Below are 144,179 nucleotides of genomic sequence, written 5' to 3' on the forward strand. Positions count from 1 at the left end.
TTTGTTTGGGTGTTCCCAGGCCATCATCAAGTCCTCTTGTAATTGCTGAAGCTCGCCAGCCTCCCTTCCCAGTGATGCGAACTGTAGAAACGTGGCGGCATTTTTTTCGATTATCAACCCAGCACTCCCGCCACCATCTTAAACAAGGTCTTTTAGAAAGGAAAGGTTGTAGGATGCACAGGACGCTTGAGGCAAATATAAGCATTTTACCTATGTACGAGGTTTGGCCAGGTGATCCTGTGTATCCGCCATGGCTTCTTCCATGTCCTGCTATTCAGTTAACTGTGCAGGGTCTATTCCGAAAAGGGCATTTGCCTGCTATCGCTGCGCAGCAACTGTCTCTTTGTCAAATATATATGCTCTACTCTGGCTTCACACATGTGTACATAGACGGATCTTGTCTACATACCTCCTCTACATCTGCTTTTGTAATACCGACCCTACACTATGAACACAAAATTAGGCTGTCCCATTACACTTTCTCAACTACGGCAGAACTTTACGCTGTTCTGTTGGCCTTGCGGTTCATCGGCAGTGTGGCAGTTCCACAAAATTGGTTGATTCTGTCTGACTCTCAAGCAGCATTAGCATCTATGAAACATACTCGCAATGCTTTCAACGATTCATTGGTGTATGAAACTTTGAAAGCATTAACGAGAGCCTCTGAAGTGCACCCTATTGTGTTTCAATGGATTCCTGGCCACTGCAATAATCCCGGCAATGCAGCGGCAGATGTGGCAGCTCGCCAAGCGCACCAATTTCCAACCTCCGACATATTGCCCCTCTACATTTCGGACTTGCGACATATTTTAAAGAGAGCTAGTGACAGCCTTTGCCATGCTGCATGGTTTGACGAACGGTCCCAAAGTAGCCTGCTCTTTGAGGTTGATCCCTTACTACGATTCCAAATTCCAACACCTACATCCAGATGCTTAGAGACGCTTATACACCGCTTCCGCATTGGCACTGCTTACACAAAGCAATTTCTCCACAAAATCGGGAAAGTTCAAAGTGCAAGATGTTTATGTGGTCATCCTGATGAAACGATTCATCATGTAATCTTAGAATGTCCCCGACATGACCATGCCAGGAGGAACTTTAAAAGTGTGCTCATGTCCTTAGACAATAGGCCGTTTAACCTAGCCAAAGTTCTCGAACCATGGACAACACCCAGTCAGCGACGGCGTTCTTTTTCTGCTGTTAAACTCTTTCTAGAGACTGCTTTATTAGGACTTTATTAGTAGGAAATGTTCCTCTACCTTTGGTGTCATTGAGCTAGAGTCTCCAACCATGACTGCCCACACTACGTTTTGCGTTTCTCGTTGTGCCGTTTTTCCTTCCTTCATTCTGTACTGCACATTTTGACTTCTTTAGTGTGTGATTTGTTTGTAATCTTCTGTGTCCTTTGTGATCTCCTGTTGTGTGTGACGTTACCCCTAACCACCATCAAGTGTCTATCGTAGTTGCTGACTCCTATTAAGGGACACCAGGGACAAATTTGTGTTCGCAGTATATTGTGTGCATTGACTCCATGAATCATTGCAAGAACCCTCCCGCAAGACCTGCCTTCGCCGAACTGGCCAGTGAGTTTGAGACTCTTGAAATGTCTATTACGAACAGTAACTTACGCGAGAAGGAGTAGCCGGCGCTTCTATAAAGCGTCAACCTCTCCTTTTTTCAACCAGGTATTAAAGAAGAAGAAGAAGGCAAAGCCAACCGGGGAATGCCGCTGAGGGTAGAACTGCTTTATTTATCGCCGAACATTCTTCAATTATGACTGCCGATCACGTGTGCCAACTCTATAAGAAGTCGTTCTCTGACAGCGAAGCTGCAAGAGAGTATCAAATGCGCCGCTCCAAGTGCGCTATGTGATTAAGAACGTTCCTGGCAAGCACTTCAAGGCAGATCTGGCACAGGACATCGGGGACAACTTGATCATTCATGAGTCGGCCGACATCAGTGTCATAAAATTCCTTGCCATTTCTATCATCTGTCACAGTGTCACTAAGTCAAGGATCGGGACCACATTCCTTAACTTGTGCACCTTGGAAGTGTACACGGCAGATGGAATTGTGGCGGTCGTGAAATCCACTCTGATGGAGTACTGTCTTAAACTGGAAAGGATGAGAGGCGTAGGAACAGACAACGCAAGCGTTATGACGGGGATCAATAATGGCGTTCATCGGAAGTTGAAAGCTGAGGCTCCGCACCTCGTACTGATCCGCTGCGTCTGCAACTCTTTGCAGCTAGCCACGTCGGCTTCTACAGCGGAAACATTGCCGAGAAACTTGAAATACCTAATAAGCGAAGCGTGCAACTGGTTCGCAAGATCACCTGCCCGGAAAATTGCGTACTAGAATCCCTACGGTCTGATGAATGACGGCTATGAACCACTGAAGATAGCGCAAGCCTGCAGGACGCGATGGCTATCCCTCGAAATAGCCGTATCAAGGATCGTAGACCAGTGGACCGAATTGAAGGCGCACTTTGAGATGGCAAGGCAGACTGAAAAGTGCTATGCGGAAGAGGTGCTGTATGGTACGTACGAAAAATATCTGGGGTACTAGCTTTTTTTGAGACCGATTCTGGTAGATGTTCGGAAGGTTAACAAGGTATTCGAGGCGAAATATGTGGATCAAACAAAGCTGCTGAAAGACATGACTTTTCTTTAAAGCTCGGTTAAAAAAGTCGTAATTCCGAAACAGCAGATTGACGTTCTCACATGTAGACTTGAGGACCACTTGAACCCTAAGCTATATCTGGGCTACCTGTTTTAGACGTACGTTGACAAAGTGAAATCTCAGATGACCGACGGCTTCTCTCTCGCAGATGAAGCTGTGATGCGAGAAAGCTGCATAAGGTTTGTTACCACGCTAGTAGATCAAATACGACAGCGACTTCCCGACAACATCACAGTTCTCCAGAAAACGTCACTCTTATCGGTCAAAAACGCTTTGTGCGTCGTGAAAGAGCCATGGATTCCTCTGCTGGAAGCAATAGCAGTGCCCCTGAGACAATGGAAAAAATTCAAAACTAGTGGAGCAAAATCACCCTCCTGGACTGGAAGCAAATATCGTCCTCGCAGTCGTTCTGGTGTGAAGTTCACTCCTATAAGGACGCCTGCGGCGAAAACCGGCTCTCCGAGCTGGCCGGATTTTCCATGTCGATTCTCTGGCTGCCGTATTCAAATGCCGAAGTAGAGAGGATGTTTAGTCAGCTTAACATAGTAAAATCCAAGCTGAGGATCAAGCTGAAGCCTGAAACAACAACCGCCATCCTTGTCATAAGAGCGAGGCAGAAGCGACACCAGAAAAGTTGTTTTGATTAGGAACTTCCCGCGGCAGTTTTTAGTGCAATCGGGACATCTGCAACGTATGTGCAATCATGTCACCTTTATGGTCCCTCCACAAGTACCAGCGGTCCTGTGGAGATTGTGTCAGACGATGACAGCGCCGACGAAGACCTCGATGGGTTTTTCTTGACCTGAGAATTCTTTTTTTTCATCAGTGTGAGCATTTATAACTTTACCCCTCATCTGTGATGAGGTTGACCAATGACGACCACCGCAGCACTGAAGCCTCATGTGTTCTAGTTAGACTCCTCGGAAGACTCTTTTATATGTTATTTCAGCTCTCGTAGTTCTGGGGAGCTTTAAGGGATCGTAAAGGTATTTCCCATACGAAACTGCACTGTTTTTTAAATAAAATAAGCCCTAGCGGGAAATTTAGCGGATATGTTTTAGAATCTAGCGGAATCTGGCGGACTTCTCATTGCTTCTTAGCGGATGTCTGACGCCCAGCGATTGAAACACTGCTTGGCACCACCGTCCTCCAACCTTTCCATTCCCAGTGGCTACACCAATATTCTGCACCACTACCGTCAGAGCCGCCGCCGTTACCCACCCCTCATCCCTCCCTCAGAACTTGCGACGCCCGAAATATGGCACAGGCTCCAGACGGAAACATATTTTAACACCCCTATTCTCCACCATATATCCCCCACTACATACTCTTACAACAGCACTACCTGCCACACTCCCAATACGACGGACCACCTTGTATGTGCATGCGCCGACCATCCGAACCCCCTCCCTTCCTCCACCCCGGAGCAGTGGGAGGGCATGCTGACCAGCTCTCAGCTTGCGACTCATGAACACCTCATCTCCCGGGTAGAGCAGTAGCAGTCGCTCGCGGCTTTCTGCACAGAGAAGAGTCCACCCACCTTTTTTTCTTTTTCGTCAGCTCATATGAAAACGTGTTTTCCGCCACCAGCCTTATGCCCGATTCCTGGTCGATCCCCCGCGCGGTAACGTGCCCCTGGGCGCTATCTCACAAGACACGCGCTCACTCGCGATCGCTATTTACTTGGTAATTTGTTTCTATTTCTTCACACCGCCACCGACATTTACCCTGCTAATAAAACACCACGTTATAATGCCTTGTAAGGTGTGGTTACTGGCTGAAGTTGCGAGAAAGATAGGGGTGGCATTGTATTTTCCTGAAATATTTTGGTTAGAAATTAGGTCATCGAGAGCGTTGGCTGAGGCTGGATGTATGGGCGTTCAGGGCACAAGTGGAAATTCTAAAAAAATGCACTGACGATTACTAAACTACCTAAGGCGAAATTTGTGCACAGCACGAGATGCGGTCTTCTCTGTCACGGCACATATCTGCTACGTCTCAGGAAGTGATCGCGTGATCAGGTGACGCAAGGCGGCGCGCGCTACTTTGCTGTTATCTCCGCCATTTTCTTCCTGCCTTCACTCGCTCGGTTACAACGCCAACGCGGAGGCCATCGCCATCGCCATCGCCGTCTACAAACCCCAATTGCGGCCGCCAAAGTGCTCGTGCACTAAAATAAACTCGGCAAAGTGATTACTCATGGTCCAACTTTGACGACGAAGATGCTTTTTCATTAAGGATTACACCTAGGGTAATGCACTACTTTTATATTTAAACGACGTGGTGAGCAAGATAATGAAGCATTTTCATAAGAACGTTTTGTAATAAGTCAATAAGTCAATAAGCAGAACTGGTGTACCAAGAGGTTCGAAATTTCGGCAGTGCATTCTAGTCACGGCGTAGGCTGTTCACGAAGGTGAGTTTTCGAAGGTACACCCCTGAGGCAGTACGAACGGGTGTATTGTAAGTGCAATGTAGGTTCAATTTATATAAGTGTAATAAACAATTTTTGTCATTTCAAACGGCCCCACAGGCTAAAAGGCTGTGAAAACGCAAATTGGTGCTCGCATTTACGGGCCCGGCTGGCTCGCATCATTTGTAACTGGCGATGTCTGGGAGTGCTAATGTACCTACGGCTCCAACACAAAATGCGAGAAATCTGAAAAGTGTGGTTGATTCCTCCCTCATAGGAATCGATAAAACACGAAAGGTAAATGTGCGGCGAAATCGACAGCGAAAAGAGCATGATTTGCGAGTCGGCAGCTGTCTTGTGGGTGTGCTTGGCGAGCGACGTCCTGCTGGAAGGTCGCTTCGGCAAAGGTGCGACAACTTCTGTCCTGCTCTGTGGCGTGTATCACAAACAGTTCCGTTGCGACGAGCTCAGCTAGTGGAACGCGAGAGGCAGAGCTCGTATGTTGGACCGTGAACGCGCGAACACTTTTTTACTTCCCGCTGGCATTTCTCTTCGCACCGCCACGTCACAGTCACATTTTCGGCATTCGCCCGTCGCGTCGTTGCTTTTTGCGGCGCACAATGTAACCGTTTAATAACACGGGCCCGTCGCACTGAGAAATGGCGTAGCTTACGCTGCCCCGTCGAGGTGCCAACTGTCGGCGCTCGTTGAGGTCATGATGCCCTACTTCGCTTCACCTCTGCTAAACGGCAGCACCATCCGCGTCTATGAAACTTTTTTTCTGTTTCTCCTGGGTTCGTTATACAGGCGTCATTTCCGTGACGGATATGACGTCGGGGAAATCTTGGTGCATCCCGGCATAAAACGCTTTCATGTTAAAACGCGCAACTTGACTTCACACCCAGACTCAAAATAGGACATATTGTTTAAGGCAAACTGTACATGTGCGATCCGTCGACCCCCGGGGACCGGAATCAAGAGTCAATTGGGGAGAGAAGTGACCATCGACATCTCTTTTAATGGAACGTCTAGCGGGAAGAGAGAAGGCGAAGAAGCAATGCGTGCGCTCGTGAAGCACGACACATGACGGCATTCCAGCCAAGTTAGATTGACCTCTGTTCACTAAAGAAAATTGCTGGCCGCACCAGGTCTATGGCAGTCGATGGCGATGCGGGTGTGACCTCTTCAAAGAGATTCTACATCTTCCCGGTGGCCAACGATGTGGAAACTGTCTGCATCTAAAAGGTATAGGCGTTGAGCATGCAGCCATTGCACAAGTCCCTGCGCAGTGGGGGCGTACAGTCTGGCATACCCGGCGGCAGGATGCAATGCAGTGTAGTTTTTGCACAATTTTTCAAAGCTTATGTCGGGGTCCACATTTAGACAAATGGCACTTGCACTGGCACAGTTGAAAATGGAGTGAGAGCGCTTCTTCAAACATGGCGTCTTGAAGAAACGTGGTCCTTTCAAGCCCTGGATTCCGTAGTCCTCCGTTATCCATATTTTGTCAGTCGTCGGAGGCGCAATTGTTGGAGGCCAGCTGATTGCTTCTTCTCTCGTTCCGAAGGTTGCAGACAAATCGACACGATCGCGCAACTACGATGTGGGTTCGTAGCACACAGCTCAATTGGTTAATGTCCGCCGGATTCGAGGTACATATCATAAGTGTGGAGGTATGTGGACTCGTTTCCTCGGTTATTTGCTGGGGCTGCACGGGAAAATTCTCCGGCTTGTGGCGTGAATTGCGCATATAAGAGATCTGTGAGGATTCTTCCCACGACGTGGAATGCACCAGTGACTGGCTTCTCCATTTCCTCGATTGGTTCTCATCTCAGTTGTTGCTTCCGTGGCAAAAGTTTTGATCGTGCCTGTTCACCAAGTGACCGGGTCTTAGCTCTGCTACTTCGCAATTGTCACCTAGGTCAGTTACCTGTTTGGAGAGAACAGCAAGTTCGTAATTCGCGCCAACCAAATGCGTGTTTTTCTTTGACTCTTCTAGGTCTTCGTTGCACATTTAGGGAACGTGCCGTCGTTTGCATAATGGGAAAACGATCATCTATTTATAATGCCGAGTGATGTGTCCATGGGTCAGACAACAGAAACAACGTCCGTAATTTCTGAAGAGAGGTTTCTTCGGGTTCATAGTGATTTTCTTATCCGAGCAAGGTCCTGTACCGTGCAGGCCGGAACAAAACAGGCACTGTGGCGTCTCGTTAGAGGGCTGCCGCAGAATCTCGATGTTGGAAAGTTGCTGTTTGACGATGTTCCCTTGGCTCGTCATTTGCATTAAACTTAGTTCTCGGAGGCACGCTCAGTATAACTGCTTCCAGACACTCACGTTCGACTCCAAAGAAGTTGATTAAATCGTCGAACTATTTCGTGTGATCTGCTGGTTGGTGCTCACGCTCCATTCCGGTTGACGTTGAAGCAGTAGACGACGTTTTTCAATGCCGGTGGTACCTCAGGACCATGTCTCGAGGGAGAGCGCGAAAAAAGATCTCACGTAGCATGGCACAATAAAACTCTGGGCTCGTACCAAGTACATTCAAGCTTCTACAGTGTGTCTGCATGTCGTCATAGAGCTTTCGTATTTCGTTGCGTCAGCTGATAAGGAAACAGGTGTTAAGTCAATCAGGGCCCACAGGTGGTCTCGAGCAATAAGAGTGTGGTCACCGAAGCGCTTCCGGAGTATTTCTATTGCGTCGTTGTAGCGCTGATCTGTCATGAGGAGTCCAGTGACTGCTGAAGCAGCCGAGCCGACGAGTAGGTTGGTAAAATATTATAATTTTCCCATCGCTCGCTGCTCCAAATTGTTGGCTACGGCGCGCTCAAACTGACTCCATAATCTGGTCAAATTATGACGGGGCTACATCACACTTCGTGAGCTCTATTGTTGGTAGCTTTCCTCCAGTGGTTGCGGGCTCGCTATGGGGGGTCTCGTCACAGGAGGCGAAACGAGAAAATCCCAGGCCTGTTGTTATCGAAATCTGTAGCGAAGCTCCGCCATAATCTTCCCCACCTTGTCACTGAACGAAGTCGTGTTTGAAGTCTCTTCTGTGACCATTTCTTCCGTGGTGTCCATGAAAATGTCGTCGTCCAGCTTCTGAATCGGTCGATACATGGCCTCGATCTTCTCCAAAAATATCGCTGCGTCCATCGCCGTGGTCTGTCGCTTCGGAGGCAGTCTTCTATCTCAGTCAACACGGACGAAAGCCCGTCCCGAAGGGCAGTTCGTCGCCGCAGCTTCCGCTCGATCGAAGTCATCCTTGGTCCTCGGAGATCTCTCAAGCAGAAGCCATCGAAGGAAGGCTATCGTTCCTGCTTGTCGGTGTCGGCCTGGTAGACAGAAGTCCCGGGCTTCGGCACCAAGTTGTGGTGTCCGTCGACCCCCCCAGGACAAGAATCAAGCGTGAACAGGAAGGCAAGTGACCATCGAGGTCTGTTTCAATGGAACGTCTAGGGGCAAGACAGAAGACGAAGAAGGAGTACGTGCGCTCGGGAAGCACGAGACATGACGACGATGCCAGCCAAGGGAGATTCACCTTAGTTCCCTACAGAAAATTGCTGGCCGCACCAGGTGTATGGCAGTCGATGGCGATGCGGCTGTGACCTCTTCAAAGGGATTCTACAGTGCAAATTGTAAATATTGTTAAGCATCACGTATATGAGCAATCATGCGTTTCATACCTGAATGCGTCTACAAGGAGATAAAATTTTCAGAAAACCCACTCTTTTTCTAACTCCTATAGGGGTGTTAATAATAACTAAAAAATTGCGCAGCTTGTACTAGTGCTGCGAGGCTGGTAAAACAGCAGAGCTGGCGACCCTTCTTGTTCGTCGGAAACCTGACTGTTGCATCATCATCAGCAGCAGCAGCAGTAGCCTATTAGGTCCACCGCAATACAAAGACCGGTCCTATAGACGTCAAATAGCTCCTGCACGTGCCGCTCCAGTCCATTTGTTGCCTCCGAATTTCCTTATTTAGTCCCTCCATTAAGAAATTCGCCTTCCTCTATTTCTAAACCAGTCTCTTGGTGTCCACTCTGTCACCCTGGTACACCACCGAGTGTCATTTCGCCTAGTAGCATGTGGGGATCCTGGCACCCGAGCCATTGCGCGATCGCTGGGTTTGTGACATTGCGCGGCGCTTTTCCCCTCTCTCCTCAAAATTCCGGCTCGTCTCGGCACCACTCTGTAGAGCAGAGCCATCTTCTCAAACTCTTGCATGAGGTGAAGGCTGCAGCCACTGTTGCGGCGATAAAACACTGTCGCGCAGCAAGTGCTCCGCCCTGGTAGTGGAGCTAACCTCACCTCGCTGGCCCGTTTGAAGGATTCCCAAACCCCACTCTCGCCGGGACGCGAACGCGCGCCCTGCGCGGGGATCCGTTCAGGTAGACGCTTCCTGGACGCCGAAGGTGTTGGCCGAAGGTATGTGACGCTTTCTTGACCAGCCACCTGCAACTCTGTCGCACCGGCAAAAGCCCACCAGCCCTTCTGGCTGCCGGCCCATGCCTTAGGCTCCTCCTGTTGTCCCTACGCTCACATATAGTAAGGCCGTACCTACCACTAGACGATCACGCCGTGCGGTACGCACCTGTGAGTGAACGGGCCGCGTCTCCCTCGCCGCTGCGAGCCGATCTGGCCAGCACGGCGAAGCGCCCGCAAAACAGTTGCGCCGCGCCCGGATTTTCCCCTGACCGAAGAGCTCACTGGCTCTGCGCCGACGACGCACACACTTGCGCGTAGCGCGCCATCGCCCCTTTCAACTAAACGGAAGTGCGTACCTGTACCTTAGATCGTGTAACTGGGACGTTGATGTAAAATAAAGTCTTCCCTCCGTACCCTGGGCATATTCCCTTGTCGCCCCTACTCCTCCTGCCCAACAGAGGAGGTGTTGAGTTGGCGCAACAGCGTTTCAGTATCGTGAGCGTGCTCAACTAGGTCGAAACCACGGTGGCTCCTCGCAGTGTGCATGAGTGCGTGCCTTGTGCAATGCTATGGTTGTGCATATTGTAAGGTAGATACACCACAAGCGTGACCAGCCCAAGTCCATTCAATTTTCTTATTTTAACTATGATATCTGCTACTCTAGTTTGTTTCTGATCCAGGAAGCTCGTTTCCTGTCTGTAAGTATTACTCCGATCATTATTCCTTCCATAGCCCGTTCAGCTAATCTCAGTTTGCTCTAAGTTGTTTCGTAAGACACTAAGTTTCTGCTCCATCTGTCAGCGTCTCACATCTATCAACTGCCAGGTCCGAATCGATTCGTCCGCAGGCTTTCACATCTCTCCTATAGTGTACGCGCAGTATGCGCTAGAACCCGCAGCCAAGTTGAAAGCCCACGCCCACGTTATGAACCCAAAGGAAATGATATGCTCTGATGGAGGCGAAAAGAAAAACGCCCATGTGTTCGAGATTTCGGCGCACGTTAAATATCCCCAGGGGGTCAAAATTCATCCGGAACCCTCCACTACGGCGCGCCTCATCGCCTGCGTTGCTTCGGCACGTTAAACCCTTCCATAAATCAATCAATCGATCAATCAATCAGGAAATGCTATACGCATAAAATTCGACTATGGCTCAATCATATCGGCGCCATGTTCATAAAGCGGGAGGCCCAGTCTCTGTTTCGGCCACAGGAAGCCTTTTTTTATTTTTCATTTCGTAGCGCATCTTATTGTTCCCCATCGCTGCTAACCCGTACCCCTCCAGCCTTTGGGTTGGCCCAGTGGTTAGCTTGTCATTGTCATGGCGTAAAGGTCCAGGGTTCGATTCCCGTTACTTCCCTAGCCACACTTTGTTCTTGAGGTTTCGGGATTTTCTGTCTGCGATGGGCGGAGTTGCGTCAGCCCTGGTGTTAAAACCTGGAGTGGGCACGAAGGAGCAGCAGCAGTGCGGTCTCTACTAAAGCAGTTTTCTCTTGTACAGTTGCTGCTTGAAGCATGCGTCGTCAGTGATCTTGAAGCTTAAAGAGAAACAGATCCGACCTTTATCGAAACAACGCGTACAAGGGGCGTTGACACAGTTGGTAAGAAGTTTCGGCCTATAGGTGTAAAAAGCTTTTTTAAACGTAAAAAAACGGGCCCTTTCCCTACTAAATCCGCACAACCTGGAGCGTCCGGCAGGCAGTGTAAATAAGTATAAAAGTCTAATAATGGAAGTGTTCTTTTCCGCCAAAACGCATAAGCCCGCTGTGCCGTCTCGAGCTATTGTTTCCGAGCGGAGCTCCGATAGGATAGTGTCGGGGTATTTGCAAAAACACCTTGACTGCCTCTGGTTATAAATGTTCTGTTTTGATCCCCAACTCCAACAGTCTTTTAGAATTTTTGAGTGCGAACAACCCCAGCACGTGCAAAATGCTAAGCATCGATGTTGAGGATCTCTATTACTCTATTCCTCACGATCAACTGATGAACAGTGTGTAGAGGTGCATTACCGAAGAAAATGATGAAATAAAATTTGCTAACAGTTGTTGGGTTCCGATAAGCGGGTTTCTCAAAATTCTGTCTTTTTACTCAAAATCTACCTTTGTAGATTGGGATAGGGGCTTACAATTCCAGAAAACTAGTACTTGTGTTGGTTCCAGGGTGGCAGCTGTCCTTAGCAACATTTCTCTAAGTGCAGTTGACAGACACATACAGCAGAACCTGTTTGAATTAGCTATCGAATTGTGAGACACGTTGATGATTTCCTTGTCTTTGTGGAGAACTGCAGTATATCATGTCGAGTGGTTGATGTGCTGAAATCGTTTAAGTAGTACAGGCATGGACTTAATTTCACGTGTGAGCTACCCACCAAGGGCTGCCTAGAATTCCTTGATTTGCGCTTGTTTTTGGAACCAGGACATTGATTGATTGATTGATTGATTGATTGATTGATTGATTGATTGATTGATTGATTGATTGATTGATTGATTGATTGATTGACTGATTGATTGATTGATTGATTGATTGATTGATTGATTGATTGATTGATTGTAGGGTTTAACGCGCCGACGCAACGCAGGCGATGAGGCGCGCTTAGTGGAGGGCTCCGGATTAATTTGATCACCTAGGGATCTTTAACGTGCGCCGAAATATCATACACACGGGCGTTTTTGCTTTTCGCCTCAATCAGAAAACCTGCCGCGGCGGCCGGGAATCGAACCCGCGACCTGGAACCAGGACATGTCTGCTCGGAATATTGCCCTACACCTGCGAAACCACTTCTAAATTTGAGTTCAGTGAGCTCTAAACTGGTAAAAAGTGGAATCGCCTTTAATGTATTAAGGACTCCTGTTTGTAAGTCCTGTGTGCATAAAACTGGAAACAGTTTCCGATCGCGGATCACCAGTTAACGCTGTCGGTTTTCCGGAGCACATAATGCGGAGGACTGCCCAGCAGCCAATAAAAGTGGTGGGTGCTACAGCGGAATCTACAAAAGGTGGTCCTGCTGCAGAAAGAATGAAAACAGCTGTGATCCACTGGATGCACCGTTTATCGCATGGCTTGAAGAATGTTGCCGGAGGTTACCGGGTTAGAGTACTTTTTTTTCTGCTTCGAATAAGCTTGGCAACCTTGGTAATTTCGTAGAACGGAAGTTGTCAGGACATGAGTCTGGCAGCTGTTGCAATCTTCAGCATGCTTCACCATTTGCCCCGTGTAACACAGGCATTGTGTGCTTATTGCCATTATCATGTAATAGCGTTTACATTCGCCAGTCAGGCAGATGTATCATTGTTCGACTCATGGAGCATCGGAGGTCAATCCAGAACAACGTTCATAATCACGTCGCTCGGCTATTGCACGACCCACACAGATAAGAACCAAGTGCAATTGTCCAAAGTTTGTGAACGTCAGCGTGTCGTGCCGGAACAGTCCGCAATTGACAAGAGAGATAGTTGAAGTGTTCATTCTGACGATATATTTGCCTTTTTGTGTAATAAAAACAGTTGCGAGTTAGCGCCGTCGTGTGTGTCTTCTCTGCTTTCGTTCTGTTTCAAGCGCTACTTAATGACGTACTAACAACTAACCCTTGCATGATATCATCCCTGACTCATTTACCAGAGCTATGCGATCATTCTATTCTAACTATTCTTTACAATGTGAAACCTCGTCATGCATGATGTACAAAACTAATTAGGCCCTACATAAGCGCGGATTTCGATTCTGTGAGCTCAGAGGTTGAACGTTTTTGCCAGACCCATTCGAACTTCTTCTCAGTTGAAAGAAAATTGGGAAACATTCATCAACAAGGTACAAAAGCTAACAGACGTATTTATTTATTTATTTATTTATTCAAAGTACCCCTAAAGGCCCTCACGCAGGAGTGTATTACATAGGGGGTAGTCAGTGCAGCAGAAACAAACATATGAACAAAATATATACACTGGGAAAAATAGAACATAAAAAGGACAACGCATGCGCGAACACAAATATGATATATGTAATGTTAGCTCGAAATAACGCGTAAAAAATTAACTCTGTAGAAGCAACAACAAACAAAACTTTTTAGAAAAAGAACAATCTGTCAGAAATTATACAATAAATAAGCGATAGTTTTGTTTTCAATTCACCACTTCAGTGAGTATTAGTTGATTAAAATTAACAGCATCAATGACGGTGGCTAAGTGTGATGGCAATGCGTTCCAGTCAATGATTGTACGCGGAACGAATGACCGAGAATAGTGCAATGTACGACATAGTAAACGCTTCACTTTGAAAGGATGGTCGTGTCTGGGAAGAATGGAAGCTGGTGAAGAAAAGAAATCGTTATGAAGCAATGGGTGGTGATAAAGTTTGTGAAAAAGTGATAACCTTGCAGCTGTGCGTCGTTGGGACAAGTCGAGCAGTTCTGCACGAATTTTCAACTCAGTGACACTGGAATGACGGGAGTAGTCTGAAAAGATGAAGCGAACTGCGCGGTTTTGAAGTGATTCGATGTTGTTGATTATGTAAGCTTGGTAAGGGTCCCAAATTGCTGATGCATATTCTATTTTAGGCCGTATAAGTGTGATGTAAGCGAGTTTACGTAGGTGCGATGGGGCATGCTTCAAGTTATGTTTTAAAAGACCTAGTGAGCGGTTAGTCGATGCAAGTATGACGTCAATGTGATGATTCCAGGATAAGTCCGAACTAAGGTAAACACCAAGGTACTTGTAATTACTAGTAAGTTCAACTGGAGTATTATTTAAAGAGTACGAGGTTGAAATGCGAGATGCGCGTTTAGTGAAGGACATAAGCTTTGTTTTAGAATTATTAAGGCACATTAACCATTCAGAGCACCAAGAGCTTATACCATCTAGGTCAGCCTGGAGGGCCTGCTCATCTTCTTTGCACAAAATTTTGCGATAAATCACGCAATCGTCCGCGAAAAGCCTGATTTGGGATGAAACCGTGTTAGGCAAATCATTAATGAAAATTAAAAAAAGCAGGGGGCCCAGCACGCTGCCCTGAGGAACACCTGAGTACACTTCCGCAAAAGAGGAGAAACTGTTATTAACGGATGTGAACTGAAGTCTTCTTGAAAGGAAATCTTTAATCCATGCGAGTACAAGCGGGTGAATGTTAAGCTGTGTTAATTTGATTAGCAACCTGTGATGAGGGACCCGGTCAAAGGCTTTGGAAAAATCAAGAAAAATTGCGTCAGTTTGTATGCCAGCGTCAATGGAAGAATGTAAATCGTGAATAAACCCGGCAAGTTGAGTGTCGCACGAGTAGCCCTTTCGAAAACCGTGCTGGTACTTGAAAATGATGTTATGCTCTTCTAGGTAGTTAATTACCTGTGAGTGAATGACGTGTTCGAGAAGTTTGCAAATGGTGCTTGTTAACGATATTGGTCTATAATTAAGTGGGGATGAGCGATCGCCAGATTTAAAGATCGGTATTACTTTAGCAATTCGCCAGTCTTCGGGGATTAAACCAGATGACAAGCATTGGGTGAAAAGAGCTGATAAGATACGATGGATGCCTTGAGAAACATTTTTTAGTATTTTGTTATTGAATCCAAGGTGATCAGATGCGGAAGTGGTTTTAAGTTTGCTGAGTAAAGAAAGTATGCCAGCCTCGTTAATAACTATTTCGGGCATTGAACTAACGGTGGAAGTGTTAACAGCTGGTGATGATGTGACGTCCTCTCGGGTGAACACTAAAGAAAAGGTGTTATTCAGGACCTGCGCGCACTCGTCCTCGGGAATTGCGTCGCCTGCATCATTGGAAAGGGTGATGTCGGGATGGTTAGAAGGATTTATTGTGCGCCAAAACTTTTTTGGGTTGTTAGTTAACATTGAAGGCAGATCGCGGGCGAAAAAGTTACGGCGGGTTGATTTTAGCAGAGATTGGTAGTGACTGTCACATAATTTATAACGTTTCCAGGAAGCTGAATCTTTGTGCTTATTAGCCTGCCTGTAAAGGCGCTTCTGTTTATTATTAAGCCGGCGAAGCTGATTATTAAACCAAGGGACTGTGTTAGTGCAAGAAATTGTTATGACGGGAACAAATTTATTTATGAGCTCGGCAAATTTAGTTTTAAACAAATTCCAGTTGTTCTCTACTGATCGGGTTGAAAAATCTTCGAGAAAACCTTCTGCGAAGCTAGACAATTCCTTATACCACTTCAAACAATTCATTGTAGTTTCTGATCACCCTGGTTCACGTCGGCAGTCAGTAAGTTTCGAAATAAAAGAAAACGATTATACCGTTCTGCCGTATCATCGGACTCTTGTCCGATGATAAGGCAGAACGGTGTTCACCATCTTACAAATCAGTGTCTGGGTACAAGCATGCAATTAAGGAAGCAAAGCAAGTCCTCTTCTCTAACACCCTCCTTCCTTATTACGAACTAACCCTCCGAATATTTTGCAAAGCTGTGAATGGACCCACAACGCAATATACCAAGCTACTTGATGAACAAAGTGGTTTGGTGACAAAAAATGATTGTTGTGTTGCACTGCAAGATTTTTCCCTCTTTCATTTTCAAAGGATGCTTTATCAGCAGACCCAAGCAGCAGTAGTAGCTCGTTTCCCCCCATTGACTATATAACCATCGATTGGGTCGGAATTGAAAATAATTTAAAGCCTTAAACCCACATCGCCTGGTATCGATGCGATAACACTCCATTTTTAATGTACTGCAACATACCTGTCAGTAGTCCAGTCCGCAATTGTTTCCGTCACTGGAATGCTAGGTACTGCTACTTGTATAGAAGGCGGAGAGCGTGCTACCTGTGTCCAAGCAAAGCAAAGCAATTCAGCCGCCCCATAAAGACCCTTCACCCTTACAAGTATTCGGAAACTGCTTGAACATATCATTTACTCCAATTTAATTGCATTCCTTCAATCTAACAACTTTTTTTGTAAAGATCAGCATAATTTTAAGTAAAACTACCCTTGTTATCTCAACTCCTTCCGTTTCCTAACGACCCATTTTCGGTCGCCGATTGGGGTTCTTATGCTGAGTGCGTTTTTGTAGATTTCAAAAATACATTTGACACAGTCTCTCATCACTCACTTTCCTTAAAACTAAGAAAAATTAACATTGATCCCCCAATTCCTAAGTGTATTAAGTGTTTTCTAACCAACCGTACACAACATATTAGCGCTAGTGATTGTGTCTCACCCACTTCGCTATTACTTCTTATGTACCCCAAGGTTGTGTGCTCGGCCTACTACTTGTTCTTATATATATGAACAACCTTCTTAATCATGCCTGTTCCTAATTTCAGCTTTTTGCAGAAGACTACGCAAGCTATCGCAAAATATCTTGTGCTTACGACTGCTCGCTACTATAAAGTGAACTGGACAATATTTCATCATGGTGTTTTCACCGGTTCACGCATCTTGACCTTACTATGTGCAACTAATGCTAGTTTTCTTCAGTCGCCACTTCCCTTGTCTTTATCCGTGTGTAATCAGCAATACCCCACTCACAACAGTTGAGACGTTCACAGTTGACACGTTCAACAGCATTCACATTAACAGCAGTCTTTTTGATGGCGAACGCACGTAGAATATGTATCTACCATATCTGGCAGGTTCGCCGGGATGGCATTAGGGACTTCTGACAGGCGGGGAGGGGGGAGACACAATGGAATCTTTTACATGCATTGTTAACTTAGTTACAACAGAGCAGGTACCGAACTGTGTCGTCCAAACTACTAATCACCTACACCACTCGTTACTTGCTAAGCCTTCAACATGGCTGACGCCACCCTTATCAGGAAGTCCTCTCAATTACTGTCAAGGCAAACAATATTCGCCTCTGCGACGCTCCGACAAAAGAACGTGACCGACGGTTATCAGGTATGGATTGCCGGAACAGGGTGCGTTTTTTTCCGCTCTGGTGAACTGCCTCTCGCATTTAGCGCTGCAACGGTACAGACCGGTTCAACCTCTGCGTACGGCCGACTACGCTTTTTAGTCTCTTCGCTGATAACGATCTCGAGTGGTGTAGGATTGCATTTCCAGGTACCTCCGGCGCAATGTGGCCCTACTTGGAGAAAGATTTAGGAAAACACGGATACATTTTCGAAACATTTTGGTTTTGCTCGTGCAATCATGCAAAACCACCAAAATTCGCGAGGCTCCCGGGTAATTCGGGAAACCTGGCAGCTATAAACTCTGTTAATCGCATGATTGGCTACTTAAATCGTAATACTTTCTTAGCTCCTGTTGCCTTGGAAGTACTCCTTTAAAACACTTGTTAGGACTAAACTGGAATTCGCTTCGGCTATCCTGGATTCAATTTATCCTCGCTTTTTAATTTCCACCTCACTTTAATCGTCTCAGAACCGTGCCTCTCGTTTTATCATTTCTAATTACTCCCGGGATGCTGGCGTATCATCGATGGAAGCTAAGCTCAACCTTCGCGCTATAACACCTCGCAGAAGAATTGCACGTTTAAGACGTTTTCGCGAAATATACTACACTAATTCCGACAATAAAACAAACATTGCTTCGCTACCAACTTACACTTCCCAACTCTTTGACCACAGATTAACAGTTGCAGTCGCCAGTTGGGGACTAGCTTACGTTTTAATTCGTCTTTGCCGAAGACAACATCAGACTGGCGAAGCCTCCCCGCCTCCATTGCAGTTAAAACGGCCATACCTTCATTTGTAAAATCTTCCCAAACCTCTCTTTAACGCCTTCCGGGGCATTGAGAGTATTGAAATAAATAAATAAGTAAAAAGTAAATAAATAACCTTATCGAGCACTCCCTTAATGACAGTAATCTATACCCGATATTCCAAGTCCTCATGTCCAGCAATCTGCCTAAGTTGTTAATATCACCTCTTAGCCATTTCTCTTATATGTGCAATTTCAACCATTCCCCTAGCTATTTTTCAGTGCAGTTACGACAGAATCTTATTTGATTAGGGGCGATTGTATAGATAAAATCTGTAAGCAAAAATCAATTAGATATATCTGCTTGCTGAACAAACATTGATGAATACGTAAAGTACATGCAATGTGCACCCTCTGTCAAAATTTTGAGTTCCAATCCTAAGCCTTCTCGACCACAAAGAATTCAAAGAATCGGCTTTAACTTTAAATCAGACAACAAAGTTTCAGGGCAGTAGGAAATAAAGGTGTTTTCTCTAGCTTTCTTGCATAAAAAGTTTCAGCCTGGCTCGGGACGCAAGCTTGCTCATTGAATTTTTTGCGGCCTTCGCCTTTCCGGCTTCGCCCACAAAATTTTGACAAATAAATCAAATACATCAGATACATCAAATACAAATTCCAGCCTTTACTCGCAGGATAGAGTAAATCCACAGAAATCAGTTTTAGCAACACGTATGCGGGTGTGCATCCGTATGCAAATACTCGTTCGATAATACTACTGGAAACTCCTGCGAGGTGATCAAGCATTTCGAAAGATAGCCTTTTTACGTGTCAAGGGCGTAAATATATACAGCCATACTAAACTTATACACAATGAACTCCCAAAATTTTTAAAGTTCGGCAGTTTGGTAGGTCGTTGATAGCACCTACATTGGCCTTCTTCGCTCTTTTACGGACTTTATTGCAAAAGAAGTCCCAATTTCCGTTTAGTTAATTCTTACAGAGAAATTGTTAAGCCTGTTTTTGTGTATTTGTATGAGTAAAACAAGCCAGAAAACGCCAACTGGATATATTAACTGGCCGAACGTCTTCACCATTTACACTAATGAGGTAGTAATCATTGACAAAGCTGAAAAATATATAATATCTGCAGATGATACCAGTGTGCCCCTTGCAGGAAGCTCAGCTATCGATCTCGAAAACTAAACAAAATGACAACCAAAACTAATAATTGGACCGTTGATAATTGTGTAAGAATAATATCAGGAAAACTTTTTTGCCCCCCAAACAAAAGAATTCGGTTAAATTAAATCATACAGAATTCGAAGTCTTAAAATCTTTTAAAACACTTCGGGTATACTTAATGAAAACGGAATGGGGGAAAACGATACTAAACATGCTATCATCAAATTGTCTAGATTAATCAAAGGTTATACGTCACCACTGTTTTTAAGTCCAGATCACTTTAGGGTCTCGCCTTCTCGGCGTAGCTCCCCGCTGCACCCACGTAGCGTTCCCCACCCCTCCCCCGTTCCGTCCCCCCTTGCGTTCCGTCGTAGCGGCTGTCGTCGCGGCGCCCAACGTGTTAACTTTCTTGAAATAACTTTCGCTCGATTAGTTGTTTTTTTTTTCTTGAAGTTGGCTGCTCGAATAGTGGCTTCCGTACAATTTATACGAGAAGCAAAAACAAACTGTGTAACTTTTGTCTTAGGTTGGTACAAAACTGACAAATGCACCTGGGCGGCGCCGTTCTTTTCGCTAACATATGTTTTCTCACGATCTGCTAAGGTGCCGCACCACACACGCACACTAGCTGACGCGCAAACGCTCGACTGCCCGGGCACAAGTCCGTCACGCGTCCCGGACGCAGGCCACTTGAGCGGCCGATGTAGGATGTCTTCGCGCTGCTCGATCGGTCATTAACAAGGCGCACGTGACGGCCAGCTGCGAGACGACCATGGGTGCACGTTCGTCAGCTCGATGCAAGGGGAACACAGTTCCGCATTATAAACACAGCACTCACAGTAAAATAAAATACACAAGGAAACGCAAGGTACGGGAGAGGGGCAAATCGTTTGTCTACTCGCAGAGGCTTCCAAATCCAAACGATTTATGTAGTCATAAGCGTTCGAAACTCCTGAACCACTGACGATTGTCATACATCTCCCCGCTATTTAGGGCAAAGAAAAGTGCAGGTGCATTTGAAGCAAAATATGCGTAATTAACTGGCAGCACGCCCGTTCATTTAGTTTGAAACGCCCATTGGGTTGGTTTTTACGATATCAAGCGAAAAAAAGTGGCAGTGCAACGCCGGCGTGTGCAGAGGAGGAAAAGCGAGCACAAAAAGAACACAACTCCCGCTGGCGAAATTTCAGGCAGGGGGCGCGCGAGCACTGCGAAGGCGGGAAATCTGAAATGCGGGGCACTAACCTCCGTTGAATTCATCAGGACAGGAATGAGACAGGGCAACGAATGAAGTGATGGATGGCAAGGGTGAACGGATAACGGTGCCAAAAGCCCATTATGGCGAATCACTGCTCTTCACTCTCGACAGCTGCCACATTTTTAATTAATTGTTAATTTTAAACAGCTTTAATTTTATTTTCGCATATTAACCAACATGCTTTTGGATAATTTACTATTTTGGCCTTTTAATAACTATACAATTCTCGTTTAGAGCACTACCACGAACGGAAACTTGCACAAGCCTACTCTTTTGCAAAATCTGATCATTCGTTTGTGTTGTAAACTTACTTATCGTTCACACACTGCTTATACTTTTGAAAAATTTTACATTGTTCCAATTAATTCCGTGTATAACTATAAGTCATGTCGTTAATATAAATTGGGTTTAATCAGTAATGATGATACACTAACCAGGCTTGCTGGATTAAAAGAAAGCATGGGAGTCTACTAGACCCGTACACCAGAACCTCGGAACGTAAAGAAATGCCACAAAAATTACGGGCCACAAATCATCCAGTACTTATTGGCAATAACAATAAGTAGTGCTTTCATTTATAACATTTCCTCTTCAACGCTTTCATTCCGACAGTTGCATGCTTTGATTTGTAAACCCAATGCACGGCAATGGGATTTGTTTTTATGATGTATTTGACATTTCTAATTGCTTTGATTCGTATTGATAACTGTACTGCTCTTCTTTTGTACCACACTTGTTTTTGCACTAGTGTACTCCTTTTTCACCTGTTTTGTGACTAACTACAATTTTCCTGTAATTCCTCTCGTCATGCTCGACTTGCTGGTCTGTGTGCAAGGTGGCCAGGGCCCTTCATGCTGCTTCAACATCCTTTTTTCCTGGTCCTGCTGCGACAACGGGCTGTGAAATAACCAAATTGAATTCAACATTGTATTGTACAAATTCTACAATAGTGAAGAATCTCTAAAATATACAATTTACCCAATATTCGGATTCTCTCCGTAAGAGATTGTTAGGGTGAAACACGGAAACAACTTTTCAGACATTTGTGCGTGTTCTATATATCAGCAAAAATCACTTTGATGTCTAAGGGTTTCTTCAAGATAGTCAAGAATTTTGCCAATACATAACGCAATTTTACTCTTTTAGGGGAGTAACATTTTTAAAAATACGGCTTTCAAGGTTAGACTTAATAAAAGGCTCACTAAGTAGCCTCTGCTTCCTGGCAGAAATGTACTCCCTACATTTTAAGCCTCTAGAATTAAATGTTTCGAGTCGACGCTGATGAGTCAAACCTTCATTCAGTGAGTCAGTCGGGGCCTTCTCTTTATTGTTACAGACTCTCTAAGTGTCGTAATAGCCAGCCGTAAGCGCTACGCCAAGTTTATCAGTTGTGGGAAGCTGCCAAGAGGACTGACTGCGAGGAGGTGCGATAACCTTGAGGCTGTATTCAGAGCCTAGAAACGAGGAAGTTTAAAGGCGATACCGGCTTTCATCGTCAGAGTGCAACCGAGTGCAATCCAGTGTTCGTAAGATTGGAGCACAAGGGACTCCGCAGACAGAGTGAAATGGTACGGCACATCGTTTTCGCCTGCTTGGTTACGGCCGCTTTCAAAGCTCCGAAGAGCCAATCAGTATTCAACTTATTCACTACAGCTATCATGCGAAATACTGCATCGGACTGCATATGCCGCGTTCTAAAAGGGCCCAGGAAGGCAAAACTCAACTTCGCTGAATTGTAAACAACTAGCTTTCGTTAACATTAATTAAACGGACGAAAAAGCGAGAACACTTAAACCTTCAAATCTCGCGCCCGAGTGAACTAATATAGGCAGAGGTAACTTGATAGGGGCCACCACTAAAACGTAGTTATTCATGTACTAACTGCAAGTTAGTGATCAAGTTGCTGTCAAACGGAACTAGCGACCCCACAAAAATCCCCCAGTAATGTTTCTGGCGGCGGCTGTAGACGGCGACCGCCAATCGCACGAACAAGATTCTGCGACGTCACTGAGAAATCAGCGGAGAATAGCTTGGACGTGCCTCTGCTTTACATGTTTTCTTTAATATATCGTTCAGTTGCTCCATGTTTGCGATAATATTGCTATCATTGCTATTGGTACAAAAAGATGTTTTAATAATGAACGATTTATGAATGAATGATCCATTCCCGATGGAAATTGGATATGCCAATCTGGTTTTGTTTTGTTTTTTCAATTGTGAACTTTTGTCCTGTTTTGATTGTTTAGTTGAAATGAAACCACCCTTTTTATTTATTTATTTTTTGGTGCGTCTGATATTGTTGCACTGTTGCTGCCAATGTGTGTGTTTTTTTTTTTTTTGTAATTGTGACCTCTGTATTAACTCATGTAGGGTCCCGGTACAGTCATAGACTTTGGGGCCTTTGTCTGTTGTGCTTTTACTTATGTACTTTTCTTACGCACTTAAATACACTCCTCTTTTTTCTTCTTTTTTTTCTTCTTCTTCTTAAACTGGTATTTTATTGTCATGTCTTTGCGGTATATTGAACAATGAGATCGCGCACCGAAGCGCAGCAGTGGCGGCCCTTGGTAACAATGTGTGCGTGACTTTAGAGCCTGGCATTTCCTAAGGGCACGTATTATAAAACATTTCGCACACGAGGGCAAAAACGATAGAATAAAAGAACAGAAAACTACCTTAATTCGATTCAACCCCTATTAGGTAGACGTGCTCACACCACAAGAATGCACAGAAATTTCATCGAATTGTCTAGTAGTGCTTGAGCACTCTTGCGGCGCTTGTCTTTTTGTGCTGCGTTTATAGCGACATTAGGTTATGCGCAGCCAAATGCGCTGCATTGTTTTATTGGTTAACGGAGTTTCGTTCGCTCGTTTCGCCAATGATGGAGTGCAGTTGCGCTATCATATAGATTCTTAGCCCCGCCATTTACGTATTTTCGTGCCGATGTAAGGCTTCTAAAATTCCTTTCAACCAAATAGGGCCGCCTCCCCACCGCGGCCTCCTACCGCCACATCCCCACGCTCACCGCCAATTCCCTCGCCATCACCCACGCTGCCCTGACCCACTGCCACCAACTCTACCTGACTATAATCACCGACTCGCCGCAAGCCTGCCACCTTTATCTAGCCGGCCTCGCCCCGCCAGCAGCCATTCACCTCCTTCGACGCTTCCCTGAAGATATTGACCTCTCCATTGTCTGGACCCCCGGCCACTCCGGCCTGGCAGGGAATCAGGCGGCCTACGCCGCAGCCCGCGCACTCATTACCCGGGCACTTCGCTCGCCCCTCCACGACCAAATAACTCCCGCACCCCCGACCCAGCAGTCCTCACACCTCTCGACCCCACGTACAACTCCATCCTCTCCCACCACACTAACTCCCGACGGCAACACCCCCCGGCTCCACCCCACCCTTCCCTCACTGCCCAACAGGCCTACATCCTCCGCCGACTACAGACCGAAACCTACTTTAACCACATCATCCTATCCCCCATTTCTCCTTCTCTCTTTCCATCCGACTGCCCACATTGTCATATCCCTCTCAACACCTACCACATCGTCTTCTCCTGCCCCCAACAACCACGTCCCCACCCCTCCTCTTACCCTGAGCAGTGGGAGTCCGAGCTGACCAGCTCCGCACCGGAGCGTCAGGTCGCCCTGGGGCGGCGCGCACGGGAGGCAGCCCGGACAAGAGGCCTCCTGGACTTAGGAGGCCAGCCACGCCCTTCTACCCCTTCCCTTTGGCTCAATAAACGTTTTGCAATCACCACCAGTATTCCCCTTTACTCCAATATAAAAAAACGTTTGTTACAGAGTTCAGGTCGCTCAGACACTTTTTTGGCGCTCTTCAACCATGCAGTTCTGGCGCTGTTAACCTTCTCGGCCCTTTTGCCCTATATTTATGACATTAAACAAAATTCTTTCAGCGATTTGAGAAAAAATGCAGAACAGCTACTTTTCTCGGAAATAATTCTTCGAGGATACTTCTTTCGATAGATATCACCTGTTCGTTTTTTTTCCTTGTTTTTTTTTCGCTACAGCTGAACGCTTGAGAGGAAGGCATTGCGGTGAAGACCCAACTGGCGTCGGTGTAACCCCAAGGACGAAAGTCCTGTACTTTGATTACATGTCTGTAAATCTAAAAATGCTCTGAATACCAGCCCAATTTTTTATGTGGGCTCAGTGGTTAATAACATTTAAAGGAAAGGCAGAAAAACATTCCCTTCTAGAATTTAAAATTTTAAAATCGCTAATTACTTGCACGACAAGCTCTATTTTTCGTTGTAAGCTCACGGGGTGCCAATATCAGGGGAAATGCCTACAAAAAAAGGTGTTTGCTAGAAATAAAAAAAATTCAGGGCTGAAAGTGGTAACATGCACACGCGGTCGATAATTCCCGTTCGAATCTGATTTTTTATAGACCAGATGCGATCACAGCTGTATAAAAGCCGACAGTGCCGGCCGCAAGCAAAGTTACTGCTCTCAAAAGTCGGTTGTTGGGACACAAGACTTATCGACATCACTAACAGGAAGAGTGAATGAAGGGCAGCTTGAATTTACCTGTTTCACGGCACATGCCTACATTCTTAACTTCGGTGCACCGGAGAGTTACAAAAGACATTTACGCTTCAGGAAAATATAAACTCGCACTTGACTTCGGATATCCGACCGTCCAAGGAAATGCCGAAATATAAATCTTATCCTTCACTTACCCGCATGAAGTTAAAGTGGCTTAATGGTGGCTTGAAACGTCTGTACTTCAGCTCCGTGATTTTGTTTGTCGATCACTGAAATTACCAGCTCGTTTAGAATGTTCCTGCATAATAAGCGGATAGAATAAAATACCTAAAAGTGCAAATGTAAAGTTTACTGAAACTGGGTCACTAGCCTTCTAGCATTAATGTTGTACCCGCATTCATCTACGCTCTGCGAGACGCCACAAACTCTGAACTCCGAGCCAGCCGGTGTCCTTCGGAGGGTGAAAAAAGTGCGTTGCGTTATTGTTCTTGTGCGTGCGCGTTTCTTCTTCCCTCTCCCCGCCGGTGACAACCGGAATAGGAATGCGGCCCGTTTCTCCCGCTGTCGTGCAGCCCCGGCGAAGAGTGGAAGTACGTTACGCAGAACCGCGCCGCGCCTGGGACCGGAGACGCCATGACCTCCAGTCTGCCGTTGCCAGCCCTCGAGACCACTTTTTTTACGGAGCTAACCACAGGAAAGAACCTTTTTTTTCAACTTGTAACCTTTTCCTGTTTTTTCATTTATGCTTGTTCAAAGTTGGCCTTTTAAGCCTTCCATTGTTTACCCGTCATCTTCATGGCTAGCGGATGCATCGACCCCGTCGAACAGGCTACCGCAAGGCCAGAATAATTAACGCTTCCCTTCACGTACCTACCGCAAAAAGAAATTTTGGGTAGCTCTTACAGAGCAATATATGGCGGCCTTAAAGAAGAAGCAGAAGAAGAAGAACTTTATTGACCTTGTAAAAGAGGAAGGTTACATGAGCAGATGTATCGAGATGAGGATCCCATAGCTGATACGGCACTGGGACCCTCGGTATATTATTACATAGAAAAAGTACAGTGAATGCTGCCAAAGACCACTTACGCAGCGTTGTGCCACAGCGCCTGGCAAAAGGCGTTGCACGAGGCGACGCGCCGACAGCGAGGCTGAGTCACGCCTCTCCCTTTCGTCGCTGCGGCGCGGCCGAATCCCGCATCTCAGAACGCTGCGGCGCGGCCGAATCCCGCATCTCAGAACGCTGCGGCGCGGCCGAATCCTACATCTCGGAACGCTGCGGCGCGGCCGAATCCCGCATCTCAGAACGCTGCGGCGCGGCCGAATCCTACATCTCGGAACGCTGCGGCGCGGCCGAATCCCGCATCTGAGAACGACCTCACAAGGGCATGTCGCTACGCCCGGAGGCGAGGTCATGGAGACGGCGGGGGCATCGCCCTCCCTTTCCCCATTGGCGGCGCATCTGACTCACCGCTTCGCTACCATTCGTCGGAATTCAAACTTCAGGCAGAGAGAGCCCTGATTGGAGCTTTTCGAACTTCTTGGGGCCACAACGAACTTCCCGGGCTATAAAATGAGCCCGGAGGCTCTCATCGTCGGCATTCCTCGGCGGCTTGTCTCCGGCACCAGTCTCTTCGGAAGCACCGAGTGGAAAGGGTGCTGTCGCCTTTGTGCGAGTCATGTAACGTTTGCTTACCCTGTACATACTGTATATAAATGTTACTTTAAGTTTTCGTCGGCTCGAGAACTTCTTCGCTCTGCTCTGCGCCGCGTCGATAGCGGACGGAGCAGGGCAACGCCGCTACACCTCTGACTGCGCTCGGATGGCCATTCCCATCAGTGGTGGCAGCGCCGGGGTGCTCATTCCCAACAGTGGTGGCAGCGGTGGGATAGTCATTCCCAACTGTGGATGGGAGCTGCGGGATCGACAGGCAACGGCTACTACCTGGTGTGATAAGCGCTCGACGTTTTCTCTCAGTTCACCAGACTTCTCTAGCACAGGTTACAGTAGTTTAGAGAAGGGCTGTGTAAAGCACTGTGTATAGGCCTCCTGCGCTGCCCAGGGGGCGCTGCGCAAGCGGCTTTCGGGCAGTACTTCCGGGTAGTACAAAGCTGCGCGGGTCCCATAGGATCCCGTGTTGACAGAAGCAAAATAAGCTCGATGCTCCCGATTGTTTTGCGACATAGATACCAGCCCGTCCCCGACGAGTCCCATATTTCTGGCGATCAACTTGGCATTAGGGGAAAAAGCTTTGCAGCGCTAAACACGTTTACAGCGCCGGCGAAAGTGCCGGGACCATGGCGGCGTCTGCTACTCACAGGTTAACCGATCGATGGTCATACGAAGTGAAATTTTAAGTGAAATTTCTAGTTTAAACTAATACTCTAGGTGACAAAGACTTCTCAAAAACAGCCGATCAAAAAAGAAGAGTGACGCAATCGGCGATGATCGCGCTTTAAAAAGCCAGCGAGTCCGGCGGACCGCAGGCTCGCCTGCTGCGGTGCGCCGCTCTTTTGCGTACCTGCACACTATGCGTGCACTTTCATTAAACAGTGCTCGTTTGCGTCGCCGTTACGAATACATGGTGCAGCGTTAGCTTGCCGTTTTGTTGCGTGTCTCAGTGACAAATTGCCGCGACCGTCAGAAGCGTGAAATCTGTTTTGCGATTCCGAAATTAGTGGCCGTAAAACAAAGTGGTCGGGCGAACTAAGAGGCCGCTCGCTTTCCTTGTTTGCTCTCACTTTACTTAATTATGCTCTTGCAGCATACATTCCCAGTTCGCACTTAATAGCCTAGAATGAGGGTCAGCAACGGCCGAGTTCCATGCAGCTGGGCGGCAAATCGAGGGCGGGGGGGGGGGGGGCGGAGGAGGAGGAGGAGGGGGCTTTGAATGCAACGAGAAAAAATTCAGCGAATTTCTAATAACATTTGATAATATTCTGGCGAAGTGTGAACATCGGGGGATGGGGTCAATTCAACTGGAGGACGCCAATTCTCTGTTCTTGTCTCGCTGCATGTCTAACTCCATTTGAAGTCAAAACTGTCGTGTCGGCGTTCAGATTCTACGTTCCCTGCACTAGAAAACCAGCACAGTCAGGGATGATCATCCCTGACTGTGTTGGTTTTCTAGTGCAGGGGTCGCCGTATGTAAATATTCGTATGTAAATATTCGGGGCCCCGCGCCGTGTATGCGGCTGTGTTATGTTATGCTGTGCGTGTGATTTGGTGCGTGTTTTGCGTCCTTTAATAGCGTTAAATTTGTTTATTTATTTGGCGCAATTGCCCCACCTACTCGCTAGTATACATGTACCCTGCCGTTCGTAAATCATGCGGCGTAATACGTTACGCAAGAATCATTTAGTTTGCGAAAATACGAAACAAAATGTCCACTCGTTTCAAAGGCGGTGCCAGGCCAGCAGTGTCAGCTGAGTCGGCTGCGCAAATCTTGCGTTCGCTTAAAGCTCCCGATGAAGCAACCTTTTGCAGTTACCTCAGGATGTAAGATGAGCAGCGTTCCGGGTTTATGCTACTCGTGAACTTTCCTTTGTCGACCGCACGCAAGAAGAAAAAAACTGTAACTGTCGTCAAACAGTTAAACCACCGACCTAGCGATACTGTCCCACGCCGCGACCCTCGCTCAAAAGAAAGCCGACAAATCGACTTCTTTTAGGGGATATTATTTTTTTTAGCCTCTGCAGCTACTTTAAGGGCTATTTCATACAGTATGCAGTCATTTAAACACGCCGCAAAGCGCCACAACCAACTTTCACTCTGGCTTGTAATTGAAAACACATGGAGGGCGGCGATGGTCGTCTGCTTTTGTACTACCCAGAGGCGTCGGCCGCTAGGGGCGCTGAATGTCGCCAAAACTCCAGCGCAGGAGGCCTATAGCTTTGATTGTTTCATGCCTAGAGAGTGTGTTGAAACCAGAGCTAGTGCCGAGAGGTAAACAAAGGAGCGTAGAGAATTACTTGCGCGTGCCTTACTAGTAGCTCGATAGTACAGGAACAGCAAGGGAATTCTAAAGCGGGCAAGCAGCAAGAGGCCAGTGCAAACGATGGAGGACCTTAAAGTGAAGGAACTCATCGAAGGAGCTGGGCCTTGACTTAGGCCGTGCGAAACGGAAGCATGCGATCCTTGAGATCATGCGGAAGGAAAACGTAACGGCTGAGGAAGTCAATGAGGCCAGGGCTGAAATCAAAGAGCGCCGTGAGCGCGAGGAAGCCAAAAAGAAAGAGCGCCGGCAGCGCGAGGAAGCCGAAAAGAAACAGCGCCGTGAGCGCGAGGAGGCCGAAAAGAAAGAGCGCCGGGAGCGCGAGGAAGCCGAAAAGAAAGAGCGCCGTGAGCGCGAGGAGGCGGAAAGACAGGAACGCATGGAGGAAGCCGAAAGACAGGAACGCAGGGAGGAAGCCGAAAGGCAGGAACGGGAAGCCGTAAGGCAGCTCGAGTGGCTCGAGTTGATGAGGCTAGAGTCGGAGCTCCGGCAGGGTTCGCCGGCGCCTAGCGTGACTTGTCCAACAGTTCAGGTGAGCGGTCCGAGAAGTCAGGACCAACGGCCGCCGTTCGTTGTGGAGAGGTTAGGGCCGGAAGACGGAGCGTCCAAGGCCAAACGCGAAGCGACCGCACTCGTATTCTTGGACAGAGAAGCGAGCCAGGAAGGCGAGAATGGCGCGGAGGCAGAGAAGCCGCTTCGAAATAAAGATTTCGAAACGCGCGCACAGTCCGCGAGCAGTGGCCAGTGCATGGCACAGGGCATGGCACTTTCGAGTTCGCAAGCGGGGAGGCTCTCGGAGAATGTTGACTCTTCCCCAGCGAGCGAGAGGCGAAAGGACGCCGAGAAGCTTAGCCCCAACTACGAGCCGACCGAAAACTGTCGCGGTAGGCTAGTGGAACCGCCAGCAGCAGAACGGGGTTGCGTGAAACCCTTCGGTGGAGAAACGCAGCCCGGCGACACGAAGAGTACGTTGTCACCAGTCACCGATCAGCTGTTGCGCGAAAACGAGTTCAAGGTCGAAGCACTGCCGAGAGAGAAGAAATCCGATGAGCTCGTAGAGAATGACGTTGACAGAGACCGTACCGCCGTTTCGGAGAGCAAGGGCAACGCACTTGCTGAGACGTCCGATAGAGGGCCTTGCGGGTCCGCTGATCGCGTTCATGTGTCGGTCTCAGGTTCAACGATCTCGGCAGATTGCTCAGAGTCAAGGGAGGCCTTTGAGACTGCTTCCAACAGGATCGCGCACAGTGCGCGATATAGCGAGGTTTTGCAGGAAAGTTTGGACGGCGAGGCTAGCCAGACGAAGCCGCTAGAGCCCCCGGAAACAGAAAGCGTTCCTTCGGGTGCGAGCTCTAACTCGGGCGATGTGGTGGCAAAGCCTGCGAGCAACGAAACCTGAGCGGCGAGCGGACCGAAAGCTCTGGCAGTCGCTTAGTGGAGCCGCGGACGGCCGAAGCTTGTTGCGTCATCCTCATCGGCAGGGAAACCCAGGTGGCCGAGCGTTGCGAGGCGAACTCGATGTTGTCCCCAGTTCGCGATGGCTTGCTTGAAAGCAAGGTGGGGCACTTTCACCCGCATTTCAAGCCAGTGGAGCGAAGGCGCACAGTGCGAAAGCGAAAGTTCAGAGCTTTCTGCTTTGAGCGGAAATGCGATTGGGAGGCATGCGTGCCGGCCGCTATGTTGGCCTTGAAGTCAGCTCTGCGCGAGTTCACGGGCGTCAGCTTTGCGAGGCTTCTATAGGCACCGGTCACTGCTCAGAGGGCGCGACGAATAAAGTACACCCAGCGCCGCCCCGCGGAAGCTTGAGCTAACTCCGGGTCGGTGAGAGCCAGACGGCCGGCGCGCGTTCATAGATTCGGCACCTCTGGGTTGTTTGTTTGTGCGATTCTGCGATTGTTTTTGAAAGGTGTCTCGTGCTTGAAAACTGTTCTGGCAAATAGTTTCCCCATGTCTCAAGTGCTTCTGTGCGATCACCGCACAATTACGGGGCTGAGCTACTACTGTCGGCCTCGCGTGCGCGAGAAGTTAGAGATTGTACGTTCCTGCGCGCGTGTGCGCCGTGAAAGAAATTGATGGAACAGACATCGTTGCGAAGTCCCATTCTCAGCAAGTGTCAGCCGTCTCCGAAGCATCGGATAATTATCGCGCCGAGAATGCTTGCGCCGAGAGGCGAAAACGAAAGCAGACACCGGCGGCCTGCCGAGGGGACCGGGCTCGGATCACGAAGCACTCGAAACCACCACCACCGCAGCGAGCGCGGCCGGATGTTTACACCACCGAGCGTGTATGGTGCGAGCTTTGGACTCTCGCGTGGTGCGTGTGTGTGCTGTTCGCCCAAGGGAGTCGCCCCACGCCCGAGCAGCGCGTCAGACGTCTTCTTTGAGTGCTCCTCCGTCTATATATGTAATCCCAGTTTTTTCAGTTAAATAAACATCTTTTTAAATTCTCAAACCCCAGTGTTTTCCCACTCAATATGAGCCACGATCAAGCTGACACAAGGGAAGGTTATTTACAGCGCCAATTCAGGTCAGTAGCCAGCGTATACCACGGCGCACCACGACAGAAGCGTGTCTGTGTTATTGTTTCCTCTGTTCGCCCAACCACACTACAGTTACTTTTTCGGTTGCCCTTCTTCAGCTGGGTTGGTGTTGTCACTGATTAAAAACGGATTCCAAACGTTATTAGCTGATGACAAAGTAAGCGCAGTTCACACAGTTGGAAATCTGCTGTGGAGCTGCGGTTGTCTTTACGAAGATTTCGTTTAGTTTCGGCTTGTATCTTGTGTGTAATGTTAGAGTCGTATTAGCGGCTAATTGTGATACAGTTTGTTCAGGCCGTTCAGAATTCTCCAAAAAAAGTATTTCCTCCTCCTCCCCATCCTCTGCTTAAACAATAGCAACCTCAATTTTCAGAGTACGCAAAACGCATTAAAGAAGTCAGCGCGAGTGAATGCAACCTTGCCTTTGATAGCTTTCCACGCTCTCGCTTGGAATGCGTGGTCGAACTCAGTACACTTCGGGAAACAAAGTAGGGCAGTAAGTGGGATGCGTACTGACCGTCTTGACATTGTTTTTGGCATCACCCGCGAAGTGCTGTGAACATATTCTTGTGACGCCTTTTGGCATCCATTCGGTGCTGTGAATGTCGCTAAAAAAAGGTTACTGCTGATAAAACAATAGTGGGGGAAGCCGTAATACCTTGTGTTATGCAAATACTACGACGGCATGCGATTCATAGCAGCGCGCGATGTGTATGGAACACTGAAAGCCAACATTTTAGTTTTACGGCCCTTCGTGTCTGCGCTGCGCATAAACAGTCATGGTACTCATAATACTCCTTCCACTGACAAAAAATGTCATGGCTTTCTTATTGCTAAAATCCATTTCTTGCGACGCTGCCCGAGAAACCTGTACAGAACGATGGCAGGCTGCCTTCCGCGATTTTGGCAGTACTTCACGCAGCAGTAGCGGCGGGGCCACTAATTCTTTCCTGCAGCATTCTGATCCTTTCGGACACTGCAACTTGCAATTATAACTATGTTTCTTAAAAAACTTCCGCCACACAACGTCGAACCGCACGCAGCGCGCGTGTTTTTACGTGCGCTGAACGGCCGGTCGCGACATCGACCGACCCGGAGTTGCTAAGCGGTGGCGAGAGATGGCGCTGCAGTAGCGCGCAAACTTCACTGTCCGGTGCCTATATGACCGGGGAAAGAGAACGCGTTTCGAATGACGAAACTAGCCTGTGGGGAAGAGCTAGTTGTAACGCTGCGTTCTTCGTTTCCCCGTTCGGACATTCCGTCGCGTCATGTTCAGTTTCTCGAAACTAACGCATCGGGTGTTTCGTGGCCTGTCTGAGTAGGAGCAAGTAGAGCACTTACGAGTCGTGCTGAGCAGGCTCAAAGCAGGCCTAACAGTCAAACAGTCAAAAGTGTCACATAGGTGGCGCCGCAATGACGTAACAAATAAGGTCCCTAAAATTACTAAGGTAGCGCCATCTTTAGATCTCGCCGCCTTTCGCCCTCGCCCGCGCTCCTCTCTTACTTCGTTTTTTGCCATTTTCTTTTTCGCCGGCGAACGCCGCGCGCCATTGGCCAAGGAAAAAGTCACGTGGTTTTGTTTTTTTTGCTCCGCCGCCGGGTCGCCTCGCCGATGCCTCGCCGGCTGGGACATTGCGCAACGCCGCCGCTGCGACGCCATTGCTGGCTTCCGAGCCACCGTCGCCACCGTGCTTCAGTACCGGCTTTATCGTAGGCGCCAGCTAATAGTAAAGTAAGAATTAGCTGCTCGTTTCGAAAAAATGTCGCACCGGTGTCGTTTTAGGTTGCTTCTCGGTGTCGATGTGTTGTGCCTTAGGCAGCGCGAATATCGTCAGGCAGGGCACAAGACTTCGTTATTCCGTCCGGGAAACGCGACGGAGAAAGGAGAAAAGTTTGGTTGCATAGATTTGAACGGGCATACTTAAGGCCGACGCTACCATCACTCTTTGGCGAGGTAAGTTTCTGAATGCTTGTTCTTGCTCTGTTAAATTCTGCGCGAGCTTGAGCGGTCACTTACGAAGAAATGCGTATTCCCTTCGCGACCGTCGTCCACGCTTTGTTCTGAGTAGGCATTGCGCGCAGCGCCGAGTTCGTCCCGTCGTAAGCTTTGGTTTGGATAAGAGGCCGTGTATTTGTCATGTGCGCGCTTAACTTCCAGCATCAATATCAGCGGCGTAGCATGTTCAGTCAGTTGTCGTAAGGTTTTCGTGACGCGAGAATTGTTCACCTGAATTCATGCTTGTTTTGGCCGACGGCAGCTTGCGTCAGACCATGTATCGTGTGCGTTCCGAGTGCGTGTACGCTCTTTTTGGCGTGAAGTCATGTTTTGTGTGTTAGCTACCCGGGTGGTATTATAATCCCGTTGTTATGACATTGGAGCGATTTGCTGCGTAATATGGGCTTGGTCGGTGCGGCGCAAATTGAGGCTGTTGCGAGAAAAAAAAATTGCGGCTAGGTAAAACAATTTAAGGTCAGCTAATATAGTGACCGCGCCGTTGACGTACGTTTGATGCGCAATTTCTGTTATCGCTTTATTAAATTCGCGCACGTTTGAATGAGCACTTCAAATGCATATTCGCACCGTAACGGCTGTACGCCCTTTCTTCCGTGTATGCACAGAGGAACGTTAATTACGACTTACGTTTGCATTACACGTGATGCGGTACATTTGCAGTGTGCGCGCTTACTTCATCTTAGTAGTCAATGGCGCAGCGTATCCAGTCATTGCGATTTGAACCAAAACACACTGGGCGACTATATTATTCTCAGCAGACGTATTTTTGTCCAGCAAAGCGCTTGCTAAACGAGTTTAGTGTAGCGAGTTGAGCGGACGCGGCACTGAGCAGATGCGCGAACACGAATTTGACCATGCTACGGTAGAACAGTCACTAACTCCCTTCTGCAATGCATTATTGCCTATATTTGCGGAGTGTTTGTGGCGCATCTCAAACTCGGTGGCGACATTTTTTTTCCCTTCTCAATAGGATTATTTCACGGATCAATTTGAGCAACGGATATTGGAGAAGCTTGGGGTTAAAAAAACTAAACCCAAATGCCTCTCCCAACATTTTTTCTCACGGGAAGCCACGTCAGCAGCACAAGCCACCTGCACGACGTTATTACGGACGTTTGTTCCAATAAAATATATATTTGCTGGCACCAATTCATTTTTGTGATTTATTGTTTTCTCTTGATAATCATCGTGACATTGGTCCTCTTTCGAATTTCTTTCGGTTGTATCCCTGTGTTAGTGCAATGTACAAATCTGCCAGAATATATCCCAGCACAAAACAATTCTGTCCAGGCGCCTCCATTAATAACGGCTGTAAACGACCGCGCCCGGTGAAAAAACGTATTGCATGATTAATTAACTGCAGTAACTAGTTACATAATTTGTACCTAGAGGGACTCGGTCTCTGGTTCGTATGAGAAATAAGAGGCCACAAATCTGTAATTTCAGTTTACCCGATCGATTGATCGCAGTCTTCTCTGGCGCGTATTCCCAGAATTACAAGTCTGCGTTTTTCACTCAGTTCGCACATGAACGTACGGCCGCGAGTGCAGTTTAGTGTATCCGGCTGCGAAGTCGGGGAAGCAGGGGCTTTTCACGTCGCTGTACGTGCACACACGCACAACAGCATGCGTATGTTTTTAGTCTACTCACAGCAGCCTATAACGACATGAAGGTGAAGGAAACATTTCTACAAAAACGGCAAAGCACTCTAAACTGCGCGGAATTAAGGTAGGATGTAGGTCGTTAGTAAAAGCGGGCGCAGAGTGAACGCCGCTGAGGATTCACAATTATCGCAAGAAAGGCGTGTGCAAGGACGCCAGCGCAGCGCTCGAACATACGGCATTTGCGAATTAAGCGCACTGTATACTGCCGCGAACAGTGCGCAAGACCTCTGTGCAGTGATTGCACGACCACAGTCACGCGAATGCAAGAACGGAACTACCGTAACAGAGCAGTTTGAAATGTCCACGCTCGATCCTCTCGCATTCACGAGCTATCCTGAGGTGTTACAGAATGCCGCACACGTAAACAAAAACCGCGCTGTGCGTATGCGCCAGCGGCATCCGCCCCGCAAATATCCCCTTGTAGACAAAAATATAAAACAAAACACTATCACTCAGTGCGTGTTGGTAAAACGGGGCTCTAGAAATCCTATAAATGCTACCAAAGCGCGATTTCGGCGCGAAAACAAGAGCAAACTGCAGCGAGCGCCCTGAAGCGTAGCGAGGGCGTCTGCTCTCAAGTGGCCAACAAATATGGCGGCACCGGCACGGAGTTAAAGGGACCGCGGCGCCGCGGGTGAGGGGAAAGAAAAAAGAGGAGGGCAGCGGAGAAGGAGGGAGCAGTTGGCGCTACCTTAGTAATTTTAGGGACCTTAGTAACAAAGGCAGGTTGTGGTGGTAGCGCGGCCGACGAAGACCGTCAGTCGTCGAAGTAGCCGCAGTCGTAAGCTATCGCCGACCAACGACTAAGACAGAGGTAAGGACTTTTCGGGTTTGACTGGATATGGCTAAACTTATGGGAGAAATTACTGCACACTGGCTAGACCTTTAACTGAAGCTCTGAGAAAGACTGAGCCAGTTAAGGCGGAATGGGGCACAAAGTAGCAGGACGCGTTTTAAGCGCTGAAACGAGCCTTGAGCGAGGAGCCAGTTCTAACGGTCCCCGACTTTTCGAAAGGTTCGTTATTCAGTGCGATCGAGCGATCGTGGCATGGAAGTTGTACTATGCCTAGAGGATGCGAACGGCCGCAAGAGGCCAGTTTTGTACTTCAGCCGCAAGCTAACTTGCAGAACAGAGGCTTACAGTACTTCCGGAAAGGAATGTGGCTGGGTAGTGTGGGCAGTGCAGAAGTTTGCGGGCTATGTAGCCGATAACGCTATCGCAGCCGCACTAGGCCGGCCGCTCTAAGTAGTGCTACCTTCGTCCTCCCCGTGTCTTTCGTTTCGTTTCTTCGTGAGTAGCTTTTATCGTAACAGGTAGATGGGAGCAAAATTATTACCCTCATTTACTGACTCAGTTGATTATTCGCGCACCGCGTGATTTCAAGTAATCAACCTTAGTTATCATTTAAGTTCGTGTGTTACGTTCGACACTTAGTGTGAGTTCTTCTTTTAAGAGTTTTACGTCCCGCAAGGGCCTCTTGGTGTAGAGGGTCTAAATTTGGGGATAGACAATTAGCTAGGAGAGTTTGTCACATTTTAGAGTCTGGTGTTCTGACAGAGGACAGAGGGTGCTTGCTTGCGCTGGGTGTTGCCTGTTGTCAGTCGGTTCTTTGCAAGCTCCAGAACGATGAGCAACCGGTGCTGAGGACAGACCAGAAGAGCCGGACGATACTGGTCGAGACACCTGGGCAGCACGGCGAGGTACCTGTGATCCGGACCTGGCAGGTGGTACCTGTTCAAGGAGAGGAACTTGGTGGAGCCGCCCTTTCCTGGGGCACTGGAGGTTGTGGGAAACCCGGAGTCCTGGTGCGTTCCCCATTCCTCGCCGCGCGCAGCCGAGGCGAGGGGGGACGACTCCCTCTCTCCCCTCGGCAGATGCGTCGCTCGCGCCGCGGCGCTGGCGTGTCGTGGCGCGGCGATCGTTGTCACGTGACCGGTTCTTCGGGGCCCCGGTGGGCCGGTCTCGGTGCGCGGGACGGAGGAAGGGCTCTCTTGGGTTCCAGCGGTCAACGAGGAGAGACGTGAGTACCGGAGATCCGGCTTCCCCAACTTCCTTTGTCTACCCCCTTGCGCCTTCCTCCTGATCCTCGCCGGACGGCTGGGTCGGGACGAGCGAGAGTCGGCTACGTGATTTGGTGGCACGCCAATAAACGAGAGTTTGGCCGTTCGTTGTGTTCGTGTGTTCCTTGTTGCTCTCTGCCGCTACGCCGGACGGCGGTCCGTGGCGGTGTTCAGCCGAGCTAGCCTTGCGGCCGGAACCCTGGTCCCCACATTTTTTTGGCGCACCAACGTGGGACTCGTCTTCAGTCGAATTCGAGGTTCGCTAGCTCGAAAGGAACATGTCACACGACTATGAGTTGGCGGATTTGATGCTGTTGGCCGACCTTTGTGGTCATGCCCGGGAGCCCCCGCGATGCCCTGCATCAACAGCGTCGGTCCCCCCTCTCCACGGCCCTTACGCAACCGCAGCCGCGGCTTGCGCAGCAACGGGAATCCCGGAAGGCTCCGGATTCCACGAGCGCTCTTCGTCAGGCGACGCCGCGCGTTCATACTCCAGGTGCCGGGCCTACGCAGACGCGGAAGCCCCAAACAGCGCGCCTCTCGTGCCAGTCGGCTCGCAGACGCCCGTAAGCGGAGGAATGTCTGCCGACGCAGCTTCCATCGCGAACGCTCTCGCAAGCGCTATGCAGCACGCGTTGCAGGCGGCGCGCTCACCCGAGCCCAGGGTGCAGCTACCGGTGCCGACGTACAGCGGTTACGGCGATCAGTCGAGCGCCAACGCTTTCCTGCTGGCTTTGAGCCGTTACGAGCAGGCGACCGGCGTCAGCGAGAGCGCGGTGCTGCGCAGGGTCCTGCCCGCAGCCCTAGTCGACCAGGCCGCCCGGTGGTATCGGTTGATAGGCCATACGGCGCGCACGATGGACGACTTTCGAACGATGTTCAGGGAAGAATTTCTGCCCATCGACTACCTACCAAGAATGCGTAGGGAGTTGGAAATGCGCACCCAAGCCCCGGATGAATCGCTCGTCGAGTACGTTCGTCCGATGCAAGAACTTTACGAGTACGCCGACCCAAATGCCCCGAGCCCGGAGCGGGTCGATCGAGTCATCAGGCAATGCCACCCCACCTTTGCCTTGTACTTGAGGAACTGCAGTTGTAGGAACCTCAACGAGCTGGCGGCCGAAGCTCGCCGCGTTCAAGCAGCAGTCGCGGCTGCACGCGCGTATCGGCCACTGCCGCCTCCGGTGGAAACACTGCAACCAAGCTGTGCTTGGCGCGGCGTTACGGGCAGCGGACGGGCCGAGCCCGGCTCTACGTTGATACCCAGCCAGCGAGAGACGCTCGATCTTGGGGCCAGAGCCCTGGACCCCTACTCGTATGGGTTGCGCTGCGCGGAGGCGATATGGCCGGATTCCCTGCCAGCCCCGCGCGCAGAGCACAGAGCAAACCGGTTGGACGATCGGCCGGCGAACACGCGCCCAGTCGGGCGTCCCTACACGGGATCGGCGCTGCCGCAGTTGCCTGCACCCGCTCACAACTCGCTCCCGGAGAACCGTATGCGGCCAGCCGGTCGCGGAGCGCCCGAGCAGCCTCAACCATCGCGTCACGCAGCAAGGAGCCCCGTCCGCTGCTACAAATGTCGCCAGGTCGGTCACATTGCGCGATTCTGCCCAGTCGAGCAGGGAAACGGGCTCAGCCGTCGGTGAGCCCACCGGCGGCGGATCGAAGCGCCCGAGAGGCAAGCATCGCCACCACTCCCGCCGCGTACAGAGTCGGAGTCCCGACAAATGTGCCGGCGCCCTTTCTCGACCTCGCCGTGGCGGGGCGAGAGTTTAAGGCACTGCTGGACACCGGGGCAAGCACTTCATTAATAGGGGACGAGGCCGTTTCCCATCTCGAGCGCAAAGCCATTCGGCTGCGCGCGCGGAAGTTGCCGCTTCAGCTGGCGTGTGGTGATGCAACATCAGGCGGTGACGTACGCCTCGTCGTGCGCTGGGGCCAGCGTGTGCGGCGAATGCGTTTCGTTCACTTGCCCGGACTCACGGTCCCAGTCATTTTGGGAAGAGACTTCATGTCCAAGACTGGACTTGTCGTCGACATCGGCAACGGAGGCTATCGGGAGAACCCGTTTTCGCCGCTCAAACCGTTCGCCGAGCCGCCGCTCGCAGCGAGGCCGCTATGCGAGCAGATGGGGAGAGACTTCATGCCCAAGACTGGGCCTGTCGTCGACACGGGCAACGGAGGCAATCGGGGGAACCCGCTTTCGCCGCTCAAATCGTTCGCCGAGCCGCCGTTTGCAGCGAGACCGCTGAGCAGGCAGGCGGCCGAAACGTCCCACTCCCCCGCGCCGAGAGAAGCAGTCGTTTCTGGCGCAGCCGGTAGCCGGCGCGCGCAGCAACCCCGGAGCCCGGTCGTTGTTGCCGCCGTGGCTGATTTCTCCTGCGCCGTACGCTCTCCATCCCTTGGCCGGGACGAGAATTTGCGCGCGCTCCTAGCAGACGCTAGCGAGCTGACAGCGGCGCAGCGTGACCGCGTCTTGTCGTTGTTAGGCGACTTCGGCGAGATATTCACTGAGCAAGCAGGCTGCAGCAAGTTGGTGCAGCACTGCATAGACACCGGCGATGCTCAACCATGGAAATGCAACCCCCGTCCCGTCAGCCCCGCCAAACGGCAGGCAACTGATGAGGCGCTGGAGGAACTGCTGAAAGCAGGCATTATCCACCACTCGACGAGTCCTTGGGGGTTCCCAGTGGTGCTCGTTCGAAAGAAAGACGGTAGTTGGCGTTTATGCGTGGACTACCGGCGGCTGAATGCGGTCACGAAAAAGGATGCGTACCCCTTCCCGAGCGTAGGCGAGATCGTCGCGAATCTTGGTGGCGCGAAGTATTTCTCTATACTTGACGCCAGCAAGGGGTACCTTCAGGTCGAGATGCGTCCCGGCGATGAATGCAAGACTGCGTTCACTTGCCATCGGGGGCTGTACCAGTTCGTACGCATGCCCTTCGGTTTGTGCGGGAGTCCCAGCACATTCCAACGCTTGATCGACCGGGTGCTCGGTGAGGCAAAGTGGCAGCACGCCCTCGCCTATTTAGACGACATCGTCGTCTACTCCCGAACCTTCGAAGAGCACCTCTGCCACCTGAAAGACGTCCTAGGAAAACTCCGGGCGGCTGGCATCACCATCAATCCTGCCAAGGCGCAAATATGCAGCGCTCAGGTGAGCCTGCTCGGCTATCGGATCGAACGCGGACAGGCGTCCCCCGATCCCGAGAAACTTCGGGCGATCTTGGAGTTTCCCACGCCGAAGGATGTCGCCGGAGTCCGGCGCTTCCTAGGGATGATCGGCTACTACCGCCAGTTTATCCCCGCTTGCGTGCGCCTGCAAGCACCCCCTGAGAAGACTGTTGAGGAAATCCGCCCCTTGGGAGTGGGGAGAGGAGCAGGAACGCAGCCTACGCCAGCTGGCGGAAGCTGTCGCAGACACTGCATCGCTGAAACTGCCGGATCTGAACAGGGCGTTCGTTATCCAGACGGATGCGAGTGACCTCGGCGTAGGGGCAGTTCTCCTCCAGGCGGACGGAGAACAACTGCGACCCGTGGCTTTTGCGAGCCGTGCGCTGACACCAGCAGAGCGAAACTACTCGGTCACCGAGATGGAGTGTCTGGCCATAATCTACGCACTTCGCAAGTTTGAGATGTACGTAGAAGGGGTCAAATTCACGATCGAGACCGATCATATGGCCCTGATATGGCTTTCCCGCCTCCGCGAGCCCTGCGGGAGGCTCGCGCGATGGGCCCTGACATTGCAACGCTTCGAGTACGAAGTACGCTATCGCAAAGGCGCCTCGAACGTGGTTGCCGACGCACTGTCACGGGCGCCGGTAAACGACACCCAACCGGCCGGAGAAGCCGAGGAGGATGCGGAGAACCAGCAAACTCTCTCGGCGCGGGAGGAGCGCGATGCGCGGGACTCCCCGTGCACCGAACGCTGAGCGCACGTGCACCTCGTCGGGGGAAGACTTCCTCTCGAGGTTGCGTTCAGTCGGGAGGAGCTACTCGAGGCTCAGCAGGAGGACTTGTTTTGTCGATAGGTGATCGCCAGTCTTAGTGAAGAGACGGACCCTCAGGCAAATCGAACACCGGAGAATGACGGGCGCCGGGAAGCGGCTGGTATTGCAGCTGGCGCGAGCTCTAATGCAGCTGGTATTGCTGCGAGTGAGCTGATTGACGCCGACGGGGCTCTGCTGAAGTACGTGCCCGGCAAAAACGACTCAGACGAGTGTTTTAAGGCCGTGATCCCGCGCAAGCTCAGGTGTGCTGTTTTGCAGCACTACCACGACGCAGACGGTCACGGTAGCGCGCCAAAGACATGGCGGAAGCTTTGTCTGTATGCTACCTGGCCCGGCATGAAGGCACAAGTATGTGGTTACGTACGCACATGCCACGTCTGCCAAGAGCGCAAACCGCGAGGCGGTAAGGCGCCGGGCTTGCTACAGCCTATCGTGAGCACAAAGCCTTGGGAGATCCTGGCGTGCGATCTGATGGGTCCGCTGCCGCGCAGCAAGAGAGGGTACAAGTTTGTACTCGTGGTGACATGCCACTTCAGTGGGATCGCTGAACTCTATCCGCTGCGCAAAGCGACAGCACAGGAGATCCTGCAAAAGCTGTCCGAAGTGTTCTGTCGCTACGGATTCCCGGAGCGGCTGATTACCGACAACGCCACGTATTTCACATCAAGACTGTTTCGTGAAGCGTGTGCGGCCAAGGGTGTCAGGCAGCAAACAACATCGTGCTATCATCCCCAGTCGAACGTGACGGAGCGCCGCAATCGTGACGTGAAGCCACTGCTCGGAGCATATGCCAGACGGCAAAAAGACTGGGACGAGCACTTGAGCTCAATCTCCTTCGCTCTGCGCACAAGCGTGAATCGCTGTACGGCTTTCACGCCAGCGTTCCTCATGTTCGGCAGAGAGCTGAACACGCCGACGGATACGGTTCTGGCCCGACGGCCGAACGGAGTCCCCGCGAAAGCAGCAGACGCGGCTTACGCACGGCGCTTGCGCGAGCGGTTGGCGGACGCCATCAAGGAGGCAAACCGCAGTCGCGGTAAGGCCAGGGCTGACCAGAAGGCGGCCTATGACCGAGCTCATCGAGACGTGGCGTACCAGCTGGGCTACACTGTCTTGAAACGGAACCACGTGCTAAGCGACGCTAGCGCGGGGTTCGCGGCCGGTCTCGCACCCCGATGGGTCGGACCGTTCGTGGTCGCCGAGAAGTTCTCGCGGCTAAACTACAAGCTGAGACCCGATTTCGGGTCGAATCAGCGGCCCCATTCACGTGGGCGAGCTGAAGCAGTACTTTCGGAGGGAAGATACTGCCGACGCTCCAACCTCGGGCGCGCAAGACCGCGAGCTCGAGGGAGGCGGGGAAGGAAGACTCCCGACGCACCGCTACAACACCCGCCATCGGCGAGTCCGCTGACTGGGCGAGGCAGCAGCTCCGGCGGGCTGAGACCGGCACGCCCGAGGGGAGATGCGCCGCTTCCTCGGAAGACGATAGATGGCGCACCCTGCACGTGCCCCCCCCCAAAAGTTCCCTAGCGGAGGTTCGAGTGGCCACCGTCATTGGGCGGCCGCTCCCGCGGGCCCTTTCGCATCCGGCCGGCACCCAGGGAGCATGTCGTCCCCCGCTCGTTCCGAGGCCTCCGGCGGCCAGCGCCGTCATGGGCGCGCACCGCACCACGGCGAGCGACGAGGCACGGGCGGCCCGCGGCGGCACGGCCCGCGGCGGTACGGGAGAGCCCCTGCGGCCCCGGCGCCCTACCTGAACGAGCCCCGACCAGCACGGCGGGACCTGCACGGCGGCCTTCCGCCGCCGCCGGCGGAGATTCGGCGGCCGCGGCCGCCTCGCACGGTGGCGACCTGGGTCTGCCAGGCGGGCAACGAGCCGCTGCACGGATATTTCTCGGCGGCGGCCTGGAGCGGCCAGGTCCGGTGCGAGGTGGGCCTGCAGCTGGACTGGGTGCCCCAGGTGTTCCGGGGCCGAACGTTGGCGGACCACGGCGCCGCGTTCGCGGGCGGCGTGGCGACTCCGGACCCGGGGGCCCGCTACTGCACCGTTTGCGGCCTCCTCGTGGTGGCGGCCGAGTACCACGAGACGTCGGAGCGGCACAAGGCCGCCGTGGAGGCCGCCAGGGCGGCCAGGGCGGCGGCGACGGGACCACGGCGTGCACCGGCTGCGGCATCGGCGGCCGCCGCACTCGACGTGGACACCGTGCGGGGCGCATGCGGGCCGATCCGGCGTTTGCGGCCGCCATCTTGGCTCCGGCGGCCGCGGAGGCCGGCGGTCCTGCCGGCTTCGCGGCGGCGGTGGCAGCGGTGTCGGCCGGCGACCGGGGACCGGGAGGTGCCTTCGCTGCCGGGGTGGCGTCGCCGTCGGCCGGGGCCACGGAATCAAGCCCCATGGACGCTGATGGTCCAGTTGGCCGGGGCGCGGCGGTCGACGTCCTGGGCCCGGCGGCGGAGCCTCTAGTCGCCGGGTTCGCTCCCCCCCCGCGGGAGCCGAACCTCGCCGCGCAAGATTCGGCGGCCTTCCTGAAGATGTTGGACGATTTCTCGCGGCGCTAGGCGGTGAGACCACCGCCGGCTGGAACGCTCGGGTCCGAGGGGCTTCGGTCAAAGGGGGGAGGGATGTGGGAAACCCGGAGTCCTGGTGCGTTCCCATTCCTCGCCGCGCGCAGCCGAGGCGAGGGGGGAAGACTCCCTCTCTCCCCTCGGCAGATGCGTCGCTCGCGCCGCGGCGCTGGCGTGTCGTGGCGCGGCGATCGTTGTCACGTGACCGGTTCTTCGGGGCCCCGGTGGGCCGGTCTCGGTGCGCGGGACGGAGGAAGGGCTCTCTTGGGTTCCAGCGGTCAACGAGGAGAGACGTGAGTACCGGAGATCCGGCTTCCCCACCTTCCTTTGTCTACCCCCTTGCGCCTTCCTCCTGATCCTTGCCGGACGGCTGGGTCGGGACGAGCGAGAGTCGGCTACGTGATTTGGTGGCACGCCAATAAACGAGAGTTTGGCCGTTCGTTGTGTTCGTGTGTTCCTTGCTGCTCTCTGCCGCTACGCCGGACGGCGGTCCGTGGCGGAGTTCAGCCGAGCTAGCCTTGCGGCCGGAACCCTGGTCCCCAGAAGGTGGACCTGGATGAGCCTGGCGAACGAGCGCGCCCAGCATCCGAGCCACGTGGAGGCAGCTCGTCTTCACGGCGCATTGTCTGGCGGCGGGGGTGCTGTTGTGCCAGAGCGCCTGGCCCAAAGGCGTTGCACGAGGCGACGCGCCGACAGCGAGGCTGAGTCACGCCTCTCCCTTTCGTCGCTGCGGCGCGGCCGAATCCCGCATCTGAGAACGACCAAACAAGGGCATGTCGCTACGCCCGGAGGCGAGGTCATGGAAACGGCGGGGGCATCGCCCTCCCTTTCCCCATTGGCGGCGCATCTGACTCACCGCTTCGCTACCATTCGTCGGAATTCAAACTTCAGGCAGAGAGAGCCCTGATTGGAGCTTTTCGAACTTCTTGGGGCCACAACGAACTTCCCGGGCTATAAAAGAAGCTCGGAGGCTCTCATCGTCGGCATTCCTCGGCGGCTTGTCTCCGGCACCAGTCTCTTCGGAAGCACCGAGTGAAAAGAGTGCTGTCGCCTTTGTGCGAGTCATGTAACGTTTGCTTACCATGTACATACTGTATATAAATGTTACTTTAAGTTTTCGTCGGCTCGAGAACTTCTTCGCTCTGCTCTGCGCCGCGTCGATAGCGGACGGAGCAAGGCAACGTCGCTAACCTCTGACTGCGCTCGGATGGCCATTCCCATCAGTGGTGGCAGCGTCGGGGGGCTCCTTCCCAACAGCAGTCACAAAATCCATGTTTACACTTTCAGAGTTCATGATGGTCGAGCTGACAGCGTTTTATCATGCAACGGCTGCCGTCGACTTCATCTCGTCAGGAGTCTGAAGCATTGGCGGCGAGCTGGCCTTCGGGAAGAAGGGGTCGCCGTGCTGACGGCACCAAACAAGCGCTTGCGCAATGGCTCGGACGCCAGGATCCCCTCTCCTTAAATTCCCTCGCCGGTCTGAGAAGAGCTGACCGGCCTTCGCCCATGCATGCAAAAGACGGCGAAGAGTAGAAAAGAATGCATGCACAGGGCAGTCTCAGTCTCCAGCCCATCGAAGAATCTACAAACTACACTAATTACACTGCCCCCCTCCAGCACGAATGATACATACAAAAATAAACTGTGCGTGACACTGAAAACACCTATTACATAGCGGCTGGTAAAGCATGCAGGAAAAAATAAAACATCGAATTACAATGACTATGATGACGAATGTCCAATGAAGCCGAGACTGAAATATACATTACACAGATATCGGTCAGACATACATACACAAAAATAAGACTAATAAGTTACACTGAACGCGACACTATAAAAGCGGTTGCACTAGTAATACGCTAAGCATGAAAAACAAGCAAAAAACGAAATTATGCGATACGAAGTGATTACAATGAGCGCGGGGTATGCAAAAGATGCTAGGCTAAATATGATTACACACAAACAAAAAAAACACCGTAAGTGGTTAAGCGCGAATAAAAGTAAACACAACTGTCACAAATAAAATTCTACATACAGTTATTGGCTCCCCTACCCCCGCGCGCGATAAAGTCGGCGGTTGTTGCGATGGAAAGTCCTCATCAATGTTAGGTGACTGCTCCGCCGGCTTACCTCGACATTGGGGAGGACGAGGCAATGATGCTCGCTACCTCGCCAGTACAACGGCAGTAGTGTCACTAGATTAGATACAGAGTACCGTCACTGAGGCACGCAAATAAGCAACGTGGCCACTTCGGTGTTTATCAGTGTTTCCAGGGGCCCAATTCTCTCAAACGAGAGCCCTCGTTTTGAAACGACGCGGTAGCTCCATGCAAATGCATGTTGTTGTTGTTATTGTTATTTCACGTCGTTATTTAACTTAAATTGCCCCTGGGGGTGCTGCTGTGAAATGAAAAGCACAAGAACACATGCAAATGCATGGGTTCTTGTGCGGGCTGCCGCTTTGAGTGCAGAAGAGAGACGAGATAATACAAAAAAATCACTGTAGCAAAAGGCGCAAAGCGACGGGCACTGCCCCCCCCCCCCCCCTGTCGTTTTGATTGTCTCTTTGCGCCTTGCCACATCACTTTTCTTGGCTTATCTCGTCCCTCTTCAACACTCAAAGTGGCGCCCCGCACAAGAACACATGCATTTGCATGGAGCTACCGCGTCGTTTCAAAACGAGGGCTCTCGTTTTACAAAACTGGACGCCAGATTGCCGCTTCTGCGCCCTCACTGCTAACTTTGACTAGGTCATTTCTAAACAGCAATGCTGAGGACGCAGAAACACGGCATCTTCGGACACACTTTTGCAGCTGAAATGCTGACAATCGCGTTATCTTTCATTCGCGTTCCGAACGACGCCAGTCAAGCTCAGCCGCAGAGCAGGGATGACAAGCTGAGACTACCGCAGTTGACCGGCAGAAAACGCCATAGATAACACAATGGCCGCAGTCAGGACCCGTAGCAGTGTAAACAAATGTCACGTGATGCGAACTGAACAATGACCATGGAGGCGGCACGGAACAATAGGAGAACAGAAGCATCACTGCGAGCCGGCCTAGTTGGAACTGATTCATTTTGAAGGTAATAGCGCACAGAAACGGGGACAAAGAAAGGAACACACGGACAAGCGCCTTCTATCAACTGAGTGGTTTATTAGAAAAAACACAGACTTTTATACCCTACAACACTGCGCAGATCAGTACAAGAACCCATCACCGGCACACATAGCAAAAAACGTGTACACTCATCAAATCACACTAACGCTGATAGTAGCGACAGCTCCTTATCTAACAATGTTACTGAGGGATGGCTTACACAATCTTCTTTTTGGTGGGAAATATGGAATGCCTCAACGATCTCTCTTGACGTTTTATTGTGATGCTTGAACAAAACGACAGTGTTGTCGAAGCATGGTGTACATCCACACGCGTTGCAATGTAAAGCCAAATGTGTGCACGGGCGTCCCTTTAAACTAGATAAGTGTTGATTTGATTGATTGTGTGGTTTAACGCGCCGACGCAACGCAGGCGATGAGGCGCGCCGTAGTGGAGGGCTCCGGATTAATTTTGACCACCTGGGGATCTTTATCGTGCGCCGAAATCTCGTACACACGGGCGTTTTCGCTTTTCGCCTCCATCAGAATAGATAAGTGTTCTCTCAGTCTTATATTTATACACCTTCCAGTCTGACCGACATACACATGACCGCACGTCATTGGTATCCGATACACGACATCTTTTACACAATCAACAAATTGCTTTCCATGTCTTACAGTACACTCATTCTTGCCTTCATTCCTTCCTTCTTTTTCATACTTTTGTTTGACCATGCAACACACACTTCCTATTTTGTTCTGTGCAGAGAACACCACTTTTACATCGTAATTTTCTGCCACCTTCTTAATTCTATGGGAGAGTTCTACCTGATGCGATGTATTTAGAAAAGGCTTCCATGGCAGTCGGAAAATGCTTCAGCAAAACTGAAATCAATGTAGAAAGTGTGAAAAAGCGTGCGGTAGAGTTGTTGAAACGATGTAACCAAGAAAAACTAGCATCAGAGATTAAGAACACAAAAGGTTTGAAGCTGGATGTGTTTTTCTCCGCTAAGACACATAAGCAAGGTGTTCCGTTTAGGCCAATTGTTTCCGAGAGGGGTACATGGCAAGTGATTGTTTCGGGGTTTTTACAGAAGATGTTGAATTCCTTGAGCACACATGACCCGTTTTTATTGGCTAACTCTGAGGCTCTAGTTAATTTTCTGGAGTCTGGCTGTGAAGACAACAGCTGGGGCTTCAGTATTGACGTTCAGGATTTGTATTATTCACTGCCACATGATTCTTTAATGTTCTCCGTCAACGAATGCATAACAAAGGAGAATAATGAAGTAGCTTTCCGCAACACTTGTGGAATGACCGTGGAATCGTTTCTAGAGCTTCTACATTTCTACTTGAACAATACACATGTCGGGTTTGGTGACGAGACGTTTATACAAACTACAGGTGTGTGCATTGGTTCGAAGGTGGCCCCTGTCCTAAGCACAATTTTTCTTAGTAGTGTGGACCGAGAGCTGGCCAACGATTTAGATGGCGTTGTTACGAAGGTGTTCAGGTACGTGGACGATTACTTAGTTGTGGGCTCAAACGTCGACAAAGAAGTGTTCACGAAGCGGGTGCTAGACGCGTTTAAGTTACGAGGCAAGGGGTTGATGTTCACGTCAGAAGTACCCGCTAATAATATGCTGCAGTACCTTGATACAAAATTAACCTTTCAATCGGATCATGTATGCTGGGCGTATTCTCCCCGTGCTGGAAAGCCTCTCCTTAGCTACGCCTCAGACCATTCGCGGTTGGTCAAGAATGGGATTGCTGAGTCATGCTTAAGATCTGCCTTGCTTAAGTCGTGCTGTCACGCAATGAATGACGCTTTCGGACAGCAAATACGCCGGTTGCGGGACGCTGGTTATCCGCAAAATGTTTTGCTTGCATCGTGTAGCCGGTTGCTCCGAAAGTTAAAACAGGAAAAACAGCGCACGACGGAAGAAAGCAGGCCCAGAGAGGAACGGTCTAAGGTGTCTGTAATACCTTACGTGCATGGACTCTCCCATAGAATTAAGAAGGTGGCAGAAAATTACGATGTAAAAGTGGTGTTCTCTGCACAGAACAAAATAGGAAGTGTGTGTTGCATGGTCAAACAAAAGTATGAAAAAGAAGGAAGGAATGAAGGCAAGAATGAGTGTACTGTAAGACATGGAAAGCAATTTGTTGATTGTGTAAAAGATGTCGTGTATCGGATACCAATGACGTGCGGTCATGTGTATGTCGGTCAGACTGGAAGGTGTATAAATATAAGACTGAGAGAACACTTATCTATTCTGATGGAGGCGAAAAGCGAAAACGCCCGTGTGTACGAGATTTCGGCGCACGATAAAGATCCCCAGGTGGTCAAAATTAATCCGGAGCCCTCCACTACGGCGCGCCTCATCGCCTGCGTTGCGTCGGCGCGTTAAACCACACAATCAATCAAATCAACACTTATCTAGTTTAAAGGGACGCCCGTGCACACATTTGGCTTTACATTGCAACGCGTGTGGATGTACACCATGCTTCGACAACACTGTCGTTTTGTTCAAGCATCACAATAAAACGTCAAGAGAGATCGTTGAGGCATTCCATATTTCCCACCAAAAAGAAGATTGTGTAAGCCATCCCTCAGTAACATTGTTAGATAAGGAGCTGTCGCTACTATCAGCGTTAGTGTGATTTGATGAGTGTACACGTTTTTTGCTATGTGTGCCGGTGATGGGTTCTTGTACTGATCTGCGCAGTGTTGTAGGGTATAAAAGTCTGTGTTCTTTCTAATAAACCACTCAGTTGATAGAAGGCGCTTGTCCGTGTGTTCCTTTCTTTGTCCCCGTTTCTGTGCGCTATTACCTTCAAAAGGAGAACAGAGTTCCAATACTCTGTGAATTTATCTAGTGACACTAACCGGTACTATGTGCGGCTCCGCCACCATCTGCGACTCCGGGGGAGAAAGCGCCGCGCTGACGGCACCAAACGAGCGCTTGCGCAATGGCTCGGACACCAGGATCCCCACAAGTTAATGTAACAGAACAATACGAACAAAGAAACTCTTGTTGTAACGCTATTAAAACCTTGTTCTTGAGGCCAATATTCCTGTTGGACACAAATTACTCAATTTAAAAAGCGTCCATGCGTACCGGATTTCTCGGCCTGGTTAAGTAGCGCCACTTTCACCTGAGTCGTTCAACTCTCCTTGCCTGTGCAGTTTTGAATCATGTCTGAAGCTAAAATTTGTGCTTCATTTTACGAATAACTGCGTGTAGTTCGTCCAACCATCCTGCAGAGCTCTAGAGCGAGGACTGGGAACGCGCTTTGCAGGTACGGCGGCCGCAGCAGCCCCTGGCTATACTATACTATACTATACTATACTACACTGTACTATGCTAGTCGGTAACCAGTTAAGAACAGCATCGGGAGTTGCCACTGCCCCTTATCCCCCAACCGGCTGTTCCTCCGCGCGGCTCGAAGGTTTTGTTACTGCGAGTGTTACAGGAAGCACAAAATAGCAGCAGGCGCGAAATAATACCTAGCGAACTTAATTTTCGGGTTAGTGCAAATTTTAACGGCCGATTTTGCTTAGAGAAACAAAAGCTCATGCGCTTTCGGCGCCATCAATTTTCAAAAGGCGCGCGCGTCGACGTCACGGGGGCGTTGCTTCGGCGGGGTGCAATACGCGCGCTTTTTCCGCTTTTAACTTGTACCCATGGGAGCGTGCGCATTGCGAAAAGGAGTGCTGAGAGTGAGTGGAAAGGAGGAATGAGAGAAAGTAAAACGAAGGACTCATCGATGACGATAACGGCGCTTTGCGAGCTTCGCGGCCAGTTGAGCCTCATTCGAGCTTACAGCGTGGAGTCGGCGGCCGCATTTACGTTGCATTCACCGTTGAGATTAGTGCGCGGGGTGCGTCTGCGGAAAGGATGTCCGGCCTTGGAGCAGAAGACGGAGCGATGAGCGACAAAGAAGGCAAGTTTGAAGTTCCGCATTCGCATCGCAGTTTTTAAACGCGAAATAATTGGTTGATTTTTAAGCGTTGGATTTGTGTATCGCCCGCCACAACTCATTGTCGTTTCGAGTGATGTAACGTGCAGCTCCTGTCACGAATGTCCCACAAATACATGTCCTGTATGCAACATGAGCAAAAACAAAGGAGGGATGCTGGGCTGAATCTTCGCTCTTAAAGAAACGGTTGTGGTCTTCATTAACGGAACACTTACAAGTTACTTGTCTGAGTGTATACATCCAGTTAATTTCCTAACCATGCCGTTGCTACTGGCAGGGCCTACGAACCGTTCCGCGGGGTAGTAAGGTTCGTAAGTAGTTCGTGAATACGGCCGATACTAACCTTTTACGACCTTTTTTATTAAGAGCGGCACGAAGGCTGGGAGTTTAGATGGCCAGAATCGTAACGTTAGTTAATTTGATTCGGAGCTTTAGCGGTTCAACCTTGTTTTCTCTTCGAGTGTGTCCGTCCAAGAAAGATGCTCTTCGCGGCCCAGCCATTTTTACTAGAGGACGTCTGAGGCAACGGGAATTTGTCTCCGTCATACATTCTTATAGCGTCACCGATCTCGCTAATCGTGCGTCTATGACAAGTTGGCATTTGTAGTTTATTTCGTATGCAATATTTACATCCCATCAGTTGCACAGCAATTTATTCATAAGACATTGTACGATTCAATACATCTGTAAACATGTTCCGAATTCTTTCCTTCGAAAGAGCTTCATACCGTGTAACCGTATCGTCGGCGTCTTTTTATTGAACATCGTAGAAGCCCCAGCTGTGATATCGGCACAAACAGAGTAAAAATAACACATAATTTACCGGAGAAATACCCTGCTTGTTCTAACTGAAAAATGTTTTTTTTATGATAACAAAATTGTTGCAGAGCAAGGAAAACGCTTATTCACAAGTAAAGGAATGTGTCTCTATTGGCAGATAATTAAGAAGGCAAATTCAGACAGGCAGCTAGGTCTTTCAGCTCGTGCACACGCTAGTCCACCAGAGCGTCTTCTTCTTCCTCTACTGATAGCCAGGCTGCCGCACAACCACGGCACATGCCCACTTTGGGGGATTGCGCCCTTTGCAAGTCGAGTGTCTGGCCAGCTCATTTCTCTAATAAGTTCCACGCAGCATAGCTCCCCCGCAGGATAAGCACCGACTCGGTGCTGTGCGGCTACAATGTGGAAGGTGAATCAGGGGAGTGGTACGGCTTGAGGCGGGCGACATGGACGATGTCACTCCGAGGTTCAGAGCTGGAAGGGACGACGGGGACGATTTCATACGTAACGTCTGTAACTTGACGAAGCACTTTGTAAGGGCCAGCATAGCGGGAAAGCAGCTTCTCAGAAAGTCCGACACGGCGAGTCGGACACCATAGTAAGACGAGGGACCCTGGTGAAAAGTGTACGACGCGGTGACGTTCATCATATCGGTTCTTCTGGCTGATTTGTGAAACGGCGAGGTGGGAACGGGCAAGCTGACGTGCTTCGTCGGCTCTTACGATGGCTTCGTGGACATATTCGGTGCACGGGTGGGTGGCGGGAGGCAGAATGGTATCAAGCGGCATGGCCGGTTCCCTCCCGTAGAGAAGGTATAGGGTGAAAAGCCTGCAGTGTCGTGACGGGAGGAATTATACGCGAAAGTGACGAAAGGCAGCGCAATGTCCCAGTCGCTGTGGTCACTAGACACGTACATTGCAAGCATGTCCGTAAGGGTTCTATTAAAACGCTCAGTAAGGCCATTCGTTTGTGGGTGATAAGCTGTAGTCACCTTGTGGCGAATCGAACATTAGCGAAGTATGTCCGCAATGACTTGAGACAGAAAATTTCGACCGCGGTCTGTGACAAGCTGCCGAGGGGCGCCGTGGTTCAGTGTGACATCATAGAGGAGAAAATCGGCCACGTCAGTTGCACAGCTCGTGGGTAGCGCACGGGTGACAGCAAAGCGGGTAGCGTACTCGGTAGCGACAGCAATCCATTTGTTTCCAGAAGTAGACAAGGGGAAGGGCCCGAGCAAATCTAGTGCGATCCGGAAAAATGGTTCAGTGGGAATTTCAAGTGGCTGCAGCTGGCCTGCTGGTAGCTTGGAGGGTAGCTTACGGCGTTGACACAGGCCACATTCACGCACGTAACGCTGCACTGAGCGGTAGAGTCCTGGCCAGAGGCAACGATGTCGCACGCGGTCGTAGGTGCGGGTCACGCCGAGATGGCCGGCCATGGGTGCGTCATGAAGCTGGTGCAGCACAGTCCGACGTAGGTGTTCAGGAACGACGAGCAGGTTACCAGGACCATCCGAGCGAAAGTTGCGACGATATAAGACTCCATCGTGTATAACAAAGGAGCGGAGGGCAGGGTCGTCGGAACCAAGGTTAACGCCGTCAATGATAGAGCGCAAAGAAGGGTCGCGCCGCTGTTCTTCGCCAATGTTCAGGAAGTCGGAGACCGCTAGGACACAGGCGTCAGTGTCGTCCGCCGAGCATTCCGGAGGGCTGACGGGGTTTCGAGATAAACAGTAGGCGTCCATATGTAGGCGGCCGGACTTGTGAATCACCGAAAAAGAGTATTCTTGAAGGCGCAACGCCCAGCGGCCAAGCCGACCGGTAGGGTCTTTCAAGGAGGAGAGCCAGCACAGTGCGTGATGGTCAGTCACGACTGCGAAGTGCCTACCATACACGTAGGGGCGGAATTTGCCGACGGCCTACACTAGAGCAAGGCATTCGCGCTCCGTTATAGAGTAATTGCGCTCCGAGGCCGAAAGGAAGCGGCTGGCGTACGCGACCACTCGATCAACACCGGCTTGCCGTTGGGCCAATACAGCTCCAATGCCGTAGCCACTAGCGTCGGTGCGAATTTCAGTGGGAGCAGAGGGGTCGAAGTGAGCCAAAATCGGCGTTGAGGTCAAGAGTCCAATCAGTGCGGAGAATGCTTGCTTTTGGTCGGAGCCCCAGATAAACGTTGTGTTCTTCTGAAGGAGATCGGTAAGAGGGCGGGCGATGGTAGCAAAATTTTACTAGAACCTGGTAAAATAAGTGCCGTTCGCGATTTCCCTGAGCCCCGCTCACCTAAAGACAACCAATAAAGCTACGGACGTCTTTAGGTGAGCGGGGCTCAGGGAAATCGCGAACGGCACTTATTTTACCAGGGTCTGGTCGAACTCCCGTCGAATCAACCACGTGGCCGAGGATAGTGAGCTGATGGCATCCGAAGCGACATTTCTTGGCGTTGAGCTGGAGACCGGCCTGACGAAATACTGATAGGATTTTAGAGAGGCGGGAAATGTGGCTGTCAAAGGTGGGCGAGAAAACAATGACGTTGTCCAAATAGCAAAGGCAAATGGACCATTTGAACCCGTGCAAAAGTGAGTCCATCATTCTTTCAAAAGTAGCCGGCGCATTACAGAGGCCAAAAGGCATCACTTTAAACTGATAAAGGCCGTCGTGTGTCACAAAAGCGGTCTTCTCGCGATCTTTTTCGTCCACTGAAATTTGCCAATAGCCTAATCGTAGGTCTATTGATGAAAAATATTTGGCTCCATGGAGACAATCAAGGGCATCGTCAATGCGCGGTAGAGGGTAAACGTCTTTCTTTGTTATCTTGTTTAGGTGTCGGTAATCAACGCAAAACCTCCAGGTGCCATCCTTCTTTTTTACGAGTACTACGGGAGATGCCCACGGGCTGTACGAAGGCTCTATGATGTCTTTGTCGAGCATCTTGTCGACTTCCTGCTGTATCACGAGTCGTTCAGCCTGCGACACACGGTACGGCCACCTGCGGATTGGGTTTGCATCACCAGTGTTTATCCGGTGCTGGACAGCAGAAGTCTGGCCCAACGGGCGGTCACCTAAGTCAAATATGTCTTTATAGGACTCCAAAAGGCGGTAGAGCCCTTCAGCTTCGGCTGCTGGAAGTCCGGAGGCGATCATGTCCTTGAGCGCGTCTTCCTGCCTAGGCTCCGCAGGGGTCTCGTTGAAAGGGCTCGACGGTGCGTCCGCCGATAGAGGGGAAACTTGATCACCGTCCAAAGGGCAAAGGGTTGCAAGCGAAATACCCTGGGGCAGCACTTGCGTTGACAGGCCAAAGTTCACAAAAGGGAGGCTGATCACATTATCAGTAATTGTCACTACGGTGTGGGGAAGAGTGACGTCGCGCTCGAGTAGCACTGAGCGTATCGGCGAAACGAGGTAGTGACCATTGGGCACGGGCAGCCGCGATGACAAGGGCACCAATGTCACGGTTTTTGCCGGCAGACGAACGCTTCTTTCGCAATAAAAGCGTGGCCCTGGTTCGTCGCCTGCTGTTGACAAAAGAGGCAGCTCTAAACGGAGGACACCGGAGGGGCAGTCTATAAGGGCAGCATGTTCTGACAAAAAGTCGAGACCAAGTATAACGTCGTGGGGGCACTTTTCAAGGACAGTGAACTGGACGGGGATGTGGTGGCCGGAAATTTCTACGCGAGCAGTGCACAGCCCAGAGACGACCGGCATGCGTCCGTCGGGAACACGTATGACACTGGTTGGGGCAGGGGTGAGGACTTTTCGGAGTTGGCGGCGGAGATTAGAGTTCATTACAGAAATTTGGGCTCAAGTGTCAATAAGGGCACGTACAGGGACGCCATCTACATAAACGTCGAGTAAATTCTTCCCTGCAGGTAACGGCAGTAGAGGATTTTGAGGCCTGGTCGTCAACGCAGCGTCACCTCCAGGCGCTGCATCTCCAAGTTTCCCGGCGAAGTGGCGTAAGGGGTCGGAGAGCACGAGCGGCAAAACGGCGGGGAGCGCGATTGGCAACGCTGCGGGGACGGTGAGCGGTCGATTCGAGAGGGCGAAATTCGGGCGGCATCGTGTGGCTGGCGTCGAGGCGAGAACGAACGGGGGGCATCGTTGGCGTACTGGAAATCCGGGTAGGGGCGGCGGGTAGGCCGAAGAGGACGGCTTTGGCAGTATCTAGCAACATGGCCAGCCCTATGGCAGTTGAAGCAGATCGGCCTGTCGTCCCGCGTCCTCCATTCGGCTGGATTCCTGTAATTGGACGTGCGATAAGTATTTCGGCTTGCCGTTCGGAAAGGGGTCTCGTGGCGGCCGGGATGGTCCACAGCGCAGACGGAGCGTATGCCCAGGTTTTCGATCTCCTGACGTACGACGGCTTGTATAAGCGGGATGGACGGGTGGCTGCTCTGAGATGCGTGCTGAAATAGGGAGGCTGGTGCCATTGCCTCGAGCTCGCGTCGTATGACGCGTGTCAGACCCTCAGGAGCATCTCGGCCAACGTCAGACGGGGACTGTCGGCGAGAGGGTACGGTGTCCTCGCACGAAGATGTCGGAGCGGTGTTCGGCAGTCGGGTGAACGGCGCTGTGATGCGGCGGCTTTTGGCCTGCTCAAACTTCTGACATTCTTTGATAATAGCGCTGACGGTGGTGCAGTCTTTGCAGAGCAGCAAGTGAAAAGCGTCATCCGCGATTCCTTTGAGCACATGGCCTACTTTGTCGGCCTCTGTCATCTGGGCATCAGCCTTCATGCAGAGGGACAGCACGTCCTGGATATAAGACACGTAGGACTCAGTGGTTGTTTGTGCACGCGTCGCCAGCTCCTTTTTCGCCGCGAGCTGACGTCCTTCTGGTTGCCCAAATAGTTCCTTCAATCGGGACTCGGTCGTTTCATACCAGACTTGCGGTGTCCCCCTCAAGTAATATCCTATGCTGGCCAGCATGAGTGTCGGATCCCACCTGTTATGGCCACGGACGCGCTCGTACATCTTGAGCCAATCCTCAACATCGACGCCATCGGTGAGGAATCCGGGCTCGCGAGGGTCTAATAAGTTCCACGCAGCAATATATACGAGTTACCCATTCCAGTATTTCCTGTGAGAAAACGCCGGCGAGAAAACTTGTGTTTCAATGTAGAATTTTATGACACCTAGAAAGGATGACCTTCCGAGGCGAGACAGCCATTTAGGCTGTATTCGCTGGCGTTTAGCGCATTCCGGCAAGCATATGTGTCGAATTAGCAACGGGGACGCGCGGCCACCATCATAGCGGCACACGCATCAAGCCGTCGGAGTCCGGGCCACCGATATCGAAAGGGTGACATTTCGGAGAAACATGGGTTTCTCTAAGCGACGTAAACACGTTTTCCTTTCCGCGGAGGAATGCGGCCTCCGCTCTCACGTGATTCCGCCGTACGCATTCGTTTCGGAGCCAGCGGGTATCGCGCAGCGTTGTTTACGCCTAACGGCGCTCTGGAAGGGAGTTCGTTTGGCTCCGCCCGTTGTTTACGAGTGCCGCCTCCGTGGATTCGGATGTCGCCCGGCTTTGGCCCTGCTGGTATCGGCTCCCAGCTCGGCTCCCGCTCCCAAGTACCCGTCTGTCGGCCACACTCCATTACCATTACAGAGAACTCAGAAGTGGTTGGAACCGCTGCAGATTTGCTCCTCGTCACAGCAAGCCCGCTCGCCTCCACGCTTCACCGCTCCCTTCGAGGCTTCTCGTCTCCCGGACGCAGCATTACGTCAGCCAGCAGTGTTCGAAGCGCGTTGTGTGTGACAGTGGAATTACTCTTCTCTACTCTTTCCTCGCCTTCCTAATCTTTCCGTTTCTCTTTCTATCCTACCATCACTTCACAATCTCGCTGCTACTATTCATATATGTTGACGCCACGGCTGAAACGACGGATGCAAAGTGTTCGAGGGCAAGTGGAGCGCCACCACATGATGTGAGGGCAGTGAACATATATCTGTTGGCGCCGCCCTTGCCCAGAATCGGGTTGAAACGCGGCAGACGATGCTCGCTGGTGTTTTTTCTTTCTGCAAGATGGGGGCGCGTGCGCAGCCACAGTGGTCACGGTCATGGCGGTTTTCAGTGTTGCCAAGCGAACAAATCGCCAATTAAACTTTTCAGTGAATACCACCGGTAAAAAAGGGCTGATTTAGCGTTAAAAGTAAATAATTACTTGCTCCAAATTACTCTTTGTTCCGAACAAAATGTCATTTTGACCATTAATTGCCGCGTTCGACAAGTATTTTGCTTGTTGTAATCAATGGGCAATAACATTGTGACTTCTTTAGCGTATTTTCTTCTTCTTCTTTGTGACTTCTTTGTAAAGTAGAAGCGTATTTAGGGCGTAAAGATGAATATAACGCTCACCGGGAACTTTTGTCCACCATTACGCTTTAATGTGCGAATGCGATACTTCCCTTATCTACGTAAAATGAACTGAAACGGAAACAGTGCAGTCCTGCATTGACGACTTAAATATTTACTTCAAGCGAGGGATATCAGTCAGGAATAAACGGGGTAATGAGAGCGAATTGACAACGTACAGAAATGGTGAAAATTCTGTACCTGTACCTTAAACAAACAAATAAATTGACTGATAGGATCATATAGACACTTTCCGGAGTGACGATTCCAAATGCCGCGTTAAAATCGCAGGTGAGTCATATTGGCCTTTATCTGTAAAACTCTCCCCCTCCACAGAAGGTGACCGACCTTTCTTCTTGGACTCCTCTTATCAGTAAGGCGGCTCACATACATCTGTAGCGGGTACTCTTCGACCACACTGGCTATCGGAAGCGTTGCAAACGCTCAATCGGTAGCCACGCTTGCTATTTTTTTCGTTACTTAGCTCAACATTTAGTGCTTTCCAGTGATTACACGTTTCCTCTGGTAACTGACGGATCAGTTAGGACAAGTGGTATGAGCTGGAATTCGCTTTGGATGATCGACGACCTCCCCGGCCCGCATTTTCGTTCCGTAGCGTCGCTAAGTGTAATAAGCATAGACCGTTTATATTTCTGAGAAGGAGTTAACGGAATCTCTGAAATGATGGTTTCTGGCTAAGCAGCTCAGCACACCTGTAACTCAGCTGAGATTTACAATAAATGTCATCATCATCATCATCATATTTACGCCGACTGCAGGGCAAACGCCTGTCCCATTAATCTACAATTATCCTAGTCCTGTGCTAACGGCGACCAATTTATTCCCGCAAACTTCTTCATCTCATCTGACCGTCAAACTTTCTGCCGCCCCCTGCCACACTCACCTTCTCTATAGGGATCCTCTACATTGCCGTTAATGAACAACGGTTATCTCGCCTTCGCACTACATCCCTGCCCACGCTTATTTCTTATTAAATTCTCCTAATGTGTCCTTGACACGCGTCTGTACCCTGACCCACTCCGCTCTTTTCTTACACGCTCTTTTCTCATTCTGGGTATCTGTGCGACTGTGGGGTTACGGTAAAAGGATTTAAAGATCTAGTAAAAACATCTGCACAAACTCTGACAATTGTCTGTTAATTGTCTATAGTGTGAGTTCTTTGCATCCAGATTTGTCTATGAGTAGCAATAATGTTGGGTTATTTTATAGTTTCTTCACATTCTTTTTTGCTTCTTTTCGTCAATGATGTAAAATTATACCACCATGGCGACTGAGAGCCAACTCTCCGCCAATTATGTATGTTTCCGCAGATGCAAGGGTGCGATGAGGGCTGGCCTACTCTCGCTATTTTTATTCGTATTTCCAACAATCTTTTCCCCGCTTTTTTAGTTTTGTCATCCTTTTTTCTGACAACATGTATAATGCGCATATTTTTGATTTCGTCAGTCAATTATGCAAAAATCTTATTTCTTTATATTTTGTGTTGTGCTTGTTTCGAAATTCTGCTCGAGCAATTTTCTTCATTTATTCTATTACAACGACTGAATGTCTTACTTCGGCCAGTTATGCTTGTGGTAATGCAGGGAGTTACACGGTTTGCTCATTGTCGGCGTTTTTATTTGTATTTCCAACGTTCTTTTCTGGGCTTTTTTTTGTGTCTGTGATCGTTCGTTTTGTGGGGAGATTTATAAGATGGAAATATTTGATTTTGTGTGTTTTTTTTTTCTTTTCTTTATTTTTTATATTGTGGATTTTGAGAATTCTTTTTGACCAATTATCGCCCTTTACGCTATTATAACGATTACATGTGTTACTTCCATCAGTTTCACATCATTTGTGTGTGTGTGTGTGCGTGTGTGTGGAAATGCCGGGCGTGACACGATTTGCTCATTCTTTGGTATTTTTAATCGTATTTTGAGCGTTCCTTTATTGTGTATTTTGAGAATTATTTTCGACCAATTATTGTTATTTACGCTATTATAACGATTGCATGTGTTACTTCCATCAGTTGCGCATTATTTTTGTGTGTGTGTGTGTGGAAATTCAGAGCGTGACGCGATTTGCTCATGTTTGATGTTTTTAATCGTATTTTGAGCGTTAGTTTGCGGCCTTTTTTGTTTAATCTCCAGTTTGGGGGGGGGGGCGATGAGAAGGTGCAGGTTTTTTATTTCATCGGATCATTTTTGTTGCTATATTATTTTTTCTATTTTTTATTTTCTGGTATATTTCTGTTGTGTTCGACCAATTCTCTCCATTTACGCTATTATACCGATTAAATGCGTTACTTCCGCTAATTGTGCATTTTTGTGGGAATGCCCGACATCACGTCGTCCTCGCCGTGCGGTTACTCGGCAAAGAACACTACGCTATGAAAATGACCGCAAACAATGCTGTGATTGGATTAGCGTAGCATAATGGGCGGTGTTCGCGGAGTCATCGCGTTTTCGTTTTAAGAGACAGACAAACAAAATAAAGGGCTATAAAATAAAATAAAAGCCCAACCCGTACCACATACGTATCACGGGTGACGCCAATTAAAAATAAACAAACTGGACCGAAGTCAAAGAGTGTTTTTACGAGAGGAAAAGAAGAAAAAAAAGAAGAAGAGAGATCTATCACGCGAAACCAAGTCAAGGGAGGGGACGGGAGGCAATCAGTGGTATTTTTTAAACTATTACGTGGAGGCTCGGTTATGGGTCAACGTGTCGGTCTTCATACATGTGATCTCGATATGCAAACACCAATGCAGTTTAAGTGCTTCCTAGATGGTGAAATTTCATGCTCAACGCTGACTCTTCTTGATCTTCTGTCTTGATCTGCTGTCTTCGTTCTCTGCAGTGATCCGATCTTCATCTTCCCCTGTCCTGCTGTCCCTTGTGTCCTGGTAGCCCTTCTGTAAAACTCAGGAACTGATTACTTCCCCCGACCCCCTTCCCCGTATTTTTCCTCCCCTTTACATCATATTGAATCTTGCTGTTACTGATGTTCCAACCTGAACTATCTTGGTTGGGGTTTCACCTTGTTTCTGTTACTGATATCCCTTTTTTTATTAGAATTAATGCACGCACATATCCGCTACTCAAACGTCCTAAAACGTGCAGAGCTACTGCGGAGGAAGTCGATTGATCCATGAGCATTGCCTTGTATTCCCAATTTTTTCTTTAACCCACCATGACCTATGCCTACGCTAATATCCCTGCATGCCTTATAGCGAACCTTAAAACCGTATCGATTGCCAAGCCGAATGAGTATGTACACGTTTGCCGCTGCCTGTCGTATATGTACTGGACGCCAGCAACTAACTACTACAGTTATTTCATTTGGCCGGACAAATATTCCCGTATACTTCTACAACGAGGCAAACCTGCGACCTACATCAAAAGTGAGGCAGGTCTCACCGCCAAGGGTAGTGTAGTTACCTTTTTACAACGAAAAGGCTTTGCTTATGGATGTTCACAGCGTAAAATGCCCAAACCACGTTTATGTGTTTTGTGATACCGGCGCCCCATTACCATCCTGCTTTGTGAGTCATCGGCACTACAGACTTTCATACTAAAATATACTATAGGGAAATATGGCACCCCAGTCTAGGCGAGCCGCCCTTCAGCGAGTGTTCCGTCATGTAAAGGGTAGACGCGTTCCACTTCTCCTTGACATGGCTCACGAACAGAGTTGCCTCTGACTGCAAAAAAGAAAAAAAAACAATATTGCTGGGGAATATTCAGCCAATGTCTTCTGTTATAAAATTGAAGCTCCAGAAATATTTATTTGACAGGAATTATTTACGGGCTTCACGCAAGATGAACAAGAAAAAGGTGTTACCGTTTTTGTTGATTATGGCTTCGAGACAAAAAAGGAGCCTTGTGTCTGGCCAAGCCAAGTAGGGCAGGAATATCGCTAGCTGCAATTGTGGCGCCTACGACGGCACACGATTACAGCGCCGGATTGCCCTCCCTTGTGTATTAGTATGAAACTATATTACCTACGCCAAGTTCAAATCCGTGTCGGTCACGTCAGCTGCACAGATTCAGTAGCGCAACGGAAGTTACAAAGAAAGCGTCGTGTGACCGCAGTCGTTTAATTGCGCCGTTGACAAATAAGAACAGGGAAAATGACGTGTTAAAGCAGTGCAGGCTTGTGATTTAGTTTCTGCAATGGCTCCTCCACGAATGGCGCACAAAATCGCTACAAACACGCAAAAATCAAATCGCCTATGCCACTTCGGAAATCAAGAAGAACATATTTGCTGCACAGTTCACATTCCCTAACACCTGAGTGGGCTGTCAAGAGCCAGAAGAAACCCTGAGGGACGTAGTTATCGCTTCTATTTTTTAGCGCTCTGACTTCGAAACAAGTGAACCAGGCTTGTCGGGCGCTTCGACGCACGAACTGGCGATCGGGGCGTGGGACGACAGCGCACAAATGAAATGCACGTGTCGCGCGGCGCCTTGAGACGCCGCGCATTTCGAACGCCTGCGCGCACCGGATCTCTTAACCACCACCACATGCGATGGCCACCGACGGAGACAACTGGCTTTTCCTTCTTCCCCGGCCGTCAGTGTCAGGAGGAAGGGAAGAGGAAGACAAGAGAGACGCGGTCCGGGCGCGGGAGAGCTCGGCTCACCGTCTTCGAGCTCCGCGCGAGTCCTGTTTTTTTAGTCGCCCGCCGGGCTGTAAATAAATGTATACAGTTTTGATCGGAGGCTGAGTTTGTCGGTTGGAGATACCCGGGGTGAGATCCTCAGCGCTACTGCGGATTGGAGGAGAAGCCCCGGGGAAAAGAACACCTCGAAGATAACTGGCGCAGTCGGCAGGATCTTCAACAGCGACGACTCAGCCGGCCGGCGGGCGAGACGGGCTCCTCGACGGACGGAGATCGCGGAGAAATCGCGGCCTGCTGAACGGGATCGGCGGGAGCAGCGAGCTCGTCAGCCTGGTGGAGAAGCGGCTCGACCGGCGCTCAGCGGACTTCTCAACGGAGAGCGGCAGCCTGCTGAACGAGATCGGCAGGAGCAGCGAGCTCGCCAGCCTGGCGGAGAAGCGGCTTGACCGGCGCTCAACGGACTCAACGCTCAACGGAGACCGAGGCAATCTCTGCGGCTTGCTGAGCAGCGGAGAAGCAGCTTGGCGAGCGGTCAGTGGAGGCATCAGCAGCCCATTGAGCGTGGAGCGGCAGGAGCAGCGAGCTGTCGGCAGGCGAGAAGTCAGCTGGCCATTGTTTGGTGGACACCTCGGCTGACGGAGCCGTGCCTAAATGGATACCCCATCTGCACCAGTGCGGCATCTCTACGGGCACCGAGCTATGCAGGTCAGTGCCTCTCTTGATCCTGGGTGCGTGGCTCACCCTGACATGTAGGGAGTGCTGCATGAGTAGCCCTGAGATAATGGGGGGCGGTTAGGTCGGTATGGTGAGATGGAGCTGACTGTGAGGGCTGACGAGACAGCGAGCGTCAGGATTAGGTCAGCCATGTCGTTCGCTGAGCAGAAGGCGCTATTGCTGGCGAAATTGAGAATCGCTGAGGCAGAGTTAGCAGCGGAACGTTCGAAGAGTGAACGTTTCAAGAGAGCTAACAATTTTCCTGCCTCACCGATTGCTCAAACAGTAATGTTCAGCACTGAGGGAGAGAGTGGACTGGGGTGCGCCAGTTCGCCGAAAGATGTGCGAGGTGGAACCCATTCACTGGGCGCGCGTAGTCCTCCTGTTTCGCGGGATCCGGCACGATCAGATTCATTCGGGACAGGCGAAGAGAGGATAGTGGCGCGCGTTCCTTCGTGGGCGTTCAGTTTTCCTGCAACCGGGGAGCAGGATAGTGAAGCATCCCGCGTAGAAGGCTTCACCGAAATGAAGATGGAGGTGAAGGAAAATGTTACGCGCGAGGCTGCATTGGGAAATGACAGGCGGTCAAAGGTGAATGAGAGTGTGCGCATGCCCGTGAAAAAGCTGATAGCCAGAGAAACAGCCTCAGCTGCGTCGCATGTCCTCGTTCATGTGACCGATGAGCCCCTCTCTAATCATTCCGCCACACAACGGTGTGTGGTAGAGAACGGCGCTTCGCGCGCACGCGGTGATTCCGTGGCGGCCGAACGCGAGGGTTCGCACAGAAAGGAGCGGAAGAACTGTGCAGTTCTTAGATCGGCCGCTGTGAAGGGGCTGGGGCTGGCTTCAGGTGAGCGTGAGTGCGTCGTCGCAGCGTGCAGAGACGCAGAACATTCCGGTAGCATGGCCGAGCGGCCAAGAGCTTTGCAGGATGCGGCAGCCCGGGAATCGCGCGAGGAATGCGATGCAGTTAGTGTCGCGCACACTGCATCTCTTGTTTCTGGAGATCCCCAAATGTCATGTCGCGAAAATGTGATCGCCAGGGGGAGCTCCAGCGAATCGAGCGCGGAAAGTGTAAATCAGGCTACGGCCGCTCATGTAATGCAGCCCACGGCAGTTGCAGGTAGGTCTGTAGGAGTGGCTGAAGAGATAGCCTCTCCAGCATTTCATGTCAGCGTTGACGTAGCCGCTAAGCAGCCCTCTGCTGCTTACGCTGACCAGCGGTGCGTAGTGGAGCACGGCGCTCCGAGCGCAGAAGCGGCCGAACCCGAGGGTTCGCCTAGAAAGAGGCGAAAGCGTCAGTCAGCTTCACCTCAGTGCAGAGTGGCTTCAACGCATGGTGACGAGCCAGCAGTGGTCCCTTCCCGAGCGAGGAAGCGAGGAGGAGAGGGGCCCCTGCTACTGTTGTGCGACGGGGTGCGCCGCATGGCAAGGGGGTTTTCGGACGACGACGGCCGGTGCGTACCACCTGCTAAAGGTCGCTCCCTCTGAATGAGCTGGTGAGGATTGAGGGTAATTTGTCATGGTGACCTGCAGCCAGTGTCAAGAGGCACTGACCGTGCTGATTGTTGTGTCGCCAATTGAAGGAACGATGGATCACGCGCGAAAAGTGTGTGGTGTGTGAAACATCCCTGAAGTTATGTTTCACAGTGGCGGTGGAGGTGTCGGGCGCTTCGACGCACGAACTGGCGATCGGGGCGTGGGACGACAGCGCACAAATGAAATGCACGTGTCGCGCGGCGCCTTGAGACGCCGCGCATTTCGAACGCCTGCGCGCACCGGATCTCTTAACCACCACCACATGCGATGGCCACCGACGGAGACAACTGGCTTTTCCTTCTTCCCCGGCCGTCAGTGTCAGGAGGAAGGGAAGAGGAAGACAAGAGAGACGCGGTCCGGGCGCGGGAGAGCTCGGCTCACCGTCTTCGAGCTCCGCGCGAGTCCTGTTTTTTTAGTCGCCCGCCGGGCTGTAAATAAATGTATACAGTTTTGATCGGAGGCTGAGTTTGTCGGTTGGAGATACCCGGGGTGAGATCCTCAGCGCTACTGCGGATTGGAGGAGAAGCCCCGGGGAAAAGAACACCTCGAAGATAACTAGGCTGAACAAAAATTAGCTTTTACGGAAGCCTAAACTGAAGCATTGGAGAAATCAGTACATAGTCTACGTTGCAGCCAGGCATAACTAAAGCTTGTGTTTTTATGATTTCTCTAAACACATTTTACTCTAGAAAAAGTTGTATCCTTTTCTCCTCCCATCTTTTCTGGTGCAGCTAAAGAAGTCAGCCAGGCCGAGGCGCTACCTTTCGACGAAAGGTAAGGGTGCAGTGTCAATGTTGTGATAATGTGACCAGCGTCCTAACCAACGACACCATCATTTCCTCCTGTGGAGCATTCAGGCGTACGCAGATTGCAAAGCCATCAGATTTTATGCGGCAGCTTATCATGCCTCTACAACCCCACCTTCATCTTCCTAAAAGGCCGTATAAGACTGAGCTTAGCAGTGCTGCGTTTTACCTGAACGCGGCTTTCAGCTGAACACGAACTGAATACCACAACCGAATTAGTAGTTTTGTCGGAAGTAACCAGTGCCAGAACCGTTATTTTCTCGCCGTCTAACTGGCAGGAAGAGTGTAATTCAGCCTTGCTTCCTGAAGTTAAGCGGAGTGGCGTTGGTTCGGAGAGGCGAGCTTTCAGCGCTGCTGCTGCTGCGGCAGATACAAATGTCCCTCGGCATTGTGCGCGTAGCCGGCGATCATGCATCGTAACGCAATCAGAAGACCACCCTGCCAGAAGCTTCCATTGGGAGCCCAAAGCTCGTGAAGAAGCACATCCTACAAACGCGCCGCGTTGAATAAATGACTCCTCATACTGCTGCTCCTCCCGCAGGCAACTGGGCGAATACTTCCCCGAATCAAAGACCTCCGACCACCCGAAGCTACTTACCAAGCTAAACGATGAGGAGTACCACATCCGGAGCGGAAGGCGCGGGAAGTGTGTCATCTTCAGCTACAAGGTGAGGGCTGCCGGAAAATTTTTGGGGGGAGGCGGGTGGGTAACTAGCTTCCGTGACGTCTTGTAGCATCGCGGCAAGCTCATGATTGCCTCGATGACTTGGCGAAAACACATTAAATGGGCTCATAAAACAAAATACAACTCTTTTCAATTTTAGAGAGGTGACCTTCGGTAACTTACTGAGCTCCATTCCAGCCAGAAAGACGGTTGTGCAAGAGAGATTTGAAATTTCGCGCTGCAGGGACGTATTGTAGCCACGCGTGACGCATTGTAGGCAAGCACTAAAAACACCAGTATGAGTGTGTTCGCTGCCCGTTAGCACTCAAGATGTATGATCAAACAGATATAGAGGCTCCACTGCAATCGCTCAGCCATGTTTCTTAGCGGTGGCTTAGGTCGGTGGCGATTCAATCGGACAAACAAGATGCTATGAAGTCATAGAAATATCTCCGGAAAGGGATTGAGAAATCACCACTGTTTCACATGTTTTCTTTTACGTCTTGGTTGTTTCTCTGAAGTTTGTGGCGAGACTGGTATCATTTTTATTGAGGCAAAGCAGCATTTTTAATCATTCAAACTTGTATTTTGCCTTCATGGCGAGTCTGCAGCCTTGTTTTGTGGGTCAGGAGTTGATTTTGCATATCATTCGCGAAGATCTCCAGGATGTCGGCATGTGCCACGTTCGCGCTCAACTTTCTGTAATCAGAGGATCTCAGACCAGCGCCCGTCGACATACTGCATCGTTTAATTCAAGTTTAACGTTTTGCTTGACTGTGCGGTTCTTTTTTAGGTAGTTTAAATGCAACAAGTAGTCTCAGTATGTTGTTCATCAGGCGGTAGTTGCAAGAACTACGTCTCTGTCCGTAATCTCCGAAGTCTCCCCCTGCTTTTTAATATCACCCTTCTTGAAGTGCTAGTCAGACTCTCGAGCATTCCTGCCCTCCACCATGCCTTTTACGCTGATTACTGAACAATATGGACGACAACCGGCTCCTCTGGACAACAGCAAGACAACATCCAACAAGCCCTCCACGACACGCTCGAATGCTTGGAGAAACGAGGACTCACCTGCGCCCGTAACAAATCCGCCCGTGTCGTGCTCCGGGATAGAACACGTGGTCGAACCCCAAAACCTGCGCCGGATCCAACCGTGACCATCGCCACTGCTCCCGTAACACAAGTCCATACCCTCCGAATTAAAGGAGTCCATTTTCTCACCGATCGATCGGGGGAGGCACTTTTGCCACAATTACACCAAACGATTGCGTAACTGATTCTTCTGATTCGACGCATCTGCACCCAGCGCCATGGCCTAAAGGAACGAGACATGCTGTATCGTCCAAGCACTGCTGACCAGCCGCGTAGCACACGGAACACCTTATGTACAGTTCAAATCAAAAGAGCATTCCAAACTTGACGCCCTAACCCGTAAGACGAATAAAATAGCCCTCGAACTTACGTCCTTCCCGCCGACTGAGCTCCTCCTTAAAGTAGGCCGGCATAATACACTGTCAGTAATAATGGAAACCCAACAAGCCAACAAACTTACGCGATTGTCTCTAACACATACACGAGACTTTGCCGCCACGTCATAACTCCGACTGAAGCACCCACTCGCATTCCTCCCGAAATCCGTGCCAACATTAAAATTGCCCCATTCCATGCTATATGCACCCCTCTTACAACAAAGGCCGATGAGCAGCGCGAGTCCGCTATCTCCTGAGACTAGTGTATCATGCGATAGAACCCCGAAAAATCCCGACACCAGATACACTCATGCAGCTGCATATCATAACCGCCAAGCTCACGCCATTGTAACCCTCAACACCAAAGAAACCCTCCTTACGTCCGCCACGCTACCCTCTACCACCTCCACGACCGCAGAAGAAACGCTCAAAGCTTTTGCTGCAACCAAACCACGACAGATTACCTTGCCATCATCACAGATTTCCAGGAAGTATACCGCCACTATCAAAAAGGATGTATCTCGCCTCAAGCCATCAAAATACTACGACGCATACAAAAGCTGCCTTTAATCTATACTGTGTGGACACCAGGCCCCACGAACCTTCCAGAAAATGAGGCGGCGCACGCCGCTGCCCGCGAATTAACTACGCGGGCATTCTCTGAAGCCAGAGAAGTCCCACCGGAATCCCTCAATCACCTCCCTGTCCCGAGTCGTTGCAATGACATCTTGTACCAATAGCGCCGAAATTGTCTAGTTTACCCACCTCCTCAACCATCTCTCAACACCGACGACGCACGCTTTTGACGACGACTACAAACCCAGACACACTGCAACACAACAATACCACACAACGTATCACCAACCATGTACCCCTACGAATGCCCATCCTGTGAAACCCCCAACACCACATGCCACCTTGTCTGGGCTTGTCTCTACCACCCAAACCCCATCGCTTCCCCCTCCTTGGAGCAGTGGTAGTGCGAGCTGACCAGCTGCCTGCTAGAGACGCAGGTTAACCTCGTGTCTCGGGCAAGAGCAGCGATAACGATTCGCGGTTATCCGGACTAGGAAAGCCACCCACAACCGCATTTTCCGCTCCAATATGCGTTTCTCTCCTCCTCTGTGTCCTTTTAACAATTTTAATTGTAATTTTGCTGTTCCCTTTATTTCTTCTCCTTTCATTTTCTTATGTGCATGCCTACGTTTTGACATTTTTATTAGGACTGCTTAGTTGCCTCTCCGTAACGTTTTCGCTAAAGCCGTGGGAGATCCTCCTCAGTGGCTCAGTGGTGAGCAAGGGCGCTGTGCTGCTAAGCCTTAAGAATGCGGGTGCGCCCATACCCGCGGATGGAGGCTTTTCAGATGTAGGCGAAAAGCGAAAACACCCGTGTGTTACGACTTCGGTTCGCGCCAAACCTCCCCAGGTGGCCAAAATCAATCCGGAGCCCTTCACTACAGCACGCCTCATAGCCCAGGCGTAGCTTGAACGCGTTGCACTCCATAATCTGAAGGCTGTGAGATACACTGACACATTTGTTTACTCTTAGGCTATTATTGTTGCTGTTATTGTTATGACAAACAATTAGATAAGCAAGTGTAGATTGAGAAGGAGCGGCGACCCCAAATGATCCTGTTTCAAACATTCCGAGGCTTTTCTAATACCAGTCACAGTCCTGGGCAGGCGGAGTGAGGTTAGCACAGGATGAAACGCCAACTGTTGCAGAATTCACATAGTAGTGCCATTTAACATAACGGCAATGACAGCGGCGAATATGACGACAGCAACTCAGAAGGACGCAGGAAAAGACGAAAAGATAGAGAAGATATGCATCGTTGTTTATTATAGACGAGAAGAGGTCTCTGGGACTCACGCCTGCACGGCTTCCCCTTCATCATCAAGCGGTGGCTTGGCTGTTACGTTTAAACCGCACAGCTGTTGTATCTCGAGGCTTCTCGTCCGTCTGCTGTAGGTCGACCGTCACGCAGACGTAGAAGCAGGTTCCCAGACCCACCGACGGTTCCAAGACCTACGGTGCAGTGGCCCGGCAGTCGTGTGTTCCTCTTGGACGAGCACCCTTTTACGTTCGAGCCGACACAGAAGAACCAGAGCTCCGCTGCTTCAGCAGATTTCACAATGGGTGGAACTGGCGTTAATTTTGTTGTTGCTGTTGAGGATCTCGTGTGGACCCCCAAAAATGTCTTATGTCTTGTGCAGTACGCTGATCCCATGAAAAGTTCTTCGTTTTCCCTGTCAAAACGTTACCATAATAACGGGAGTTTCTCAATATATGTTTCACTCCGCATGGAGTACATGCAACAAAAACGTATCCTCACCTACCACTCGTATTACAGGTTTTCTTTGAACACCGAGGGAAAATCAGACGTGGTGGTAATACTCACAATGCCGGTGCGCCTATACCACACATCAATTATCATTTTCCGCTTTTAAGATTTTCATTTGGGTGTCCGGTTGTTTTTATGAAACGAGCAAGCTTTCCTGATTTCATGCGGAATCTTACGAAGGGAAATTTTGTGCAGCCTATAAGCGTTGTTTCGCCTTTCGAATTGAGTTACTATTCTGGCCGGAAGTAAAACTACTGCTTGAAAGAAATTAATGGAGCCTTACGACCGCACTTTCCATTTAATTATCGATAAGAAAAATTATTGGTGATCAAAACACCATACGCGTGTTTGTTACTGTAAAATGTATCTCTTTACACCAAACTGCACACTATCACGACGTATTTGGAGCCCGTCGTATTTTGCGCCCCGGGGCCTTTAAGGATCCCATAAAGGAAATGACAAGTAGCAATGCCGCCTGGGATTACCAGCGATTTTAGGCAGGGATTACAAACTCCCCAGTAAGCAACTCAACCACTAGTGCTTACTAATAACAGGCCTGTAAATATATATACCGGGTGATCAAAATTAAGTCGACAGGCTTGTTTTAAAATTAGGCACTTAGATTTACGTGAACGGCCCATCTACAGTAAGGTTATGTACCCAGGGAGACTCATAATTAGGTGGTAGATATTGATGCCTGGGGTTTAATTAACTAAAATTGAATACATAACTCTTTAGTGGCTTCAGTAAGCAGGCATTTTTGTATTGAAAAGTTAGGGCAAATCGTGTTTCTACGCAGTTTCATTTGGCTGAATTCTTCTAGCGCATCCGTACTCCGAGATATCGAACTGCGAAGTTTGCCGTTCGCACGATTACGCATGCTAGACACTGAAAATCGCCGCAAAGCTCTCCTTTTTTGTTCAGTGTTTCGATAGCAGTTCCGAGTACTGTAGATTGCGATAACGCCAGCCAAGACTCAAAGAGTGCCAGTTATCACTTTTGCCTATGCTTCCACCCCGTTGTCAAACTAAACACCATAAACCGCAGGCACGTCACAAAACGGAGGAGCTTTGCGCCGGTCTGCGCCCTCTAGCATGCGTAATCGTGCGGACGGCAGTTAAACTTGGCAGTTCGATGTCTCGGAGTGCGGATGCTCTACAAGAATTCTGCAAAATGAAACTGCGTAGAAACACGATTGCTTCTAACTTTTCAATACAAACCTGCCTGCTTATTGCAGGCACTAAAAAGCTAATTATCCAATTTCAGTTAATTAGCTACCTACATAAATATTTGCCACCTAATTATGGGTCCCCCTGGACCCATAACGTCCCTGTTGAGCTGGTTTTCACTTAAATCTAAGCGTGTAATTTTAAAAAAACCTGTCGTCTTGAGTTTTATAACCATATATCATCATCATCACCAGCCCATCTACGCCCACTGCAGGGCAAAGGCCTCCCCCATTATTCTCTAATTACGTCGGTCCTGTGCCAACTGTGACCATATTATCCTCGCAAACTTCTTGATCTCATCTGCCCATCTAACTTTCTGCCGCCCCCTGCAACACTTGTCTTCTCTAGGGATCCACTCTGTTACCCTCAATGACCAGCGGTTATCTTGCCTTCGCATTACATGCCCTGCCCACGTCCATTTCTTCTTCTTAATTTCTACTAATATGTATTTCACACCAGTTTGCTCCCTGGCCCACTCCGCTCTCTTCTTGTCCCTTAATGGTACACCTATCATTTTCCGCTCCATTGCCGCTGAGTCGTTCTCAATTTAAGTTGAACCCTCTTAGTGAGCCTCCAAGTTTCTGCCCCGTAGGTGAGTACTGGTAAGATGCAGCTGTCATACACTTTTTTCTTCAGCGACAATGGTAGGGTGCTACTCATTATCTGAGAATGCCTGCCATATGCACCCGTCCCCATTCTGATCCTTCTAATTATCTCTGCCTCATGGTTGGGATCTGGGGTCACAACTTGGCCTAAGTAGATATATTCGCTTACCACTCCCACTGCCTCGCCACCTATCTCAAACCGCTGTGCTGTCCCGAGGTTATTGATCATTACTTTAGTTTTCTGCATATTAATTTTCAGGCCCACGGTTCTTCTCTGTTCGCCCAGTGCGGAAAGCATGCTTTGCAATTCGTCCCCCGAGTTACTTAGCAAGGCAACGTCATCAGCAAATCTGAGGTTACTGAGGTATTCTCCATTAACCCTTACTCCCACCTGTTCCCAATCCAATGTTCTGAATACTTCTTGTAAACATGCTGTGAATAACATTGGAGAGATTGTGTCTTCTTGTCTGACATCGTTCCTTATAAGTATTTTACTGCTCTCCCTATGGAGGATGATGGTAGCTGTAGACCCATAGTAGATATCCTCTAGTATCCTTACATAATGCTCATCTACCCCCTGGTTCCGTAATGCCTGAATGACTGCTAGGGTTTCGACCGAGTCAAATTCTTTCTCATAATCTATGAAGGCTATATATAGGGGTTCAGTATACTCAGCGCACTTCTCTATCACCTGATTGATCGTGTGAATATGGTCCATTGTTTATTAACCTTTACGGAACCGTGCTTGTTCGTTAGGTTGACTGAAATCTAAGGTTGCAGAAATTCGGTTAGCGATTACCTTCGTAAATACCTTGTAGACGACTAACAGTTAGCTGATCGGCCTGTAATTTTTCAAGTCCTTCATTTCGTCTTTCTTGTGGATTAGGATGATGTTCGCGTTTTTCCAAGATTCCGGTACCATTGCGGTAATTAGGCATTGCGTATACAGGTTTGCCAGTTTTCCAAGTACAACTGCTCCGCCATCCTTCAAGAGGTCTGCTGTTATCTGATCCTCACCAGGTGCTTTGCCCCCTTTCATTTCTTTCAAAGCCTTTCTTACTTCTGCGGTCGTTACTGGTGGGATGTCTATCTCCTCTGAACTAGTGTCTCGTTCGGCATTATCCTGGATGTCCCGGCTACTGTACAGATCCCTATAGAGCTCCTCGGCCACTGGGACTATTTTATCCCTATTTGTGATGACATTGCCTTGCTTATCCTTAAGTGCATAGATCTGATTTTTTCCCACGCCAAGACGTCTCTTCAGTGCGTTCAGGCTACCACCGTTCTTTACAGCGTATTCAATCCTCTCCATATTATACTTCCGTATGTCAGCTGTCTTACGCCTATTGATTAACTTCGAGAGCTCCGCTAGTTCTATTCTGTGAGCTGCGGTAGAGATTGTCATGGTTTGCCGTTTCCTGATTAGATCTTTCGTCTCCTCTGAAAGTTTTCCAGTATCCTGTCTAGCCATAGTGCCCCCGACTTCTACTGCACACTCCGCGATAATGCGTGTAATGTTGTCGCTGGCTTCCTGTGTCGTAAGCTCGGCTTCCTCGTTAAGAGTGGAATGTCGGTTCTTCAGCGCGATCCTGAATTCTTCTACTTGACGTCTTACTGTTAGCTCATTTATTGGCTTTTTTCGTACCAGCTTGTTGCGGTCTCTCCTCAAATCTAGCCTAAGTCGAGATCTTACCATACGGTGGTCACTACACCTTACCCTTCCGAGCACTTCCACATCCTGCACGACGCCAGGGTTATCGCATAAAATGAAGTCTATTTCATTTTTGTGCTCCCCATTCGGGCTCCTCCAGGTCCACTTCCGACTCTCGCATTTACAGAAAAAGGTATTCATTATGCGTAGGTTATTCCGTTCTGCAAACTCAACTAGTAGGTCCCCCTGCTATTTCTACAGCCCAGACCATAGTTCCCAATTGCCTTGTCTCCAGCCTGATTCTTGCCTACTATAGCATTGAGGTCTCCCATAACTACGGTATACGCCATCGCTGTCCCATCTACGTATACACAACAGGATATGGTTGGTGGCAATGCCTTCCGGAGCGAGTTCATCTTAACAATGAATAATGTGCAGCTCAGGACACCGCCTTGAGGACCGCCATTTTCCTGGACATATACATTGGAAAGTGCACTGCCAACCCTCACTCGAAAGGTCCTTTCCGACATGTAGCTAGCGAGGGTGTTCAGCATGGTGCCGGAGACACGAAACGACTTGAGGTCACTCAAGATGCCATAACGCCAGGCACTGTCATAAGCCTTTTCCATATCAAATAAGACTGTTATGCAAAACTGATTATGGATAAAGGCATATTTTCCATACGATGCTTACGATGCATCTCTTACATACGATATATATATATATATATATATATATATATATATATACATATATATATATATATATATATATATATATATATATATAAGTATATATACCGAGAGGAAGAGAGAGAGCGAGAGTTTTTTGTGTTGTTTGTGGTTCAGGACGTGCGTTCCGGGTGCGGCCCTGTACTCCCGACCATCCGTTTACACATCCGATGCTTCACCTCGCATAGTTTGATGGTGGGACGAACGGATTCTGCGCAATTCATAATACCGAAATTTTGTGAACAGTTCGGAGTACATTCAGCTCATGTTTTTGCCCTGTGTACAAATACGCATGCGCTATTCAATTTCACCGGCACAATTCTGTGCTGCCACTGGGCTCGGTGTGAATAATTCCAACCAAAGCCACAATTTACTTGGTATTGAATTGCGTGGACGAAAACATAGTTTTTGACGGTTACCCACGTGTCGTGTGTGCATCGTACAATCAGCAATGTTTAAACCCTCCTGCTGTCAAGCGCACATTTTCAAATTCTCACCGAAATTTGCATGGCATCTCACAGAAATTTCAAGGCCATACAAATCTGGAGGAACGAACGGGCACAGATGAAGACGTCCACCAGCTCGACCTCCAGTTCAGCGAACTTGGCTTCGAAGTCATCGTGTATCCCGATCTAACGAAGGCCGGAACGGAATCGAAACTACGTGAACGTGAGTTGAACAACGCAAACATGTTTCCTGCATTCACGGTGGAAATTGTGCGAATGTAGCAACCCTGCTGCGGTTATGCATAACGAATACGTCTGCGCCAATTCCTAACGCGGTGAGCAGAGGCCCTATAGGCGCCCATTCTCGGCTTTGCCTGGGTGCTCACCTTTTGACCAGCAGCCATGCGTGTAGGTCATGCTGTCTAAAGCAGCCCACAACTCGCTTACGAGTATATAAGAACACGCAATATAATCCTCAACTGACAATTACAGTCCATAGCTATTCAGAAACTAGATCCTCCATTCTCATCTCCAAAACTAAGCCTCAGCGCGAGCAGCAGCAAATTTGTTGCGCGAATGCACCTAATCAGTATCTTCTGAGTAGCGGGCCTCCTTCCCCATTTGCGAGCCGGCCGCTCTAAAAGCAAAACACGAGAGAGAGAGAACGATCTTTGATGAAGTCTGGCGATGTTAGCCGGGCTAAAATGCCAAACTTGCTACGCCAATTGATAACGTGATGAAGATGATGGCGATGTTGTTCAAGAACTTGATGCGCAAAGAAACGATATTACTGCCGGTGCTTACCGTGTTGAATAAACATCAGCGGTTAACTGGTGAAGGTGGCTGAATGGCCGGCGTCCGTGGTATCTGCTGAAGCGCTAAGCATGGCTTGTGTAGTTGAAAGCGGCTGCATGGCGAAGAGTCCGCAACGAGTCATCGTCACCACGTAGGGCATGGAGGAAAGAAAGGGTTAGGAGAGGCCCTGACGTCACATTTGTGAAGCCGAGTCCCGCCATGATTTGAGCCCACTGAACCCAGCATTCTATCCCATCATCCTTTGCTGTCTCCGGTTTGATTTGACTAACATAGCGTCGCCCTGCCCTCCCTCTTTGAAGCGAAAACAGCGTCGTCGCTAATTCCTCGGAGCGATGTCATGTTCTAAGCTGTTGATTTCGCCTTCAATTTGTCCATTTTAACACTCACCCAAAGTTTCAATCGAAAACCGGCCTTTTTTTTTGAGATAGAAGGACGATTTTTCAGCTCTTAAGCCTGGCAAAGTAGAGTTTCTCGTCGTCATAGCAACAGGCTCGCGGGATGGCGAACGCAGACGACGGGAGCATTGTTTGGGGTCGTACAGAACTGCGGCCTTTGCGCGCTACGTCTCAGCAGCGATAAATTTCGCTTCACTTCGCAACGAAGAAACACAAAGTGAGCAAAGAACGAACTGTGGCTCTCGCCAATGCTGAGAGAAGGGGATTTTCCCTCCAGGTGGCCGGCGGCGGCAGCGGCTGGCTCCGCCGATCTCGACGCGATGTAAGCGCCGCTGCGGCCGGGGTGCGAGTTAAGGCCGCCTCCGACAGCGGAGCTTTCAAAAAAACTGACCCAATCTAAAAACGTTTGTCGTAGCGACTGCGCTGGTTTTCAAGCGTAGCGAGGCAGCCACATGCCAAGCGCCTTAAACATTTGTCCGTTCTATTCGCCCAGGTTTGGCTACCGCAGTTGGAAACAAGTAAGCAACATTGTCCATGGGATCAAGAACACTTTTCGTAATGCATTGGGATGCTAGGGGCCTCTCCTGAGTATTCTTTCCTCCATGACGTAGGGTAATGCTAATTCCGCGAACAAATTAACGTGGTTCAGCGACATCTGGGACAGTTTGTCTCGTACGTTTTCTTCCCCTCTTTGACTCATAGTTTTACTCACCGGTAAAACTATAAGACGTTTTCGCGCGGGCCTTGACCAAGCAAGCCTTTCGCCATTGGCCGAAGAAGTTAAAGGATTCGATGTTCCTCCGCTTTTATTGTGAGGCGAAGTGCCAAGTGGCTTCTTCTCCCGTTGCCACCATCTCTCTTCACATGTGCCTGTGGGGAAAACGAGCTTCTCCCACAGCGAAACCCGCAGGCGGTGTGCATGCTCCAATATCCGGTATGCGCCCAAGGCCGTGACTCAATTCAAAGCGGCTGAAGTGGAATTGATCGGTTATCAGTACCGAACCAAACGCGGACTATCCGCATTCGTGTTTCACGAATGTTACAGACCTGGTACTACGTATCCGCAGACTATATGCGGTGAATCCGAGAAAAGTAAGGAGTTATGAGTAGTATTTCTGATCCTAAAAACAATTCAGGCAATGTGGATGAATTCTGCAGCATTCGCAAGAGGAGCTGCAGAAGCTGTAAAGGCGCAAACTGCCACGTATAAGTTAAAGTTAGTCCTAACCTATGCACGAACGTCTGTCTACGATGATGACGCTGTACACATATTTTACGAGGATTTCGAATGAGGGTTGAATACGTTAAAACAATCAAAACCCGATAGTAACCGGAGGTTCTGGCGCAAACAAGTTGCGGCAGCACCTAAGTTATCTTATATGGGAGAATGCGTGAGCATCAGTTCTCACTTAGTTCAGAAAGCGCGTGTGTGGGCAGATGTGTTGATGTTAATGCTACTGAAAACTGGTGACCTGGCCTTGAGCCTCTGACAGATTTGGATATCCAAGGGATGGGTATCCAAGGGTTAGAGTTTGGTACGGTGACGCGGTAGCCAAGTCGGGACTTACGGATTGGCCATGAACTTCATACGTCAGCTGATGACATAATATCGCCATTAGCTGATCCTCTTGAGTGGGTGCGTTGGAATAGCTTCTGGGTACGTGTTGACGTCATAACCAAATGGGTTATGACGTCAACATGTCCACAATTCTAAAAAAAAAACGGGCGCCGTTTTGAAGCGGCGCGGTAGTGGCATTCAAATACATGTATTCTTGGATTGGGGCGCCGCTTTGAGCGTCAGCGTAAAAGTGAAATCCTTAAGGAGGTGCACTGTAACAAGGTCGCAAAGCGACGCGCACTGCCCCCGTCGTTGCGCTTGTCGCTTTGCGCCCTTGTTACAGTGCTCCTCCCTAGGGTGTCCACCTTTCCGTTTCCCCTCAGAGTGGCGCCCCAACCCAAGAATGCATGCATTTGCAGGCCAACCGCGCCGCTTCAAAACGACGCCGGCTTTTTTTTTAGAATTCGGTTCCTTTTGTCGTCGTCATTGGCCAGACGAGACCATCTGGGTAGGTATGTTGTAAGGCCTATATTCAACATCACCCTTAGTTGACCTTTGCAATACTTTTCCCCACATAGTACACGGCTGCATGCACATTTTGTCCACAACTATAGTTCATATCACAAGCTAGGTGCAGCACTGAGGAGGCTACATTGTTATCAATAGTGCGCCCACTGAGGGTGCCTAACTCGCCGAGAAGGGGGTCCTGAAAGGACATTCTCTTCTCCCCTCTCGGCAAGTCGCACTGCAAGGCCCCGGCGCCTTTTGTTGTTTCCTTCGCGGTGAGTTACGCGCCCTGAGGGGACGGCTTTTGACAACAATGTAGCCTCCACAGCGCTGCACCTAGCTTATGGTATGAACTATAGGTACCCTCCAACATACAATTCTGGAATGCGTTCACAACCCAGCTATACCACCCCACTCCACCCATTCATTTCCTGACCTGTGGGGAACAATTTTGAACAACTGTCGACTGGAAGCGCCTTCTAGTTACCCTAGCGAAGACGGCTAGGACAACACATGAATTCCCGTACTAGGGTCCACTCCCACTATCGTGCTCATTTAATCGTTTTCTCTCTCTCTCTCTCTAGATCTTGACGGCTTCCGAGTCAACATCAAAGTCGTTGTAGCGAAGCCGCAAGTACAGGTTGAAAACGAACGCGCTAAAATGCATAAACACTAACACAGGGGTGAACAGCTGCGCATATTGCGCAGATTTGATAGGAATTTGTTTTCCTGCGCCACACTGCTCCAAAAGCTTGAAAAGTGCAAACATTGCGCCGAAATGCTCTAAAACAGTCTTAGAGTCAAGGATTATAACCCTCCCGTCAGTTTCGCCGGAGAAAAATGCTTACTGACGGCATAATATTCCAGCACCCCCAAGGTGATGTTGTTTGTAAAAGTTTAATTGATTGATCAATCAATAAGAAACCTGCCTAAAATTGTACCCGAGAGAATTTCATCGGAAGTCACAATGTCGGGTTGCAGATGTTATATTCTGTGCGCTTTTAAAGCTTTCCCATCGAAAAACATTGCAAAGTCCTGTAGAAAAAATACTTATGTGTACTGAAGCGTCAAACTACTTGTGCAATTTGATTAAAAAACGGCAATTTTTGGAACGCCGTATCTCCGGAACGACATTAGTGGGCGCCGCGATCTTGGTGTGGTGAAGATGTGAATACGTGGCCGTCGGGCGAAGCAGTTGCTTTTGGTTCAGGAAAAGTGCTCTTCGCCGATTTCTACCTTGGTTTTAGTTAACACGATGGCAGGGTTTACATTTAGTCGTTTGATCTGTTGCGGGACTCCCAAGACGGTAGTTCGTCAAAAACAACATCGTCTGTGTTACGGGTATTTATAAAGTGAGTTCTGGCCTGGAGTGATGCCCAATGTATGAGAAAGTATTTTATTGATAACGAAGAAAAGTAGAGGAAGTGAAGAATTCGGAAGTCTTACATGTAATTTGCCTTCGTTATGTTGTAACGTGGGAAGAAAGTGTGAGTGCAAAAAGAGTGAGTGAGTGAAAAGGACTTTAATAAATGCCTGCAGCAGACGTAGTGTTGCCACTACGCCCGGACGTAGCCCCTCGTCGGTCATTTGGCCACTCTAATAGACGGTCACCGTCGCTATTCACTGTGGTGGTGGTTGCCCTGTTCCCCGGAGGGAGGATGACGCCCCGCAGCTTTCACACCGGTGCTGCCGTTCGAGAGTCGACAGGATCTGCTGGACAGCGGAAATTTGGTCCTCCTTGTTGTAGATTCGCGTGACGTCTTGATACCACGGCCGGAGGTCGGTCCTGATTGAAGCCTCTACTGGTCTCACCTCACAGTCCCACAACAAAAGGGCAGCAGTCCCTCGGGCGTTGTTGCACAGTACACACGTGTCGTCTGCATACAGTTCTGGTGATATGTCCTGCATTATGACCGGGGTCAATAATGAATTGGTCTGCAGTTGTCTGAATATTGATGCTTGCTCCCTAGTTAGCTCGGGGTGTGGCGGTGCCATCACCCTTCTATTGTTTCTGTAATACTTGGTTACACCTTGAAAGGTGTCGAACCTATCTTTGGTCTCCATCCACCACTCTGCAGACGAGACCATTACTGTCGCGTGGCCTGCTAATTCTCGCGCTACAGTATTGGCCGTCTCGTTGTGGTTTTGCGATATGGCGAAACGGCTTTCCTTTGTAAGATGAGTATTTTATTGATGTTTTGTTTAGTTGTAGTAGTCCATACTAAGTTGCAGTAATTTATGTACGAGCCAAACAAAGCATTGTAGCTGTTCAGTTTAACTTTTTCTGGGAAGAGCCGTCGCGTGCGTGCTATCGCGCCAGCTACGGAAGAGAGTTTCTTACAGTTGGCATCAAGATGTTTATTCCAACAAAGCTGGGATTCGCCTGATTCGTCCGCACTACCGCTGGGCGAGTACCTAGCTGCAGTATGAATAATCCCCGGCTAACAGGCTAAATTCGGAAACTCGGTGAAAACATGCAAGAGTCTTGTTTTGCCATGCAGTTGGGGAAGAGGACTACAGCCATGACGACAGCTTTGTCTGCTGGATCCTGACGCACGGCACCAAAGAGAGCTACATGTACACCTCCGATGGCGGCAAGATGACCGCGGAGAAATTCATGAGCCCTTTCTGCGAAAACAGAAGCCTCCTTGGAAAACCAAAGCTATTCTTCATTCAGGTATGTGTTAATTATTTCGTGCCATCGATGTGACGGCATTGCGGAAAGCGGAGGCGGGGCAGGTGGGAGACTGGTTGCTGCCAGCCACCCAGTTTCCTGCCAACGTAAGACAATGTCGTATCACAGTTTGGATGTAGTCCTGCCTACCGAGGGGGGTTTAGGCGAGAGCCTTGTCATAACATTACTGCACAATAAAATAGAACTTTATTGTTGTTACAGAATGGTACATCACCAGAATATAGTCAATACAGAAAGTCAATACGTTGCAATATATAGTCAAGAATATAGTCAATATATCAAGTCAATAGTCAAGAATATAGTCAATAAGAAATTATTAATATAGTCAATACGTTTCAAGAGGGAAAATGAGCTTCACTTAAGCAGTGGAAACAAAATATAAACGGCACAGGAGACACATTCGCCAATGCACTTCAATTTCTTGAGGCTTACCGCAAGGCGGGACGGACAGGTCATTTCCTGCTGTCGTGCGGGCTCCTTGAAGGTGGCTGGCGACTGCATGTCATCACTTCAACTTCTGGAGGCTTATTGCACGGCGGGACGGACGGATCACCGCTTGCTCTCGTGCGGACTCCTTGAGGGCGGCTGGCGGCGGCTTCTCTCTTCTGCCTGGCGAATTCCCCCCCCCCCCTTCCCCCCGCTGACAAGCGCCACCGCGCTTATCTAGCGTGCACAAAAGATGCCACGCGACCTTTCATTGTACAGACTTTCCACCTTGCGTTTCGCAGATGGCAGGAGAGATGGCGCGCGGCAGTTCCAACGGAATAACTCGAGCTTTCGGGGGGGAGAATCCCTACAAGCTCAACAGCAAATTACCGCCAAATGACTTATTGGAGCTATAAATTTGGTCGTTTTTCCTATTTCCGATTAGATCTGAAGTCGTTTATTTCCATCATCATCATCAGCAGCAGCAGCCTACTCAGGTCTACTGCAGGATGAATGCTTCTCCCACTGACCTCCAACCGCTCGTTTCCTGCCCTGCTCGAGTCTGCTGCTTTGCCCTGGACTTACTTGTTTCATCCCTGCATCATGTTATCGGCCTTCCCCTTCTCCTATACCCATCTCTTGGTACCACTGTTTTACCCTAATTGTCCACCTGTTTTCTGTTCGCCTAACTACACGGCCAGCCCAAGTCCATTTGTTTTTATTTATTTCAACTATGACATCGTGAATTCTAGTTTGTTCTCTGATCCAGGCAGCACGTTTCTTGTGCCTGAGTGTTATACCTGACATTATTCGTTCCATGGCCCGTTGACCCTTTGCTTTCTCGTTGTTTAGTAAGGCCCGAATTTTCAGCTCCGTATGTTAAAGGGGCCCTGAAAGGCGTTTTGAGGACACTAAATTGACTAGCGCAATCGTTACACTGGGTCGTCAACATCATCTGTGCCAAGTATTACTCTTTTACGCGCAGCGGAAAGCTCACACTTTTGTTGCAAAGTTTGTCGCTTTTTTCACACCCTTTCCTTCGTGTTTTTGGACGCCGCCATCTTCACATGTCTACATCATCGATTCCCAGATGTTCGTCATGAGCTAGACATCCTGCTATTGGGCGGCGTTTTCACGCACTTCCGGCAAAGAGATGAGTCGTCTGCTCAGCGTCGGCTCCCCAGCTGATCTGCCAGCGGAGTGCCGGAGTGCTTGGACATTTTACGACAAACGAAGCAAGTGTAAACAAACGCTTAACCCTTTGTATTGAATGCAGCAGGGCCATAACACGACATGAATATTCTCTTACTTAAGTACGTTCCATAAAGAAAGCGTTGAAGTCTCTTGGAACTTTTCTTGCAATCGCAGAGAACGCCCTGAAGCCGAATGCCCGGGTTTGACGCATACATTTTATTCAACTTCCAAACAATCCAGAGATGCGTTTCGAACGAATACAACGTCACAACATGCGTTGCAAGTCCGAACCGCGATTGACAGACGATGGGTTGCCTCCTCCTGCCCCTCGTAAATTCGGCACTCACCTCGCGCGCGGTTTGCGGGGACGAACAGCAAGTCACTTAACTCTGGCGCACAAGCCGAGATGGCTTTTAGCCACGCACACTGCGCATACCCCATGCGAGGTTGAGTCGTACGCCGCTTGAGAAAGATAATCCACACCATGGGAAGCACTACCCACCCGCAGAAGCACAACGTCGCATTTCATCGCGAAACAAAGGCGTCCACAACACACACACCATCGCCTCCTGTAATGCCAAAGGCATCGCGCACTGCCAAATGGGAGTGAGTAGTATACCTGCAGTGCCCATATGCCGCGAGGTGGGGCGCCAAGCTGAACCGGGATCACGCAACCGTAACTGACTTCTAGAGCGGTTTGTGCCTTGTTGCCAGGGCAACCGATGTTTGATATTGTCAAAGAAATGGTGCTCGCTCCAGCGCAAGGAAGCTCACAGCCGTGGCGGGGCATGTTTTGCCAACGTTGCCGCTCTCCACGACGCGTCGCCCCAAGCTGAACTGGCGTTCTGTGCACGAGTTCTGTATCGGTTTAAAATGTCTTTTTCACATGCCGCCGGCAGGAATTACCACCGCCACAAAATAAGACCCGGCACCAGCGGGGCCACATCTGATAGGGCGCTTTTTGGATAAACAGTGCGCTGTGCATCCAAGGGAGCGAGCGCAGGATCCTCCCCGTGCGGCTGCGAGTTCGCCGCCGATAAAAAGTCGCGTGCCGCCGATAGCAAAGTTCTGCAGCAACGTACACCGCGAAAGGGCAAGGCCAGGCCGCCGCACACATGGGGCCAGATTTTTCGTTCGCTTTTCCAGCCTTGAGCGGAGTGCGGGATTCATGGTGTCGACAAAGCTTGCCCGTAGCAGACGGCTGTGTCAGCAGCGCAATAGCGGAAGTACGTCACCGCCGAGGAGCGCAGCATCATGGGAGGGAAGGCTCGCTGGCCATCAACAGCGGAGAGTAAGTTGAAAGGAGGAGGAAACGCGGCGCGACGGTAACGCGCGGTTTTTGATTTCCGATTTCTCAGCTAATACTCATCGCTTCAACAAAATTCTTGCGGGAGGAGATTGCTAATACATTGCTTTATTTGGTTACATGTACAGGGCCGTCCACGCTAGGTGCGAACACGGCGCAGCGTGACCTTGCTCCGCGGAGCGCCAGCGCACAATCCGCGGCCGCGCATCGAAGCTAAGCGGCGCAGGCGCACAGGGGCTTGGAGGTGGGGCTTCGTGTCGTCTGCTACCGCGGGAGAGCGCCGTGCCTGCTTCTGTGAAGCACGCCTAACTGTAGGCTTGCCTGTAGCGTCTAAGCGCGCTGCGACGGCGTTGCGGGAAAGCGCACTTTCCTTACTGCGACGCGTTGTGTAGTTTCTGCGTACGAAAACCCACAGCTTCCAATTTTCAGTTCCGCGGTGCAGGTTAAATGCAAGTATTGTTGCAAACATTTCAGGACTGGCTTGGTTTAGTTCAATGAGAGACGCTGTATAGAACGGCGCCATATAATTTCGGCCACTAGGATTTATTTAATGCTCACTGGCATTACGCAGAACATAATTGTCTGTGCATTTCGCCTCCGTGAAATTTCGGTCACAGCGGCTGGGTTTCGATCTGCCGAATTTCTTCCAGATGTGTATTGGCTTTTTTCAAACATATGAATATCGCGCATCGTCGAGATGGTTCAAGCAGTCGCCCAGCCAGGAAGTCACGCCCCCAGCACAATCGTCTACTCTACGGTCGAATCCTGGACCGGTCCCACTCTAGTGTGCTAAATTATAATGCATACGTCATTGGTTGCGCTCCCTACATGGCTAGTTATTTGGAGAAAGCGGCCCCTCCCTTTGTTGCCACCTGTACGCATCCTTCTTTATGGTAAGACCCGTACTTCCTCGCAATGGGCCTGCGTGAGCAATGAAGCGGTGGTCACCAGTTCCATGCTACACAATTGTGGAACAGCTTCTCCGTTCTTTAGGTCCACAACTTCGGCATTCTTCTCTTTACTATCCCCACACACATGGGCTAGCCAAATGCCACGAACAGAAAAATCACCAATATGTTCAATACATTTTCAATATGCTTAACAATGCATGCAATGCCTTACATTAAACAAAACACTTGCATTGTGGACTCTGCATATTCTGATTCCTTTTCCATGAGCTCGTTGATCATAATCGAAGTGGCATCGAGCAATCCTGGAGAGTCTTCGAGCAAGACCGAGCATGTAAATACTCCGATCAAAAAAAATTTCGGAAGCTAGCACTCACGCGCAAGACTTCAGTGTTGAAGCTGTTGTTGGTGAGCTTTGCTGGACGCAGCTAAGCTTTAATATCATTGTTTATTTTCATAGTTGCGGTGCTAGTAATCGTAGTCATATGCATCAAACCGGTCGTCGTCTTTCTCGAAGCGAGTGGTGGATTGAAAGTCGTCCTCTGCATTGTAGTCTTCAACCAGCCCTTCGTCATCGACTCGAGACGCGGTTGCAGGATCTGCCAGTCGTCTCGGGAAGTATTGCCACACTCGTAGCCATGTCTCCAATTATCCACAATGGCTTCCAGAGAATGTGTCGGTCGCGGTGACCTCTACCAAGCAGCATGTTTTTTTTTTAATTTTAGCATTGGACTTTAGCATTAACGCTGAAGTTTTGTTGCATGCGCGGCAGAGATTGACGACCGCGCTGGTTGTCTTTTTTTTTGTTTTTTTGCTATAGCCACTGCACGAGCCGAGGAATCGGCGTTTTCTACAAGGTACACGCTCCCGAGTGCTCGGCATGTTCTCGCTTCTAGAGGTTTTTGCCTATTCGCGCTAAATCCACTGCGCGTGCCGGGGACGCTCGGAGGTCGCCGCAAGTACGCCCCAACAAGCCTTCAAAATTTTCTCTCTTTGTTTGCTGCAACGGTGGTCTTACGGCCAGTAACACCTCCGTTGTTTAAAAAGCCGGCCGGATGGCACATTCGGGCATAAGGTCATCTGCTTTAGAGAGCACACGCAGAAAATACAGCTTTGCTCCCTTACCCTTTTTAATTCTAGGGTGCGGTTAAATCCCGAAAAACCCGCCAGGACATCACCTGGCCCGCCGCGGTTGCTCACTGGTTGGGCTGGTTGGCTACACTGAGCCGGGAGACCCATGTCCGATCCCAGTAGCAGGTGCCACTTTCAAAAGAGGCGAAATGCAAGAACGCGCGTTTGCTGCGTGGTATCAATGCACGGTAAAGTTCCTTGGGTGGTTATTCGGAGCACTTCTCTGCAGCGTTTTCGTAGCAAGTGTCGTTTTGTAGCGCTAACCCCTATAACCCGAGCCAAACCAGTTCTGAAATGCCTTCAACCTTCAACAATACTTGCATTTAACCGGCATCGTGGAACTGAAAAGCGGAAGCTGTGAGTTCTCGTACGCAGAGTCTACACAACGTGCCGCAGTAAGGAAAGTGCGCTTTCCCACAACGCCGTCGCGCCGCGCTTAGACGCTACAAGCATGCCTACAGTTAGGCGTGCTTCACAGCAAAGCAGGCACGGCGCTCTCCCGCTCTAGCAGACTACACGAAGCCCCGCCTCCAAGCCCCTGTGCGCCTGCGCCGCTTAGCTTCGATGCGCGGCCGCGGATTGTGCGCTGGCGCTCCGCGGAGCGAGGCCACGCTGCGCCGTGTTCGCACCTAGCGTGGACGGCCCTGTACATCCACGCATCGGCGGAAGGTATTTCAGGACCCCTTTAACACCGGCAGCAGGCACTGGTTGTAGATCTTTCTTTTGAGTGACAGTTGTAGCTTACTTTTCATTATTGGGGAGTGCTTGCCCAGAGCACCCTACCCCACACCTTTTCTGCGCCGGATTTCTCTCTCGTGGCTGGGTCAGCACTAACCATCTGTCCGAGGCAGCTATAACCTTTACCTTCTTCTAGTGTTTTGTTTCCTAAGCTGGAGAGGACGCTTTGTGCATGCTTGTTACTTATTACTTTAGATTTATTCATATTTATTCTAGCCCCATGGCCGTGCTTTCTGATTATAGTTGCTCAAGTGTTTTTTTGCACGTAATCTGCAGTCTCACTCAGCAAGGCTATGTCGCACGAAAACCTCAAATGGCTCAAGTACTCCCATCCTATGTTTTCCCAGTCAAGCTTTCTGAATACCCCCTCCAGACATGCTGTGAACAGTTTTGGCGAGATGGTACCTACCTGTCTTAGTCCCTTTCGGTTCCGGAATTTATAGTTTTGCTTGTGAAAGGTCATCCTGCCCGTACGTCCCTTCATGTGTCGTCTAGGAGTCTATGTGGGTTTCTTCTGTTCCCTCGCCTTTTAATGCTTCTAGCACGGGAGCGGTGTGTACTGAGTAAGACACCTTCTCATAGTCTATAAATTCCATGTAAAGGGGATTAGTTTCATCTTCCCATCTTCCTATCACTTGATTGACGACATTGATGTGATTCATGGTTGAGTCCCCTTTCCTTAACCCAGCCTGCTCGCTTGGCTGTTGGGAATCCCGGTTGATATCCACGAGGCTAATTATAACTTTGGTAAACAGCTTGTAAACAACTGAGAGTAGGCGCATGGGTCTGTATTTCTTAAAGAGCTCTTAGACATTGTTTATCTTGGGGGGAGGGGGCGGGAGGTGGATAGTATCGCACAGCAACAGCTATTCATTGAACTAATCTTTGACGTAGTATTCTGACCTTGAATAAATGTACTTTTTACGAGAGTAAAAAGTCCAGGAAGCTACAAAAACATCTTTTGTGTGTGTCTGCGTTTATGAAGCGGCAGATATTGATGTTAAACCAGAGAGCAAAGCGATTCCGCACCTGGCTACACGCTCACCTGTTCTTGGCAGAATGATACAGGGGGCGCCAGAGCAACGATCCTCACGGCGCGAGCACTCCGCGCTCCTTTTCTGGCACATGGGTTTCATCGGTTTTATTTCTGCTTTTTTGACTGTGTACGGGAAACGATTATTAGATGCGGAGCATCTTATCGTCTGGGCATGTCCCACGTCAGCGTCCGCGATCACACTGCGCATGCGCAACTCTCCTCCTTCCCTCTCTCCCACAGCTGCGCGATACTCCCGCCAATTCTTCTCTCGTACCAGCTGCGTGCACTTCGCTTTCGCTTCTCCCGCGTTCTCGCTTCTGCTTTCGCGGCGCATGCTCAGGGCTTGCGCATCTCTCCTCCTCTCGTCTCCTCTCCTTCAACCTTGAATGTAAATTTTTAGATACGGAGCATCTCATGCTCGGGGCTGTGTCCCTACCTACCTTGTCCGCCGCCCGCACTCTGCTGCGCATGCGCGTCTCTTCAGCCCCGTCAGCGTTTAGGCTGACGTCAGCGCGGTCCACTATAAAAAGAAATAGTTAGGCGGCGCCCGGTTTTGATCCCACGACTCTCCGGCAGCAACGGCAGGTACGTGGCGCTCTTCCCACTGCGCTACAAACCGAGACGGGAGCATGCGCTACGAACGCGCCTGATGTCCTTCACTCATTCAAACTACGTCAAGGAGCTACTGATTTAACGAAGGCACGCGAAGCTGAACGTCAACGGAAACGACGAACTGAAAACTAATGGGAACTTCAGTCGACCGCGTGGCTGCTTCGAATACTACTCGGGGTTCCCCTACGGAAAGATGGTGTAATTTTTTGCACCATCTTCTTTGATTCACTGTTTCGAGCGATGCTTCAACGCTGTTTCTGCTATGAGGTAGAGTATGCACACCCCGTGGTTGGGGTAATGATAACTCCTGCCAAGGAGTTTCATTTCATTGCTTCCCATCAAGTTATGATCGTAGGAAAATGTGGTTGGATGCGCTCGGCCGTCTGAGCGAACCGTGTTGCCTGGTTTTCTCTCCGAACTTTCCCCTCTACTGTGTTACCGCAAACAAGAGTTTCAGTTTGCCGCTGAAACCGAAAGGACATGTTTTAGCTCTCCGTTTGCGGTTTGAGAATTCCGCCTAACCGGCTGCCGTAATGCAAGTGGCGACATCCGGCGAATTTGTCTCAAAGCAAATTACCAACGTTTGTTGCCCAGAACTGTTCCCTTACGCTTGAAATAGCTTTAAGCTTGGACTTCTTAGCTTAGACTTCTATAATACAATAATTTTCTTTTAAAATAATCGTAGGCATCCCAAGCAACAGAAAGTACCAAGCCCAAGCATCGCAAATTAGCGTCCAATTCGTCCGAGCGAGGCAATATCTCGGCCGCCATTATTGGCTGGTGTATGGGAAAGGTGACAAGCCGACAGGTGGCCAAGCTCTGAAAGGGCAATATTGGACAATGCCTGGCGAAGCAAATTTTCATGACAAGCCTATCCGTGGAACACCATGCTATTTTCATTAACATTTGTGGCTTTCGAGTCAGTCCTTATGGCCAATGCCTATTGTATGAGTTGCCTCGCGGCCAGATTTCTGCTTTATATATGCATTATGTAGAAAATTACTTGATGCGCACGCATTAGATAATTTATTTATTTATTTATTTATTTATTTATTTATTTGTAGATACTGCGATCTCGTAACGAGACCTTAGCAGGGTGGGTTACATCTTTGTAACGAGTACATAACATGACACAAAGTTGTACAGAAACATAGTCGATGGCAGGTAATAGAAACAAATCAACAACAATCAATGCAAGTGCGACTCGAATAAAGATAATGAACTTAGTGAAACAACATCATTCGCCGCGTAATTCCAATCAACAATGGTACGTGTGAAAAAAGAATATTTAAAACAGTTATTTCGGGGAACAAGTGGTGTAATCATAAGGGAGTGCCGTTTTCTGGTAGCATAACCTGAAGAAAAGGATAAAATGTGCGACGTATCTACACGGTAGTGCCCTTTTACTAACTGAAAAAGAAATTTTAAGCGACAGATGCGATTTCTCTCCGAAACTGATTGGAACCCACTTCTGTTTAGGAGTTCAGTAATGGAGGAGCGACCATATGAGTTATATATAAATCCAACTGCTTTCTTTTGTATTCTTTCTAATTTTTCTATATTATTCCTAGTGAAAGGGTCCCAAATGACGACTGCGTACTCCATTATCGGGCGAATTATTGAATTGTAGGCAAGAAGGCGAAGATCGGGTGTGGCGGACTTTAACGAACGCCTTAAGAAAAACAGTTTCCGAAGACATTTTGCAGTTACAACATCGATATGCTTCGTCCAAGACAGGTCATTGGAAATCCAAACACCAAGATATTTGTACTCCTGTACTTCTGAAAGTAAAACGTTGTTTGCTGTGTAAGAAAACAAAAGCGGTCGCTTTTTATGTGTTATTCTCATAAATACCGTTTTTTCAAAGTTTACTGGCATTTGCCGCTTATCGCACCAAGAAATTACTTTCGCAAAGTTTTCGTTCAGCCTGGCCTGATCTTCAACGGAACTAATTTTCTCATATAATACACAATCATCAGCGTATAGTTTAACTGGAACTGACAGGTCTGTGACAATGTCATTTATAAACAACAAAAATAAGAGCGGGCATAGAACCGATCCCTGAGGGACACCGGAATCAACTGTTACTTTGCCTGAACAAGCTTCATTCAGAACAACAAATTGGTTGCGGTTAGACAAGTAGGCTTTGATCCATGTTAGTATTTTTTCGTTTCTGATTATACAGCCTAATTTGTGCAGTAATTTAGTATGCGAGACTTTGTCAAATGCTTTACGGAAATCCATAAATATAACATCGATCTGTTTACCTTCATTAATTGCCTGTGAAAAATCATGAACAGTTTCAACTAATTGTGTCGTAGTGGAATAACCGCGCCGGAAACCATGTTGTGCATTCGTCAAGACATTATGTTCGTCGAGAAATTTAATCACGTGTTTATGAATAATATGTTCCAGTAATTTGCACGTTGTTGATGTCAGGGAAATAGGGCGGTAGTTAGAAATGCATGCTTTGTCACCATTTTTATGCAAGGGTTTAATTTTAAGTTTAACTCAGCATATTGCTTCAGGAAGGCGTTGGAAATACCATCAGGGCCCGTGGATTTTTTAACATCAAGTTGCAGTAACAAATTAAATACACCATGCTCAGAAATAGAAATATCAGGAACAGGGGGGAGATCCAGACTAAAATGCGGGAGTCGGGCATTGTCCTTCGTAAACACTGTTTTGAAATGACTGTTAAAAGCCGAGCAAGCTATGGTTTGGTCATTCACAAGCTTTCCATCGATTAAAAAGGAATCAGAAGAGCTGCTGCGGGGGCTAATAGCTCTCCAGAACTTTTCTGGGGAGGATTTAATAAAGGATGGAAGCTGAGTGTAAAGTATTTTTCTTTGTCTTGCATAACTTGCTGTTTTAATTTTAGGGATATTTTTTTCAATAGTTGATTTTAATTCATTACCACCTTTCTTTCTCGACTTTTTCTTCAGTCTCTTCAGCTTTTGTTGTAGGTGCAATGTATCCCGAGTAACCCAGGGGTTGTGTTTCGCGCTTTTTCTTCCTATCAAAGGCACAAATCGCTGAATACACTCACGAACAATGCCTTTAAATGTATGCCCTAATGCGTCGACACTGCAAGTGTTATCTTTAAAATTGTCGTACTGTAAATCCAACATATCAATGATGGATTCGTGATCGGCACGGGAAAAATTGGGGAAATAACGAATGGCATTGCTCCGAGTTATGGTGACGGCGGTTAAGGTGAGTACAACTGCTTTATGATCAGTGATACCTGGCACCACTTCACATAAAACATGTTCCTTTATATTGCCGCACACAAAAAACAGGTCCAGAATAGACTCTGAATTCTTTTGTATTCTAGTAGGATCGCTCACAATCTGCAATAGATCAAAGCTAAACGCAATGTCAGGGATTTCATTTTCTACAACATTGCCTGAGCGGGATGACAGCGCTGCCCAATTTATGTTTGGCAAGTTGAAATCCCCCATGAGAATAATTTTGTCGTCCTGTTTTACGTTGCAACTTAGGTAATCTTTTAAATGTTTTAGAATACCAATTGAAGAATTTGGAGGCCTATAAATGGCTCCAAGAACATATGCAACATTATTAATAAACACTTTGCAAAAAACACTTTCCATCTCTTCCACATCAGGCATTCTCACGACCTTCACGGATTTTTTTAAAAGAACGGCGACCCCTCCTCCTCGGCTCCCACGTTCTCTACGAAAAACATTGTAATTCTTTGGCACAAATTCACTGTCGTATATATCCTCGTGTAACCATATTTCTGTGAGCACTGCTATGTCAGGACCGTGGGAAAGTAGCACACTTTCTAGCTGGGCTGTTTTATTAAATACACTCCGACAATTGATATTTAAAATGGAAAGGGCTTCTTTGGTTCGTCTGTTTTGTTTTGAAGGTCATTTAACAGTCTTGGAGATTTTGCACCGCTTGTTCTTTTTATCATCCCAAGTGAACATAGTCCCGTCCACGCTTAATTTGTCAAAGACTAGTTTGACCTTTAATTCTGTTTAATTTATTGTGCACGCATAAAATAATTTTCCACACAAATAATGACACGTATACCACAGAAATCAAGCCGCAAGACGAGTTGTAGAAAGGACAGTCGGCATGATCAGATCACCTGAATAATCGCCAGTTTCTCAATGAAATTGGAAATTATTTGATGTGAAGGCGTTTCTGATGTTTCCTTATGTGGGCACACGTATATGTAAAGTAACTTGAAAAACATCTGTACCTCAATCAATGAGTAAAGATTTCCCACAAATTCAATTATGACTCGTAAATTCCTTTTTTAGGCAATGAGATGACATTTCACCGAGGGTACGCACGCATTAAAATGGAAATGAACTGAAAAGGTTCACATTTTGGGGCTCGGCCAAGTTTGTATGACAATTATTTGGAGCGTCCATGCATTCTCGGAACTGCGGAACAGAACTGCGCACAACAAACGAACTGCACTAACTTTTGGAGGCAATTGCGTGACTTCCCAAACAATTAAGAACCATAACACACCAGCTTGCTTTGCTTACTTTTTTATTAGGCACCTCAGAAAGCTGACCTAACAGTGGGAAAAACACGAAATAAGTTTGTACAAAACCTAAACACGGAAGCAAAATATCAATACACGTAATAGACAAAAAAAATGAAAAAGCTCATAAAACGCGAACCGATTTATGCTTCGTTTATCTTCTTGAGATGCCTGCAAAACAGAAGCATTCAGACAAAAAAGAAAACCTTTTTCTTGGTATTGGGCCGATCTGCGGAGATTCCAATATGTAGAGTTCAATCGCACTATTGTAGAATTCTCCAGCTTGGAAGACTTGTTCTCGCTGCTGCAACCGCCACTTGTCCACGGGAAGCACCTTTACGTTGGAGCGCCTGAAATACATAAACACCTCCTTCACTGCAATGATTAATGCACGCTGATTGATTACTCCATGCAGCACCTAGCAACCTCCTTAACATACGTGCCTATGAAAGCACTCCGCCTAAACTTTTAGCTTGTTAACACTCGCTCTCAAACATAAAACGTACTGTACTTGGTGTAATTAATTTTCAAATGCTATGCTTTACGACACCAGTTACTTGGCTCGTTCTCGAGAAAATAGACCGGTATTTCACCTAAATGTGCTTCACACTACGCCTGTCGCAAAACGTAACATAAAAAGTCCAAAAGACAAAGCAACACGCCAGTGGGTCCGTGTAATCTTGTTGTGCCTATTTTAGTCACTCAAACCTTTAATTGTCACAACCAGAAATGTCGTGCCTTTAACCTTTTACTAGCGTAAGTTTTTTTTCTAACAACGCGCGATCAGAAACTACAAGGCCACGCTCTGCACATTTGGTTGGGAACGCACGAACTTTCAGTTCCCGTGCTTTTTTTCGCAAGACATCTTTGCCAACCTGGAGCTAGATGATAAGCCATGTGACTTTTTGATACGTTCTATTTTTAAGGGGTAACCAAATAAAGCAACAATTCCGGGTGACGCTACAAACTTAACTTATTTGGTTTAATAATAAACATGGCCATGGTTGTTGTTGTCACCGTCGCTCACTTCTGCATCGTCATAAGCGCCAGAAGCGAAAGAAACTGACGGAGAAGGCCAGCGGCAGTGTACTAACTTTGTGCTCGGCAACCTCTCTACATCGATCACCGAAATATTGAAACGAAAACTTCATTCATACCTAGCGTTTATTGTCGCCAGCTTAATACATCCATACCTCTCGTACTGCACACGAGTATGTTTCAACGCATGCTGGAAGTCGTCAACTTGCACTGGGAGCCCGGCAGCTTGTTCGGAAACACGAAGGCGCAAAGAGGATAGCTACAACTGTCGTCACACAAATACAAGTGGAGGTATCCTTTGGAAAAATGGTTTCTGAATTTCTGTTGAGATTTTTTGAGTGATTATTGATTCAACGGAAAGTCAACATAAATTCAATGCTGATTTCGTTTACAAATTAAGAACATAGCAGAATTTTCGTTCTGGTCTGCACATTGATTCTTCTAGTGCGGTGTTTTTGTTGACATTTTTTTGTATTTTCAGTGACCCACAGTAATTATTTGTAGGCAAGTCATCAGCAAATGATACCATGTACTATCTACATGCCTGTTCGACAGGGACAGCCAGGTGCATTTAAACTTTAATACCCACTGTCTTGGATGAATCAGCCTTATCAGGCAGCAGAAGGACATTTTTGCGCAGTGTCACTGTATAAAATAAGTTGCATTTTCCAACAAAGTTGCATTTTGTATCGGTAGCCAGCTTTCATAATGCCACTCTCAGCACTTTTCTGGTACCGGTACGCATATCCCCGCCGAAAATATGGCGCAAATATTTTACTAGTATGATAATCTAAAGAAATCTTTAGGAGGACGACATGTCCTCTATATCACAAGTATTTCAATGACATTCGAAAACGTTTTACGACATGTCTTTCAAATCAGGATTCAACGACATTTCGTAATCCTGCAACAGCGTAAAGGTCCAATATCGCTAAGATTTCAACGACTTGTCGAATAAGTATAATGACATGTCTGACATCATAAGGACTTCTACTAGATGTCGATATACTGCAGATCCTAAAAGTCTGATATTGTAAAGAGTCAAACGACATGTCGAAGAAGATAGACAACATGTTTATGATATAAAGAGTTCATAGATAAATCAGATATTGCCGCGAGCCATGCATTGGGTTTGTTTATTTGTGTTTTGCTTTTACCGCCCGGCTGCGCCGGTCTGTGTTATCTCCGTGCCAAGGGAAGCGCGTGTTCCATTCTTTCTTTCTGTGCCGCATGTGTTATCTGTTCAGATAGGGAGAGCATTCCGATCTAACGTGAACATCCCGGAATAATCTTCTTGCATCTACAATGTTCTCGATGCGAATCGACGGTTCCAGAACCACGCGCTTCCCTTGGCATTACCCCCGCGGCATTACCCCCCCTCTAAGAGTGCATCGACCCGATGCTAACATAAGCGACAGTCCGAAAATGAAAATAAAAGTTCGTCATCGTTCGTAGAAAGGTTTTAAGGGAACCACGTGGACGACTTCGGGCCGCGTACGTCGTCGTGATGTGCCGGAGTCACCATCGGGGATCACTTCGTAGGTAAGTTGGCCAACACGTCGCAGAATCTGGTAAGGTCCGAAATACCGTCGCAGAAGTTTCTCGCTCAGTCCGCGTCGTCGGATGGGAGTCCAAACTCACACACGATCCCCTGGTTGGTACTCGGCGTCTCGGCGTCGGAGGTTGTAGCGGCCGGCATCCACCAGCTGCTGGTCCCTTATACGAACTCGAGCGAGCTGGCGGGCCTCCTCCGCACGTTGAAGGTATCCTTGGACGTCGGTGTTGAGGTCGTCGTCTTCTACATGCGGAAGCATGGCGTCCAGCATCGTAGTCGGTCGTCTTCCGTAGACAAGCTCGAACGGTGTCATCTGCGTAGTTTCCTGCGTCGCTGTATTGTACGCAAACGTGACATACGGGAGGACTTCGTCCCAAGTCTTATGTTCAACGTCGACGTACATGGACAGCATATCCGCAATTGTCTTGTTCAGACGTTCTGTTAGTCCGTTCGTTTGGGGGTGGTACGCCGTCGTTCTTCGGTGATCCGTGTTGCTGTAGCGTAAGATTCCTTGCATCAGCTCCGCGGTAAAGGCCGTTCCGCGGTCCGTGATTAGGACTTCAGGGGCTCCATGTCGCAGCACAACTTAATTTATAAAGAACTTGGCGACTTCTTGTGCAGTCCCCCGCGGAAGAGCGGCGGTCTCTGCGTAGCGCGTCATGTAGTCTGTCGCTACGACAATCCACTTGTTCTCCGATCGTGACGTCGGGAACGGGCCTAGAAGGTCCATTCCAATTTGTTGAAAGGGCCTCCGCGGGACGGCGATCGGTTGTAGAAGTCCGGCGCGTCTTGTCGGCGGCGTTTTTCGTCGCTGGCAGTCCCGGCAACTCCGAACGTAGTGGGTGACGTCGGATGTAAGGCGGGGCCAGAAGTACTTCGCCTTAATTTTTGCAATAGTGCGAGCTGTGCCGAGATGTCCGGAAGACGGGTCGTCGTGGGACGCTTCCAAAATTTCGTCACGAAGGTCTGCGGGGATGACAAGTAGATAATTCGTTCTTGTTCCGGGGCTGAAATTCTTCTTCACGAGGACGGAGTTTCTGAGGCTGAATGCTGGTAAGTTACGCTTGAACGCTCTAGGCACGGCGACGTTACGTCCTTCGAGGTAGTCGATCATTACTCGCAAGTCGGGGTCGGCACGCTGCTGGGCGGCTAGGTCGCTCTCCGTAACAACCCCGAAGAACCCCGAAGAACCATGCATTGGGTTTGTTTATTTGTGTTTTGCTTTTACCGCCCGGCTGCGCCGGTCTGTGTTATCTCCGTGCCAAGGGAAGCGCGTGTTCCATTCTTTCTTTCTGTGCCGCATGTGTTATCTGTTCAGATAGGGAGAGCATTGCGATCTAACGTGAACATCCCGGAATAATCTTCTTGCATCTACAATGTTCTCGATGCGAATCGACGGTTCCAGAACCACGCGCGCCGAAAGATAAAAAGCCTGCAGAGCAGACGCCGGGGCATTCGATTCTGCAACGCTCGCCGACGCACGTACGTCACTTTGTTGACCACTGCTTCGCCGCCTCTGTATTCTTTTCAGTTGTTAGGGGAGCACAAGTTCGCTCCAATAAACTTGTTTCTTTTCCAAACAACTGCTTCGTCCTTGGCTACGTGACAATATTCTGCAATATGTCTTCAAGGTTATCTTACGATATGTGACATATCGCACAAGTCCGCCCAGCATATCCTGTGCTTTGTGTAACATATCGCAGACAATATATGTTCTGCCTTATCATCACTGGAAGCATGCAAAATACAGCCAAGATGAAGTACAGCACAAACTCCGTTAATTTGCAGTTTAACTTTAATCGAACAAAATTTGATTTCTTGTTTAGCCTGTTGTTTTATCAATGTTTCGACAGTCCGCATAATTCAGAATAAGCCATTCAGTCGACCCATAGTTTGAACTTGTCCACACTAGAAAATATCTGCCGCCTCACCAGCACCAGCTAAAATTTGTGTCCACATATCACTATACACAGCAGCGTGTTGCAACCGTGTCATCCCAGCGCTGACACCAGTTGTTGCGACCGGGCGGGGGCACCCGATCCGAGCTCCGTGGCCCCTGACATACGAGGGGTAGCGTGTATGATGCGAGCGGCCAGCCGCTGTTGCAGCCGTGAAGAAGTCCAGAAGCAGTAGGCTAACGTAACTGTTTACTTCATAGCGAAAGGTGAGCCAAAGCCAAAAAAAACAATGCCCCGACGGGCGAGGTTACAATGCAGGACTCGAGCAGAGCGACCGTATGACTTCGCTGCTCAAACAGGAATGAATTTCAGCGCTTGGGCGGCTTCTATTTTATACCAAAAAGCCGCAACGGTCAAAACGCCAACAAGTAACAACACGCCACGAACGTCACAGACACACACAACGCTCTTTCCACAGTTCGTGAGTCATCGGCAGCCTCGGCGCACGTTGAGTCCGAGAGAGGGGAGAGAGTGTCCTTGAAACATGCTGAGACATGCCTCGCCGGGCCGGCAACCGTCGAAGATTGAAGCGCGTTGAAAGCGAGGCGACTGGGCCGGGCATGTAGAGGCGTGAATGTATGACTCACCGACGTGCTGGCACCTGACGGCTGTGGGGCGCACGTCCGTGAAGCATGCCTGGGCCTGTTCAGTCGGCGCGCCAGCGAATGTTGATCGTGCCGATAGCGAAGCGTCTGAGCCGGGCATGTCGAGACACGAAAGTATGATTCACCGACACGCTGGCGCCTGACGACAGAACGGCGCACGTGGTGGCTTCACCGCCCAGCCGTGGAGTGATGCGGGAAAATACGGCGGCGTTTGCCGATTCGTAACAAGCGTCTATGTCTGGCACAGACGCTAGACGTAAACGTTTGTGTCCTTACTATTCACAGTCTTTTCCGTCTTTTAATTAACAGTCAGACTCCTTACTGGAATATCTACGATTTCAGCAAGTTTGTGGAAAATATGTAAGAAATCTAAAAAAATTCCAGGGAAAAAAGACAACAGAATGAAGACGCGCTATGGAGTATGGTTGGCAAAATACTAACGATACAAACTGAAATTGTAGAAGTGGATACGCTTTCTGTAAAAACGCTAAAGGCGCCTAGCTACTCAAGAAAAAAATTCGCTGAGGTCCTTAAGTTTACGAGTAAGTCCCTACAGTCCACAACACTGAGGGTAGTGATTGTATCCGCTACAACCATTCAGTGGCTAATGCGCTGTGCTGCTAATTCCAAAGGCACCTGCGTGTTCGATACTGGCCGAGCCACCCGTTTTTCTCTTGGAAACGCAATACCGGAAGGCCCGTGTGTCTTGGCGCCTGCTAAATATTCCATCATGGTAGGCATGAATTCAGGGCCTGGTATTATGGCGCACCTTGTAGCCCACGTGCAACCTTGTAGCCCACGTGTAGCCCACGTGAGCATAGATGGGGTGTGCCGGCATAATTTTCTGGGCACGCTGTCAACAGAGCGAGCAATAAAAGCGCAGAGAAGAGCATAGGGGACAGAACGCGTGGAGAAAGTGTTGTCGAAAGAGGATAAAGCTTCATTCGCACCTATGGCCACGTGGCCACGATCGAACACAATCGGCCTCTGCCGGCAGACAGACGAACCACTCCTAGTATGCATGCCGTTCTGGCGGAGGCTGATCGCTTACGTTGCGCATGGCGCAAGGCGCATGCTATGCACTCGTCTGGCAGTAAATAATCCCATAGTTATTTGTGCTTGCAGATTTCACCTACGAACGCAAATATCAGCGGCGTTAACGCGCTAATTTAGTTTAGTTGCACGAAACATCGACGCCGTGGTCACCGCTCGAGCTTGAAACATGTTATAAATACTGTTTCCACGGTTCGTCCTTTTCTTACCGATAAGTCCAGTTGTCTGCCGTTTTGTAGCGTGTTGGTCTAATGAAAGTGGCGTGGTGGTTATTTCAAAAAACGAAGGCTAACTGCTTGAAACGCGGAAGAGACAAAACTCGTGCACACTCGTGCATTTGCCACGACATTGGGAACTTGCGCTGTGTTCTTTTAGAAAGAATGAACAAAAACAATTATCTGGCACACGACCCGGGTGCTATCGCCCATGCATTAACGGGGACGTATTTTACACACGCGAACAGCCTGTGTCAGGGAATTCTAACCGTTTCTTTTGAAGATTATTACCATTTTTTGGACAGTCTTTGCTGATACTATGCGACATTTTTGCTCAATTTTATGTATAATCAGACGTATGTTTTCGTTAATGTCCTAGTGTATTTGATATGGATCTCTCAGTACAATTAGGCAGTTGTGAGTTTGCGCTGCAGGGTGGCGAGTTGGGTGAGTTGGTGTACTTGCATCTTGTGGAACAGCGCGAACAGGGACACAATAAGTCAGAAGTGGACAGGACTAGCGCTGCCTGTCCACTGCAACGCCTGTCCTGCAACGAAATGCAACGCTGTCCTGCGTTACATTTCGTGTCGCGTCTTTATGTATCCCCTTTTCAAATCATGACACGAATCACCTCAACCAGTGACCGAATGCCTAACATAGTAAGGTTTTAACCCCTTAAAGTGAACATGAGTTTAAACAAGAAGTAAAGTTCGTGTAATTTTCTACAGCATGTAAGTACGTTGTTTTCTGCTTGTGGGCATAGTGTGTCCCACGGCTCGCTGAATTTTTTTCCCACAATGCCGGCCTTAAAGTGAGCATGCTGCAAAACACAAGTTGGGTTTATTCGAAAACTTTCGTGTTTTACAGTGCCCCAGCGCTTGTCCGGCAGCAAACGATGCCGTATTCTCTGAGAAATGAATCAGTTTAGGTTAGAATTTTCATTCTCCCACCAAATCGTATGTTTTCGTGCCATCTGCCGTGAAGTCATACGGGCGGGAATTCAAGCAAACGTACAGTGCGTCATTAGGCTGTGCAGTCTTGCTTACAGTCAGTCCTCCCAGGTGGCTTTTCAATACTCAGCAACAGAAAAATGGAATGTCAAAACCCGAAAACGGTGGTTCACGACTTGAAATTAAGCGATCAGCAAATGATTAATATTGCCAAACGCCTGGAGACGGGAACGGAGAGACAACCTACGAAAGATTGGGAACACAGCGAACTGATTGGTTTCATTCAAGGAAAGATAAGGAACGTGAAAGAACACAACTACTGGAAAGGAAAATGAAAGCCTATAACCTATTGGAATAACGAAATCAAGAAAGTTATATCACAAAGTCAGCAAGCATCGAGAGAGCACAGGAAGGCGAAGCGAGTGGGAATGCAAGCAGAGGAAATAACAATGAAGTTGAATTGGTACCGCCTAAAGAAGCTGGAAGTACTCAAACTTGTACAGCAAAAACTTAAACGACATAGGGGGCGATGGGTCTTTAATATACAGGCAAAGGATAAAGGCGCGCGGAGAAAGTTTTGGAACCATGAAAGGAACTAAGGAAAAAGACCGAAGTATAAATTCATGTCATAAACAGTGAAGGCCAAGTACTAAAAGGGAAGAGGCGGCATTTCACATACGCTCAGTGATACAAGAGAAGTTCAGAAGAACGGACCGAGGACTACAGCACAGATAGAGAGATAAAGCTGAAGAATCTAAACTGGAAAAAAGCCGAAAAAAATGTTCCAGCTAATACGGCAACAGGGATGGATGAAATTTCTATACGGCTGGTCAACCTACTGGGTCCAAAAGGCAAGGCACAACTGATTCTAGCAATCGAAAAAGTGATAAAAACTAAGCAAGCACCCGGCAAGTGGCATACTAGTAGGACAAAGATTATATATAAAGGTAAAGGGTACAGGGCTAATGCCAATTCGTACAGGCCTATTACAGTTACCTCAGTGGCATACAGACTGGCAATGCAAGCCATAAAAGCGGAACTACAGGCGTGGATAGAGGAGAACGGCAATATGGGAGAACTACAAAATGGATTCAGACGAGACAGGCGCTTAGAGGACAATTTATTTGTCCTAACCCAATGCATAGAAGTGTCAGTGGCTCGGAGGTGTCAATGGCACATGAAGCCAGATGGAGCGGAACCCAACGGTAACGTACCAATGATGCAATAACGCAAAATGCGTAAGCATCAAACAGACAACAACGCACATTCCAGCTATAACGTTACTCCAACGAAAGCAATCAACAATTCCTTTGAGCCAGGGAACATGTCTGCCATGAATCGAGAAGCTAACAAGGCGTTCACAATAACCAATGTTTAAGTGTTTTCACCAGTTAATAATTACAAGCTCTTTTTTCTGTCTCCCTTCGTTTTCTATAAAGGCGTGTGTTGTATTTGGCACGTAAACACATCATAAAGTGGCCGAAGCCATTAGCTGTATTTGGTTTGTCCATAGTAGTGATGCAGGTTCGGAATATATGTTGCGTATCATCATCATCAGCCTGTCTACAACAACTGCAGGGAAAAAACCTCTCCCATAGATCTCCAATCATCCTGGTCCTATGCTAACTGCGACCAATTTGTCCCCGCGAACTTGTTGATATCATCTGGACACGTCACTTTCTGCCGCCCCCTGTCGCGCTTGCCTTCTCTAGGGATCCACTCTGTTACTCTTAAAGGAGTACTGACACGAAACTTCAAAGCTGAGATAACTATGTAAAACGCTTCCTTTTTATCAGGAGATATCTCCCAGCAAGTTTTAACAGCAACCGTTCAGAAAAACATATTTAAAATCCATTTTAATCTTCGCCCGCACGAGAAAGCCCAGAGCGTACCGACATGACATCATCTGCTACGGGCCCCAAACTGCCGACGTAGGGGCTCCCGTGACGAAGCCGAGGCGCTGGCTATGGTTGGCGCGTGCTTCTCGGGTGTGTGTACACGTCATGGTTTTAGGACTGACGTCATGCTGCCTGGGCCTGTGGGGACGGCGAAAACCGCGACCGGTCTGGGCTCGCGCGTGCGCTCGCTCGCGAGCGCTTCCAGAGAGGCAGCGATACGGCAAGAATGGTGACGTCACGTGATACATCCTGTCATGGCGGCCGCTTGGCGTTTTTTGGTCGAAACCGAAACTGGCACGAATAAACGACGCCGTAAATGAATGTTTACGCTGCGCTCGACCGTCTAATCTGTCATTCTATGATTAGTGGGCTGGTAGGCACGCATAGCAGCGAAAAAAACCTAACACGAAAATTTCGTGTCAGTACTCCTTTAATGACCAACGGTTATCTTGCCTTCGCATTACATGCCGTGCCCATGCCCATTTCTTCTTTTTAATTTCTACTAATATGTCCTTAAAACTCGTTTGTTGCCTTACCCACTCCGCTCTCTTTTTGTCCCTTAACATTGCACCTATCATGTTCCGTTCCATTGCTCGTCCTAAATTCAAGTTGAACCCTCTTAGTTAGCCTCCAAGTTTCTGCCCCGTAGGTGAGTACCGGTAAGAAGCAGCTGTCCCAACACTTTCTTCTTTAGCGAAGTCGCGGGTTCGATTCCCGGCCGCGGCGGCCGCTTTTCTGATGGAGGCGAAAAGCAAAAACGCCCGTGTGTACGAGATTTCGGCGCACGTTAAAGATCCCCAGGTGGTCAAAATTAATCCGGAGCCCTCCACTACGGCGCGCCTCATCGCCTGCGTTGCGTCGGCGCGTTAAACCCTACAATCAATCAATCAAATCAACTTTCTTCTTTAGGGGCAATGGTAGGCTGCTATTCATTATCTGAGAATGTCTGCCGTATGCACTCCACCCCATTTTGATCCTTCTAATTATCTCTGCCTCATGGTTGGGATCCGGGGTCACAACTTGGCCTAAGTAGATATATTCTTTTACCACTTCCACTACCTCGCCCCCTATCCCAAACTGATGTGCTGTCCCGAGGTTATTGATCATTGCTTTACTTTTCTACATAATAATTTTCAGGGCCACGGTTCTACTCTGTTCGTCCAGTGCTGTAATCATTCTTTGCAATTCGTCCCCCGAGTTACGTAGCAAGGCAGCATGATCAGCAAATCTGATGTTACTGAGGTATTCTCCATTAACCCGTACGCCCACCTGTTCCCAATACAATGTTCTGAATGCCTCTTGTACACACGCTGTGAATAACACTGGAGAGATTGTGTCTCCTTGCCTGATGCCCATCCTCATAGGTATTTCTTCTTGTGGATTAGAATGACGTTGGCGTTCTTCAAAGAGTCCGGTACACTCGCGGTCATTAGGCATTCCGCATACAGGTGTGCAAGTTTTTCAAGGACAATTTGCCCGCCATCCTTCAAGAGGTGTGCTGTTATCTGATCTTCACCGGGTGCTTTGCTCCTTTTCATTTCTTTCAAAGTCCTCCTTACTTCTTCTGTAGTTACTGGTGAGATCGCTATCTCCTCTTAACTACTTCCTCGCTCGGTATTATCCTGTATGGCGCGGCTACTGCTCGGATCTCTATAGAACTGCTCGGCTACTGTAACTATTTACTGCTCTCCTTATGGAGGATGATGGTAGTTGTCGACTCATTGTAAATATCCTCTAGCATTCTTACGTAATGCTGGTCTACACCCTGTATCCCCAATGCCTGCATGACGGCGGAGATTCCGACCGAGTCAAATGCTGTTTCGTTATCTATGAAGGCTATATAAAGCGGTTGAGTATACTCCGCGCATTTCTCAATCACCTGATTGCTCGTGTGAATGTGGTCTATTGTTGAATAGCCTTTACAAAACCCTGCTTCTACATCAGGTTGAATGAAATCTAAGGTGGCAGAAATTCTGTAAGTTCCTTGTAGAAGACTGACAGTAAGCTGTTCGGCCTGCAATTTTTCAGGTCCTTCATGTCACCCTTCTTGTGGATTAGAATGACGTTGGCGTTCTTGAAAGAGTCCGGTACACTCGCGGTCATTAGGCATTCCGCATACAGGTGTGCAAGTTTTTCAAGGACAATTTGCCCGCCATCCTTCAAGAGGTGTGCTGTTATCTGATCTTCACCGGGTGCTTTGCTCCTTTTCATTTCTTTCAAAGTCTTCCTTACTTCTTCTGTAGTTACTGGTGAGATCGCTGTCTCCTCTTAACTACTTCCTCGCTCGGTATTATCCTGTATGGCGCGGCTACTGCTCGGGTCTCTATAGAACTGCTCGGCTACTGTAACTATTTACCCCTATTTGTGATGACATTGCCTTGCTTGTCTTCAAGTGCATACATCTTATTATTCGCTGTGCCTAAGCGCCTCTTCACTGCTTTCAGTCTGCCTCCGTTCTTTACAGCATGCTCAATCCTCTCCATATTATACTTCCGTGTGTCAGCTGTCTTGCGTTTATTGATTAACCTCGAAAGCTCCTCTAGTTGTATGCTGTTACCTGGGATCGGGGTGTCATGCTTTGCCGTTTCCCAATTAAATATTGCGTCACCTGGTAGCGTTTACCGTTGTTATCTCCTACTTCTATTGCGCACTCCGTGATAATGCACGTAGGATGGTCGCTCGCTTCCTATGCCGCAAACTCTGCTTCCTCGGTTACAGCGTGAATATCGGTTCTGCAGAGCGATCCTGAATTCAACTTTCCATCTTACTGTTAGCTCATTGATCGGCTTCGTTCGTGCTAACTTGTTGCGGATACCACTGATCAATGTTCTCGAAGGGTGGTTTTAAGACGAAGCTACTTCTAGCGAAGACACTTTTGACACATCAAGTCAAGCATACAGATAAGCCTTGCCATGCTGGCGTCTATAATAACGTTTCCCAATTTTCTTCTGACGAGACCTTCGTACTACGACTCCGACGTCGCAATTATGCAATTAATTAAGTTAAGAAGTCGATACGGTTTTAACTGGGGCTGAAAGCGCTCCACAAAAGCAATGACGAAAACTAACGAAGACACCGCGAGTGCTAACTTCTTGCATACCTTCAGAGCGCTAATTTTGGCGGTTGGAAGAGAGAGAGAGAGATAATATTTTATTGAACGCTAGGAAGGGAAGATTGGTTGATTGAAAATATCTTTATTCAAAAGAAAAGAAAAAAAGTGGGAGGAAAGAAGGTGGCTATCCCGATTCAGGGATTCCACTGGCCTCCATCGCCGCTATGGCTCTCTCTACCAGGCATCGCTGGCAGGCAGGGTCATCGCTGTGCAGGGTGGCCTCCCACTGTTCCCTTGACGTGTTTGTGAGTGGGTGTACTGTTGGTATGTACTGGCATGCCCACATTGCGTGGTACGCGTCCGGCCTCTCCCGGCAGTGCGGGCGAAAAGGTGAATATAACGTGGGGTACCAGCAGTGTAGTCAAGCCAGTGTGGGTAATGTGTCTGTCTGTAATCTCCTGGGAATGTGCTCTTCTTTTGTCCGTGAGGCTTTTGTCCGGTGGTGGAAATGTTCTTCTGTTGAGTCTCAATATGCTCAAATATTCGGTGAAGGTTACGCTAAGCACGTCTAAGGACGGCGCTTGGTACAAGGGGGCCGGGATAAGAAGACCTCGGGCTGTGTCATTTGCGGCCTTATTCCTTTTGTGACCCGTGTGTCCTGGCGTCCATATGATGAGAATATTTTCCGCTGGGCGTTTACGAAGAATTTGGTGGGTGATTTTGAAGACATTGCCCTGTATAAATTTTCTGCAGGCCTCTTGCGAATCAGTTAAAATTATTGTCCTGGGGTTGTAAGCGATAGCTAGGGCGATGGCTGCTTCTTCCCTCTGGGTGGTAATTTTTGTCTTTAGGCTAGCCGAATTTACAACTCTTCCATCCGGCATCGTACCTGCCGCTACCATCTTGCCCTTTTGAGGTCCGGCGGCGTCCTCGTATAAGGTGTTCCTGTTGCTGTCCCATAGTCGCCCCAGGTACACAACCCTCGCTCTCCTTCTCTCGGCGTTATGTATGGGATGCATATTCCTAGGTATTCGACTCATGGTAATTTTTGCTCTCATGTCTGGAGCAAGATCTTCTAGCGGCTCTGGATTCCCGCCAGGCGTGGTGATACGTAACTGCTCCAATAGCCACTTTCAATTGTATGTTTGGTTTAACCGCTTAATTTGGGCTATCTTCTGAGCTTCCCACAGTTCCTCCACTGTGTTCTGAACCCCGAGCTCTAGAAGTCTGATGGTAGATGTCGAGTTTGGAATCCCCAGGGCTGTCTTGTATGCTTTCTAATTTAGGTAGAAAAACCAAACATTCAAATTAGAAAGGGAGGAGGATAAAACGGAGAAGGAGCAGGAGGGCTGCAAGGTTAAACAGGGTGGGAGATAGTACTCCACCCTGTGGTATGCCTATTTGCTGGTACGGGGAAAGGTGGTGTCTCATGTTGTCGCGAAATTCATGTCCCTCCTTGACGGATTTTCTTGCCGCTCGCCATTTTTGAGCCGAGAGGAGTGTACCGCGTAGCGAAGTAATGTTTTCGCCGCCATTTTCGCACCCGAGTCGGCTGGCCATGTGTTTTGGGGAGAGAGGTGGGCGAGAGTGCCGAGGCCTACGGAAGGCTGCGCCCCGCGAATTCTCGGAAGACGCGCGGCCCGGTGGACTGTGTGCGTGGTGCAGCGCGGGGTTAGCGGGGAGAATGGGCTGAGAACTGGAGGTGACCGGTCGGACGGCCGGGATGCGGCGTCGGCCTTGAGGGCTGTGCAGGGGAGGGCGAGTGACGACGGCGGTGAACTCGGGCCCCCGAAGATCGCCTCGAGGAGGTGAAAGTGCGCGGCCGAAGTGCGCCCAAATTGCGTCGTTCATGAGCGGCGCCCCACCACAGACGACCGACAGCTCCGTCACCCGGACAGCAGCTAAGATGTTCTCCCCTTCTCCACCCTTCTTCGGACTCTTCCTACTCGCCTTCTCTGTTGTATTTCTCTAAGTGGGCTGCACGGGCTTCTTATCCGCCTCATTCAGTGCACCACGCTGTATGTGTTCTTCGCGGGCCTTTGTTAGCAGTTGCGGGAAGCCTCCAATCCCACTTGTTGTACACTCTACTATCCCCTTCATTTACTGTCGCCTCCTTCTTGGGCTCGTAACGGCGAGTACCGTTTCATTCGTTCTCATCAACATGCTCAATGTCGGCCTCTGGGCAGCTCTGACCCCGACAGGGTGTCAACTGCAGTGTGTTATTAAGTTGTCAAACCTTCTGTCTACCTGTTCTGGAAATCCTGTGTATGTGGATAAAGTAAATCTGCCTTGTTTTGAGACTGTTATCCCGTGCCCCATCCCGTGCCTCACGCCAGCGGCCAATCAGGCTTGGACCTATCGCCGGTTCGCAGGTCCAAACCACATCCTCTGTTCGTATCCATGGGGGAGTTTGTCGCTCCTCCCGTCCGAGACATCGGCAACTAAATTACTTCTCGATTCTGTGACACATGTTCACCTATATAAACCACGAAATAACTTCCTCGTAAGAAATCCCTGACGTATTTGTACAGGCTTGGTCCACAGTTGCTGGCGGCTAACTCCTCTAATATGGCGTCGGGGTGTACACAATCAAATGCCTCTTTAAAGTCGGCTGCGAATATGGCGATGAGTTGCGCCAAGCTTGGTTCAGCCGTAATTTCTCCATTTAATGCTAGGAGGACATCTTCTGTTGAGAAGTAAGCGCTCGTGGTGTCTTCGCTTGTTTTTATCCTTGTCTCCTGTTAAGCGCTTTTATCCCCACTCATGCGTCACCAACAGGCCCAAACCTCGACCCTTTCGAACAGTTTCGCCCCACCATAGCATTCACATGTACGGCAAATCAGATCCTTCATTCTTGCACTCCTCGGCTTGCAGTCTTGCCGCAAGGAGAAAAAAACTTGATCCCAGTGTTGCGTTTCCTTTATGCTCAACACTCGTCACACGACTAAGGACCATAATAAACCTTGGGTTGTTCTGTTTTTTCCGTTGTGCCCTGAAGGCCTGCCGTGGAGAATGTGTTGACGAGGGGGACACCGTCGTCTTCGACAGCGCTGACTCCGGTGCAACGTGCCGTATACCGAAGAACGCCGACGACTTTCTGGTTGCATACTCAACGGTTCCAGGTGGGTGATCGCTTACATGCTTGAGCCAGCATATGCACGCGCGTTATACCATCACTCCGAGGGTAGAACTGCGGTATTCTCAACCTCCTTGCCACCTGCTCAGTTGTCATCTTTTGACACGGACTGCTCCTCCTGGCAGTCAGACTGGTATCGCGGCTTGCTGGGAATGATTTCGTGAAGCGACTTCATGAAGCAAAAAAGCATATGCACCCCGGTTTTGACCCTGTCATAAGGGTTTGTGGCCAAAGGACCACTAACCGATTTTTGTGGAGTATATGGCCTGCACTGTAAAGGAAAGTGCTTCTCTTAAAACACCTGGAACCGAAACGGCTTTGCTGATAATGACCCCAAAACGTTCGAAAACAGAATCTGCCGGCCTCGCCGGTATTAAGTAGGTGGTCAACAAGGAATGCTGGGTACCAGGATGACGAACCACAGACTGACTTACACATAAATACATAAAGACTATTTTAAAAATTAGTTAAACTAAAACAGTGACGAGTGACCTACTTCTGACATTCGTGTACGCAACTATTACCCCTGAGCCCGTCCACGTTACGCGTTTCGGTTCTACTGCAGTAGAGGTCTCTAACTATGCGTGCATCAAACCGTAGAAACGTTGGAGTTGACGAAGCTAACCATAAAAATTTGGATAAGTACTTTTATTTGTATTTTTGTATAACTTACGGATGTTTTTATTGTATGCTTTTATTGTGTGAGTTTCCAATCTCCTTCCTGCGAAAATCCTGACAAGGGGTTGGCAGTATTTTTACATAAATAATAATAAAATAAATAAATACATTTTTGGTGCGTGTTGCTATAGTTTGAGCTGGCGAAAGAGGTTACGTGACGCGTCGTACAGTGCAATGACAAGTTTAAGCACCTTTCAAATTTCAAGTTTTGACTACACTTGGTACCAGATTGCCAGATTAAAATTATTTCCTCTAGCGAATTTAAAAATTGTTCCCTGTTATTTACTATATAAAACGGCGACGTGTGTTCGTGTATTTATTTATTTAGTTATTTATTTATTTCTTTATTTATTCGAAAAAACCTCAGGGCCAAAAGACATTACAGCGGGGATTGGTTGCAAAAACGAAACAGATGTTTTACAAAATTCATCTGTAAGTAGTACATCAAGTAGGAGTTCCTAATTTTTCATACACTTATATTTACTATTATAATTATTATACATTGACACTTATAGAATTATATGCACTAGTGGCCGTTCATTCGACAGAAATCGGCCGGCGCTACCTTTTATCGTCTTTTTATACGATGTGACCAATATTATGCACGTTCGCATAATGATCAATTTCTTTAACTTTTGCAATCAGGCACCGATACCTTCGCGTTGAACTTTAGTTCCATTTCGGCAAAGGCAGAGAGCTCACGGGCTTGTTTGTATGTCGTGACAAAGGGAATAAACAGAGCTTAACACAGGCCCAGTGTAATATGGAAATACATTATATTGCCGCGAACCATGCATTGGGTTTGTTTATTTATGGTTTGTTTTTACTGCCCGGCTGCGCCCGGCAGTCTTACTTGTGTCCCAAGCGAAGTGCATGTTCCATTCTTTATTTTTATGCCGCCCGGGTTATCTCATTCGGCGAGTGTTTCGCCTGGAATAATCTTCTTCGATCTACAATGTTCTGGAAGTAAATCGACGGTTCGAGAAAGACTTACGCCGAAAGATAAAAGCCTGCAGAGCAGACACTGCGGTATTCCGAATCGCCGACGCTCGCTAACGCATGTCACTTTGTTGACTGCTGCTTCGCCGCCCGTGTACTTTTTTAGTGGTTAGGGGAGCACAAGTTCGCTCCAATAAACTTGTTTTTCCTTGAAGACAACTGTGTCATCTTTGACTTCATGACAATATACACATGTGGTTGTGTTGCGAATGATGGTTGCAGAAGTGAACAGCTTTTTGGATTAATACTTTATCAAAATTTCTGTCGATGGAAGGGATCGTTCGAGTCCCGTTTGCTCCTCGAGTGAAGTTTTACGCCATCGCAACTTCCGTCGTGTGTACTCGGTGTCATGGTTTTGCTTAGATTATTGCTAACCAAAGTTGCCAGGGAGGAAAAATGTGCGCCCCCAGGCAATGACTCCTACCAAGCAGGGGCTGAAGTACAGCGCGCAGAATGAGCTAACCACTGTCCCCCCGTCAACACTGGCTTACCACGGCTTGGTTCCTGTGATTCATTGATTCATTTTTTTATAAATGCCCTATAAATGCTCTATACAGCTACAAAGAATAGTTCTCAGCAGTATGCTCGGCAAGTTGGCACGGCGACATCTTTACAAAAAAATACTAGTCTGAAAGGTTTCATGTGTTGTTAATGATCACCACCATGTTCGCGTGTTTCATACCCTTTTTCGCAGGCTTCGCATGTGGGAAAGAAGGGTATGGCTCGTGGTTCGTCATGACCGTCTGCTGGGAGTTGAAAAAGAGCACTGGATCCGAGGACCTGCTCGCCCTGCTGAAGGAAGCGTGCGACCTTGTGGGGGAACTTTACTGGAGGACCACGCCCGACGACGACCCCACAAATGCCCTTCGTGGCCGCGAAAATGCCGCGAAGCAAATGCCCTTCGTGGCCTCGACTCTGATCCGTCGCGTGCGTTTGCCGAAGATACGCCAAACATAAGGTATCTTTTATTTGCCTGCTCAGAGCAGTTCTGAGGAGCTTCATGTTTTATTTGTCTTTGGTGTTGTGTTGGGTTGCCCGGGAACTGCTCAAAGCTGATCTGCACAGGCAAATAAAGAGTACCAGTAAACAGATTCCCGCGCAGACCGGCACAGCGCTGGGAGACTTCAACTTCCTTTACAGGGTACTAAAGCTGCTTAAAATATTTGTTGGGAAAATAAAATTCTTGAAGTAAAACTCAATTGAATCCACAAATTTTAAGTTTGAAAGCTTTCTTTTCGCGAGAGGTTCATGCTTGCCGGTCAAATGAAGGTGTAATTCCTCAAACACGTGTACACTGCATTAAAAACTGTTACGACGCACATTTGCGGTGTTATTATTCCGTGGTGCCGGTACTGGCAATGCGGCAATTGACCCAGTCTGAGTGCAATGCCCGGTGCCCTTTCTCTGGAAGTTCATTTTATTCCGCTTACGGTTCCCTTGGCCTATTTGTGTTCTAAACACTCAGTCGCATAAACGCATTGGTAGCCCATGTTTTCCAACACTTTCGTTGGACAGTGGGCTTCTTCCGTTCGGCCTGAAAGCTGCAAACTGTACGGCGAGTGCCGCTCCTTGCTGTTTCCGGTTCACGTTCCCGTTTTCCTGGATCCCCCGTTCACAACCGCAAAAAAGTTATGCACATCAGCACCTGCTGTTCACCATCAAACGCTCTCAATCTCTTTGCTTTTTTTCTCTCACTTGTTAACTTGTGAGAAAGTTTGATGCACTGTGGAATCCCCCTTTTTTTCCTATGCCAGTCATCCACTCGAATTATCCAGACAAAAAAGGCAGACAAAAAGCAAGGCCCATGCAGTACAGCCCTTTATTGCGAAGCAGTATACCTCTACCAGCCAAGAGCATTTTCGTGTCCGCGTCAGCAGAAAAGGCCAGGTTAAATAAAAGAAATTACTGGCGTCGCCAGGAATCGAACTTGCACCTGCACCGAGAAACGGAGCGAAAACCCATCGCTTATGGACTAGGCTACATCCACACGAGGAGATGGGGAGACAGCCGGTGTACTCAACGAGCGCAGCGGCGGTTCTACCACCCGCGGTCATTCGAAGCCCTCGTGTGAATTGCACATTGCGTAATGTATGATAACGGTGTTCACTTGGTTTGGATTAGCGTCGAACGGAACAGCGTCTGGGGAAAGTGTCAGGGCCTTGGCGGCGACGCATGAAACAAGAGTGAGAGGGAGGGGCAGTGTGAGAGCCAAAGCCGCGCGTGCTGCCCTCCTGCTCACCCTTTGCCGGACGCTCCTCTCCATTTACTTTCTGACGTCGCTGCGGCGTTCGGTCCCTCGGTTACGCGGACGACCCTTCGCCGGACGGTCCTCTCCGTTTACTTTCTGACGTCGCTGCGGCGTTAGGTCCCTCGGTAACGCGGACGCCGCCTCCCCGAAACACAGGTAACGGCTGACAGAGTAACTCCTTTCACTCTTTGTAACCGACATCGGTGACATGCGTAAATTCAAGTAACGTCGCATGGGTAATCGTTGTACGTGTCGTTTACAGTTTTGCAGTCCAACCCCCTTCACAGCGTGAACTGGAGCCAATTTGTTTTCTCGTCTTCCTGCAACATGATTTTGAAATACATAACTACAATTCAATTCAATATTGTGTTGCATAAATTGCAAAAAACTAAAGAATCTTTAAAATATCCAGTTTACTCCCAAATTAAAATTCTCTCCGTCAGAATTTTTAGGCTGCAACCCGGAAACAATTTTTCAGATATTTGTTCCGGTTACATATATCAGCAAAAATCACTTAGGTATCTTAGGCGGCCTTTGAAATAGTCAACAATTTGCGAAGACCGACCTAACCCTCTTTACTCTCTTAGGGCAGTCACTTTCCAAAACCCAGCATCCAAGTCACGCTTTCCAGTTTACTGAATGGCTCAGTCAGTGAGCCTAGGCCTCTGGATAAAAATGTTTCGGCAGGACAATTATGACTCTTTCATCGAGCTCAGTGTGTCATTCGCGACCTTCTCGTTATAGATACAGACTCTCTGAATGTCGTAACCGCCAGGCGTAAGCAGTACGCCCAGTTTATCAGTTGTGGGAAGCTGCCAAGAGGACTGACTGCCAGGAGCGATAAATTTGACGCTGTATTCTGAGCCGAGAAACGAGGAAGTTTATAGGCGATGCCGGCCTTACGCCTCGGAATGCAACCGAGTGCAATCCGGTGTTCCGAAAATCACCGCAAAAGTGACTTCACACCCAGAATGATATGGTCCGGAGGCACATCGCTGTTGCCTGCTCGGTTATAACCGCTGTCAAAGCTCCTAACGGCCGATTATTCAACTACAGTCGAACCTCGTTATAATGAAGCAGTATAGAGACAGTAATTTATTTCTTTATATCCGATATTTCTTGTAACAATAGAGCTAAAATCGCTTCAAACCAATCGGTAATCTGGCTGCCGCAAAAGTCCCTGATACAAAACCGCATTATTTTAATCTTCGAACCTACTATAAACAGGGTGACCCTTATCTTCCTCCTTGTAGCATTTCAAGCTCAGAGAACCAGAACATGAAACGGAAAATTGCAACAGAACAAAGTTCATTTTACAAAACAGGTCTGCGTTCCTATTTTTTTTCCGGGAAGGATGTGATCTTCGTCTGGTGGCTATTCACAGCACTGAGCAGAATGAACTTTTCCTCAGTGTCCACGAACAAAGCGGCCTTTTCTACTTCTGCAGTTTCGAACGCCGGGAGTTTTTCCAAGTAGCTTTAGAGCCTACTGGTCAAATATTTCGTCGTTATATCCGGTAGTGCACGTGGAACTCACAGTTTCCCTTTCGCTATAAAAGAATGAGTGTCATTGAAATGAAGCGTGACCAACCGAAGTTAGTGTTTAGTTCGTTATAGCCGATAATTCGCTATATCAGTGTCAGTTATAATAACGTTCAACTGTAACTCATGACGGCTATCACGCGGAATACGGAACCGTACTGCATTTGCTGCGTTCCAAAGGGGACCAGAAACCAAATACCACTTTCCTCAATTGTAAACAGCTAGCTTTGTGTAAGGTTTCTTACCCGAACATAAATGCAACAGCTATTAAACCTTCAAATTTCGCGCCAGAGTGACGTAATAGGGTAAGAGGTTACGTGATATGGGCCAGCACTGCAACATAGTTATAAGTGTGCTGACTCCACGTTAGCATTCAAGCCATGAGATCAGACTAGAGGCGCCACTTCAATCGCCTAGAAATGTTTTTGGCGGTAGCCCCCCATCGCATGAACAAGATTCCGCGATGTCATTGTGAAATTACCCGAGAATAGCAAGGGAGTCACCACTGTCTCATATATATTTTAATATATCGATTTGTTGTTCAAAGTAGTGATAAAATCACAGTGACTGCTATCGGTACAAAAAAAAATTTCTAATCAACCGCTTTTATCATCATTGCCCTTTTAATCTTCGGGGTATATTGAGCATTGAGATTGCGGACAGAAGCTCAGGAGTGGTGGTCCTTTGTAACAATGTGGATGTCACGTTGGAGCCTCACCAACTGCTACATGCACTTATTTGAAAAGTGTTGCACACGAGGGCAAAAATGGTGGAAAGCAAGCATAAAACTAATTACATGCGATTCAGCCCCTTTTAGGTAGGCAAACACACGCCACAAAAATGCGCAGAAATTTTATTGAATTGTATTGCGTGAGCATTCATGCGCCGCTTCTCTTTTTGTGATAGGTGTATAATCATATATTTTAATCAACAGACAAGTACGCTATGTTGTTTTATTGGTTAATAGTGTTCCTCTCGTTCTTGTCGTCAGTTATGTAGTAAACGTGCGTTAACATACACATTGTTAGCTCTACCACTTAAGTATTCTTGTGCAGATGTAAGGTTTTTTTTAAACTTCCATTCGACCGATATTCCCATTTACTCCATTATAACGATTTGTGACAGCTACAGCTCGCTCAGGCACTCTTGGCGTTCTTCGACCGAGCATTTCTAGCGCTATTACCATGTACACGTGGTCAATAAATCTCGTTAAAAAGCAGAGAAGACCGCACCTGTAGGAGAGCCGGCGGTTTAGCCCGCAGGCAAAGTTGCTGATCTTTTTCATGGGGAGAGCGGTCTTAGCGGGGTGAGAAGGGGGGTGAGCGGGTGAGCGGGGTTGTGGGGAGAGCGTGAGAGGGGACATTGGGCTTAGCGTCGTCACTAACAAGAAGAGTGAACAAAGGGCAGCTTGCATTTAGCTGTACCACGGAACCCTTCTCCACTCTTAGGCTGCGTGCGCCGGACAGTAACGAGAGACATACACGCTTCAAAAAAAATGTGCACTCGTACTTGACTTGGGACATCCGAAAGTCCAAGTAAACACCGGAATATATTACAAACCAAACTTTTTTACACCCTTTTTGGCCGAAAAGGGTGTAAAAACCTTGTCCCATGGCTAACACCTTTAAAAGGTGTTTTCGCAAAAAAAGGCTGTAAGGACGAAAAAGGGTGTAAGAACAAAAAAGGGTGTTGAGCTCAAAAAAGGGTGTTGAGGATGCTCAACACCCTAAATAAAGGGTGTTAAGCATCCTCACACCGTTTTTTAAAGGTGATGGCATGCGCAGTACCATGGTGTTGTGCATGTCATCACCATAGCCTTGGAGGCTTGCGACCTATCACCATGGTGTCCTAATGCAATTCATGGCGACAGGTGTATGTCTGGAGGCTCTGTAAGTAAATGAAATGCAACAATTTATAACTAATGGCACAATTTTAAGTTATATATACAGTGATCCCTCGTGGCATCAAACTCGGATATCTTGAAATATCGGTTAACTTGACATGACACACAAAAAAACGGAATAGTCTGAACCACAAAAAAGAAGAAATAATAGAACTTCACAATTTCATGCACGTGACGATGACAACATTGGTGCACTAGAGGGACCACTGAAAACCGTTATCAGTGTGCTCACTACACATTAGCAGTTAAGTGATACAACTAGACAGAACTGGACCCCCACTACAATTGCAATCATGTTTTCTGGTTGTAGCTTCCAAAAACAATATCCCATGTGATGTGCACCCGTAGAGAACTTGTATTGGTATTTGTCGTCACAACTTTTTTAAAAGGCAGACAACACATTTATAAGTTCTATTGACCATAAATTGCACAATTTCTTTTGTGTCAAAAATCTTGAGACTCAAGCCGAATGAAACCACGTTTTCCGAACAAACTTTTACAATCGACAGGAAGAGTTGCAACACAACAAAAGAAACAAGAATGTTTGCAAAATTCTGTGCATGAATCCTGAGACTAAAACTAATTCACAACCATAAACTATGAATGAGGTGTTTATTAATAAACATTTTGGCAACTTCCCTTAAAACTTTACAGCCAAGCACATACCAAATATCAAGATACAAGCAATTATGAACTTCCTTCCCTCCGAATGCAATGAGGTGGACACAGCAGTCTGAACTATAAAGAACATTTATCTTTGACCCATTCTATAGCCGGTATTCATTGAAAAGTTTAGCTGTCAATTTCTTCGTTTGGCAACACTGAAATAGCCCCGAACATGGCTGATCGCGCGGCTCGTGCCACTGCGGCCGCACGCCGAAGAAAAATATAACGCCGACGTGCGTCGCCTGCTCCGTTTCAACCGATTCTCAACAGTGGTGTCATCAAAGTTGTTATTAAAAGCACTCGCGTTGGAGTCAAGGCATTACTTTGCGTTCGGCGGGCTATAGCTTGGAATGTCCAAACCATATCATGCGCTTAGCACGGACAAGTACTGCCAGAATTCAAGCACACCGTTTAGGGTGCTTGGATTCTTTCGCCGCAGGAGCACCCTTTTCTGCCCAAAATATCATAGGTAGGAGCTTTTCCTGCAAAAGCACCCACCTAAAGGGGTACAAAAGGGGTGCATCATCCTCGGTTCACAAATGGCGCTGCAGGTGTGCAGCCACATATGGCACAGTATGACACACAATTACGGTATGAAACATACGTGCTTTCCAAGCTCCGTTCTTTGAGACATTCCATTAAAGCTCAATGTCAGCTGATAATTTACTTCAACTTTTTGACCCACCGATTTTTGAAACATCCATTTATAAAGTCTAATATTACAGCCAAATCACAGTACAGAAGTTGTATCATTAGAGGATGTTGATTATTCGAAACGGTGTTAAAAATTCAATTTTATGTTCATTTTGCTAAACTGCAGCGCACATCCTTCGAGCTTCACTGCAAAGCATAAACGTGTTATGCAGTGAAAGCAAGTAGGCGTGCAACAGATCAACTGCACAAAAGTTCTTCGAACTTAAAAACCCTTGGCTTCTCAGCATTGCATCAAACTTCTAATCACGGTAGCTACTCGCAATGTTTAGTGCCTTATTCTTGAGCTGAGCAGAAAAGCTGAATATTAAGGCAGACCAAATACAAGATGTATACTTCCCTACGTACTGTGGCTTTATTCTACCCATAAAAGTTGGGTCCCCACTGCCACTTATTTTACATTATTCTTTTTGCTTCATGAAAAATGACCCCACATAGCAATACCAAGAACTGTAAACATCACAGAACAATCCATATGAGTTCCCTGGTTGAAATGTGATGACATTGTTGTTATAGCAGTATTTTATCATGAGTCTAGCTTGTGCATGGTGCCTTGCATTATGTCCCTGCTGGTGGATTAGGGGTCGTTTTTCGATGTTGCAAATGAAAAGCCAACAGCCAGTGCCCATTAGTTTCGTCTAGTATTACGAGGTGCGTCATGGGAACCATGAAACCCGTCTATAGCCCTTTTTAGACTTGACTAGAAGTAAAATCAGCAATATTATCGATAAAACGTTTAGCATCTTTTTATTAGCAGCTTTAGTGTTGCTACTTTCCATATTTAGGTTTTTTCTGCTTTTCTTAATGACATTTTTGTTTCGCTGAGAAGGTGCATAACCAATGATAGCTTTTCTGTAAACCTTTGGTAGCTATGCAATTGTTAGAAAATATTTTACTAAATAAGGCAGCTTAAACGTAGAATACTTGCATTTAGAAACATTACAATCAATTTTAATTGATCATACATTTCTGGCTGTTTTTACACAAAGCTGCACATGGGATATTAAGTGCACCGCGAGGAGGGCTCTGGATTAGCTTTGGCAACTTTGGGATATTTATTGTGGACTTAAATCTCCACACATGGGCATTTTCACTTTCTGCCTCCACCAGGAAAATGGCCACCAATTTAGAGAGCTATTCTTACTAGTATTTGATGTACATTTTAAAATAATCTCAAGTATTATAGCCACAAAATTATTCTATTCAACAGCACCCAGCGGGTGCTGTTATAGAGAGATTGTGCACTACACCAGACAATGTACTACACTGTCGAGAGCTTTGACATCTACAAAGCAAGCTAATACTGGTAAAATGTTTCATACCATAATTACTGCGTGTTCAAAGCTCACGTGTGAAGTACAGATACTGGTGCTTCAGCAAGAACCGAGGATGAGCACCCTTCCTGGTTCTGAAAAAAAAATAAACATGGAAAAATGCTTTAAGCAGGATTAAGAAACAGGGTTGAAAGAAAGTGAGCAAGCAATTCTTTCAAAATATGCAAATCAATGCAAACAAATATTTATTTCAACTTCATGTCTACAAAAGACAATCTCATTAAGGCTGGTAATGGGGTCTTGGGTAAAAAAAGAGCAGAGAGCACTTGCTACAGGGAACCTTCAAGCCAAAAATTGCTTGAGCACTTAAACTAATCACTGTTCAACAAATTCATGAAAATTAAATGGATGAAAAACCAGCGGTAAACACAGGACACAGTTAAAAGAGAACAATGGAACAAGCTTATCCCGTCGTTCTCTTCCGTACCCTGTATTTTCCGCTGGTTTTTCGTTGGTTTTTCATCCATTCAAACATGTACCAACTAGACAGTCCGACGCCTTGGTATCATAAAAAGACGAATAGTCGCTCTTTACAGACAGTTGGAAAAAAAGAAAGTATAAAGCAGGTGACAAAATTAAAATGACAGCAGATTGGTTAACTTTTAATTTTAAGTGATAATATAAAAAATAATGGCATTAATGAAAGTGAGCAGCAACCAAAGGACCATGATGCTAGGCCGACATTCCACTTTGAAGCAAAATATCCGCTTTCAACGCTACATAGGCCAACCATGCAATGAGGTAACCCTTTAGGCCCACAAAAACATACCGTAATCTTTAAAAAAGCTACAATTTAGTTGAGAAAAACTGACCACAACAAATTGGAATTGACAACTAGGTACAGTTGTCACACCCAAGCAAGCCGGCGAAAGATGAACAGATATCTGGCTGTCCTACCCCCTATTTGTGCCCTAGCCTCTGATCCGCTGCAGCAAACAAAAAAATTGTTTATATGTAGAACTACTATTACTCTTGGTCAAACATCGACAGTTCTAATGACGGAGCCAAGTAGGTTCCGAAACGGGGAACGCTTCGGATAAAGTCCTTCGTTAGAGTATTATATTTGTTTCCATCAAACACAAAAAAAATGCATGGTAAAGCGCTGACATTACTTTGTCTACTGCGGTTCCTTCATGGTGACATCACTACAGCAACCAAAAATACAATACAGTGCATTAAAGGGTTCCATTGGGACAACATAGAATTTCGTTTCGTTCGACATATTTCCTGTTTTATAAGTGCCCCCACCACTTGACCGGCAGCAAGTGATGCAGCATTCACTGAGAAATTAATTTAGGTTAAAAGTCTGATTCTCCCACCATATCCTGTGTTTTTGGGATGTCAGCAATGAAGCCATAAGTGCGTGTAATCAAACAAACTACTGCGTCGCTCGGGTCTGCAGCCTTACTAGCCATCAGTCCTCCCAGGTGGAGCTACCATACTCATCCACGAACCGTTGTTTGCCATTGCTTTGTTTTTGACCACGTCTGCACCTGGCTTGTTTTCGTTACTGTAGAAAGTAATGGTTTTGTGAAACATGGGGTATCCTCGACAAACAGGGTCACGTAAGACAACATCGCCTATGCCAATCGGCCAGTGCCGTGCAGGCCAACTCCAAAGCGGCGGAGTGCTGTCCAGCTAAAACAAGCATAGTGCACGCCGTACCAACAGCAGTGCGCATCGATACTTGTATGTTTACGCGTATTTTCGTAACTTTCATTGTTTACTGCACCATTTTTACTGCTGTAAAATGAATATGCATTACATTTAAGCGCAAATAGCTCGTTTGGCATGTTTATAAGGCCTGCCCCATTTGCGTTTGCTTCGGCCTCAGCCAATCGCACAGCTCTGGACATATGACATCATAGGTACTGCTGTAGGAAATGAGCTAGTGGGTCGCATGGCCATTCCCTTTATCCTAATTATATAGCTTATTCGAGCGAAGTGCGCCTTAAAAATGGTGTCAATATAATTCTAACGAGGCAATCTGTCGAATGAACGAAACTTGTGTGTTGTCTGCATGGCCCCTCTAAGCAAAGGCAAGGCAGCCAATTTTTTTATTTAGGCTGCCTTCATGCACAAATTAGTGCTCTATTACTGCCAGAAACTCATTACAGGACTCCTGACATATTTACAGTTGCAATAAAAATCAGAAATAGAACGAAAAATCATGGGACACTCCACCATGTCCTAAAAACAAAGGAATAATGTGCGAGTGAGCTACCTAACACACTGCGACAGAAGATCATATTCATCAAGGCAACTAATAAAAACCATGGCTAGTGCATAGCCACCATGAAGCTCATTTGTTAAGAGCTTATGTGCGTCCCCACAAGTTGGCTGTGTAAACCCACTGACACCTAACAGAGTCCAAGGTTCGACGAAAACTCGTCAGGGGAGGGTTATTCATTGATGAAATACAAACAGGCAGGCACTCGCCTGGTCAAAAACAAATAAACAAATAAAGACGCCTTGGGGCCCCTACAGGCCCCTTGTTCACAATGAAGAGGGGTTGACAGGTCGCGACTATCTATAGGTTCGGTGGCGCAGTGTGTGCATGTATATCTCGGAGAGATTACCCCGCGACCGGTTCATCATGCTTTTAGTTGGTTGAATATGCACTGATTCTAAAAGTAGTCGTGTCGACAGGCGCTTCTCTGATGCGATTATAGTTGCGGAATACCAATCGATGACGTGGTCAGTAGCCAGGTGATGATCCGCCAAGGCATTTCAGCTTGCATTGCCTTTTTTTGACATCGTTCTGGTGCTATTGAATTCTTTTAAAAATTTCCAGTTTCACCTATGTAGGATTAGGAACGAAAAAAAGACGCCGACCAGTCCAAACAAAACGTACTGACGTTTCGGCTTCCAGCACGGAAGCCTTGTTCACAATAAATGCATCACCAGAAGTGGGTCGATTAAGTGGGCTTGAATAATGGCTGCAAAGAGCATGCGTAGATCGGGTTTAGATTTCAGTCGTTACGATTGAATGTGTTAGATGTGGTCTGAATGATTAGTGATTCCAGATGTAGCCGTGATGCGGTCACTTTTTCTGTAGCGACGATTCTTGGATTGTCCCAATCAATGTTGTGGTCACTCACGACGGCGTGTTCGGCTAAAGCATTGTTGCGGATGCTTATATTCTTTACGTCACATGCGTGCTGCTGCAGACGATTCTTATAATTATAGTCTGCACAAGGTATCTCGTATACCACACCGGGGAAGCGCTCCTTGGGCAAGCGGTCCTTGACTCTCACGAGCTCATGGCGCATCTTTTTGGCTGGAACGTGGGCCACCTGCACGTCATATTCCCGTAGGACACGTGCCAAGCATTCACTTGTTCCTGGAAGGTAGGGCACAGGAGCTCGCTTCATCGGGGTATGAGGCACGTCCAGTTGTCCCCGTCGGGTCAGTTGGCTTTCCGTTGCATTTATAAAGTGCCTCGGGTAACCGCAGCTAGCCAGGTCGTCCCACCCCTTTGCCGTGTCCATCGCCGCATCCTCGGGCTTCGAGCACAATCTTTTCGCACGCTACAGTAGCGTGCTAACAACAGCCCTCTTGTGGGAAGCGGGGTGCACGGAGTTGAAGTTCAGGTAGCGGCATGTGTGCGTTTCCTTGCGGTATACGCTGAAACGTAGCCTCTGGCCCTGCCGAGACACGAGGACGTCCAGGAAGGGAAGTTTGCCATCGGCCTCCTCTTCTGACGTGAACTGAATGGCACGTTCCATACTGTTGAGGTGGGCCAGCAAGCTGTTCGCCGCGTCTTTCTGAACGACGCAGAAACAATCGTCGACATAACACAAGAACACTTTTGGATGAGGGGCAAAGGAGGCTAGCGCGCGTGCTTCCAGCGCTTCCATGGTCAGGTTCGCCGCCGTGACCAAAATAGCCGCACCCATTGGAGTCCCCTGCCTTTGCTTGTAAAAATGGCCCATAAAGACGAATTACGTATTGTTCAGGTAAAAATCTAGAACCCTGCGTAGTTCTGGCACATCCATCGGTGATCTCCCGGGCAACGTCTCATCAGCCTCAAGAGCAGCGGTGCATACGTTGACAGCCAGGTCAATCGGAACGCTCGTGAAAAGGGACTTCACGTCGAAGGACACTATCAAGTCGTCTTTCTCGATCACGGTGTTGCGAGTCTTCTCGACAAAATCGAAAGAATTACGAACATGAGTGGTCGCTTTACCGACGAGCGGAGCCATAACTTGGTGCAGGAACTTCGACAGGTGGCCCACGTTCCAGCCAAAAAGATGCGCCATGAGCTCGTGAGAGTCAAGGACCGCTTGCCCAAGGAGCGCTTCCCCGGTGTGGTATACGAGATACCTTGTGCAGACTGCAGCGGCGTGTATATCGGGGAATCAGGAAATTATAAGAATCGTCTGCAGCAGCACGCACGTAACGTAAAGAATAGAAGCGTCCGCAACAATGCTTTAGCCGAACACACCGTCGTAAATGACCACAAGATTGATTGGGACAATGCAAGAATCGTCGCTACAGAAAAAGTGACCGCATCACGGCTACATCTGGAATCACTAATCATTCAGACCACATCTAACACGGTCAATCGTAACGACTGAAATCTAAACCCGATCTACGCACGCTCTTTGCAGCCATTATTCAAGGCCACTTAAACGACCCACTACTGGTGATGCATTTATTGTGAACAAGGCTTCCGTGCTGGAAGCCGAAACGTCAGTACGTTTTGTTTGGACTGGTCGGCGTGTCTCTTTCGTTCCTAATGTACCCTCCCGGTAAGACGGGATTCTGTCATGCTCTCAATTTCACCTATGTAGGATGCGTCGCAATCCTTGCATGGAATTTTGTAGGCAACTCCGGGAATCTTCATTTTTCTAAAGGGTCCTTCATGCGTACCAGCTTCTGATTAAGCCAGTTCGTTGCCACGTGTGCAATTTTAACGCCATATGTGCCAAACACCCTTGCAAGAGCTTCACTGATGCCTTGCGTGTAGGGGACGGCAGCGCTGTTTTGCCTGTATTCTTCACGAACCCTTTCGTGGGAGGCAACTGAAGCCCGCAATTGTTGCGTCCTCACAAGCTTTGAAGGGTAGCCGTTGCTGCGAAGTTCCTTCCTTACCACGGCTAGCTCTTGCTTGCACAGACCAGGCTCAGAGCAGATTCGTGATGCGCGTGAGAAGAGTGCAGCGGTGACAGAGCGTTTTTGGCCTATAGAATGCGCAGAGTCGAACCACAGGTGTCTACCCATGTGGGCCGGCTTTCGATACACACTGGTTGTAAATCCTTTGGCCGACCATCTCACAAGTATGTCGTGGAAGGCGATCTGTCCATTATTTTCTTGTTCCGTGGTGAACTGGATGCTTGGAACACAAGAGTTTAGATGCTCAAATAAAGGCTTTAAGTCTCGGCGGTGGATCACACAAAAGCAGACGTCTACGTAGCAGACGGAGCCGAGAGCAAGAGATGCTTCGCATCTAAAATTTTTTTGAGCGAGCTTCAAAATTATTTGATGGGCACAGAGAAGCACTTTTTTGGCTGAAGTACTTTGCAACCCCCTAATCTAGGTACTGGGTGTGTTGGGTGACTACGTTCTGCAAGTATTTAGGATTTCAAAGGAAGTTGAAAAAAGTGTTCCAGGGTCCCTTTGAGGCAGTCGGTCGTGCTTTTCGCGTATGCGGTGCACAGTCTTTAAATACAGTCCGGACTACATAATAGTGCAGATAGTACTGACTACGTCACCTCATGCCGCTGTTTTCGAATGTAAACTTTGGAATCAATTCTTGACGTAGTGTACCATCCCTGCATTCAAGGATTTACCGCGAGTCGGACAAATGCAGCATACGTGACTGCTACTTTTTTGAGCAAGTTCTAACTAGCACACCATTTTGCTTTGTTTTTACGGAGAATCTCCAATGCACTACGAGGGTGACCGACCACTGTTCATGCAAGGCTATGCAAGCACAGAGTATTGCTATAGCAGCCCACTTGGAGCCTAAGAAAATGAGGACTTTATATTACGGTGATTTACTAGCTATTCCGCAAGTTTGGGAGTTCGAATAAAATAGGAATCGTAAAGTGTTATCTTCGATGGCGCACATACTTTCAGTATGACCAATTTCGCACCAACATTGGCCTTTGTTCCATAAATAAAAATTTCTCTCTCTCTCTCTCTCTCTCTCTCACTCTCTCTCTCTCTCAGGTCATGGGAAGAAATATGAACTCCGTATCTCACAAACTCAGCAACGCCTCACTCCCGCAGTCTCCCTCACATTGTTCTCTATTGCTGTTATAATATCTGCTGCGGAAAGTATACTCAAGCGTATAAAAAAATAAAGAAGTCTCTTCAAAGTGCGGAAATAAGAAGAAAAATTGGCTGGCGATCACGATACTCCCTAATGCAATATTTGAGCGCAGCAGCAGTGCGCTGAGGCAGCACTCACTCGTGCGTTCTCTCGACGGCAGCAATGATGAGCCTCTGCGTCGGCGGCACGAAGTGTCTCAGGAAAGGACCGTGAATTGCGTATTCAGCAAACGCACATCATAGTCGCGCGCACGCCCCCCTCACGCTTTCGCCAAGTGTTGCACCATCGAGCGCCTCGTGCGAACACAGCATACTGCCCCCTCTCCTCACCCACCACACACTTTCGGAGAGCGCTGGCTCACGTCGCGACGGAGAACCACCTTCTCTTCCGAATTCCACGACACTCTCCCCCTTTGCTTTCTTTCACTGTTCGCTTTTCCTCCTTTCACTCGTCGGTCCAGCCATCGTTCGCTCGGTCATGACGATGGCGACGCGCCTCAGCCCACGAACGGGCGAAAAAGGGCTGCGCAGTAAAATACCCGACGATTACCATACTCCCTTAATGCGAAATATGTGCGCAGCGCGAACTGCTGTCTTCTCGGTCAAGACTCATAGCTGCTCTGTATCAAGAAGTTATCGCGTGATCAGCGAACGCAAGGCGTATCGCGCTGCTCTGCGGTTATCTCATAGCGCGTCGGTGCCGCCGAGCATGTTAATTGTTGTGAATCGTATTTGAACCTCCCGCGCAAAATCACCGGGTTCAGGAGAGCCACGCATCGAGGACGATAACTGACTCGCAGGACCGATGAACGTGCAGAACGCAGCGCGTGCTGGGCCTCTGTGCTTTTTTACGAACTTGACAGAAAAAGAGGCTTGCTTTCATGGATGCCTGGTTTTGCGTTTCTTTTCTCGGGCGCCACTGCAGTCCGAGGGCGGCTTTCGCACACGTGTGTGGCGCGGGCTCAGCATACTGCCTTCCCCCTCACCCTTTCGGAGGAGGGTCTCGCACCGCCTTGGCAAACCGCCCTCCCCCTCACAATTTCGCGGCACTCTCCTTCTCCGTTTTGTTTCAGTCATCGTTCTGCCCATCGTTCGCTCGGTTACGACGCCACCGTCAAACCACAATAGCGGCCGTCTAAGTGCTGTGCACGAAAAACAGCAGGGATTCAATATTTCCTCAACATTACCGAAAGCATAAAAAGGATTGCCTACCGGGTGAATTTAAAGGTTGCCATCTCTGGGCGGAACAAACTCAAACGACTATGCTATATCACCTAACCTAACCTTCTGCGAAGTAATGTGTTGCGTGCAAAATAACACCGGACACCTTTTGTAGCGAGTGTAATCGAGACGGTGAATGCAATTCCTATATAATGCGGGAAGCAATATATTGAGTATTATGTCTGAACATTATCGCGAACTAATTATGTGAACTTATACCACTATAGCGACTAAGTGACATTACTTCGCCAATTACGTATTTTTCCGCATCCCCTAGGTGGAATGCAAGACTGACTTGTCCGTTTTCGCTATTTTCGATTGGTATTTCCTACGTTTTCTTCCGGACTTTTTAGTTTAATCTTCGTTTTTTGGTGTGTGCAGATTTTGAGATGCATATTTTACGTTTCTTCTTATCACGTCTGCAAATGTTTTATTTTGTCAATTTTTATTTGTTGATTTTTCAAAAAAAAATTTTGTTTACGCAATTGTAACGATTCAATGGGCTACTTCCGCCAATTATGCATTATTATGCGAACTCAGGGCGTTACAAGGTCCTTGTAGAAACCCCCAACTTCGGCTTCTTTCTTCTAGCTATCTGGCAACACTGTATATCCGTCTCAGGCTCGCTGAGTAGACAGCAGCACTATCGAAATAAATTCAGTCGTTGTTTGTTCCTCACACGGGTGTGGTGTAGCTCTGTGTGGCGTCTTTCAAAGTTTCATTATTTTGGTGCCGGAAACATGGGAAATTAACAACGCTTACCGTGAAACAACGAGGCTATCGGGCGGCGACGAGACGACAAATCCAAGGACATGGTGAACGCACACAGACTTAGAAGTGAAACGCGAGTTCACTCTGTCGGGCCCACGCACGAAGCCTAAAGACGCCATCCCAACGAAGCCGAAGAACCAAACGAAGCCTACCACGCCACAACGGGGCTATGGACCGGCTCAAACAGAAAAGAGCAGCATTGCGAACTCAGGAGACGAAACTGATTTCCGAAGCAAATTCAGCGCTTGAAAGCCACGCAGAAAAAAAGGCCCTAAACGTTCTAACGACTAGGCTTAGCGGCCTGAAAATACATCTAAACGAAGCGGATGCAGCCATTGAGCCACTTGTGTTGGAACACGAAGCCGAGCAGAACTACGCCGGCACCATTGGCGGTGAGCGCGACCACGGGCGGCGCTGCGAAGCGTGGCTCCATGACGTCGGCTTAGGGATTCTCGCATGTGTCGTATGCTTCCATGGAGGAAATCTGCAGTCTAGGTGGTGATGCTGCTTCACTCGGGCTCGCTCTTTTTGCTGTTTCCTTGCGCTCGGTTGACTTTTGATGACAGAATAGAACGCTTTATTGGGTGATTTGGTTCATGGCTTCAAAAAAATTTAAAAGAGCGCCAAGGACGAGGACAGAGAAACACAGTCTACTGTGTTTCTTTGTCCTCCTCCTTTGGCTCTTTTTAATTTTTTTGACTTTTGATTCTCTTCCGCACCTGATTTTGTTTGTGCGTAACTTTTTATCGTAATAAAACGCTTAAAATTGCATACACTAGCGCAGGGCGTGATTTAAAGCGTAGTTTTTGATATCGCTCTGGAAGAAAGATGGCCGGCGTCGCCCCATTCCTTTCGAAGCCGGTCCTGTGCGGAGCGCGAAGAGTTGGAGCTGTGGGTCAGCTCCTGCATACAGCAATCTTTCGATCGAAGGAAACAATCAGCTGCTAATGACCGACAACAGCAAAAATGCAAGACCAAAACAAATTTCCAGGCCTTCGGGGCTGTCGCCTTTCCCAGAAGGCATTACGATTTCCGGTCATCATCATCACTATCATCACCAGTCTATCTACGCTCACTGCAGAGCAAAGGCCTCTCCCATTATTCTCTAATTACCTCGGTCCTGTGCCAACTGCGACCAATTTATCCCCGCAAACTTCTTGATCTCATCTGCCCATCTAACTTTCTGCCGCCCCCTGCAACGCTTGCCTTCTCTATGGATCCACTCTGTTACCCTTAATGACCAGCGGTTATCTTGCCTTTGCATTACATACCCTGCCCACGTCCATTTTTTCTTCTTAATTTCAACTGATATGTCTTTAACACCAGTTTTCTCCCTGACCCACTCCGCTCTCTTCTTGTCCCTTAATGTTACACCTATCATTTTCCGCTCCATTGCCCGCTGAGTCGTTCTCAATTTAGGTTGAACCCTCTTAGTGAGCCTCCAAGTTTCTGCCCCATACGATTTCCGGTAATCGTATGTAAAATAAAACAGTTTTTGCAACCTTGCCGAACGCTCGAAAGTATTGTATCAGATAACTTTACGTTTTCATAGTATGAATGTATGCCGACATGCACTATGGGCCGCAAAAGATGTAGGTTGGGTTACAAATAACCTACTGCGCGTGCAGGTTTTATATCAGGCTCTTAACCGGTACGGAGCTTTATTGTGCAAAACGAGTCACGTGTACAGTAAAAAATACAGTAAGACGATGTTTGTTCAGACCTGAAGGCATATTTCGGTACATTTCACACAGCCCCATATTCAGAATATTCAGATATTGCTGTATGCAGGAGCTGACCCACAGCTCCAACTCTTCGCGCTCCGCACAGGACCGGCTTCGAAGGGAATGGGGCGACGCCGGCAATCTTTCTTCCAGAGCGATATCAAAAACTCCGCTTTAAATCACGCCCTGCTCTAGTGTATGCAATTTTAAGCCTTTTATTACGATAAAAACTTACGCACAAACAAAATCAGGTGCGGACGAGAATCAAAAGTAAAAAAAAATAAAAAGAGCGCAAAGGATGAGGACAAAGAAACACAGTAGACTGGACGAGCGCTCGTGCAGTCGCGGACATACACTATGGGCCGCAAAAGATGTAGGTTTAGTTACACATAACCTACTGCGCATGCTGGTTTTATATCAGGCTCCTACCCAGCACAGAGCTTTATTGAGCAAAACGAGTCACGTGTACGGTAAAAATACAGTAACACGATGTTTGTTCAAACCTGGAGGAATATTTCCCACAGCCATATCTTCACAATATTCAGATATGCGTTACAGTAAAACCGCACACAAGCGGAGGAGTAGAAGGAGGAGGAGAAAACTTTATTTACAGTGAAATCGAGCTGGTTAGTGGGCGGGGTCCTCCATAGAGTTAATACTACTGACTCTACAGGAAGAGCTGCCTGGCCAGCCCGTGCTTTGAAACCGTGCTACAACCGGGCGCAGACATGATGTCACCCTCACAGCGTTGCCCGCTGTCTTTTTGCCTGCTAGAGTTGGCGGCAGTAGTTTGTTTTCACCTAGCAACATACGCATTCTATCATGGCAGCCACCATTGCTGTGTGTGCGCCGTGACAACTTTGCTGTGCAGAAACGTTCTGTAAAGTTTTTCTTGTGGTAGGTAGCGAACTTTTGTGCCGTGCTACCGCGCTAGATGCAGTTTTGCATTCTCCGCAACTGAGAAGGGTAGCGCGTAGATTTGCGGGTACTTCATACGCTCAGAGAGGTAGCTTTTGCGGGTGCGTCAGGGGAGCGCGGTCGTCGCTTCGGAGTTGACCGGATGTGTTTTTTCGTGCTCCTGTGCTTCGGAGGGGCTTCATTTTGGCGGCCCGTTGGATGTCGCCCGGCTTTCACTCTGACGGTGTGGAATGCCAGCCAGTGGAATGAAAGCCTTAAAGGGGCCCTAAACAGGGTTCCAAAGGTTGAGATTTTACTTGCGCAATCATTGGAGTATTATCCAAAGAACATCCCGTCGCAAAAATGATTTAAAAGCGTTCAGTATTAGCCCAGCTATCGTTCATTAAAAAGGGCCCGCAACAAGACCTGGCGCCTTCCCTCTTTAACCGCTCCTCCAAAGCACTGTGGAAGCGGAGACGCCACCGACCAGGCGCAAGACCTGATCGCTGACACCTAGAGAAGCAGGGTTGCGTCGAGAAGCGCGCAGCCATTGTCTCCGCTCGGCGGTACGTCACGATTGTAGCAGACGACGGCCAAGCTCCGCCTACTACCGCTCAGCGGGGTCGGTCGGTGGCCGGCCCGCATCGAACGGCTCCTCGAGCCGGCCGTGCTCGCGTCAGCGGAAACGAGCGCAAACGAGCATTTGAAGGCAAGATAGGGGGCTTCCTAACTCAACATGCTCGCTAACGACAATAATTGACGATTGCCACCGACGACCATAGCGGCTCGCTAGCGGCTCACTAGCGTTAGTGCTTCGCGGTGAACTCGCCCCAGCGAGGTTGGTGAAAAGGCTTAGCATCGCCGCAGTTATCCAGACACTGCTTTGCGAGGCCGCGACGACGACGACCCCCCGCGCAATCTCTCACTGCACTATCACCCCCTTTCGCGTATTTGCAAACTGATTTTAAGCAATAGTCCCGCACTGGCGGGCGGTGACAAGTTTTAGCTGCTGCGGTGTATGCGTTATCGTGCGTACACCGCACAGTGGGCTGCTTGCCGACCGAGCAGGCAGATGCTTGCCGCGGTCGGGCGTGTAGCGGCCGTTTGTGACCGCAGAGATTTTCCGTGTTTTTCAGCGTTATTAATACCCTGTAAACGACTGCAAACTCAGCTACGCTCGTGTAACGGATGGCGACGATAAAAATTCGTCCGTGCCACCCGCGCTGCACGAATACGCCGTGCCGCCGGTGCAGGAGAGCTGCGCGCAACCGCGTTACTCCCAGAGCCGGGAACGCTGACTGGCTACAGCACTTAACGGGGCCCACCAATAGCGCAGCCGTACTGTTGAGAGCTTCGTGCGTCACACGGGTGCGTCACAACCGCTCTGTCGCACGTCAGAGCGCGCAAGTGTGGCGGCAAGGAAGCGGTAGGTGAGCAAGGAAGAAAGAAAGCATCTTTGTTGCGTGTTTGTGCGGCCCCTGCTTTACGCAGAGGTGTAATATTTGGTATACATTGTCGTGAAGGGGTACTCTAGCGAATGCGCGATTGAAATGGCGACCTTCAGAAACCTATTTAGGGCCCCTTTGGCAGCTGATATTTTTAATTTCACACAGCCGCAAGTAAAATGATTGCACATAACACAGATGTTCTCCCTTGTTGCTTTCCCTGCGTGCGTCTCGCGATTCACTCCCAGTATGCGGGCGATCAAAAAGAAAAAAAGAAAGCCCTGTGTAATGAAGAATGCAAGCGCAGTTACTGTTTGGCAGCCTGATTCTAGTGAAAAAGTTTCCGCGCACTCTTCAAGTTAGCGAATTTTCTAAATCGTGGAATTCACAAAAATTACAGGCGCGCAAAATAGAAGCTAGTACCACAGTTTCTGCCTGTTGATTGAAAGTGCCAAAAATATCATATGCGTGCGTACGTTCTTATTACTTTTATTCGGCATTTACATTTAACAGATATTGCCAACTGAGGAGGCAGCGTTCGACGTGCGATTGCGCCTAATTAATGAACGATGCGAATCGGTCAGATTCCGCTCAAGCTTCAAAGCGTATACAGTAATTCCTCGTTATAATGAAGTCAGCAGGACGGCGGAAAATTTTGTTATAAGCGGTATTTCGATAAAGCAACCGCTCGAGAAGAGCTTAAGCAATAGAGCTTTAATTGCGCCACAACTGCAAGGAAGCAAAACACAATGTATTCAGAGAAGAACAACTTTAGTCGGTTGCAAAAAGGGAAGTGAGTTTCGGCTGTTTCATGTTTTGGTCGGGCACGAGCAACCCCATCTCCGATTTGACCAGCAATGCATGAGGCCGTGGTCGTCGCCCATAAAAGTGGCTGTGGCCAATTTATAGGGAGGCGTGCGGGCGTCACGTAATGATACATGAATTTCGCGCTGGAAACCGCCGCAAATGCCGCGGCTTGTGTTGAGCTTGTTGCGCTCAAAAAACGATTACCCGCTCTCTCTGGGTACACATCGCAATCACGAAAACTGACAGTTTTCGCACCAGAGGCTTAGCATGATCACTGGAAAAATTTCCCTCGAGGTGTGCAGCCGTGAAGTTTGCAAAACAAAAGCTTTTCGGCGTTCCCTTGTCAACGACACTGCTAATTCTATATATACGGTTCGAGTGTCGGTGTTCGCACACCGTCGCGCCCACGCCACTGACCAATGTCTAGGAACAAAATTTAAGGACCGTACCACGCAGTTGGATCGTTTGTCTAAAGTCGGATGACGCAAATCGAGCATGAACTGACTCCAGAAAATCGCGGGGAAAAACCAGCTTGCGTAGACCGGCCCTGTTGACCGCCTGACTTGCCGATGGGTCGCCGCCAATGGGCGACGCCCCGCTCGACACTTCGCTCTATGCGGGTCAGGCTCTTCGAGCGCTTCGAGTAATGCGGCCTAAAAAGCATGCGTTTGGGTTGGGACCAGAAGAAATTTCGAATAAAGCGATATTTCGAATAAGGCGATCTCGTTATAACGAGGAAATACTGTATTTGACTTCCAAGCAAAGAGAAGTGAGGATCTTTCCAAAGCGCCTCAGAAAAAATTATGAAGCACCCTACTACAACACAAATATTTTCACGCTCTTATATATCCACGAGGTCGCGGGTTCGATTCCGGGCCGCGACGGCCGCTTTTCTGATGGAGGTGAAAAGCAAAAACGCCCGTGTGTACGTGATTTCGGCGCATATTAAAGATCCCCAGGTGGTAAAAATTAATCCGGAGCCGTCCACAACGGCGCGCCTCATCGCCTGCGTTGCGTCGGCGCGTTAAACGCTATAATCAATCACTTATATATCCACGGCAGTGTACGGCGAGGGTATACATAAAAACGCTTCTTTGTTAGGTAACTTAGCCGAAATACCGCGTGATGTGCCCCAGCTAGCAAAAGATTCCGTGCCGAAAGTGTTTCCGATGCCCCCCAGAATATGTAGAAACCTTTTCCCTGGAAGAGGATATCGAGGATAGAGCGCAGTGACACGATTCCATGGTTTGGTGGCTCGATCGTTCTTATTTCGCAAAAAACGTACTAGCATCAATTCATGCTTCGGTAACAAACTGTTTGTATTCGTAGGAACCAATTTATATGGCTAATCTGTTTCGTAGAGGACGAAAATGCGCCCTTAAAATCGGCTGAAAGGGCCCATACCTTCGAATGCAGCACAGCGAAGCGCCGCCGTCCGCTGCACTGCTCCCCACGCCGACACTGGCCCGCCACGCTCCGACTGCGTGCAGCGCCGCCGCTGCATGCATCACGGAGGAGCCCCCTTCGCGGCCGCCGGACGGCAGACTAGTACATATTTTTAGGGACCATAGCAGAGCGGTCGGTTCCTGTGATGTCATTTGGGACCACGAAAACGCACGATTGAGCGGGAAAATCAAACTTTTTACCAAAATTGATTAATTTCTCAGTGAATTAAGCATCGTTTGCATTCGGCCAAGCGCTGGGGGCACTATAAAACACGAAATCTTTCGAATAAGACAAACTTGCATTTTGTCTTCATGGCTCCTTTAAGTACACGATCATTTAAATTGTAATATACTCCCGGCGTTGGCCTTTCCACGTGGTCAGGAACGCTATTTCCGAACAACAGATTCACGAAGATGAAATGACTAGTTAACGGGATATATGCCATCACGGTCATATCGACTGAAGAGCGCCCATAACAAACATTTTTGCGAATGCGCTGGCAGGAAAAACCCCGCACATCGACAACATGAGACCGATCTCTCTCACCTCGTGCGCCGGAAAAGTGATGGAGCGAATGGTACTCAAACGACTCCAAAGACATCTGGACAAAGACGACATCATGCCCCAGACAATGTATGGTTTCCGCAAGCACCTCGGAACGCAAGACGTGCTCGTACAACTCAACGAACTGGTAGTCAAACCAGCAACACAGCAAGCCCCGAGAGCGATACTCGCACTAGATTTAAAGGGAGCATTCGACAACGTGACGCACAGAAGCATCCTCAACAACCTGAAAACAACAGGATGTGGAGTGCGCACGTACAACTATGTAAAAGACTTCCTCAGCCACAGAACAGCCAAAATCAAGATCGGAGAGGAGATGTCCGAACCTATCTCCTTGGGGGACAGAGGAACCCCGCAAGGATCGGTCCTCTCTCCCCTGCTTTTCAACTTGGCCCTACTTCCACTGCATAAACTTCTAGGCAAAATAGAACACCTGGGACATGCGTTGTACGCAGACGATATAACGATATGGCTCGAAACAACAGGATCCCAAGGATGGATGGAAGCGACGCTCCAAAGGGCAGCCGACACAGTCAACGAATACGCGCAAAAATGCGGACTTAGCTGCGCCCCTCAAAAGTCTGAGCTAGTCATCATAGGACCGAGAAACCCCGAGAGAGCATGCAAAGTCGAAGTCGAAATAGACGGGCCAAGGATACCCCTAGCACGCATACCAAAATCCTTGGCCTGATAATACAAGCAGACGGCAAGGCGTCGCAAACGGTGAAAAAGCTCAAGGCCACAGCGGACCAGATTCTCAACATGATACGTAGAGTCTCCAACCGAAGAAGAGGTATGAAAGATGACGACACATTACGTCTGGTGCAGGCCTTCGTGATATCAAGAATAACATACGCAGCACCATACCTGAATCTCAGAAAGGCAGACACCATATACCCAGATACTTCAATCAGAAAAGCGACCAAACAAGCCCTGGGGATACCGCAAAACTCGTCAACAGCGCGACTTCTGCGCATGGCAATCCACAACACGCTTGACGAGCTAGTAGGAGCCCACCTTTCGAATCAACGAGTTCGCCTCAGCAAAACAGACGCCGGAAGGGCTGTACTTAAGAAGATAGGATGGCAAGAAGCGCCACACGTCACGGAGCGACAAGTCCCAGACCAATGGACTTCATAAATCGAGACCAAACCAACCCCAAAGAACATGGACCCCAACAGAAACAAAGGAAGAAGGGAGGCGAGAGTAAAAGCAATTAACAAACGGTTGGAAGAAAAGAGACATGAGGGAATCCTCTACACTGATGCTGCCCTGCCCAAATTCTCCAACAAAGCAACTATAGTAGTGACCACAAGAAACGAAATAGTGAACTGTGCATCATTGTACACCACGGAGATAGAGGAAGCGGACGAGGCCGCCATAGCACTGGCGCTAACGCAACCTGGTACAGCGACAATTCTCACGGACTCAATGAAAGCCTACAACAGATACAGAACAGGACAGATCTCAGAAACTGCCGCCAAAATACTGACAAGCGGGAAACCCCCGGAAACAAGAATCGAACTGATTTGGGTCCCTGCGCATTCCTCGATCGAGGGCAACGAATTCGCCCATCGACAGGCCCGAGACTTAAACCTCCGGGCCACAGAGGAAACGGAAGAAGGAATGCACCCAATAACGAAATATGCAGAAGGGCCTCAAACATTACAGGGAGAACAGAAGAAGCCTTCCGCGCCCTCACCCTAAACTATCCAGGGAAGAACAACCAATTTATCGACAGATACAGGCAGCCTCTTTCCCACACCCTCTACTCCAGAACCGCATGTTCCCAACTAGATACGCAAAAGAATGTCCCCTATGCTCAAAACTACGCACCCTGAAACACACCATCGGATAATGCACAAAACTCAAGTCCCCCCCAAATCTTGTTGACTCCGTCAGCATAGAGTATGAGCGATGGGAGATCTTGCTGACCAGCCTCGCCCTGGAAGACCAATCAACAGGGGCCAGGAGGCTCGGGAAGCATATGGGAACCTGTGAATAAGGAACCACTCCGACTGAGCTGAAATAGCTCCATCGCAACCCTTTTTCTAACAATAAAGTTTATTCTCTATCTCTCTCTTCTCCTTTATGACTGTGTGTGCCTGTGTTAGGGTGTGCGAGATTTATTTAATTCCCCGTAGGAAGAAAGCGCCAAGAGCCTATCTAAAACTAATATCTTCCTAGAACGAACTCAAGTTCCTTCCCGCCGTATTGACACGTGCCGCACTTAAGCAAGCCTAGCTGAAATCTGCGAACATTCAATTCATCAATTGTGCACTTTACTATTGCTATTTTCTTTTATAATTTAGATGGGTTCGCGAGAGTGCACAAATTCTCTTTATATCATTCAAATAACTTCACTCTTTCTACCTGGAAGCCTAACTATTCCTAAATATCATAAATTGCCCAATTTTACTGCGCTACCTTTTCATCCTGCCCAAGACTGCGCAATACCGGCCTCACCAAAGTGAATGGATAAAGCCCGAAAGGCTATGTTTGGTTCGTTTGTGATGATTAAACTGTTTTAAGGAACTGAGTAAGCTAAATAACAGCGGGTTATGGACCCTCAAGGGCGACAGTAGGGTGTATTTACACCACCCTTCTACAAAAGTGTTGTTCTCGGCCTCAATTTCCCAGCGACCGACATTACGCTGTTGGGACGCGGATCGGATAATCTTATCAAAGTCTTTGTTGCAGCTCCAAGAGGAGGCTTGGCGATTCATTTTTGTCCACTTGTAAGAGCGGAACGTACATATTTGTGTTTGGAAATGCAGCGGCACGTTTTAAGCGGTCTGTGGGACGTCTCAACACGCATTCGACTGTTTAGCGGACGGAAATACCTGCGCGATTTGTGTTGGCCATAGTGTCGGCAGAGGGTTGAGAATACCCGCAAAATTCTTCAAGCATTTAAATGTGACTAACTGAATTCAAAAAGCGCAAAAAGGCGGGACAAGAAACGGCTACACACGGCACTGTTTTTTGCATGTCTTTTTTGCGCTGTTACGAATTCAGTTAGTATGCACCAAATAGCCAAAGCCACCGTTCTAACGAAGTTCAAATATGACGGAGAACAGATTTTTTTTTTGTTCGGAAAGCAGGAATATGCACCCTTAACAACAGGAATGACCACAAACACATACGGACCCACTGTGACGTTGTTTTATACAGATCCCCTTGTGTATGGAAGTCGAATTATATACCTAAAGGTGATGATGAAGTGATTTGTAAACATGGCGGGATGACTTCTCAATATTATAGTCTGGAGTCCCTAGACTAGGTTTCGACCACTCTGGTTGCGTTTATGCAAATTTCTTACTGCAAAAAATAATTTTAAAGTGTTTTCCTAATCTCTGCATCTTTCGTGCCGATTTTCTATGACGTTTCGTATGACGTTTACTCTTGTAGGCTCAGCTTGACTGCGCCCACTGCGGTTCGCCGACCCTAGGCCGGCCGCTCGCGGGCCGTCGCAATTGATTCCCTAAGTTAAAACTAAGCCATGACAAGAATTGTGTCCGGGAGAATGCGGCTTTTTTTTGCTAGTTTGCAAAAAAGTCCACGTCAATGTACCTATACGCTAGCGCACATGCAATACGTATATTGGCTTACGACGCTTCAGTGAGTTCGCTTCACGGGAGCTGTAAGCTGCATTTGCCCGCGCAACTGGTGCGCTAGTAGAAAATCTAAGGCCAATAAAAAGTGGGAGAAGATTTAGCGAATCTGATGTAAGTAATAAGCCAAAAAACAACCAATACTCTCTTTGTAAAGCGTAAATACAAAGTACGGGAAGCACTTTTTCGGCAGGGCGAGCTAGCACAGAGGTCAGCAGCAGGATCGCACATGTTCAATCTCGTTTTACCCGCCTGAAGAATGCATTCTCTAGTGAAACATGTTTGTAGAGATTTGACGAACGCAAAAAAAAAATTCCTTTAAGCTGTTACATTAAAACTCGTAGTGAAAACATACTTGCACACTAAACTTTTTAACACCCTTAAAGGTGCTAAAAGGGTACACTCAACATTTTGCACCCTTTTTGCACCTTTTAAGAACTAAAACATTGCTCCGGCACCCAATTATGAGGGTGCCACATATTAAGGGGTGTAAATCTTAACATTTTTACACCCTTTAAGGTGCAAGGAGGGTGTACTGAACATTTTGCACCCTTTCTGCACCTTTCAAGCACCCAAAAATTGCTCGGGCACCCCACCTCGAGGGTGCCAAAATTCAGGGGCGTAATCAACAGTTTCATAGGGTGCTACGACCGTTAAAGGGGTGCTAAAAAGTATTTCTTCTCTATTGGGGTGTTACCACGGCACCTTATTGCTAGGGTGCCTAAAAGAACGGTGTGTGAATGCAAGCATGCAAAATTTCACAAAAACAGGCTGAATGTTTAAACCGCACATTGCACTATTTCACCGCCCGTTGAGAGAATAAATATGAACTCTCCACATAGACTAGGGCAAAGGCTCTAAAATTGCTGTTCGTGAATTGAACAAAACATGCTGAATGTTTAAATTCCACTCTGCACTAATCTACTTCTTCGAGTGTATCACAAGGTTCGTTTCGATGTCTGGGTGCACGGGAAGGGAAGGCTACAAAATGCCTCTTTTAGTCCTATAAATAAAACTTTTACGCGAGGCATCGGTGTCCTCAACGAAATCGAATTTACCTAAGAATTTGTTCCCGTATTATTATGCCCCGGGCAAAAAGTCCAAAAAGACTTTCTTGTTGGGCTCACAGCAGGCCTGTGGGGCCAATACGAAGTTCTGTCGGCACTCTATCGTTCCAATAGCCTAGTCTTCCAACAGGGAGTTTAACCTTGATGGCGTTTGTGGGGCCAATAAGAAGCTCTGTCGGCACTCTATCATCCCAACAGCGTAGTCTTCCAACAGGGAGTTAAACGTGATGGCGTTTACCGGCTCGCCAACACGATACGTCAACGCCAACAGACGCCTCGTTCGTAATCAGCGGCGCGAGCGCGCCATCAGACAGAACCGACAGACGCCCTGAAGGTGGTTTTTAGGGCCTAAACAGCAGCGTCTATGTCTGGCATAGACGCTAGACGTCAACGTTTGTGTTCTGAATTTTCCCTTCAGTAAGTAACAGTCAGACGGACGATAACATAACGATGTGAAGATATGCTTTGGCTCATACCACGGCCAGCGCAATCGTTTGTGGCTGCAGCCTCGGTTGCTCTTCGTCCACAACAAACTGAATCGGCTGTACAGCTTTCTTCGAGGGCGTGTATGCAGGGGTTCTATCTTCCTTTTTTGCGCAGGCCGACGGGGGCGGTCGTGTAAAATCATTTTCGCTCGTCGCTGCCGTAGGGTTGCCACCTTCCCGGTTTTGGACCGGCCCGACCGGTTTTTTAAACAGCGGGCCGGTTGCCGGTCCATATCTAAAACCAGCCGTCATCAGCCGGTTTTTTGGCTTTTGTGCCGTGATTATGCCGGTTTTGCGTTTTATAAGCGTCAATTCAACAACTAAGACGATAAATACGTGTCGACAAGCTGCGCAAAGACACGCGAGCAGAGAAAATACGCGGGCGAGCGCGCTGCCTCAGATGGAGGGGGACCTAAGGGAAGAACAAAATAACGAAATTCTACCGCCGCGGTCAGCAATTGCGGTTACTTTTCAGTGAAGCAGATGCAGAGCGATTAACCAAGCTCTCAATCACTTTCAGTACAAACGTTATATTGATTTCTCCCTAAGAAAACACTACAATAAATGGTACTGCATGTTAAAAAACATGGCGTCTTTTTTCAACACAATCCCCCTTCCCCCCCCCCCCCGGAAGGCCCGTTTTTTTTTTTCGGGGAAAGGTGGTAACCCTACGCTGCTGTTCTGCCTACCTGCTTGCTGTACCTATTACGTCGCCGCCACCGCAAATCCCCACTTGTTACAAACTCAGAGATTTTCGCACTGTTAGCAGTCGTTTTACACGATGGGTTTGATGCGCCTGGCATGCCAGGAGTGACATCGCTTGTAGTATTAGAGCGACGTTGCTTGTCTGCAAGACGGTGCCGGTCAAACAAGCGTTATCAACGCCATAATTCTAACGGCACATTCCATTTATTTCGTGGCTGCCGTGGCTTGCGCAGAAAAGGTCGGGTTGACTGCGATAGCTTTTCTTGAGTCAAATAATGGAGCTTTGGCTCAATCGCTTGCAGCGCTAGCAATGCGGCCTCGTCTGCAAGGCCGGTGCGTGAGAAACAAGCGTTAGGACATCCAGAATTTCAAAACTACAGCATAAACTAGACACAGGCGACAATATTCGTTGACAACTTACGTAAGTATAGAGTTGTTTTAGGCGCCTCAAACACCGCCCGCCGACATAGGTGATTGTTAACGCGTCCGTGTACTGTTTTGTAGGTCAATGGTTCGATTCCTCGTCGAATGTGTTTTTTTTTACGTGAGGGTTTCATTAGCTCCTGTTTTAACGACCAGGGTAAGCGCCTCTTCCTTGCTTTCTATCACGCCGACATTTACCGCCCTCTTCCTAAACCCAAAGTAGCTCGTTTTCTCGCACGTTCTCTTTTGAGAAGCCCGCCGTGAAAACAAAACCAAAACAAACGTCAAACCTCTTTACAATATCAGTATATATGTCAATTACTTTATGTGTATTCACTTTTTGTGTATAAAAACCTTAAATTTAAGTTATAAACACATTTCAGATTTTGAAAGCAGAAAGATAATTACCAACATTACAGTACTAACACAATTTTCGTCAAACATAGAGGTGCTGCATTTGAAGCCTGGCAACTATCTCTCACTTTTTGTGTGTTTTTTCATGGCGTTTTGTGCCGAGTGGTTGGTGGCGTGATATAATCTGTTTTATCTATTTCAAGCTTAAATCATAGTTATAGAAGCTTTATGGGTGATGTCTACCCTTCCAACCTACGCGTGTGTTGAACATGGGGACCCCGGAAGAACGATCATCGCCGGATAAAATACTGCGCATCAAAAGTGGATGACATTGCATCAGAACGAAGCGTGTTCGTGTGTCCGCGAGATGAAGACGACAGTGAAGGAGAATTGCACGTTGGAAACATCGTTTTTGCTCGGGTAAGTACGCATTTTTTATTATTCTGCATTTGGTTGGAACGAGTTGTGGTGTTTATGGGTCAGTAATTCGCTAGACCCCCATCTCGTTTGCTCTGAGAGCCTACGTGAGTTAGTATACTTGTTTGGCGCCCAGTCCACGGTTTCCGCAGAAGTCAGCATCAATTTACGCTGAAGCTAGACCTTGGCTACGATGCTCGCGCTATGGTACACGGCTGCTAATAATTTCACATCACGCAAGGCTCTTTAACACCGGGGCGTTTGTTTATGTGTCTCTCAAACAGTGCCTTTGCGGTTGCAGATCGCAGTCGCAATTTCGCGTGAGTGGCACAACGCTGTGATTAGTCCTCCCTCGTGAATACCCGCGGTATACCAAGAAATAACATGAACAGGAGGTTCCCTGGAAGTGCATATGATAACGCGTACACGTGATTCCATGGCTGGCGTCTCGTAGGTGTTGTGAAATCTCTCCCCCCCCACACGAATTCCGTGCAGTGCGTTTCGCAGCTATTGCGCTCGCGAGACCGGCGACCGTACGCCTCGCGGTCTTCGGGGCGCGATATGTGTGCTGTTCTCGTGAAGCTCGACAACAGCGTCGTGAAATTGCCGTACTCGCTCGCCAACGCGCCCCGACAGCGTACGCGTCGACCGGGTGCTGACGGAGTTGTGCTGGAAGAAAAGCAGGCAAGAGATGAGGGCGCACGAGGTGTAGTTAAACATGAGAATTTACAAAATGCAAGGTGGAGAAAATAGTATGCAAGGGCAGGAAACGGTGAGGAGTTCGGGCCGCGCGCCAGCGAGCGAGTGCAGTAATTTACGTTGCCGAGCTTCACGAGTCCGACACGAATATGACGACGCCCGTCTGAGAGTTCATGGAGGTATAGAATTCACATACGTGCAAATTGAAGGTGAAATGCGCGCATGTGGCGTCGCAGGGAGTTAGCATAGTCTCGGTCTAGTGGGGGAGATTTCACAACGCCTACGAGGCGCCCGCCGATTCTGTCAGAGTAGCTCTCGGGAAGTCTGGGGCTTGATATCAGAGGCATATGTATTGTTTAAATTAGTGCAGAAAATTGAGCCAATTCGCAAGTTCTCATTTTCGCAAAACCGCAGGCCATACAGAGACTAACAAGAAAGCTGTAGGCACTCACTCAACTCGATTTATATTGGAGAATTGAACGTGCAGATACAAGTCAGACATTGAAATGGAGGAGCCTCAACTATCACACACCAGTTCCGATTGAAAGCAAGGGATACAGATGAGCTGCTAGCATGCGTTCCATGCAAATTAGCTCAGCAGCTAGCTTTGCATATATCATGCATACCCCACTCACAGTACCTGCGGGTCTAATAAATACATTCTTACTGTGCCCTAAATTTCACTTGGGGTGTTCCGGGAATGTTCTTATTAGTGCCTTAGAGGTTATTGTCTCTAAACGATTAAAAATCTACTTGATGTAAGCATTCGTGCTTTGTGTGTGCTCTTCTTGTATTTCAACAAGTGTCAGCACACTCACAGATTATGCACTTGCAGGTGCTGTTGCTGGCTGTCCGGGGTCAGCTGCCTTCCAGTCCAGTTTTGAAAGGCTTTGCCAGGGCCTACCTTGGCCAACCGACACTGCACCTGCTGTACCCAAGTACTGACTGGCCTTTCGTTGGTGCTCCGTACGCTTTGCCGCCAGGAATGGTCATTCATCCATCATCTGGCCGCTTGGACCACCCGTTCAGAAGTCAGCGCATTTGCTCGACACATCGGTCCAGGCACTGCTGCCATATCGGTGCACCCACCGATTATGTACTTTCAGGTTAGTTATTGCATGTTGTGGAACCTGCCATGATGTATACCTTTTAGCAGTGCTGTGGCCTCTGATTATTTGAAACATTTTCATGAAGCAGTGCTGTGCGTATGGAGCGTGTCATTGCTTAGCAGAGATATTGAAGAGAATCTGGGGCTGACGACTAAAGGGCAAGAAGAGAAATTGAACTGACTTTGAAGCAAGTATTCGTATGTAATCAAGCCAAGCAAACATTTAGGATCTTTCGATATGGTTTTAAACTTGCAATACAAACTGGTCTACTTCAGATCATACTGGTATTAATCATACTATACCGAAAAGTACATCCCGCAGTCTGTAGAATTCTGACAGCGCTGTTTTCGCAGTCTCTCATGACAGGCACTAATCGCAATGGTTGGAAGATAGTCGAGGTAGCACTAGTCTTTAAATCAGGAGACGGTACTTCACCATTAAATTTCCCTAACAAGCACCATATGCAAGGTCGGGAAACATTTCATCCACTCTCAGGTCGCTAATTATTTATAGAATCACAATATCACATTCGAGTATTACCACGGTTTTCACAAGGGTTACTTGAGAAACACAACTTTCAGGATTTGTTCACGATTTACATTGATCCATTGACACAGGCTTACAAACTGCGGTAGTTTTTCTCGATTTTTCTAAAGCATTCAATCGCATTGCACACCAGACTACTTCTCAAACTTCACCCTAATGTCCTCACTTGAGCAAAATATTTTCATTCTTCTCAAATGCAGTTTACTTCTGATAACTATATACTTCTTTTGCTCGTGCCACTTTGTTGTCCCCCCAGGCAGGTTGCTTGGTCTATCGTCCATGTTGCATATCCTCCCATGTAGGTGTATTTGCAGATGATGTTGTAATTTATCACACAATTTCTTTCAACTACTACCGTCAATGCTTTCAATCTGATCTTAACACAATTAACTCCTGGTGCTGCAAATGGCTAATGTCGCTTATCTCTAAAACAAAGTGCATGACTTTAACGGTGGCAAGTCTCAGATTGTAAATACTTACTTCATTAACAACAGCCTGATTACCTCTTGAGACAAAGGTGTTTTGGTAGGCCGGTAGGGGAGGGGGGATTGCATGGTGGATTTCAAAAGGTAGATCGATTGGGAAAATAATACGTGTGATTAATATTTTCATTTGCACTCCAAAACGCGCTTTATTTCGTATGTTTAACCCACTGCCGTGGCTAGGGTGGTGTGCTGTGGATGCGAATGTCGGTTAGATACCGCTTGGTGTAGCCACTTTTCAGATGGAGGCAACACGTAAAGACGCCCGTGTTTTGAGATTTCGATGCTCACAAAAATACCCAGGTGGTCAAAATTAATGCGAAGCCTTCCCCTACAGTGCTCCCCATATCCCAAGTGTAGCTTTGGCGTGTTAAACCACCGTTTTTATTCATGTTTTTGGCATATTACCAGCTGCTGTAGCAGGTGCAACTTAAAGGTAAAATTATACATAATGTTTCCAAGAGCTAAATATAAAGGCGATATTGAAGTGCGTTTATGGGTCTATCTCATAGCAGTAGTGAAAAGTTATATACTCTGGTGCAGGTTAAGAACGGCAATGGCTCATGTGGTGTAGTCCGGTGTTTGACGGAATGCCGTGTAGGCAGGCAAAAGCATTATTGCAGTGATGAAACGTAGGTCAATGACCAAGTCAAGAAAGCTATTTAACGGTTTGTTGCTTGTTCACGGTGAGCATGTGTCGTGGAAAACGAAGCTATATATTGGGCATTACGCGGCGCAGTGAGTTTGCATAGATATGGTGCA

General features: G+C 48.5%; 1 protein-coding gene across 1 annotated transcript; it reads left to right on the forward strand.

Annotated features, from left to right (window-relative positions):
* The first annotated feature begins 50,829 nt into the window (after window positions 1–50,829).
* On the forward strand, window positions 50,830–111,283 carry LOC144172280 (caspase-7-like). Its single transcript, XM_077701028.1, has 7 exons — window positions 50,830–50,980; window positions 65,761–65,803; window positions 66,377–66,503; window positions 75,051–75,198; window positions 80,753–80,928; window positions 108,148–108,271; window positions 110,657–111,283. Exons 1-7 carry the CDS (start codon window positions 50,935–50,937, stop codon window positions 110,917–110,919), a joined length of 927 nt encoding a protein of 308 aa, XP_077557154.1. The 5' UTR covers window positions 50,830–50,934; the 3' UTR covers window positions 110,920–111,283.
* Window positions 111,284–144,179: the final 32,896 nt, after the last annotated feature.

This window comes from Haemaphysalis longicornis, unplaced genomic scaffold, assembly GCF_048455015.1.
Source record: "Haemaphysalis longicornis isolate Haplotype H1 unplaced genomic scaffold, Haemaphysalis longicornis Haplotype H1 scaffold_20, whole genome shotgun sequence".
Lineage (NCBI taxonomy): Eukaryota > Metazoa > Arthropoda > Arachnida > Ixodida > Ixodidae > Haemaphysalis > Haemaphysalis longicornis.

What these genes read in the sequence shown, in the direction of transcription:
- LOC144172280 (XM_077701028.1), top strand. Translation starts at nt 50,935, where the DNA reads ATGTCCGGCCTTGGAGCAGAAGACGGAGCGATGAGCGACAAAGAAG. An exon ending in GTGTCATCTTCAGCTACAAG is followed by an intron (nt 66,504 to 75,050) that starts GTGAGGGCTGCC and finishes GGCATCTCACAG; the next exon opens with AAATTTCAAGGCCATACAAA. An exon ending in CAAAGCTATTCTTCATTCAG is followed by an intron (nt 80,929 to 108,147) that starts GTATGTGTTAAT and finishes TGTGCCCTGAAG; the next exon opens with GCCTGCCGTGGAGAATGTGT.